This window comes from Nerophis lumbriciformis, linkage group LG23, assembly GCF_033978685.3.
Source record: "Nerophis lumbriciformis linkage group LG23, RoL_Nlum_v2.1, whole genome shotgun sequence".
NCBI lineage: Eukaryota > Metazoa > Chordata > Actinopteri > Syngnathiformes > Syngnathidae > Nerophis > Nerophis lumbriciformis.
This window is the reverse complement of record NC_084570.2, coordinates 9,679,973-9,797,216: the sequence shown is the minus strand read 5'-3', so window position 1 is coordinate 9,797,216 and position 117,244 is coordinate 9,679,973. Positions and strand designations below refer to the sequence as shown.

At 40.5% G+C, this 117,244-nt stretch overlaps 3 protein-coding genes and 1 long non-coding RNA gene across 9 annotated transcripts; 2 read left to right on the top strand and 2 right to left on the bottom strand.

Annotated features, from left to right (window-relative positions):
* The first annotated feature begins 7,215 nt into the window (after positions 1-7,215).
* Positions 7,216-53,730, top strand: LOC133622430 (semaphorin-5B-like). Of its 2 annotated transcripts, none has more exons than XM_061985176.1 (22): positions 7,216-7,343; positions 22,838-23,014; positions 32,536-32,635; positions 32,703-32,748; positions 32,813-32,875; positions 36,423-36,521; positions 36,599-36,812; positions 36,877-37,162; positions 39,363-39,498; positions 39,561-39,768; positions 39,841-40,048; positions 40,128-40,245; positions 40,395-40,579; positions 42,553-42,696; positions 42,809-42,956; positions 44,549-44,774; positions 44,851-45,072; positions 45,150-45,320; positions 45,641-45,784; positions 50,230-50,265; positions 50,341-50,555; positions 53,000-53,730. In XM_061985176.1, exons 2-22 carry the CDS (start codon positions 22,882-22,884, stop codon positions 53,159-53,161), a joined length of 3,264 nt encoding a protein of 1,087 aa, XP_061841160.1. In that variant the 5' UTR covers positions 7,216-7,343; positions 22,838-22,881; the 3' UTR covers positions 53,162-53,730. The 2 variants fall into 2 exon arrangements, with proteins under 2 accessions (XP_061841160.1, XP_061841159.1); XM_061985175.2 differs by lacking the exon at positions 7,216-7,343 and adding an exon at positions 12,854-13,546.
* On the bottom strand, positions 45,177-91,599 carry LOC133622432 (uncharacterized). Its single transcript, XR_009817776.1, has 5 exons — positions 91,363-91,599; positions 91,130-91,260; positions 71,697-71,794; positions 54,721-54,836; positions 45,177-45,312 (listed from the first exon to the last, which is right to left on the bottom strand). It is a non-coding gene; the product is annotated as an uncharacterized lncRNA (long non-coding RNA).
* On the top strand, positions 63,918-85,420 carry cacnb4b (calcium channel, voltage-dependent, beta 4b subunit). Of its 5 annotated transcripts, none has more exons than XM_072915862.1 (14): positions 63,918-64,128; positions 70,131-70,214; positions 74,691-74,861; positions 74,939-75,061; positions 75,201-75,328; positions 77,187-77,263; positions 77,709-77,728; positions 78,539-78,619; positions 80,621-80,679; positions 80,761-80,870; positions 80,938-81,089; positions 83,389-83,484; positions 83,556-83,741; positions 83,823-85,420. In XM_072915862.1, exons 1-14 carry the CDS (start codon positions 64,066-64,068, stop codon positions 84,081-84,083), a joined length of 1,611 nt encoding a protein of 536 aa, XP_072771963.1. In that variant the 5' UTR covers positions 63,918-64,065; the 3' UTR covers positions 84,084-85,420. The 5 variants fall into 5 exon arrangements, with proteins under 5 accessions (XP_072771963.1, XP_061841161.1, XP_072771964.1 ...); XM_061985177.2 differs by having other exon boundaries at positions 63,920-64,128; positions 83,820-85,420; XM_072915863.1 differs by lacking the exon at positions 77,187-77,263 and having other exon boundaries at positions 63,921-64,128; positions 77,710-77,728; positions 83,820-85,420.
* Positions 91,600-93,543: 1,944 nt separating the features above from the next.
* On the bottom strand, positions 93,544-107,800 carry LOC133622433 (ETS translocation variant 5-like). Its single transcript, XM_061985179.1, has 13 exons — positions 107,668-107,800; positions 105,959-106,024; positions 101,175-101,259; positions 101,030-101,077; positions 100,894-100,944; positions 99,523-99,631; positions 99,219-99,428; positions 98,784-99,052; positions 95,138-95,203; positions 94,993-95,061; positions 94,760-94,911; positions 94,580-94,681; positions 93,544-94,494 (listed from the first exon to the last, which is right to left on the bottom strand). Exons 2-13 carry the CDS (start codon positions 106,004-106,006, stop codon positions 94,261-94,263), a joined length of 1,443 nt encoding a protein of 480 aa, XP_061841163.1. The 5' UTR covers positions 106,007-106,024; positions 107,668-107,800; the 3' UTR covers positions 93,544-94,260.
* Positions 107,801-117,244: the final 9,444 nt, after the last annotated feature.

Here is a 117,244-nt window from a genome sequence, read left to right as displayed (position 1 = left end):
CCCCGTGCTTCATTTATTTATTTACAAATGTCAGAATTTTTAATATTTTTCTTGGAAAACAAACCATGTTAACTGAAGTGGCTGCGGGGGGGGAGGAAGCAATCACATGCGGGCTTGTGTAAATTTACCAATTACGTGTATTCTTTCGGTCCAAAGGCATCAGACGGCGACAGCATGGAAGTATAAATACACACGGATGAGTCACATTATGACATATGTGCATTTGATAGCCACCATTTAGATGATCTGCTGCCAAATGTGCCTGTTTAATTGAACTGTCACATTGCTCACATCCACACATATTATGGACAATTTGGCGACTTTAAAGTGCTGATGCAACTTGGCTATATCTCTGGCCAGGTAAACAAACACGCTATGGCTTCCTAGTGTTGGATACTTTTCATATCGGCCTATTTCCCAGAATGTCCCTGTCCCAGTCAACCTTGATGCATAATCCGTCTAACCGTCTATTTGTGCGCGTGACCTCAGCATGTGCAGGTTTCACACCTCCACACTGCCGGGCTTGTTAAGGCGTGTGTGTTTTGAAGCATTACAAGTCAATATTTCCTGGTGAGACGCAGGCCCGTGTCACAGTGGAGCACTGTGTGCCGCACAAGGCCGCCATTGAGGGCCGTGGGGCATCGGGAGCAGGCCCGGGGGGTTAAGTTGTCAGCCTCCTTTGCTGCTGGCTGTGGATTCATGGAGCTCCTCTGGGATTAATCAACCAAAATAGTGCTTATTTATGTGAGTTGTGTAAAGGTGACTGCAACTAGGTACAGTATGAGGATGATTTGATTACATTCTTCCGATCCCATGACCTGATTAGGGCCGAGTTATATACACCAACCAGCAACAACATTAGGTACATCTACAGTACAGTACACAGTTTCATTATTCATTATTCATTATTCATTCATTCATTATTCATTTATTTCAGGCAATGACATAAAAAAGTACAAAGTTGACAACACATAATAATATAAATTAATATAGTGCAAAAGGTAATGTATAGTATGTAATGCAAGATTGTTCAGTTTTGCCTGAAAGGGAGTGGGAAGAACATAATTAGGGATGTCCGATAATGGCTTTTTGCCGATATCCGATAGTTCCATATTGTCCAACTCTTAATTACCGATACTAATATCAACCGATACCGATATATACAATCGTGGAATTAACACATTATTATGCCTAATTTGGGCAACCAGGTATGGTGAAGATAAGGTCCTTTTTTTAAAAAAATTCATAAAATAAAATAAGATAAATAAATTAAAAACATTTTCTTGAATAAAAAAGAAAGTAAAACAATATAAAAACAGTTACATAGAAACTAGTAATTAAAGAAAATGTGTAAAATGAACTGTTAAAGGTTAGTACTATTGGTGGACCAGCAGCACGCACAATCATGTGTGCTTACGGACTGTATCCCTTGCAGACTGTATTGTTATATATTGATATATAATGTAGGAACCAGAATATTAATAACAGAAAGAAACAACCCTTTTGTGCGAATGAGTGTGAATGAGTGTAAATGGGGGAGGGAAGTTTTTTGGGTTGGTGTACTAATTGTAAGTGTGTCTTGTGTTTTTTATGTTGATTTAATAAAATAAAAAATAAAAAAATAAAATAAAAAAATAAAAAAAACGATACCGATAATAAAAAAAACGATACCGATAATTTCCGATATTACATTTTAAAGCATTTATCTATACAGATAATATATTTAATCCCACCCCCAGTTCTCCATTCAGTGATTATTCACATGCATTTCACTGTTACTTTGTTGAAGGATTATAATACATATGTTGTATCATAGTGGCATTACCACAGGTAACAACAATTATTACACTGTAACAATAATTTGTATCAACAATGTAGGAATAATGAATATACCAACATTGGTAATTGACAAAATGCCAACAATGGTAATAGACAACATAGCAATAATGGTAATGGCCAACGACATACTGTAATAGAACAGGGGTGTTCGAACTTTGACCACAATGGGACACATATACTAAAAGAACTACAACATTTTTTGATAGTTCTTTATTTATGTGGAGTGATTTTTCTATATTTTCTAATCAAACTTGAATGTAATCTGCTGCATCTTTGGTACTGAAACAAATTAAGGGGAAATAAATTGTTCAATAAATATTTTTTTCTAAATCAATATTAGAGATGTCCGATAATATCGGCCGGCCGATATTATCGGCCGATAAATGCTTTAAAATGTAATATCGGAAATGATCGGTATCGGTTTCAAAAAGTAAAATTAATGACTTTTTAAAACGCCGCTGTACGGAGCGGTACATATCCAGTAAAACACGGACGTAGGGAGCAGTACAGAGCAGTTGCGTCTTCCAGTCAGCAGCCCCTCCCCTCCCCCACACACAACACAGGAGTTGACGACTGCAGCATGAGAGGTTTACTGGCGACGCTTGCTGACCTCATCAAACCGCCGCGAGCGGAGTGTGTTGTTGCCGGTGCTGTAGCCGTGGCTAACAAGCGAGCTCGCTCTGTGACTGACTAACGACACCATGTCTATGGTTTGGGATTATTTCAAAGTGTGTCTGGCGGATAAAAAACTGGCAATTTGCAATGACTGTTTAAAAAATAAATACAAATAATGCACTTTGTGAAACTCAAAGTATAGTATTTCCCATAGTTGTAGTGGGTATCATGATTATGTCAGGGAGAGCTTGTCCCAAATTCCAAGCTGCTTTTTTGAGGCATGTTAAAAAAACATAATGCACTTTGTGACTTCAATAATAAATATGGCAGTTGGCACTTTTTTCCATATCTTGAGTTGAAGTTGTTCTCTTATTTTGGAAAACATTGTTACTTTGTTTAATGCATCCAGCGGGGCATCACAACAAAATTTTGCTTATTTCTTCCAATTTTGCACGGGTATATCATGATTCAGGATGAAGATGCTACCAAAACTACGCGATATGAAACCACCTCCAGTCTTCTGTATTTGATGTCAGCAGGCTGATGCCCACATTTTGGAGCTAAAAGTCTACTGAAACCCACCTAAAATCACGACTGTGTTTATTTGGAGGGGTAATTGTACCTGAATACATCATTTTTAGTTCTACACCACAAGAAACAAGTGCTAATCTTGTCAGCATTATATGTGACTCTCCGCATTCCCCGGCATCTCGCCCCGCGTGCAATGTTTCAGCCTTGCCAGCGACAGGGAGGCTGTAAAACGCGACCCGCTGGAGGTCATCCTGAAGTTCCTCATTCATCCTCTCAGGCAGCTCGCTGCTGCGGTGAGGCAGAGGCTGAGTGATAAACACCCTGCCCTGTTTGAGTTAAGGATGGCGCTTGGCAACGTCGTTTGTCACTTAGTGGATTTGAACCATTGGTTCGAGTGCAGGTGGTCACATGATTGCACGGCAGCACTGACTTAGACTTATTCCACAATGGGGAAATGATGTGGTTGCAGTGCAGATTTTAACATGCAATAACAATACACTTCTTATATATTATAATGAGAACGTGTGTCCAAATATTACTCTGTAATGCAATGGAAAGGACTGTCCCCAAACTTGTCACAGTATTGAAATTGTGCAAAGTGTTTAATTAAGATAAAGCAGCTAATGAGCAATTGCTACAAAGGTGTTTTTCTGAATAATTTTGTGCATAAAGTTTTCATAATTCCGAAGGCCTAATTGTATCTCTTTGTTTGTCTGAGCTCATGTTTGTTTTTGAAACCGTCTCTGTCTCCTGGCTCATTTGCACAGTGATGATACCTATACACTTCATCCCGAAGGTATTCACATCACTTATCTTTTTCCACATTTTGCTATTTTACATCTTTATTCCAAGACGAAATAAATTAATTTTTGTCCTCAAAATTCTACAGACAATACCCCATAATGACAATTTGAAATAGTTATTTTTTTTTAAATTGGCAAATTTATTAAAACTAAAAACTAGAGATGTCCGATAATATCGGGCTGGCGATATTTAAATGCTTTAAAATGTAATATCGGAAATTATCGGTATCGGTTCGGAAATTATCGGTATCGGTTTCAAAAAGTAAAATGTATGACTTTTTAAAACGCCGTTGTACGTAGTGGTACACGGACGTAGGGAGAAGTACAGAGCGCCAATAAACCTTAAAGGCACTGCCTTTGCGTGCCGGTCCAATCACATAATACCTACGGCTTTTCACACACACAAGTGAATGCCAGCATACTTGGTCAACAGCCATACAGGTCACACTGAGGGTGGCCGTATAAACAACTTTAACACTGTTACAAATATGCGCCACACTGTGAACCCACACCAAACAAGAATGACAAACACATTTCGGGAGAACATGCGCACCGTAACACAACATAAACACAACAGAACAAATACCCAGAACCCCTTGCAGCACTAACTCTTCCGAGACACTACAATATACCCCCCCCCCCCACCTCAACCCCGCCCACCTCTCCCTGAGAGAGCATGTCCCAAATTCCAAGCTGCTGTTTTGAGGCATGTTAAAAAAAATAATGCACTTTGTGACTTCTATAATAAATATGGCAGTGCCATGTTGGCATTTTATTTCCATAACTTGAGTTGATTTATTTTGGAAAACCTTGTTACATTGTTTAATGCACCCAGCGGGGCATCACAACAAAATTAGGCATAATAATGTGTTAATTCCACGACTGTATATATCGGTATCGGTTGATATCGGAATCGGTAATTAAGAGTTGGTCAATATCGGAATATCGGATACCGGCAAAAAAGCCATTATCGGACATTTCTACTAAAAACATAACAAAAAATCACATTTACGTAAGTATTCACATCAATACTTTGTTGATGCACCTTTGGCAGCAATTACAGCCTTAAGTATTATTGAATATGATGCCACAAGCTTGGCACACCTATCTTTGGGCAGTTTAGCCTATTCCTCTTTGAGGCAACTCTCAAGCTCTCTCAGGTTGGACGATTAGTGTTGGTTTTCATCCAGGATGTCTCTGTACATTGCTGCATTCATCTTAGTCTAGTCAGGGAGGTGACCAAGACCCCGATGGTCACTCTGTCAGAACTACAGCATTTCTCTGTAGAGAGAGGATAACCTTCCAGAATGACAACCATCTTTTCAGCAATCCTCCAATCAGGCCTGCATGGTATAATGTCCAGACAGAAGCCATTTTTTTTAGTAAGAAGTTTGCCAAAATGCACCTGAAAGACTCTCATACCATGAGAAACAAAATTCTTCGATCTGATGAACTCTTTGACGTGAAAGCCAGGCATCATGCACCGTTCATCACTGGGCCAATACCATCCCTACAGTGAAGCATGGTGGTGGCAGCATCATGCTGTGGGGTTGTTTTTCAGTGGCAGGAACTGGGAGACTAGTCAGGATAGAGGGAAATATGAATGCAGCAATATACAGAGACACCCTGGATGAAAACCAACGCTTCTCATCCAACCTGATGGAGCTTGAGAGGTGCTGCAAAGAGGAATGGCGAAACTGCCCAAAAATAGATTGGCCAAGCTTGTGGCGTCGTATTCAAAAAGACTTGAGGCTGTAATTGCTGCCAAAGGTGCATCAACAAGGCATCAAGAAAAGGTGGCTTGATACCACCAATTCACGGTGAGAATATTTTAATGTTCGATTGATGTCACACTTACATAAATAGATGACCAGCTCAGTGGCCTTCTGGTTAGAGTGTCCGCCCTGAGGCTGGAAGATCGTAAGTTCAAACCTCGGCCAAGTCATACCAAAGACTATAAAAATGGGACCCATTACCTCCCTGCTTGGCACTCAGTATCAAGGGTTGGAATTGGGGGTTAAATCACCAAAAATGATTCCCGAGCGTGGCGCACGCTGCTGCTCAATGCTCCCCTCACCTCCCGGGGGGGTGAACATGGGGATTGGTCAAATGCAGAGGACACATTTCACCACACCCAGTGTGTGTGTGTGTGATGATCATTGGAACTTTAACTTTAACAGGCTGGAAACAGTCAAGGTTTATAATAAAAGTTTCTGCAACATGCTGACAAAAAGTAGTTTGTGTAAAAAAAGAGTACCGTATTTTCCGCACTATAAGGCGCACCGGATTATTAGCCGCACCTTCAATGAATGGCATATTTCATAACTTTGTCCACCAATAAGCCGCCCCGGACTATAAGCCGCGCCTACGCTGCGCTAAAGGGAATGTCAAAAAAACAGTCAGATAGGTCAGTCAAACTTTAATAATATATTAAAAACCAGCGTTCTAACAACTCTGTTCACTCCCAAAATGTACGCAAATGTGCAATCACAAACATAGTAAAATTCAAAATAGTGCAGAGCAATAGCAACATAATGTTGCTCGAACGTTAATGTCACAACACACAAAATAAACATAGCGCTCACTTTCTGAAGTTATTCTTCATTCGTAAATCCTTCGTCTTCGGTGTCCGAAGTGAAAAGTTGGGCAAATTTACGATCCACTGGCAGATGTTGGCGTCGTCTGGCGCTGCCTCCTCGTCTTAGTGAAGGTGTGTTCGCCTTCTGTCATCCATTGTTCCCACGCAGTTAGCAGTCTAGCTTCGAATGCCCTGTTGACACCAATATCTAGCGGCTGGAGGTCTTTTGTCAATCCACCCGGAATGACGGCGAGTATTGAATTAAGCGCGTAAGCGTGTCTCTCAATGTGCTGTTATGAGCTAGCAAATATAACAACTACACTACCCAGCATGCAACGATAGTTACGAGCATGCGCGGTAGCCCTGAGAAGCGTTGTTGTATGCTGGGAGTTAGAATGTGGTTATGAGCACGCTGTGAGTAAACGTTGAGAACTCAGTTAACACGCCTCGTCTGCATTATTTATAATTAGACAGACAACACACTTAATAGGAGCCATTTTGGGGTCTTTACATAAACACACAAATGGAAATGAAACGTCACATATCCCAGCATGCACCGCGCGCTTCTTCTACGGGGAAAAAAGATGGCGGCTGTTTACCGTAGTTGCGAGACCTAAACTTTATGAAAATGAATCTTAATATTTATCCATATATAAAGCGCACCGGGTTATAAGGCGCACTGTCAGCTTTTGAGAAAATTTGTGGTTTTTAGGTGCGCCTTATAGTGCGGAAAATACGGTACACAAAGTGTGAATCAGTAAATAAGGAAACAGGACAAACAGCCCAGCCTCTCTCCCCTCCCCCGTGCTCCATCACACCCCCGCTTTACTCCTCCTACTTCCCCGCTCACAGGCCGGTCAGCGTGCCAGTGTGTGATGGCGTGTAACGACCCGCTCCCTCGTCCCTCATATCTCTTTCCTCACCATGTGAAGCAGGACCTGTGCCAGACGTTCGCCTCCAGAGTCACTTTGGTGATGGTGAGCGAGTCCAAATATTTTCATAGGCATCTTTCTCCTAACAGATGTTGCATGTTTGTGCCGGTCGGGCTCATTTATCATTAACGTTTGCGTATGTCTTGTTAAAAGTTTGACTTCTCTTGTCTGCGCTTTTCTACGGCGAGCTTTCAAGACCCCTTCAGACTTCCTCGCTGCAAGATCGAGATTAGCGTCACTATGAGCGATGAATGCTGCCGACGGGGTTGTGAATCGATGCACGCAGAGGCAAGCTCATGGTGTTGGGGGGCGAGAGATGGTCCAGTGCAGCTGTGTCCCCTCTTTGAGATTCCAGCGCTCTACCTCCTCTCGGCGCTGCCAAAGCGCTATCATTAAGGCTGGCGATTTACCGAGCGGCCATTGTGGCTCGGCCATGGAGCGTTAGTGTGTCCTTTTAAGTGTGGCTAAACTAAGTCTATTCACTTGTAAAAGAGCGCGTCCATTGGCAGATAGTTGGCAGGTCACACAGAGAGGCTATTCACCGGCGTAGGAAGGAGCTGAGAACTGCCACGGAAATGCTCACGAACCCCTTGGAATATTTTAATGGGGAGACTTTGGATGCCCTTTTAGGGTCCACAATTTCAAAGTCTTATAGGCATTTTTTTGTGGGGGTCACTCGTGGATATGTAAAGGTGAAACCCAGATGGGAGATGTATGCGGGCCAAGCACTCTGGTTTCAACAAGGCTCACGCACAAAAAGTCAGACCCCGGGCGCCCCTTTTATTTCAGATGCCATGCGTAACAAATTAAACCCCCGTTGAATGAGGACATAACGACTTGTGACTATAAATAATGCCATTAAGGAGGACTTGACTGGATTTTAATGAAGCTTTCTTCCAGCAAGTCGTCGGATAATTCACACTGTTTTACAAATCCTGGCAAAACAAATAAATAGTGCCGTCACAGTGTCAGGATGGAGTCCATGTCGGACTATTCAAGCTGGGTGACCTGCAGACTTTCGTCTACCGTATTTTTCGGAGTATAAGTCGCACCGGCCGAAGATGCATAATAAAGAAGGAAAAAAACATATATAAGTCGCACTGGAGTATAAGTCGCATTTTTGGGGGGAGTTTATTTGATAAAACCCAACACCAAGAATAGACATTTGAAAGGCAATTTAAAATAAATAAAGAATAGTGAACAACAGGCAGAATAAGTGTACGTTATATGAGGCATAAATTACCAACTGAGAACGTGCCTGGTATGTTAACGTAACATATTATGGAAAGAGTCATTCAAATAACTATAACATATAGAACATGCTATACGTTTACCAAACAATCTGTCACTCCTAGTCGCTAAATCCCATGAAATCTTATACGTCTAGTCTTTTACCTGAATGAGCTAAATAATATTATTTGATATTTTACGGTAATGTGTTAATAATTTCACACATAAGTCGCCCCTGAGTATAAGTCGCACCCCCGGCCAAACTATGAAAAAAACTGCGATTTATAGTCCGAAAAATACGGTATATCAGGGGTGTCGAACTCGTTTCCGCTCAGGGGCCGCGTGGAGGAGAATCTATTCCCGCGTCGGCCGGACTTGTGAAATCATGGCATAATAACTGAAAAATACAACTTCAGATTGTTGTCTTTGTTTTACTTCGGCCCAAAATAGAACAAGCACATTTGGAGAATGTACATATCACAAATAATCCTCTTGAGAAAACACTTCTACAGTAAAATTCTGAGGAAAAAATTAAAAAATCTCAGTGTATCTACTAGAGGTGTGGGAAAAAATCGATTCGAATTCGAATCGCGATTCTCACGTTGTGCGATTGAGAATCGATTCTCATTTTTAAAAAATAGATTTTTTAAATTTTATTTATTGATTTATTTTATTTTTATTTTTTTAATTAATCAATCCAACAAAACCATACAAAGCAATACCATAACAATGCAATCCAAATCCAAAACCAAACCCGACCCAGCAACTCTCAGAACTGCAATAAACAGAGCAATTGAGAGGAGACACAAACACGACACAGAACAAACCAAAAGTAGTGAAACAAAAATGAATATTATCAACAACAGTATCAATATTAGTTACAATTTCAACATAGCAGTGATTAAAAATCCCTCATTGACATTTTCATTTGACATTTATAAAAATAAAAAAAAAGAACAATAGTGTGACAGTGGCTTACACTTGCATCACATCTCATAAGCTTAACACACTGTCCAATATTTTCACAAATATAAAATAAGTCATATTTTTGGTTCATTTAATAGTTACAAAAAAATTACTTTATTGCAATCAGTTGATAAAACATTGTCCTTTACAATTATAAAAGCTTTTTACAAAAATCTACTACTCTGCTTGCATGTCAGCAGACTGGGGTAGATCCTGCTGAAATCCTATGTATTGAATGAATAGAGAATCGTTTTGAATCGGGAAAATATCGTTTTTTAATCGAGAATCGCGTTGAATCGAAAAAAAAAAAATCGATTTTGAATCGAATCGTGACACCAAGAATCGATATTGAATCGAATCGTGGGACACGCAAAGATTCGCAGCCCTAGTATCTACAAAGCAATTCAACTTTAAGTCACTGGGATTGAACAAAAAACAAAGTAAAGTATAAATAAAAACTCTTCTATCGACTACCTCATTTGTCATTTCCACATATTATTCCTGTGTCAACTCAACAAACCATACAAACTGAGGTAATATTCGAGAGGGTTGAGTTACTCCCTGCCTTCTAGGCATCACTGTATATCGATAGAAAAATAAAAGCTATGCAATGTTTGAACAATTTCAACAAACCAAAACTAAAAACTTAAAAGACTGACAGTATTGCAGTAATTCACACACTGTTCACTTAATTTAAATTGGCACAGAAGGCAATCATTTCCACAGAACTATATCAATGTGCAGTGTTTCATGCATCATTTTAAGTGGGGTTACCAATTGTTTATTTTTTACTCCTGTTTGTTTTACGTTGGGTGTGCCTCTTGCTTGGTATACATGCTCGCCCCTGTATAAACTCTTTGCTTGCCTAACAGAATTGCTATTGTGACATCCAGTGGACACATTTAGAACAGCAGTTTCTGTAATTTAAAAATGCAGCAAAATTTTACACTCAGCAAACTCATCTCGCGGGCCGGATTGAACCTGTTCGCGGGCCTGATTTGGCCCACGGGCCGCATGTTTGACACCCCTGGTCTACATCCTTCTTGTATCAGGTTAAACAAAAGCTGGGCAAGCGTTTTCACTTGGGGGCCACATTGAGAGAAAAAAATGTGTCTGCTGGGCCAATGTGTATGTGTATAAATTATATGTACACATTAAGCTGTAAATATCTGCTGTACAGTATGTGTGTTTGGGTCACTTTTTTTAAGGAACACTAATACTAAAAGTCACAATGTCCGATAGAATTCTAAAACATTATGACAGACCACCTCAAAAAAAGGAATGGAATTTTACAGTTTTTTACCGAATGAGATACCCAAAATGTACATTAAAATTAGGGCTGCAACTAACAACTAATTTGATAATCGATTAATCTGTCGATTATTACTTCGATTAATCGATTAATAATCGGATAAAAGAGACAAACTACATTTCTATCCTTTCCAGTATTTTATTGGAAAAAAAACAGCATACTGACACCATACTTATTTTGATTATTGTTTCTCAGCTGTTTGTAAATGTTGCACTTGATAAATAAAGGTTTATTTAAAAAAAAAAAAAAAAAAGTAGACTCCGCGCATGCGCATAACATAGATCCAACGAATCGATGACTGAATTAATCGCCAACTATTTTTATAATCGATTTTAATCAATTTAATGGATTAGTTGTTGCATCCCTAATTAAAACAAAGAAAGTGGCATTTACAATATTTACTACGATCAATAAAACACTGAATATTAACAGCATATGAACGCCGCTCCTCTTTTACTTCTCAGACCAGCTCCTCGATAGACATCTTTTACAATCACGCAAAACACAACAAAAATGTAACAAACAGAAAAAGATGAATGCAAAGGGTAATAAACACCTACAATATGACATATCACTTTTATGCAGAACTTTGTTGTAAAAATCTGCTTCAGCATCTGTTTCTGACACGCGCGTTTCGGGCTGGCTGCTCTGACAACAAACCCTGCCCACTCTGCTTTGTTCCTCGTTTGAGCTGCTGTGACGTAAATTACTGTAATAACTCGTACAACACCCAAAATTGCAGATTCCAACCATTGAAATACTTTCTGTCGTTCAAGACCTACGGTCATTTACAAACATAATGGCGGCTACAGTTTTGATGTTAAAGGTCTACAAAAATGATGTAGAACGTCCGGCGGGTCGGATGGAAAATCCTAATGGGCCGCATGTAGCCCGCGGGCCGTATTTTGCCCAGGTCTGTGTTAAACATAAGGGGTGAGCGGAGAGATTGAAAATGCACATCAATGTTGCTTGCTTGCTGGCTCCTCTTCTTGTTAGAAGATAGGGGTCCATCGTCCCTAAGAATGATGTGCTCTGTAGTGACTGTACAAGCCAATACGAGCTTTGAAGTTTCTGCCGCTTATGGGACAGATCAGACCAGGTGGTAATATACATTTTGGCATGACTCTTCTTTCCAGTCTCCTCCTCCTTTTTTCAAGTATCATAGATAATTTTCTCCTCATACTTTGTCACTCCTTCACTGACTGCAGCTCTCCATGTTATTTTGTCTTTTGCTAGGTCTTCCCAGTATGTAGTATCTAATAGGGCTGCGAATCTTTGGGTGTCCCACGATTCGATTCAATATCGATTCTTGGGATCACGATTCGATTCAAAATCTTTTTTTTTTCCGATTCAACCCGATTCTCGATTCAAAAACAATATTTTCCCGATTCAAAACAATTCTCTATTCATTCAAAACATAGGATTTCAGCAGGATCTACCCAAGTCTGCTGACATGCATTGATTGATTGATTGATTGAGACTTTTATTAGTAGGTTTCACAGTGAAGTACATATTCCGTACAATTGACCACTAAATGGTAACACCCGAATACGTTTTTCAACTTGTTTAAGTCGGGGTCCACTTAAATTGATTCATGATACAGATATATACTATCAGATATACAGATACAGATATATACTATATACTATACTACTACAAGCAGAGTAGTAGATTTTTGTAAAAAGCTTTTATAATTGTAACGGACAATGTTTTATCAACTGATTGCAATAATGTAAATTTGTTTTAACTATTAAATGAACCAAAAATATGACTTATTTTATCTTTGTGAAAATATTGGACACAGTGTGTTGTCAATCTTATGAGTTGAGATGCAAGTGTAAGCCACTGTGACACTATTGTTCTTTTTTTTTTTTTTTTCTTTAAATAAATGTCAATGAGGGATTTTTAATCACTGCTATGTTGAAATTGTAACTAATATTGATACTGTTGTTGATAATATTCATTTTTGTTTCACTACTTTTGGTTTGTTCTGTGTCGTGTTTGTGTGTCCTCTCAATTGCTCTGTTTAAAGCAGTTCTGAGTGTTGCTGGGTCGGGTTTGGTTTTGGAATTGGATTGCATTGTTATGGTATTGCTGTGTATTGTTTTGTTGGATTGATTAATTTAAAAAAATAAAAAAATAAAAAAATAAAATAAAAAAATCGATTTTTTAAAGATGAGCATCGATTCTGAATCGCACAACGTGAGAATCGCGATTCGAATTGGAATCGATTTTTTCCCACACCCCTAGTATCTATTTCACATTGTTTCAATGTCTTCTTTCAGCAGTCCTTGTAGCGTTTTCTCTGCCCCACCAAAATTTATTTTCCCTTCATTTAGCTGACAGTACAACAACTGTTTTGGCAGTCTTTCGTCATTCATCCGTACGACATGCCCTGTCCATCGTAGTTGGTATTTAACAATTGTACTCTCTACACTGGGAAGCATGGCCTGTTCAAGTACACTGATGTTTGTTCTCATATCTTGCCACTTTAATATTCATCATCTGTTGAAACCTTTCAAGTGCTGTGATATGTCTTTGATATGCGGTCCATGCCTCTGAACCATATAGCAAAGTTGTTATAACAATTGCTCTGAAGAGTTTGATTTTTGGTATCTAGTTTGATGTCATGATTTTGGAACACTCGAGTCTTAAGCTTTCCAAAGGCTGCAGCAGCTTGTCTGATTCTGTGATTGACTTCGGCATCAATGTTAGCATTTGAAGACATTAAACTACCAAGGTATGTGAAGCTTTCTACATTTTCAAGAGCCACTTCTTCTATCTTTATTGCTGGTGGTTGCAGGATGATGTCCTTAGGCGATGGTTGGTAGAGTACTTGTGTTTTCTTTGCATTTATTTTAAGTCCAAGTTGTGTGTATGCATAGTTAAATGCATCCAGTATTACTTGCAGAAAAAAATGTGAAATACATATAAATGATGAATAAAATTGATACATTTACATTTTTACAACAGTTTTACCCTTATTGAATTATCTTGCTTCAAGTTCTTTCTTGAATTCTTTAGTGTTTTTCATTTTCTTTATGTGAGTGCTGGCAGTCACAACTTTGTTTGGCCCCATGATAGCTTATTGCAGAGTTTAAAAAGTGAAAAAATACACTGAGTCACCAACACGTGGGATTCTTTATTTGGGCACACGATTCCACAGAATGATATACGGAAAAACGGACAATTTTCTTTTCATGCACAATGATTGGTCGGCCATATCGCTTGTGTATACCAAGAAGATCCTGGGCTAAAAATCTCTTTTGTCTGTCTGCTGGTCACATGTTTTCCTCCCACAGTCCACACACACACACAGGTCACATGAATTGGCCTCTAATCTCTTCACAGGTTGTTAGGGCTTTAAACTGTTTTCCGACAGACTCTCTTACAAAGCAGCAAAATAACAGACGCAGTTGAACCTTATCTGTTTGGCAAGACAATGTTCAACCTATTTGGAAGATCTCATTGGTAATTACAGCAAAATAATAATAATGTCCAAGTTGAAACTGGCGCCTTCTTAAAACATTTATTTTATTGTGCAGGTGATTTTATAAGTACTGTTTGATCACTTATAACTGTCATACACCTCAACTGGTTGTAACATAATTTACATGGGAGAATGGCAAAAAGGTGAGTTAAGAGATTTCCAAACTTTTTTAATGCATAGCAGCAATCTTTAATTTTAAGCAGGCAAATTCCCAAACAAAATTAAATGAGCAAAAGTTGTATCGTTTTTAAGACTTGAGAGAAACACCATTTTACAAATTATAGACCTGTTTACTAATTCCACAATTTTCTAATTTTTTTTTTTTAAATTATTCGATTATAGATTGGACAAATTTATAAATAAAAGTGGAGAACCAATCCAGAGTCAATATCTCAACATCAATGGCATTAATCGAACTTACGAAAGAGCTCACTAATGCAATAGATAGTAAACAGTGTGCAACCGCAGTGTTTATGGTTTTAACAACAAACATTCGACACAATTAATCATAACATCTTAATCAACTAATTAGAATGGTATGGAACCAGACAGCCGGTCTTGAACTGGATAAAAAGCTACTTAAACAGGAAGCAATATGCATAATGCTAAATGCATTCTGTGGCGTACCCCAGGGATCAATACTGGGACCAAAATTGTTCAATCGTTATAGAAACAACATTTGCAAAGTTACAAAACATTTAAAGTTAGTATTATTTGCTGACAATACAACTGTGTTTTGTTCAGCGGAGAACACACAGAAGCTAATACGAAAAAATAATAGCAGAAATGAACAAATTAAAAATATGGTTTGACAAAAAAATTTTAATCTCTACCAAAATAAAATACCGCAAATGTTATTCAGTAACAGTAAAAGAGAAAATTAAACAAAAATACAAATAGAGTAGACAAGAGGTGTTTTAAACATGGCTAGCTAGCTAGCGGCTCACGTGCATCCGCAGTCAGAAGAAGTGTTTTAGCTACTTCTACTTCTAAATCACTAATCCTCGCCTCCATGGCGACAAATAAAGTAGGTTTCTTACAAGTATCATCCCTGCAGGACAAGGCATAGCTAAACATGCCTCACTACACTCCGTAGGAGGATACAATAGCTAACCGCTAACAACCAGCTAGCGCTCCTCAATGTAAACATATGGGTGGATCTATACATTGATTGATTGATTGAAACTTTTATTAGTAGGTTGCACAGTGAAGTACATATTCCGTACAATTGACCACTAAATGGTAACACCCGAATAAGTTTTTCAACTTGTTTAAGTCGACATACATCGACTGTAACAAACAAGTACAAGAGCTATATCTAGTCAATACTACAATGGTTACATCGATATTTTTTTTAATCACAAATTCTTTTGTCATCTTTTTTTATTGTTTATAAAGTCAGGAAATACGTCAATGGTCACAGGACGACTTTAATTATGACCAACATATGACCCTGTATCTACAAACGTACATGGTATTGGATTGATACCAAAATATGTAGTACCACCTAAAACTAATGTCAAGTATCCAAAACAACAAAGTGCTGATTACATTTGAACAGAAGTGTAGACAGAACATAATAAAACAGAAAGTAAACATTTTCTACTGCTTGTCCCTCAGAATTTTGACAATAGAATGGTAAATGACACAATATGTTACTGTATACGTCAGCAGCCATACTAGGAGCCTTTGTTTGCTTGCTTACTACTAAAAGAGAAGTTGTCTAGAATGTTCACTATCTTATGACAAACATTTTTTTATTATTGCAATAAGAAACATATTAATGTGTCATAAGATCCATCCATCCATCCATCCATCTTCTTCCGCTTATCCGAGGTCGGGTCGCGGGGGCAGCAGCCTAAGCAGGGAAGCCCAGACTTCCCTCTCCCCAGCCACTTCGTCCAGCTCTTCCTGTGGGACCCCGAGGCGTTCCCAGGCCAGCCGGGAGAGATAGTCTTCCCAACGTGTCCTGGGTCTTCCCCGCAGCCTCCTACCGGTCGGACGTGCCCTAAACACCTCCCTAGGGAGGCGTTCGGGTGGCATCCTGACCAGATGCCCGAACCACCTCCTCTGGCTCCTCTCGATGTGGAGGAGCAGCGGCTTTACTTTGAGCTCCCCCCGGATGGCAGAGCTTCTCACCCTATCTCTAAGGGAGCGCCCCGCCACCCGGCGGAGGAAACTCATTTCGGCCGCTTGTACCCGTGATCTTGTCCTTTCGGTCATAACCCAAAGCTCATGACCATAGGTGAGGATGGGAACATAGATCGACCGGTAAATTGAGAGCTTTGCCTTCCGGCTCAGCTCCTTCTTCACCACAACGGATCGATACAGCGTCCGCATTACTGAAGACGCCGCACCGATCCGCCTGTCGATCTCACGATCCACTCTTCCCTCACTCGTGAATAAGACTCCGAGGTACTTGAGCTCCTCCACTTGGGGCAAGATCTCCTCCCCAACCCGGAGATGGCACTCCACCCTTTTCCGGGCGAGAACCATGGACTCGGACTTGGAGGTGCTGATTCTCATCCCAGTCGCTTCACACTCGGCTGCGAACCGATCCAGTGAGAGCTGAGGATCCTGGCCAGAAGAAGCCATCAGGACCACATCATCTGCAAAAAGCAGAGACCTAATCCTGCAGCCACCAAACCAGATCCCCACAACGCCTTGACTGCGCCTAGAAATTCTGTCCATAAAAGTTATGAACAGAATCGGTGACAAAGGGCAGCCTTGGCGGAGTCCAACCCTCACTAGAAACGTGTCCGACTTACTGCCGGCAATGCGGACCAAGCTCTGGCACTGAGCATACAGGGAGCGGACTGCCACAATCAGACAGTCCGATACCCCATACTCTCTGAGCACTCCCCACAGGACTTCCCGTGGGACACGGTCGAATGCCTTCTCCAAGTCCACAAAACACATGTAGACTGGTTGGGCAAACTCCCATGCACCCTCAAGGACCCTGCCGAGAGTATAGAGCTGGTCCACAGTTCCACGACCAGGACGAAAACCACATTGTTCCTCCTGAATCCGAGGTTCGACTATCCGGCGTAGCCTCCTCTCCAGTACACCTGAATAGACCTTACCGGGAAGGCTGAGGAGTGTGATCCCACGATAGTTAGAGCACACCCTCCGGTTCCCCTTCTTAAAGAGAGGAACCACCACCCCGGTCTGCCAATCCAGAGGTACCGCCCCTGATGTCCACGCGATGCTGCAGAGTCTTGTCAACCAAGACAGCCCCACAGCATCCAGAGCCTTAAGGAACTCCGGGCGGATCTCATCTACCCCTGGGGCCTTGCCACCGAGGAGCTTTTTAACTACCTCAGCAACCTCAGCCCCAGAAATAGGAGAGCCCACCACAGACTCCCCAGGCACTGCTTCCTCATAGGAAGACGTGTTGGTGGGATTGAGGAGGTCTTCGAAGTATTCCCTCCACCGATCCACAACATCCGCAGTCGAGGTCAGCAGAACACCATCCTCGCCATACACGCTGTTGATAGTGCACTGCTTTCCCTTCCTGAGGCGGCGGATGGTGGTCCAGAATTGCTTCAAAGCCGTCCGGAAGTCGTTTTCCATGGCTTCGCCGAACTCCTCCCATGTCCGAGTTTTTGCCTCTGCGACCGCTGAAGCCGCACACCGCTTGGCCTGTCGGTACCTGTCCGCTGCCTCAGGAGTCCTATGAGCCAAAAGAACCCGATAGGACTCCTTCTTCAGCTTGACGGCATCCCTCACCGCCGGTGTCCACCAACGGGTTCTAGGATTACCGCCACGACAAGCACCAACTACCTTGCGGCCACAGCTCCAATCAGCCGCCTCGACAATAGAGGCGCGGAACATGGTCCATTCGGACTCAATGTCCAGCACCTCCCTCGTGACATGTTCAAAGTTCTTCCGGAGGTGGGAATTGAAACTCTCTCTGACAGGAGACTCTGCCAGACGTTCCCAGCAAACCCTCACAATGCGTTTGGGCCTGCCAGGTCTGTCTGGCATCCTCCCCCACCATCGCAGCCAACTCACCACCAGGTGGTGATCGGTAGAAAGCTCCGCCCCTCTCTTCACCCGAGTGTCCAAAACATGAGGCCGCAAATCCGATGACACAACTACAAAGTCGATCATGGAACTGCGGCCTAGGGTGTCCTGGTGCCAAGTGCACATATGGACACCCTTATGTTTGAACATGGTGTTCGTTATGGACAATCTGTGATGGGCACAAAAGTCCAATAACAAAACACTGCTCGGGTTCAGATCCGGGCAGCCATTCTTTCCAATCACGCCTCTCCAGGTTTCACTGTCGTTGCCAACATGAGCATTGAAGTCCCCCAGTAGCACGAGGGAATCACCCGGGGGAGCACTCTCAAGTACTCCTTCGAGTGAATCCAAAAAGGGTGGGTACTCTGAGCTGCGGTTTGGCGCGTAAGCGCAAACCACAGTCAGGACCCGTTCCCCCACCCGAAGGCGGAGGGAAGCTACCCTCTCGTCCACCGGGTTGAACTCCAACGTACAGGCTCTGAGCCGGGGGGAAACAAGAATTGCCACCCCAGCCCGTCGCCTCTCACTGCCGGCAACGCCAGAGTGGAAGAGAGTCCAGCCCCTCTCGAGAGAACTGGTTCCAGAGCCCTTGCTGTGCGTCGAAGTGAGTCCAACTATATCTAGCCGGAACTTCTCCACTTCGCTCACTAGCTCAGGCTCCTTCCCCCCAGCGAGGTGACGTTCCACGTCCCAAGAGCTAGCTTCTGTAGCCGAGGATCGGACCGCCAAGTGCCCTGCCTTCGGCTGTCGCCCAGCTCACATCGCACCCGACCTCTATGACCCCTGCTATGGGTGGTGAGCCCATTGGAGGGGGGACCCACGTTGCCTTTTCGGGCTGTGCCCGGCCGGGCCCCATGGGGACAGGCCCGGCCACCAGGCGCTCGCCATCGTGCCCCACCTCCGGGCCTGGCTCCAGAGGGGGGCCCCGGTGACCCGCGTCCGGGCGAGGGAAATCTGGGTCCTTGTTTTTTATTTTTCATGGAGGTCTTCGAGCTGCTCTTTGTCTGTGTCATAAGATTTTCTGTTCAAATAAAGGCAATAATGATTTGTGGTCCCCTTTATTTTGAAAAAGTATAGAAATGCAGTACCAAAATATTGGTATGAGGACAAAAAAAATGTTTTCCCCCAAAAAAATAAAACATTACCAAATAATTTGGGAGGGTTGAAGAATATTTTATGGAGCCTTTTGCCTACTCCAAAGAGCTAAATGACAGCAGTGGTTGGAACGTTTGATGAAAAACAAGTGCACCGGCTACTGGGCTTCCAGGTTATCATGTTGTAGAACGCCAGACATAATGATTGAGGGATGGCAGTGTTTACATGCAGGACACAACTGGTTTACAATCACATTATCCAGATATGGTAATCACATTTAAAACTTTTTATTAAAACCTAATTAAAAATGTTTTCATACAAATTCTTGAAGACATTACAAGCTGCATGCTGCATGCATAAAGGTTTTTACATGTATTTAAAAAGCTAGTTTCAACCAAAATAATACATATTTTTTTAGTGGATGTAAACATACTGGGTGCATGTATGCGGGGCAGTGACGTGCAAACAAACGCTGAGCACAAATAAAAATTGTTCCCGGTATGGCTACACTCTCATTAGGCCTGTAAGTGACGTATAGCAAACATTCTGGAGTGGGTGTCACGTGACAGTTACGTGACTAACCCAGGACATGGCTTCGCGTAAACACTAAGTAGCTTATCTACAAAAACAAATTTTTTGGCCAATAAATGTCATTTTTAAATCCAATGAAAAATTCCAATGCTTTAATAAAATATCAAATATTACAATTAAACTGTTTTTAATATATTTCTTGAGTGAATTAATAACAAACAGTGCACGTCAGGTGGGGGCTTTTCATCCTTGTAAATTGCTAGAGAAAGAGGCTAACAACAATAAATTGACTAATAATTTTTGTCAATTTGTGGTATTTAGCGCAAAAAACCGTCAAGACGAGTTATTTTCAAATGACGAATACATTAACATAAATGCAACATCAGACAACGGAAGCATCTGAAATGTGTTCATCATGATCTGTTGTATATAACTCATAATTTTCCTTTAAGCATAAAATAGGTCTGGGTTCTAATCAGGGGCAGTATTAGTAGAGGTGTTGGAAATAATCGATTTTTAGATGCATCGCAATTCGGACATGAACGATTATAAAATCGATTAGTAAACGTCAATAATCGATAATTGATTTATTCATTGTAAATAAAGTTGTGCAGACAGTTCTAAAATTTGGCTGACTGCAGCAAGGCACCTCAACGAGAATTAAGTTAACTGTTTATTATTCCAAATGAATTGTTTTTTTTATGTTGCAAGTGATAAACGCTTATTTATTGAAACAAAAATACATTTAAAATTGCATGAATATACATGAATTAAAGACGCATCAACAATCGATTTTTAATCAAATTGTAGCTCCTGAAATCGGAATTGGAATCGAATCATACCTCTCGGTATTAGGTTTGAAGACGATCCGGAGCTCAGCCGAGATAAGTGATGGATTTTTTAGCATGTGCAAAAAATTCTGTGCCATTTTAAACCTAAAAGCTGACAAAAAACACTGAATTACCATACTTGCCAACCCTCCAGATTTTTCCGGGAGACTCCCGAATTTCAGTGCCCCTCCCAAAAATCTCCCGGGGCAACCACTCTCCCGAATTTCTCCCGATTTTCACCCGGACAAAAATATTGAGGGCGTGCCGTGATGGCACTTCCTTTAGCGTCCTCTACATCCTGTCGTCGAGTTCGCTTTTTCACCATACAAACAGCGTGCCGACTCAGTCACATGTTATATGCAGCTTCTGCAAACATACGTAAGTGACTGCAAGACATACTTGATCAACAGCCATACAGGTCACACTGAGGGTGGCCGTATAAACAACTTTAACACTGTTACAAATATGCGCCACACTGTGAACCCACACCAAACAAGAATGACAAACACATTTCGGGAGAACATCCGCACCGTAACACAACATAAACACAACAGAACAAATACCCAGAATCCCTTTCAGCCCTAACTCTTCCGGGCTACAATATACACCCCCGCTACCACCAAAACACCGCCCCCGCCCACCTCAACCCCCGCCCCCCCACACCTCAACCCCATTTACACGTCCTGTGATTGGATACTCATCGGGACCGTTAGCGAATTAATTTGAGAACACAGAGTTGAGAGACAGTTGCGATAGCCAATCAGATCACAAGTTGTTGACAGTAGCTGTTCTGTTACAACTAAAAGTTGTAAACTTGTGTTGTTAAAGTGTGTCATGCTTGTCAGAAAATGGATGGATGGATGGACATGTGTATTTGTCGCCATCATGTGGTCAGGGCAGTTAATATATCTTTGAGAAGTGTGTACTTTGAATCAAACTTTACTGACCGGAAGTTGCATAAGCCAAGCAGAGAAATTTACGGTATACTGTATGTTCTAATTGCTGATGCGTTTTATTTGATTTTTAAATACGCCAGAAAATAACCAGTTTTGTATACTGTTGATGTGACTCAATGCCCAGGAGGGTGTAAATGTGTTCCTGTATAGTATTTCTCCAGCAATGACCATGTGGTGACATCAATTATGGTATTTTGAGAGGTAATCCTCGAAGTCGGACATCACTGAAGGCCGAGGTAGGAAACGCACGGCCCGCCACTGATATTTGGGGAATCCTTAAAAAAATACTTGAGCCCAAGTAGCCGCCCACTAACGCCACCCATGCTCCTTATAAGTTAATACATGCCTCTAAAGACCTTAAAAATGAATCATCGTTTGATGCTTGATGAAATGTCTCTGTGGGTTCTGCGACTTTAGAGGAATATTTTCCAGTTCCAAGTAGTACTGTCCCAGAGTTATGTATGATATGTATTACACAATATACACTTCCTGATCATATGACTTGACTCACTGCAAGAGAAATAATCTTTACTCCTGTGTAACACCATCAACAGAAAGATAATTTAAAGAGCGCAAAAAGAGTACGTTACATTTTGGTAATAAACAGCCACATGCCGAGAAGGGAAACATAGAATACTGAAGGTCCTCCATCATTGTTTACTATATCTGTTCCTCTTTGTTGAATTCATTGCTGAGCTCGACTGTGCCGCACTGCTATGACGTAAATCTAATTATCTGGCTGACAACAATCACTGTTGTGGCGAGTTCAATGGCTCCACTTCTCATAGGCTGGGCTAAACTGAGTATGAGGAACAACAATCAAAGGGGTGAAGGTTTTGCTATGAAAACATGCTGATTATTGAAAGAATTCAGTTCTATGACTGTGGTTCAAAATGGACCCACACGCCCCACACCAGGTCTGGCATTGACCCCAAACTGGTCTCTGAATGGGACTGCTCGGTCTATGGAAGGCACCCTACTTTTACAGCCCGGGCCAGAAAAGTCGGTGCTTGGGTTTATTGAGGTGAATTAGCCGTGCTGAGTCCTGCTGACAGCACAGCAGTCTACTATGAAAGTAACGTTTTTCTTTTTGCCCTGTGCAGGTCTTTCAGGAGGACCTGATAAAGGAGCGGATGTAGTAGTAACAATGGTGATGTCGTGGGCCCTGTCTTCCTGGGGTCTTGTTCTGTTCATCTGTGTGCTTGCTTGTGCGTCCCAGCAACCACCGATCATACCCGCGGACTGTAACCGAAAGGAGCATCCGGTTGTGTCCAGCCAAGGTGAGGAAATTGTGAAAGTTGGCTTTTAAAAGCATAGTTATGACATCAGTTAATAATGATGTTGCAACTGTAGAAGAACACCTAGACCAGGGGTCGGCAACCCGCAGCTCTAGAGCCGCATGCGGCTCTTTAGCGCCGCCCTAGTGGCTCTCTGGAGCTTTTTAAAAAATGTTTGAAAAATGGAAATAGATGAGGGGAAAAAAATCTATTTTTTGTTTTGATATGGTTTCTGTAGGAGGACAAACATGACACAAGCCTCCCTAATTGTTACAAAGCACACTATTTATATTAAACATGCTTCACTGATTCGAGTATTTGGCGAGCACCGTTTTGTCCTACTAATTTTGGCGGTCCTTGAACTCACCATAGTTTGTTTACATGTATAACTTTCTCCGACTTCCTAGGACATGTTTTATGCCACTTATTTTTCTGTCTCATTTTGTCCACCAACTTTTAACGTTGTGCATGAAAGGTGAGTTTTGTTGATTTTATTGACTTGTGTGGAGTGCTAATCAGACATATTTGGTCACTGCATGACTGCAAGCTAATCGATGCTAACATGCTATTTAGACTAGCTATATGTACATATTGCATCATTATGCCTAATTTGTAGATATATTTGAGGTCATTTAGTTTCCTTTAAGTCCTCTTAATTCAATTTATATCTCATGACACACTATCTGTATGTAATATGGCTTCTAATTTTTTGCGGCTCCAGACAGATTTGTTTTTGTATTTTTGGTCCAATATGGCTCTTTCAACATTTTGGGTTGCCGACCCCTGACCTGGACTATCCACATAGCTTACAACTACAAATTAAAGAAAGACCACAGACTTCCAGAAAACTGCGTCTGAACCATGTATAACATTTTAAGAATAAACTACTAAGGATGGAACAATTACCGATATGACACCACGGTAAAATTCCCGAAAGTTATAGTATTACCATTTTAATTATTGTAAAACTGCTCTTGGACAAGCAGCGAATCGCTAGCTAGTTAAAATGCTAACATTCAAACAAGACACTTTAATGTTTTACCCATTCTCAATGTCATACCCCAATCTAAACTTGTATAAACACATTGCTGTCTGAATAACTAAGCTATTCAATTGTGTACATTGAACATACAGGGGCCGTATTTATCAAGCGTCTTAGAGTGCCATTTTACACTTAAGTCCTGAGAATTTGCGAAATTTAGTCCTACTCTCAAACTTAAGAATAAAAGCTATTTATCAACTTTCTTAAGTCTAAGAATCACTCCTACTCTCCACGATATTTAAGAGACCTTCAGAGGTGTCCTAAGTGGTTAGGAGTTGCCAGCGGGGGATGGCACTGAGGCGAGAGAGGATGTCCTGGCTTTCTTTGATGAAGAGCAGCTGATCAAACGGTATCATTTAGACCAGGGGTGCTCAATACGTCGATCGCGATCTACCAGTCGATCGCAAAGGTAGTATTGGTAGATCGCATTACATTATTTAAAAAAATAAAAATAAAAAAAATAAAAAATAAATTATTTTTTTTGTGTGTCCTGTCCAGCTTCTCAGGCAAATCATATAGTTGATGTAGATGCCCATTGCCCATATCGGCTGTTCAGATTTACTTTACAAAAGAGAAGTGTAGGATACTTCTCTTGTTGCCTTATTTGTATTTGACTTTATTAAATGTATTTATATTATCATTTGGTGCAGCCGGGCCGGAGCAGGAGGGGATAGAAAGAGAAAAAAAAGAAGACAGAGGGGGAAATTGTGGGGACAAGAGGGGGATTAGACAGAGAGACAAAAACAACAACAGCAAATAACAACAACAACAACAATAGAGCAACATCAGCAAATACGACATGTACAAATATGATGGTAAAAGTAATAGCAAATAAGCAGTTAGCGAAAAATAAAAAATAATACAGAAATGACAATGAGCATTATTACACTACAAATGGATCAATACAAATACCAATAGAAATAGCGCTATTGATAATGAACAATACCAATAATTTACCTTTATTATCAACAATACAGTTGTTTAAATGCAACAATACATATACGTAATGATAACTTGAGATACGAAAGAATGCAGAAAAATGGAAGGGGAGAAAGAGAAGCAACCTACATTAACCTTGTAGATTGTTATAGTCACAATAGGTTAAGCTTTGTCAGTGTGCCGTGTGTTACACCCAGTTTACCCTAGGGCAGGGGTGCTCATTACGTCGATCGCGAGCTACCGGTCGATCTCGGAGGGTGTGTCAGTCGATCACCAGCCAGGCATTAAAAAAATAGTCCTAAAAATGAGCGATCATAAATCTTCACAATGACGTCATTTTCGTCACTTGATTGACATTCATGGCACCCGAGGGTCTTCTGAGATGATGCTGGCTGCTGCCAGCTCATTAAAATTACCGACTGGAAGGCGAGAAACACTTTATTTCAACAGACTCTGGCGTCGTACCTGTCGTCAAAACTCCAAAGACCGACTGCACAGTTGCACAGTTGCGCTAACAAAATAGGAGTGTCAGAAAGCTGGCGTGCACAAGCTAGCAAGCTACGGAGTTTGCCGACAATGTATTTCTTGTAAAGTGTATACAAAGGAGTACGGAAGCTGGACAAATAAGATGCCAAAAACCAACCACTTTCATGTGGTATTAGACAGAAAGGAGGACTTTTTTTCTCCTCCATTCGAAAATGCGGACCTTATCAGCACCACTGTCTGATTCCTATCAATGCAAGTCATCAGAATCAGGTAATACACCAACTTATATTCTTGTCTTCATGAAAGAAAGGAATCTATATGTGTTAAACATGCTTGTATTATCTTTAAACACCTTTAACTTATTAACAATATTAACTATATGTGTTAAACATGCTTGTATTATCTTTAAACACCTTTAACTTGTTAACAATATTAACTATATGTATTAAACATTCTTGTATTATCATTAAACACCTTTAATTTTTTAACAATATTAACTATATGAGTTAAACATGCTTTCATTATCTTTAAACACCCTTTACTTGTTAACAATATTAACTATATGTATTACACATACTTGTATTATCATTAAACACCTTTAATTTATTAACAATATTAACTATATGTGTTAAACATGCTTGCATTATCATTAAACACCTCTAACTTGTTAACAAAAACATATATTTCATAAATAAGTAAATATAAATTATATATATGAATGAGGTAGATCCCCACGACTTGATCAATTGAAAAGTAGCTCGCCTGCAGAAAAAGTGTGAGCACCCCTGGTTTAGACAGAGTGGGTATTATTTTTGTCACAGATTTAATAAGGGGCGTCATCTCATCAGCAACATCACGCAGCAGAGCTTTCACAGCAGAACTAAAGGCCATCACAATGCTTCGATATCTCGACACTGGGAAAATGAATTGGAAAGAAAAGGAAACAATTATTTTTGATTCATTGCCAATATTGTTTGTTTTGTATTATTTTGTAGTTTATTGTCAAAATATACACTCCCATTGTCCACTTAAATATTTCTAAGATATTTCTTTATTCTTAGACAAAGGATTCCCTTCCGTGATTGGTCATCTCTATGGACACAGAAATGACGTCACACTAAAATTCCGTTTACGGCACATAGTAATGTCGTAATTCAGCTCTGAGTGTGACACTTAAGATTCAGTCCTACACTTCGCTGAAAGTGTGAGTAAGACGCTTGATAACTAACTTTTAAGTGCAGCTTTCAGCGAATAATTTTTTTACTCATAAGTCAACTCTTAGCAGACTTCTTAGGAGTAATTCTAAGACGCTTGATAAATACGGCCCCAGGTCTCTAAGAACAGAGTGGTAAATATGAAATATGAAGAAGGAAAAAAAAACACAAGGTCACATAAACTAAAAGTGAAGCGCACTGTTTTGTCTTTATCATTAGGAAACCCTCTAAAACCTTTACGAATTTAAACAAACATAGATACCGTATTTTTCGGACTATAGGTCGCAGTTTTTTTCATAGTTTGGCCGGGGGTGCGACTTATACTCAGGAGCGACTTATGTGTGAAATTATTAACACATTACCGTAAAATATCAAATAATATTATTTAGCTCATTCACGTAAGAGACTAGACGTATAAGATTTCATGGGATTTAGCGATTAGGAGTGACAGATTGTTTGGTAAACGTATAGCATGTTCTATTTGTTATAGTTATTTGAATGACTCTTACCATAATATGTTACGTTAACATACCAGGCACGTTCTCAGTTGGTTATTTATGCGTCATATAACGTACACTTATTCAGCCTGTTGTTCACTATTCTTTATTTATTTTAAATTGCCTTTCAAATGTCTGTTCTTGGCGTTGGGTTTTATCAAATAAATTTCCCCCAAAAATGCGACTTATACTCCAGTGCGACTTATATATGTTTTTTTCCTTCTTTATTATGCATTTTCGGCCGGCGCGACTTATACTCCGGAGCGACCTATACTCCGAAAAATACGGTACACACATTTAAACACTCAAATGACAACAATAGAAGCCGTCACAATATTTAATGCTATTTCTACCAAGAAAAGTATATTGTATGTTTGTTGTTTATTTATTAATTTTCTTCATTTTCTTTTTTGTAAACACATTTTGATAAAAGGTTTCAGTATAGGGAGAAGTACTATTCGAAATAATGGAAGAGATCACCAATGCAATAGATAGCAAAAAAATGTGCTGCTGCAGTGTTTGTGGACTTAACATAAGAATTTGACACAATCAGTTGTGACATAATGTTTTCTGAGGCACGAATGTTGTGAATAATTTAGCACCAAGCAACATCAGGGGATTTCAAAAGCACCTTTATTACGTGTGTCTAATGCTGTGGGTCAGATGTACAACATTTGCATTTCAAAATGTTGGAAATATCCTGGGAAAATTGGTAAAAATATGTGATTTTTTCTGCATCACAATAACACGGCATCAACTCAATTTTATAGCCGTTTATGGATTTAATACGTTGTAAGGTTTCCTCGTGAGGAACCCCGAAATATTGCGAACATTTAAATAAATTCAATTCCGAGCTCCTTCACGTAGCTTATATAGATGATGCATTTTTCAAGCTAGCTGACATAATTTCTTTGTGGATGTTACAGAAAGAATGTGAATGTTTAAGCTGCTGCCTGCTCCTCTTTACTCATATAATAAGTCTCCAATTCAGAAACCAGAAAAAATTTAATAGGTCAAGTATATTTAACACACAAGAAATGTGACTTGGGAGACTGTGTTCTACCATGAATTGATTTACGTGGACCCCGACTTAAACAAGTTGAAAAACTTATTCGGGTGTTACCATTTAGTGGTCAATTGTACGGAATATGTACTGTACCGTACAATCTACTAATAAAAGCTTCAATCAATAAATCAATCAATTCTCTTTGTTCAATGAAAGAAAGAAAGAAAGAAACAAACAAAAACAAGGCAACAAGTATGTGAGAGCACAATATATAAATACTTATAACACAAAGTAGGGCTGGGCGATATGGACGAAAAAGTATATCTCGATATATTTTTACTTAAACTCGATATTCGATATATATCTCGATATATTTTCCGGTGAAAGTAAACATATAAAGATATTCATTTTTGAGTGATATTCACTGAAATTGAAGTGAATGACAACTGTACTGCAAACAGTCAGTGGCACTTTAATTAACCCAGTTTGTCAAAATGGGTATTAACAGCACAGAAAATAAACTGTTTAAGTAGCACATAATTACATAACATAAATAAAATAGAAAAAAATTATTTCTACGTAAAATAAATAACATAGCTGAGCAAATAATACAAAATGCATCAAACTCAGATAAAAAATAAATTTGCAGGCAGGCACTTTTTAATTCCCAGTGGACGATGTAATGGACTGTCTCACACGTACGGTTTAGTCAGCGCCAAGTAAGTGACTTGATTTAATTGTGCAGCTATGATCTTCCTCACTTCGGCATACATTTTTGGCAGCATTTCTTGTGCGAAATATGCCCAGCTTGGCAACTGGAGAACAGTTTTGATTTGGACTTAGATGGTCGACAACTCAAATTAATGTTTTATCCAGACGCATACATTTGTCCAAATGTGGTCAAGTAGACTCATTGTGGGTTTCCTGGACATCGTCTACAACGCTAAAAGAAAAATCTAAAGAAGAGAACCCTTCTGCCATCTTCCACTAGTTTTTTAAATATATAATTCGCCCGCTTGAATATTCCCTCTTCTCTTCTACGACTCTCTCGTCGTCATTTGGGATGTCTGATGTGATTTCTCTCTGGTTCGATGACCCACACTATCTTGCCTCTGATTGGCCTGTCCCTAATGTTTTGCCCTAATGTCAACCAATCGTGACTAGAGATGTCCGATAATATCGGACTGCCAATATTATTGGCCGATAAATGCTTTAAAATGTAATATCAGAAATTATCGGTATCGGTTTAAAAAAAGTAAAATGTATGATTTTTTAAGACGCCGCTGTACGGAGTGGTACACGGACGTAGGGAGAAGTACAGAGCGCCAAAAAACCTTAAAGGCACTGCCTTTGCATGCCGGCCCAATCACATAATACCTACTGCTTTTCACACACACGAGTGAATGCAATGCATACTTGGTCAAAAGCCATACAGGTCACACTGAGGGTGGCCGTATAAACAACTTTAACACTGTTACAAATATGCGCCACACTGTGAACCCACACCAAACAAGAATGACAAACACATTTCGGGAGAACATCCGCACCGTAACACAACATAAACATAACAGAACAAATACCCAGAACCCCTTGCAGCACTAACTCTTCCGGGACGCTAAAACTTTGTTACATTGTTTAATGCATCCAGCGGGGCATCACAACAAAATTAGGCATAATAATGTGTTAATTCCACGACTGCATATATCGGTATCGGTTGATATCGGAATCGGTAATTAAGAGTTGGACAATATCAGATATCGGCAAAAAAGCCATTATCGGACATCTCTAATCGTGACTCATCATAGTAAACAACCAACCGATCAAGCGTTGTTTGGTCATTTTAACGTGAAATAAATTATATCGATTTACGATATTTTCTTAATTCACATCTTGTTTAGAAATATATCAATACATCTTACAAATTCGATATATCGCCCAGCCCTAACACAAAGTATGTATTTTTGGCACAAATATGCCCATTCAGCTCTATCCATCCATCCATCTTCCGCTGCTCTTTCGTGTTGTATTTTGATTGAATGACGGAACATGAAACTCTGCACGCTCCTTCACTGTGCCTATTCTGCGAGTGCTGCTGACGGAGGACGAAAACCAATAAAACGGAACCGTAAAACGCTGGGGAAAAAAGGACAAAAACTGGATTTCCCGGCAAAAAAATGGACGTTTTGAAAGTTAAGCAGAAGAGATATACTGTGTGCAATTAGGGACCGACATTGCAGGAGGAAGACAAACTAAGGGGAGAGTGAGGTGGGCCGGGTTGCAAGAGCACTGCGGTGAAAAAAAGGCAACTCTTCACAAGCAGCGCAAACGGGCTGGTGAGCAGTGGTTAAAACTTGTCTACTTCACTAATTATGTTTTACAGACTAAATACTGGTGCCATATTTGTATACATTGTATTTGATGTTCTAGTTGTGTTGTAGTTGTAAAGAAGAAAAAAAGAAAAAAAAGACTGTTACCGATAAAAACAGACCGATACTGATATGCGTCAAAATGCAAAATATCGGTGCCAATAATCAGTCGATCCCTAGACAAGACTCCAATTTAAAAATGAGTTACTGTCAGTGACTTTTATAAAGAATGTAATGCACTGAGTGTTGGACAGAAACATACATTTAATCAAGTTGTCAGTCGTAATTCAACTCAAGAAGTTCACTCGAAAATAACGGAAACGCACTGCACCATATGAATATATATATATGTATTAGTTGTAGTATCAATGCTTACTTATATCATACTTCTTCGATCTTTGCGCTATATTATATATTAGATATATTATATATTAGATATATTATATCTCTTGGAGAGATTTTTAAGAGGCATGGAGTGTCTCATCACTTTTATGCAGATGACTGCCAAATTTATATGCCGATTTCAAAAGGCCACGGCCCCCTGACACCCCTTCTCAACTGTCTATGCGAAATCAAGGCTTGGTTAGCCCAGAATTTTTTAATAATGAATGAGGGAAAAACGGAAATTTTAGTTTTTGACTTGGGACCAGGGCAGCACGGTGGAAGAGGGGTTAGTGCGTCTGCCTCACAATACAAAGGTGCTGAGTAGTCTGGGGTTCAATCCCAGGCTCGGGATCTTTCTGTGTGGAGTTTGCATGTTCTCCCCGTGACTGCGTGGGTTCCCTCCGGGTACTCCGGCTTCCTCCCACCTCCAAAGACATGCACCTGGGGATAGGTTGATTGGCAACACTAAATTGGCCCTAGTGTGTGAATGTGAGTGTGAATGTTGTCTGTCTATCTGTGTTGGCCCTGCGATGAGGTGGCGACTTGTCCAGGGTGTACCCCGCCTTCCGCCCGATTGTAGCTGAGATAGGCTCCAGCGCCCCCCGCGACCCCAAAGGGAATAAGCGGTAGAAAATGGATGGATGGATGGACTTGGGACCATTGCAAAATTATATGCGTCCCAAAGTCACCAGCCTTGGCATCACTCTTGACAGCGATTTTAAACTTGACAAACAATGGCGTTTTAAAATCGTGTTTTTATCATCTTCGTTTTTTAGCAAAGGTAAAACCGTTTTTATCTTTTAACCTTTTTGAACAAGTCGTGCATGCTTTTATTTCAAGTCGCCTGGACTACTGCAATGCACTTTATGCTGGCATTAGCCAAAAAGCTCTCTCCCGGTTGCAGTTAGTCCAGAACGCGGCAGCACAACATTTAACAGGGGCCAGGAAACGCCAGCATATAACCCCAATTCTTCAGAGTTTGCACTGGCTCCCTGTTCCTTTTAGAATTGATTGTAAAACCTTGCTGTTTGTTTTTAAAGCTTTACATAGACTTGCACCTCAGAATATCTCGGACCTCATCCAAATTTACTCTCCTGCGCTCTGAGGTCCGAGAGCCAGCTCCAGCTCGTGGTGCCCAAGACCAGACTTAAAACCAGGGGAGACAGGGCCTTCTCTGTGGTCGGCCCTAAACTCTGGAACACTCTGCCTCTCCATGTTCAAACTGCTCCCACAGTGGAGTGTTTTAAGTCTCGTCTTAAGACCCACTTTTATTCTTTGGCTTTTAACACTACATGAGTTGTGTGGTCCTCTGTCCTCTGTTGTCCTCTGTGTTTTAAAACATTTGTTGATTTCTATTTACTGTTTGAATTGGTTTTACCCTTTAAAATCGTTTTTAATCATATTTATTTTTATATTGTTTTTATATTTATTTATTTTTTGTTTTTATTCAGTCATTGGTGGAGCTAAGGATAATATTTGAATATTGTTTTTAATATTGTTGTGCAGCACTTTGGAAACATTTTTGTTGTTTAAATGTGCTATTTAAATAAAGTGGATTGGATTGATTAGATATGCGTTCATGTATCACAGCCCTGAGGACATGGATGAAGGAGTTCTCCCACCCAGGAGTGAAGGATTTCTCTCAGCTGGCTCTGGACCTGAGCAGAAAGCAGCTTATTGTGGGAGCAAGGTGCAAGTTATTACTCACCAAACAAAAAGCTAACTAAAATACTAATGAGCATTTTAAAATGTTCCAGAAACTTCATCTTCCGCCTAAGTTTGAGCAATGCCTCCTTAATTCAGGTAACCTACACATTGTGTCGACATGTTGTCGATGTTCCAAAACACTCCTAAACCTGTGTTTCAGGCATCAGAATGGACACCCGATGAAGACACAATGCATTCTTGCCAGAGCAAGGGCAAGTCAAAGGTTGGTTCTTGAACAGTTTCGTAAATTTGTAAATAGAAATGTTCATACAGTATACTGAAGACACTTTCTCCATAAAAACAATGTAAATATGGACAACGGGTTTCAGAAATATTTTAGTAAAAGTGTGAACACAACATAACGCATTATACAGTACTGCAGGGGTTCTAACCTTTTGTACCCAACTTTTTCAATACAGAAGGGCCAAGTGCCCACTCAAATATTGACACTGAATTAGTAATCTTACTCTTGATTTTAATCATATTCATTAATTATATCTAACCTACTTACAATTTACAATCTTGTCAGATATATGAAATCATGTGTTAGTCACAAAGTTTATTATTTATTTAACACATAAAGCTTTGGCTCCGGTCAGGCTGTTTAGAAAAAAAAGTACTAACTACAGATGCCGATAAATGCTTAAAAATGTAATATCGGAAATTATCGGTATCGTTTTTTTTAGTTTTTTTTATTAAATCAACATAAAAAACACAAGATACACTTACAATTAGTGCACCAACCCAAAAAACCTCCCTCCCCCATTTACACTCATTCACACAAAAGGGTTGTTTCTTTCTGTTATTAATATTTCTGGTTCCTACATTATATATCAATATAGATCAATACAGTCTGCAAGGGATACAGTCCGTAAGCACACATGATTGTGCGTGCTGCTGGCCCACTAATAGTACTAACCTTTAACAGTTAATTTGACTAATTTTCATTAATTACTAGTTTCTATGTAACTGTTTTTATATTGTTTTACTTTCTGTTTTATTCAAGAAAATGTTTTTAATTTATTTATCTTATTTTATTTTATTATTTTAAAAAAAAAAAGGACCTTATCTTCACCATACCTGGTTGTCCAAATTAGGCATAATAATGTGTTAATTCCACGACTGTATATATCAGTATCGGTTGATATCGGTATCGGTTGATATTGGTATTGGTAATTAAAGAGTTGGACAATATCGGAATATCGGCAAAAAGCCATTATCGGACATCCCTAGTACTAACCAAATATACTGCAATAAAAGGGACTCATAAATAATTGACAAAAATAAATCTACATCCAATTGCTAAAATAAACTATGAATATGTTTCTTAACTAAAGTGTCAATAAAATCTAAGTGCAAATGAAAACACAAGTGTCGTACGCTGGCATGTTGTGAAGTATTTGCGATTCCAAAGATGCAGAAGACCTTTACTTTAATACACAAGGCAATGTAACACAAACCGGTGCTAGCTTAGCATAGAATGAAACAAACAACAAAACCAACAAACAAATCGACGTGTTGTAGCGTACAGCGAACAATGAACAATGGACCAGAAACTAAGACAGGGTAAACACCAGAATATAAAGGGGAGTGATTAGGGGCAGAAACAGGTGAGGACGCTAATCAATAACAGAAAGCAGGTGCGGCTAAACAGCCACCTAGCAACAAGAAAACAAAACCAAGGGAGCAAAGGAGCATTGAAAAATATAACTGGCCATAAAACTAAGGAGAATAATACACAGGCTTTAACATAGAATGACAAACGATAACACACAGCTTGACAACTGTAGTCATAACTTTGGCGCATAAGAAACTTCTCGATGACTTTATCTCCAGACTTCTTCTGTTTGTTTGAGATTGTGGCAACACTGCTCGCTAGTGTTAGCATATCTGAGTTATTGTGTAGAAATATGGGGAAACGACTACAAATGTGCGCTTCAGTCATTAACTGTGTTACAAAAAAGATCAATTAGAATAATACATAATGTTGGATATAAAGAACATACAAACCCTTTATTTATTAAATCACAATTATTGAAATTCAACGATTTGGTGCATTTGCAAACAGCTAAAATTATGTACAAAGCAAACTATAACCTGTAACCCAAGAATGTACAACAATTCTTCTCAACAAAAGAGGAGAAATATAACCTTAGAGGAAAATTTTATTTAAAACATTTGTATGCTAGTACAACACTTAAAACCTTTAGTATATCAGTATGTGGAATTAAATTATGGAACGGATTAACCAAATAAATAAAACACCAATATGATTCAGTTTAAGAGACTGTTCAAACTACAAGTGTTCACAAAATACACAGAACAAGAATTATAATGAAAATCTTGAACCCTTTTTTTTCCTTTTTTTTATTGAGACAAAGATTATTTATGTATTTAATATTTGTATGCTTACTATGGTATATTATTTATTTATTATTTATTTGTTCACTGTTCTGTTACAGAGAACAAGGAAATTGGATAAAATTGCTATGGTATGAGAAGGGGTAGGATTAAATTAGCTCAGCTTCTTCCTACTCCTTTGCGGACGTGCTGTAACGAAACAACTGGAATTGTGTGATGCATTACATTGTATCGTATGCATGTTCCAAATAAACTGAAACTGAACTGAACTGGACCTTGACTGCGTGGGTTCCCTCCGGGTACTCCGGCTTCCTCCCACCTCCAAAGACATGCACCTGGGGATAGGTTGATTGGTAACACTAAAATTGGCCCTAGTGTGTGAATGTGAGTGTGAATGTTGTCTGTCTACCTGTGTTGGCCCTGTGCTGAGGTGGCGACTTGTCCTGGGTGTACCCCGCCTTCCGCCTGAATGCAGCTGAGATAGGCTCCAGCACCCCCCGCGACCCCGTAAAGGCACAAGCGGTAGAAAATGGATGGATGGATGATCTGAACTGAACTGAATTGTCATTACTGCCACAAGTGGTGGAAATATGTATTACAACTGAGTACAGCTGCGGCCCACACGGACCACAGCTGAGAAACAGATATTTTGTGGCGGCCCAACAATGGGTTAAGAAAGACTGCAGTACTGTATATCAAACAAACATGACAAGGGGGTGATGGATCAACTTTCTGTTTAATAACAATGCCAAAGCAACAACAATTAGCTGAACTTTCCTCATTTGCAGCCATCCTGCCAACATCCTGCATTCACAGTTGGAAATCACAAAACACCTTAACTTTAACAGCCAGGTCGCTACACCGAGTAGGAATAAAAATGTTGGTTAATCTTTGAGTGCAGCGAGGGAGGGAGTGTCGACACAATGTGGATGCTTCCTGGCTGCTTCAAGCCAAACGTCGCTTGTCCACTGCTTTCTTTGGGCTCATATTGAGCAGCAAAACTACTAAAACGCTGTAAACGGGCTAAAAACTCTCTAAAGCACACACAGTAGCCGGCAAGCATTACTGCCCTGCTGACTGAATGAGGACCGTAGAGTGATAAACCCGCCCCACAATGGCTGGGCTGCAAGGCACACAATGGGTGGATGATACGTTTGTGCAAGAAAGCATATTTTAATTTGGTCTATGGTTTGTGAATCAAATTAAAAAGTTTGTACAATGAGGGGTTCGTAAATTGAGGTTCCAATGTGAAAATGCTCCAAGAAAACCCTGCAGAGTGCTCTGCTGCAGTGAGTGGTCTATTTCGAATTCAGAATTATACATTTTGGGAAGAAAATAGCCCTGTTATGCAAAACACAATGTATGCTACAGCTCTTGATGACACCACTGGTTCTGTGTTTTGTCGACAGGAGGAGTGTCAGAACTACATCAGGGTTTTATTGATCAGTGGCAGCACGCTCATCACATGCGGAACCAATGCTTTTACACCCGTCTGTGTGACCAGGCAGGTTGGTCATGGAACCAACAAAAGCACACACAGTTTAATTAAATGTCTTACTTTGCATGGCTGCTTTCTTCCTGCCAGATTGGTAACATAAGTCAGGTGTTGGACACAGTGAACGGTGTGGCGCGATGTCCCTACGACCCCCGCCACAACTCGACAGCTATGGTCACGGAGAAGGGCGAGTTGTATGCCGCCACGGTTATTGACTTCTCCGGACGCGACCCTGTCATCTACAGGAGCCTGGGGACCATGCCGCCATTGCGCTCGGCCCAATACAACTCCAAATGGCTCAATGGTAAAGAAAGAGCAACATTTTGTCTGCTAGCTTTCACTTTATCAATTCCCATCTCTTTCTGTAGAGCCTCAGTTTGTGTCTGTTTATGAGACTGGTCGATTCGCCTACTTCTTCTTGAGGGAAACAGCTGTTGAAAACGACTGCGGAAAGATGGTGTTCTCTCGGGTAGCCCGGGTGTGTAAAAACGACCTGGGTGGTCGTTTCCTTTTGGAAGACACCTGGACTACCTTTATGAAGGCACGACTCAACTGCTCCCGCTCGGGAGAAATCCCATTTTATTACAACGAACTGCAGAGCACTTTCTTCTTGCCTGAGCAAGACCTGATCTATGGCATCTTCACCTCTAATGTGTAAGTAATCCTTATCAGTGGAGTTGAACCCGTTTAAGTTCTCATCTCTCCCACACATAAGCAAATAAGCGATTACCGCGAAAAGCAGTTGTAAGCATACAGAATATGTACAAATTCTAACAATCTAAAACAAAGAAGACAGTTAAAATGGGTGCACTTTGTTAGTTGCAGAAAGGGGATGATGTAACATCTTAGAAGGCAAAATAAAAAATACCAATGCTTTGAGGGGCAACAGGTCCTTTTCTGTTGCCCCTTCCACCCTTTCTGCGCCTAATTTAATGGCAATGGTCACCAATCTTTTCGAGCCCAAGATCCCTGGTCTCAGCCAAAAAACAAAGCAAGATCTAACCCTTTTTTTTGTTTGTTTGTTTTTGTTTTTTAATGACAAATCTTTGTGTCATTGTTTTTGGCTGATGTCAACATTTTGGCTTTTTCTTTCTTGTCGTTTTCCCATTTTGCTGGTGTTTTTGTTGTTTTTGTAATATGCCTAGGGCCATTGACAATAGAGTCAATGGCCACAGATGGCCCCTGTGCCTCACTTTGGGCACCCCTGCTGTAGAAGCTAACAGTTTATGGTTACTATAGTCTTAGTACTGTAGTATATTTGTTCTAGTTACATATGGGACGTGAGTCACATGGTTTTCTTATGTCAGCACCGGAAGTAGTAGAATCAGCTGTTCACCTGGCGGGGTTTTCCACTGTGATAAATGGCGAAGTTCTTCTTTAGCTGCCGCCTTGTTTTATTATATATTACTGCCTTTACACAAGTCAATGTTTAGTATTGTATTCACAATAAATCAACACAATATCCATACTTTGGAGCAATGTTCACGGACTATCGATCCCGTCACAGGAGAGCGATGATGGTCTTGGACTTGTGGTTGAGGGAAGAGTCATTTGATGTTGGATGCTAGAAAATGTCCAATGTATTGCAACAATCAGCCTTAATGCATTGTTGCAGCTCGATGATTTATGAGCACGTCATGTAGCCGCAGTGTCAACAGTGGCGGATGTTAGGCTGAAGAGAAAGAGGGGAGGTGTGCGGGTGTGTTCAGTGGTTAAAATGCTTGACTGTTTTCGGGTCTACTTAGCACTCTCTGGATGGGGGTGTCACTGATGTCATATTAATTTATTTTTTTTCTCAAATATTTTCGCGATCGACTGGTAGGGTCCCAAAGATCAACTTCTCGATCACCATCGACGTCTTGACTTTGTTTCACGCATACCCTCACTATACGCAGAATACGCGCTTTGCCAGGGTTCCTGCAGCTATCAGTGAATCTAATTGAATGATTTTTAATGCCTTTTTAATGAAAAAAAAAAAAAGCCCATATCCTACTGCAGACAGTTATTATATGTTATTGTAAATACCGTATTTTTCGGAATATAAGTCGCTACGGAGTATAAGTCGCACCGGCCGAAAATGCATAATAAAGAAGGAAAAAAGCATATACAAGTCGCATTTTTGGGGAAAATTTATTTGATGAAACCCAACACCAAGAATAGACATTTGAAAGGCAATTTAAAATAAATAAAGAATAGTGAACAACAGGCTGAATAAGTGACGCATAAATAACCAACTGAGAACGTGCCTGGTATGTTAACGTAACATATTATGGTAAGAGTCATTCAAATAACTACAACATATAGAACATGCTATACGTTTACCAAACAATCTGTCACTCCTAATCGCTAAATCCCATGAAATCTTATACGTCGAGTCTCTTACGTGAATGAGCTAAATAATATTATTTGATATTTTACGGTAATGTGTTAATAATTTCACACATAAGTCGCTCCTGAGTATAAGTCGCACCCCAGGCCAAACTATGAAAAAAACTGCGACTTATAGTCCGAAAAATACGGTAGTCAAAAGCTTACAATTGTCTGCATAGCAATAGACAATGATAATTAGACCTGTGAATATTTGGGCGCCACACGATTTGATTTAACGCCTTTCTTTATATTATTTGGAAAAGGACCACCATTATTGGACACTAAAAGGTGGAATTAGGCGTGTATAACTCATATTTAGTCCACAAGTTGTTGATTCACCATTGTTATTTAGCGCCCTCTATGCATATGACTTTCTTTTGATTGGCTAAAATCCTCAAGCATTATCTGCTGATGTGACAGTCACACTGCCTGCAAATCTAGCCCTATGAATGTAATTGTTGTCATTGTGAATACGCACCGGCAGGAACAGCATGTCAGCCTCTGCGGTTTGCGCCTTCAACCTGACAGCTATCACTCAGGCCTTCAATGGACCTTTCCGTTACCAGGAGAACCCCCGCACAGCCTGGCTCTCTACTCCAAATCCCATACTCAATTTTCAGGTAGCCAATGTTTAAGCAGAAATACTTATTTGCAAAGAAAAATGACTCACTTTTGTTGTCAGTGCGGCACGCTGGACGAAGCAGGCGCTGGTGGGAATCTGACTGAGCGTAACCTCCAGGACGCTCAGCGACTCTTCCTGATGCACGATGTGGTGCAGCCGTTGACGGTCAATCCTCTTCTCACCCAGGACAACATGCGCTTCTCTAAGCTGGTGGTGGACATCGTGCAGGGTCGCGATGCTCTTTATCACGTCATGTACATCGGTACTGGTAAGAAAGGAAAGGCAATAACTAAAAGCAGAATCAAGACCAAACCATTTCCGTTTCCTCTTCACCAATCAGAATATGGAACCATCTTGAAGATTCTCTCCACAACTAATACAAATCTTCATGGCTGCTATTTGGAGGAGCTCAGGATCCTTCCTGATGGACAAACTGGTTCAATCAAGAGCCTGCAGATCCTTCACAGTGACAGATCTTTATTTGTGGGGCTTGATGATAAACTGCTGAAGATCCCTTTAGGGCGATGCTCTAGTCATCCAACGGAACGGTACGGGGATGTTCATAAACTCACCTGGACATATTGAATACAATTTAAATGTTGAACTGACCTATTGGTCTAATATTAGACGCTGTTTGGAAGCACGGGACCCTTATTGTGGCTGGGATCACAAACTGGAGCGTTGCACAACCATCGAAGAGAGCTCCAACATGAACCAGTGGACCCAGAATATCACCCAGTGCCCAGTTAGTCAAATGCTCACACACACACACACACACACACACACACACACACACACACACACACACACACACACACACACACACACACACACACACACACACACACACACAGTTTTCATAGATGGTGCAATAGAAACATGTTCTTTGTGTAGGTAAGGAACCTGACGCAGGATGGTGCGTTTGGCCCGTGGGCACCGTGGCTACCCTGCAACCACAATGAGGGTGAGGGTTCTATCAGCAGCTGCATTTGCCGGTCCCGTTCATGTGACGGACCTGTGGCTCGATGCGGTGGGCTTGACTGTAAGGGCCCAACCATTCAGGTGGCTAACTGCTCCAGGTAGGCTTAATCTGCTGTAGCAAGGACTTGCTTTAACCAAGTATTCTGATTATATTTGGATATAAAAAATACATTTGGTATGAATATTATCACAGGATTACAGGATCCACCAAGCAGTACAGTTCAGATTGTATGGATTGGATTGATAAATGCTCATCGGGTGTGTAAGGCTGTATACAGGGGCGCCGCTAGGGATTTTGGGCCCCATGAAAAGAATCTTTACAGGGCCCCCAACACAGTGTCATTATTTTTTCTGTATTATAATTTCATCATCATTAGGGGCCTCTCTGGGCCCATCATGGGCCTCTAGAATCTGTCTCCTTTACCCCCCCTTTTCGGCGCCCCTGGCTGTGTAGGCAGCAGAGATGTCCTGATCCTGATCATGGGATCGGATCAGGGGCCGATATTTGCTCTTTGTACTGATGAGCTGCCGAGCAGACGATTTTTACCACGGCTGTGTCCGATTTTTACCACGGCTGTGTCCCAGTGTTTACATGGCTAAAGATTGTATTGTCGGGGGTGAAGTCTCTGGCCACAGGAAGGCTTTGAGGGCAAAACCCAAATGTTTTAAATAGAAGCCAATAGTAGTTTTTGCTTTTGTCTAGTTAGTGTGCACTAGCCACAGTTTTGTTGTTGTAAAAATTGTATGTAGTGTTAAATACCACAAATTGAATACATCATCTTACTTACAACAATACTAGCAAATTCTAAATGTATTAAGATAACCGAATAAAAAGTTGTTGTTTCTTTGTTTCTACTATCTTTTGTCAAAGCATCGGATCAGCACTTGAAATTAGATCTGATGTGATGCCAAAATATCAGATCGGAACCGATGGCAAAAAAATCTTGATCGAGTCATCCCTAGAAGATAGGGTGGCAATAGTGTCAGCCATGCAGTTATTGTGAAAGGTATGACCATCAATGCAGCACAGAGTGTAACTCTGCAATTAATGAACAAAGACGACTAGTGACTGTCCAATCAACAAACAGTATGTGTTTAGTTCCACCATACATAAGCGAAATGTAGGCTGTTGAAAGCTTGCTTAAAAGTGAGACTATACCGACAGGACATTAAAGGGGAACATTATCACAATTTCAAGAATTGTTAAAACTAACAACTATGAACTAGGTTTACAGCATATGAAATACATTTGGCAACAACATGCACTTTGAGAGTGCAGACAGCCCAATTTTCATCAATTAATATATTCTGTAGACATACCCTCATCCGCGCTCTTTTCCTGAAAGCTGATCTGTCCAGTTTTGGAGTTGATGTCAGCAGGCCAGGGAAGCTAGGGTCGATAGGGGGTTTAGCTCGCTCGTCTGCGGGAACAAACTGCCGCCATTGCTTGCCGTGTTAGCGAGGTCCTTTGTCCCTGAATTGCTCACACACTCCGGCAGATTCAATGGGGGTCTGGCGGCAGATTTCTTTGACTTTATCGTTGGAAATGCATCTGCTTTGAGTGTCGCAGGATATCCACACATTCTTGCCATCTCTGTCGTAGCATAGCTTTCGTCGGTAAAGTGTGCGGAACAAATGTCCAATTTCTTGCCACTTTCGCATCTTTGGGCCACTGGTGCAACTTGAATCCGTCCCTGTTCGTGTTGTTACACCCTCCGACAACACACCGACGAGGCATGATGTCTCCAAGGTACGGAAAACAGTCGAAAAAACGGAAAATAACAGAGCTGATTTGACTCGGTGTTTGAGAAAATGGCGGATTGCTTCCCCATGTGACGCCACGTTGTGACGTCATCGCTCTGAGAGCGAATATTAGAAAGGCGTTTAATTCGCCAAAATTCACCCATTTAGAGTTCGGAAATCGGTTAAAAAAATATATGGTCTTTTTTCTGCAACATCAAGGTATATATTGACGCTTACATACGTCTGGTGATAATGTTCCCCTTTAAAGGACTATTAAGATATGTAAGACACCTGATGTCGTAGGTTCATTTTCTATTCTGTTCCTCAGGAATGGCGGCTGGACTCCCTGGTCGTCGTGGGGTCATTGCAGCAGTACTTGCGGCGTCGGTTTTGAAGTGAGGCAACGGTCCTGCAACAATCCCTCGCCGCGTCACGGCGGTCGAATCTGTGTCGGCCAAGGTCGAGAGGAAAGGTGAGAGGGAATAAGAAGGTCGTCACATGTTGTAAAGTTAATCAGGAGGAACATTCATTCAAAGGTTGTAAATATTGAGCATGAAACATTTAGGGAACATTTCTGTTTTTAGATTGTGCAATGAGAAGAAAACATGCCCGTTGCCAGTGCTTTGGACTGCATGGGCACCCTGGGCTCACTGCAGCGCTGAATGTGGAGGAGGGGTCCATGCCAGGACCAGAACCTGTGAGAATGGAAACACCTGCCAAGGATGTTCCATGGTACTTGGCTGCTTGTGCGTTCACACAGATTCTTTACATAGGGCCTGATCTACTAAAGGTTTGCGTGTATTAAAACATTTGCAAACATTTTAGCGCACGCAAAGCTGATCAACTAAGCTTGAACGCAGATCATTGCGTCTCTTAAAGGAGCAAAATTGAGAGCACAATCTCGTTATTGTGTCTGTCTTTACGTACAAACAGAATATCTGCTGTTTATTAAAATGTCCACAATACTGGGAGGAGGAGATGCGATGTGATTTTTTAAGACCGAAACTGTTCTGCGGCCCCTGTTTTGCATTTGAATTTTACACGTTAGGTTAAATATAGAGTTGGACACTACAAAATATCCTCATTGTAGCCATTAATCCTGACTTCCTCATTTTGATAAACACATTTAATGAAAAATAATCACAAATTATTATATTCATTTTTGTTTTGTAAGTGTTTTATATACTATATTTTGCTCGTAAGTTAATGTTGCTGATAAATCATAGTGTATTATTATTAATTTTATTTAATTGTATTTTTTTGTATCAAATGATTTAAGTCAATCAGAATTTTTTAAAAGTTTGAATACGTATTAAGTTTTTCACCCCCCAATTCAGTGAAATTGATGCACTTTAAATATTTTCAGTTACAGACCAAAAACATGTTCATCCATCCTTTGTAGTTATTATTTGTTGTAAATTGATCTAAATTTCATTATTTTTAGTTTTCTTTAATGTTAATAATGATACAATTTAATGTAATATATGCAGAGGTGCACTTATAACAATTTTGTAGAAAAATGATAATATTTATAGCCATGGTGGGGGGTTTAGCAGAAAATAATTGATAAGCACCGGGTTAGGGCTATGTAAGATCCGTGTAAACTGGCACAGTTACGCACTAATGTCTGTAAGAAAAGAGGCAATTGCACTGCAAAGACAGACAATAAAGAGAGAATACTCCATACATATGCATGTCAACATGCGTTTATTTATCAGAAACAAATATATTTGACTTTTTGTCAATTGAGCAATGGCATTTTTTAATTGTATAGCTTCTGCATGGCTTAGTGGGTTGATTAAAACAAATTAAATTGGTTCGTTTTGGTGTCTGCTTACGTTTTTTTCAATGGCGTTCACTTTTTTTTCATATAGGAAATATATTATTCAAATTTCCTATATGAAAAAACTTGCTGCAATGTGCATATTCTTGTATCTGGATCATTCCAGACAACACCTTGAGTATGCTAAACATTTTTTTTTTGGTCTAGATCGAGCTGCAATGCAGCCCAGAAAAGTTGGTACATATTATATTTATGAGCTGCATGTCAACAACATGACAAAATGCCACATGTTAAGGGAAATGTGTCTCCATGGTGACAGCCGGTATAGACAAAAAAAGCTAATTTGAATAGGACGGTCTTCACCACTTTTGCACTTGGTATTAATTGTACACAAAGTCTTAATAGATCACCGGCAACTTGTCCAGTAATAGTACTCACAATTCTATAGTTTGCGCGCACTTTTTATTGCTTGTTATTTGGAACTTATTAGATCAGTGGATCAATGGATTGTAATAATAAATCTATTTGACCAACTATCTAGGAATACAAGACCTGTAATCTGGAGACCTGCCCAGAGGTGCGCCGAAACACCCCCTGGACCCCTTGGATTCCAGTCAATGTCAGCCGAGATGGATCCCGCCATGAGCAGAGATACAGATACACGTGCAGGGCATTGCTAACAGACCTCCAGCTCCTTCAGATGGGCAAAAAGAAGATAGAGACCAGATTTTGTCCAAATGATGGTTCTGGAGCGTGCCAGACTGACTGTGAGGACATGACATCATGAACCCTTCATTTGTATGTGACATGTAAGGCGATAATAAAAAGAGTTCCTGTGTTCAGCTCTAGTTGATGACTTGGTCAAGTCCAGTGGTCGAACTGTGTCACAGCCCCAAGATGCACACTGGGAGTCTTGGGAGACGTGGTCCAGCTGCTCCCAGCGATGTTCCAGAGGCTTTCGAACCCGAAGACGTGGTTGCTCAACAGTAAAAGGCAGGATCAATCCAGGTGCCTGTGTGGGAACCCCAGTGGAATATCAAGATTGCAACTTGCAACCATGCTTAGGTAGACTGCCTGGCGTCGTGTATTGCGATGTTCTCTTGCTGCAGCATTATTTGTGAAGTCGACTGCTTCTGTTTCAGTGGGAGGGGTCTGGTCTTGTTGGTCTTCCTGGTCCCAATGCTCTGTGAGCTGCGGCGGAGGCCACTTTCAGCGGACAAGGTCATGTGACAACCCGCCCCCTGCCAATGGAGGGGACATCTGTATTGGTCTACACACTGAAGAGGCACTCTGTAACACACACACCTGTGAAGGTATAACTGATTGAAGATGATTTAGCTCTTGATCAATCAGACTGTGCAAAAGTGTTAATTATTATTACGTTTTAAGCGTCAACCATAAATATATTCCTTTCATTCAGCCAATCTCTCTGCGCAAATACCAATGTTTTTATATACGCTGCTGGGAAATCTCTTCCATGCAGAAAGTGGTCGACCAATATTTGCATTGAGAAGGCAAACAACATGGTTTGTGGAGCTAATCAAAACGTTCAAAAACGTTATCAAATTGATGCAAAGCCAACAAAATTGTCCATTGCAATGAATTGTTTTTTTTTACCCCCACCGGTCCTCAGGCTGGGGTGTGTGGTCAGAATGGGGGAGCTGCAATGAGGAGGGTCTGCAGCTTCGCGCTCGTCACTGCGGGGAGAACCAGGAGGCTAATTTGTGCTGGGGTAACACCACCCAGGCCAGACCGTGCCAGGTGCACGAGGTGGAAGGTAAACACACACTCTGAGTGATAAAGATGATGACAAGGAAACTTTACGGAGGACAGCCGTCTATCTTCTGTATACGTTCAGGGTAGGGCTGCATCGAATAACTGATTAGAAAAAAGCTTAAATTACCGTATTTTTCGGAATACAAGTCGCAGTTTTTTTTCATAGTTTGGCCGGCCGGGGGTGCGACTTATGTGTGAAATTATTAACATATTACCGTAAAATATCAAATATTATTATTTATCTCATTCACGTAAGAGACAAGACGTATAAGATTTCATGGGATTTAGCGATTAGGAGTGACAGATTGTTTGGTAAACGTATAGCATGTTCTATATGTTATAGTTATTTGAATGACTCTTACCATAATATGTTACGTTAACATACCAGGCACGTTCTCAGTTGGTTATTTATGCCTCATATAACGTACACTTATTCAGCCTGTTGTTCACTATTCTTTATTTATTTTAAATTGCCTTTCAAATGTCTATTCTTGGTGTTGGGTTTTATCAAATACATTTCCCCAAAAAATGCGACTTATACTCCAGTGCGAAGTGCATCGAAGACCTCGATGAAGAACACAAACCAAGGACCCAGATTTCCCTCTCCCGGACGCGGGTCACCGGGGCCCCCCTCTGGAGCCAGGCCCGGAGGTGGGGCACGATGGCGAGCGCCTGGTGGCCGGGCCTGTCCCCATGGGGCCCGGCCGGGCACAGCCCGAAAAGGCAACGTGGGTCCCCCCTCCAATGGGCTCACCACCCATAGCAGGGGCCATAGAGGTCGGGTGCAGTGTGAGCTGGGCGGCAGCCGAGGGCAGGGCACTTGGCGGTCCGATCCTCGGCTACATAAGCTGGCTCTTGGGACGTGGAACGTCACTTCGCTGGGGGGGGAGGAGCCTGAGCTAGTGCGTGAGGTGGAGAAGTTCCGGCTAGATATAGTCGGACTCACTTCGACGCACAGCAAGGGCTCTGGAACCACTACTCTTGAGAGGGGCTGGACTCTCTTCCACTCTGGCGTTGCCGGCAGTGAGAGGCGACGGGCTGGGGTGGCAATTCTTGTTGCCCCTCGGCTCAAAGCCTGCACGTTGGAGTTCAACCCGGTGGACGAGAGGGTAGCTTCCCTCCGCCTTCGGGTGGGGGGGAGGGTCCTGACTGTTGTTTGCGTTTACGCGCCAAACAGCAGCTCAGAGTACCCACCCTTTTTGGATTCACTCGAGGGAGTACTGGAGAGTGCTCCCCCGGGTGATTCCCTCGTTCTACTGGGGGACTTCAACGCTCATGTTGGCAACGACAGTGAAACCTGGAGAGGTGTGATTGGGAAGAATGGCCGCCCGGATCTGAACCCGAGTGGTGTTCTGTTATTGGACTTTTGTGCTCGTCACAGATTGTCGATAACAAACACCATGTTCAAACATAAGGGTGTCCATATGTGCACTTGGCACCAGGACACCCTAGGCCGCAGTTCCATGATCGACTTTGTAGTTGTGTCATCGGATTTGCGGCCTCATGTTTTGGACACTCGGGTGAAGAGAGGGGCGGAGCTTTCTACCGATCACCACCTGGTGGTGAGTTGGCTGCGATGGTGGGGGAGGATGCCGGACAGACCTGGCAGGCCCAAACGCATTGTGAGGGTTTGCTGGGAACGCCTGGCAGAGTCTCCTGTCAGAGAGAGTTTCAATTCCCACCTCCGGAAGAACTTTGAACATGTCACGAGGGAGGTGCTGGACATTGAGTCCGAGTGGACAATGTTCCGCACCTCTATTGTCGAGGCGGCCGATTGGAGCTGTGGCCGCAAGGTAGTTGGTGCCTGTCGTGGCGGTAATCCTAGAACCCGTTGGTGGACGCCGGCGGTGAGGGATGCCGTCAGGCTGAAGAAGGAGTCCTATCGGGTTCTTTTGGCTCATGGGACTCCTGAGGCAGCAGACAGGTACCGACAGGCCAAGCGGTGTGCGGCTTCAGCGGTCGCGGAGGCAAAAACTCGGACATGGGAGGAGTTCGGGGAGGCCATGGAAAAAGACTTCCGGACGGCTTCGAAGCAATTCTGGACCACCATCCGCCGCCTCAGGAAGGGGAAGCAGTGCAGTGTCAACACCGTGTATGGTGGGGATGGTGCTCTGCTGACCTCGACTGCGGATGTTGTGGATCGGTGGAGGGAATACTTCGAAGACCTCCTCAATCCTACCAGCACGTCTTCCTATAAGGAAGCAGGGCCTGGGGAATCTGTGGTGGGCTCTCCTATTTCTGGGGCTGAGGTTGCCGAGGTAGTTAAAAAGCTCCTCGGTGGCAAGGCCCCGGGGGGGAATGAGATCCGCCCGGAGTTCCTTAAGGCTCTGGATGTTGTGGGGCTGTCTTGGTTGACAAGACTCTGCAACATCGCGTGGACATCGGGGGCGGTACCTCTGGATTGGCAGACCGGGGTGGTGGTTCCTCTCTTTAAGAAGGGGAACCGTAGAGTGTGTTCCAACTATCGTGGGATCACACTCCTCAGCCTTCCCGGTAAGGTCTATTCAGGTGTACTGGAGAGGAGGCTACGCCGGATAGTCGAACCTCGGATTCAGGAGGAACAGTGTGGTTTTCGTCCTGGTCGTGGAACTGTGGACCAGCTCTATACTCTCGGCAGGGTCCTTGAGGGTGCATGGGAGTTTGCCCAACCAGTCTACATGTGCTTTGTGGACTTGGAGAAGGCATTCGACCGTGTACCCCGGGAAGTCCTGTGGGGAGTGCTCAGAGAGTATGGGGTAACGGACTTACTAACGGTCTTATTGTGGCAGTTCGCTCCCTGTATAATCAGTGTCAGAGCTTGGTCCGCATTGCCGGCAGTAAGTCGGACACGTTTCCAGTGAGGGTTGGACTCCGCCAAGGCTGCCCTTTGTCACCGATTCTGTTCATAACCTTTATGGACAGAATTTCTATGCGCAGTCAGGGCGTTGAGGGGATCTGGTTTGGTGGCTGCAGGATTAGGTCACTGCTATTCGCAGATGATGTGGTCCTGATGGCTTCCTCCGGCCAAGATCTTCAGCTCTCACTGGATCGGTTCGCAGCCGAGTGTGAAGCGACTGGGATGGGAATCAGCACCTCCAAGTCTGAGTCCATGGTTCTCTCCCGGAAAAGGGTGGAGTGCCATCTCCGGGTTGGGGAGGAGATCTTGCCCCAAGTGGAGGAGTTCAAGTACCTCGGAGTCTTGTTCACGAGTGGGGGAAGAGTGGATCGTGAGATCGACAGGCGGATCGGTGCGGCGTCTTCAGTAATGCGGACGCTGTATCTATCCGTTGTGGTGAAGAAGGAGCTGAGCCGGAAGGCAAAGCTCTCGATTTACCGGTCGATCTATGTTCCCATCCTCACCTATGGTCATGAGCTTTGGGTCATGACCGAAAGGACAAGATCACGGGTACAAGCGGCCGAAATGAGTTTCCTCCGCCAAGTGGCGGGGCTCTCCCTTAGAGATAGGGTGAGAAGCTCTGTCATTCGGGGGGAGCTCAAAGTAAAGCCGCTGCTCCTCCACATCGAGTGGAGCCAGATGAGGTGGTTCGGGCATCTGGTCAGGATGCCACCCGAACGCCTCCCTAGGAAGGTGTTTCGGGCACGTCCGACCGGTAGGAGGCCACGGGGAAGACCCAGGACACGCTGGGAAGACTATCTCTCCCGGCTGGCCTGGGAATGCCTCGGGATCCCCCGGGAGGAGCTGGACGAAGTGGCTGGGGAGAGGGAAGTCTGGGCTTCCCTGCTTAAGCTGCTGCCCCCGCGACCCGACCTCGGATAAGCGGAAGAAGATGGATGGATGGATGGATACTCCAGTGCGACTTATATATGTTTTTTTCTTTCTTTATTATGCATTTCCAGCCGGTGCGACTTATACTCCGGAGCGACTTATACTCCGAAAAATACGGTAATTGTTACTGATGAAGTGAAGTGAAGTGAATTATATTCATATAGCGCTTTTCTCTAGTGACTCAAAGCGCTTTACATAGTGAAACCCAATATCTAAGTTACATTTAAACCAGTGTGGGTGGCACTGGGAGCAGGTGGGTAAAGTGTCTTGCCCAAGGACACAACGGCAGTGACTAGGATGGCGGAAGCGGGGATCGAACCTGCAACCCTTAAGTTGCTGGCACGGCCGCTCTACCAACCGAGCTATACCGCCCCACTGATTGTACCAAATAAACATATAAAAAATCCGTAGAGTGCCAGGAACTTTAAATACGCGGACGTGAAATTTCAATGTTAAAGGAGTGTATTTTTCAAGGAAAAAAAAAAGATTATGGCAGGTACAAAAATGATTGGTTATTTCAACTATTTCTCCTAAGATATGCAATAAGGCAATAGTGTTTTTTTCCTGAAATAATCGGTAGCCTAAATCTTCCCAAATTTTTTGCTGATTTTGGTGAATTCCGAATTTGATGACCAAGGATTTCTGAGATTCCACTAAAGATATTTTCTGTGTTGTTTCAGTCATTTTACCTGGACAGGAGGACGGCAGCTGTGAAAGTAAGCGAAAGGATAAATCGTCTTTCCGTTCCTACAATTTTGTATTAGCTCAACCCCTCGTTTTGTCTTTGACAGCGTTTACCTTATTCCAGTTGGTCGCCGTGGGAATAGCCAGTTTTTTCGCCGCTGCTCTCTTGTCGGCTCTGGCCTTCGCTTACTGTCACCATCTGAGTCGGCCCTCTGCGGACTCATCAGCCCTCCACCCCACCAGCACGCACAACCACCTTAACTACAACAAGCGGGGCAATGCCATGCCAAAGAATGAGAAGTACATTCCCATGGAGGTTGTGGTGGGTTATTGTCGAATCTTTTTGCATTTTCAATTGGGCTGTCGAATGTAACGCAATAGTCATGAAAATGTCCTTTTTTTCTTTTTTTGGACGCGCAATTATAGCGAGGGGACACATTTTCTGGCAGGCTGAAATAATGTGTATATTATCCTATAACATGTTCTCGTTGATAGTCCTCAATTACAGAGTTATACTTACAGAAGGTTAAGGCATTGTGTTGTTAATGTGCTATGCTGGGTGCCGCCGCACTGCAGGAATTTTTTTTTTTACTGTCAGCAAAAGAGTGTTTATTTCCATTTTGTTTTTTACAAAAAAATATTTGCATAAAGTTAGCAAATTGTCCAGTCCCATGCTGATAGTATTAAAACTTAAAAATTATATGGTACTTAATGTGACAATATGAACATTTCTCATTATCAGTATAATCTTGGTATTGTTGAATGTGTTCAAAAAGCATTTTATCACTCTTTTAACCAGGTTTAATTTTTTTAAAGTTAAAGTGTCTTGTAATCATGTTGGTATTAAGCTAGGTAGCGATTAGCGCACTAGCTGCTTCTGTTGGAAATGAAAATAACCACTAAGTTTTTAAATGTGTGGTAAGCAATCACGGTTTTACGATAATTACAATGTGAAACGACAATACTGTCAAAAATGTTACCGCGATAAAAGGGACAAGCGGTAGAAAATGGATGGATGGACATCGTACACTTTTTAAGGATCAAAAATCTATGATTAATCACAAGTGATTACAAACCCCGTTTCCATATGAGTTGGGAAATTGTGTTAGATGTAAATATAAACGGAATACAATGATTTGCAAATCATTTTCAACCCATATTCAGTTGAATATGCTACAAAGACAACATATTTGATGTTCAAACTAATAAACTTTTTTTTTGTGCAAATAATCATTAAATTTAGAATTTGATGCCAGCAACACCTGACAAAGAAGTTGGGAAAGGTGGCAATAAATACTGATAAAGTTGAGGAATGCTCATCAAACACTTATTTGGAACATCCCACAGGTGAACAGGCAAATTGGGAACAGGTGGGTGCCATGATTGGGTATAAAAGTAGATTCCATGAAATGCTCAGTCATTCACAAACAAGGATGGGGCGAGGGTCACCACTTGTCAACAAATGCGTGAGCAAATTGTTGAACAGTTTAAGAAAAACCTTTCTCAACCAGCTATTGTAAGGAATTCAGGGATTTCACCATCTACGGTCCGTAATATCATCAAAGGGTTCAGAGAATCTGTAGAAATCACTGCACGTAAGCGGCTAAGCCCGTGACCTTCGATCCCTCAGGCTGTACTGCATCAACAAGCGACATCAGTGTGTGAAGGATATCACCACATGGGCTCAGGAACACTTCAGAAACCCACTGTCAGTAACTAGAGTTGGTCGCTACATCTGTTAGTGCAAGTTAAAACTCTCCTATGCAAGGCAAAAACCGTTTATCAACAACACCCAGAAACGCCGTCGGCTTCGCTGGGCCTGAGCTCATCTAAGATGGACTGATACAAAGTGGAAAAGTGTTCTGTGGTCTGACGAGTCCACATTTCAAATTGTTTTTGGAAACTGTGGACGTCGTGTCCTCCGGACCAAAGAGGAAAAGAACCATCCGGATTGTTACAGGCGCAAAGTTGAAAAGCCAGCATCTGTGATGGTATGGGGGTGTATTAGTGTCCAAGACATGGGTAATTTACACATCTGTGAAGGCGCGATTAATGATGAAAGGTACATACAGGTTTTGGAGCAACATATGTTGCCATCCAAGCAACGTTACCATGGACGCCCCTGCTTATTTCAGCAAGACAATGCCAAGCCACGTGTTACATCAACGTGGTTTCATAGTAAAAGAGTGCGGGTACTAGACTGACCTGCCTGTAGTCCAGACCTGTATCCCATTGAAAATGTGTGGCGCATTATGAAGTCTAAAATACCACAACGGAGACCCCCCGGACTGTTGAACAACTTAAGATGTACATCAAGCAAGAATGGGAAAGAATTCCACCTGAGAAGCTTAAAAAATGTGTCTCCTCAGTTCCCAAACGTTTACTGAGTGTTATTAAAAGGAAAGGCTATGTAACACAGTGGTGAACATGCCCTTTCCCAACTACTTTGGCACGTGTTACAGCCATGAAATTCCAAGTTAATTATTATTTGCAAAAAATAAATAAAGTTTATGAGTTTGAACATCAAATATCTTGTCTTTGTAGTGCATTCAATTGAATATGGGTTGAAAAGGATTTGCAAATCATTGTATTCCTTTTATATTTACATCTAACACAATTTCCCAACTCATATGGAAACGGGGTTTGTACATGTTAACTATGGATACAGTGTGATTAATCACGATTAAATATTTTAGGCGTTTGACAGCCCTCATTTTTTGCAATCTTGCGGGTTGATCTTTTGGTGACTCTACCTTTACCCTGCAGAGGCTACATAAGAACAATCTTCGCATGAATGACGACGCAAGCAACCACTTCCCGTCCTCCGTCGCTTCCGGCAACATGTTCGCTACCACCTACTTCCCTCCCAACCTGAGCAAGTATGACTTCCCCTCGGAAGCACCGTGCAGGGCCTACATGCACAGCTAACATCACATCTGCTGCGTAAAAAAAAAAAAGAAACAAAAAAGTGAAACTGCAGTGCGAGTCAAATTGTATCACCAAAATCCCCCCCTGGTGCTCATGGACACCAAATCACCTTAAATTGTTTTACACTACAGCATTTACCTACATCTTAACAAACAGGCATTGCATATGTTTCATATTTTATTTCCAATAAAAAAAGAGAGAAATGTGTGCTACACTTTATCAGATGGGACGATGTTGGTTTGACTGTGTTTGACACTTGCAGTAAAGATGACTAAGGACACAAATGAATGAATGAATGCAGAATTTTTTGTATCATCAAAGACATTAACCAGACTCTCCAGGATCTTGTTACGTTGCAATCGGGGCCAATTTATGCAAATTATGTGCAGCCATTTTACTTTTATCGAAACTTCCATGCACATTTTAGCCAGCAATTTTCATTTTTGTCACTGCAGTAACCGGTTATGTCTGACCTCCAAAATAAAATGCCACCAGATTGAACATGTAATAGGCCCCGGACGTGACATTTACTGTCTGATCCTGTAAATCAGTGGTCCCCAACCACCGGTCCGTGGATCGATTGGTACCGGGCCGCACAAGAAAAAAAACAACAAAATAAAAATAAATAAATTAAAACATTTTTTAAAAATTAAATCAACATAAAAAACACAAGATACACTTACAATTAGTGCACCAACCCAAAAAACCTCCCTCCCCTCATTCACACTCATTCGCACAAAAGGGTTGTTTCTTTCTGTTATTAATATTTCTGGTTCCTACATTATATATCAATACAGTCTGCAGGGATACAGTCCGTAAGCACACATGATTGTATTTTTTTATGACAAAAAAAAAAAAATACCATACCCCCCAGTCCGTGGGACAAATTTTCAAGCGTTGACCGGTCCGCAGTAACAAAAACGGTTGGGGACCACTGCTGTAAACCGCAGGCGTCAAACTAAAGGCCCGGGGTCCACATCTGGCAGGCCACTTCATTCTGTGTGGCCCACAAAGAATTGGTATAAAGTGTGTCAGACATAAGTCATTTTGGCAATTTTGTAAAAAGTGTTTCAATTTTCCCAGTCAAAATGTTACCGCATGCAACTGCAGTTCTTCATAACTTAAAATGAGTTTGACATAAAAATAAGGCAAACAGTTGCTTTTTTCTTCTGTTTCTGTCTGATTGAAGCCTAAAACAGAATGCCTGCTTCGCCAACTGACTCACTGGCATGTGAACGCCCTCTGGTGGTAAAATGGAGATACAACTTCAAACATAAATTTTCATAAACATTTTTATTAAAACAATGGGTAAAAAAAATTGTTTTTAATCACGAGCCGATGCAATATTATTGAAAAAAAAAATCCTCAGATTTCACAACCTTTTAAAAAAGGTGCGGTAAAAGCAAGCACTTTTGGCTGCAACAATCACAAAAAAGGCCTGCAAATTCCTGGAGGGACTGATTAGCTGTCTAATTGTTGGCAAAACAATACTGAACACCACTGAATGGCCTGATGATGATGTATTGTACATTGTATAAAATCATGCAGAAATGGCATACCTGTGATTGATGAGGTTTCTCAAGATCAATTTTCAAGTCGAGCGGACGCTTGATCCCACTTTCCGCCATCATAACTACTGATATGTTTCCAGGAGAACGTAACGTGATATGGAAGTCTGTCCGTGGAGAGAGAGAACTTGTTCAACAACCTGCCTTTTGAACACTGTGAACAATTGATATATTTTTCTATCATGTACTATTAAAGAATGAATACATAAAACGTGTAAGTGGTTAGCGTAGACGCCTCACGTCATGAAGAGTCAAGGTTTTAATCAAACATACTGTTATCATTTGAATGTTCTCTCGTCCATAAACATTAATGTATTGTCTCTTTGGGTCAGTAGCCAGCTGGAAAATAAGCAGTGTAGAAAACGTATGTATGAACAAAATAACACATTTTACTCATACTGTGCAGTTAAAACTGAAGATGTGAGGTCTGACTTAAAGTGTGCATCCTGTGGCCCGTGATCTTGATATCGTTTTAATGCAACAAGCAGGTAGGTGTCGGTTGCCTTGAAAATGTTCTTTAAACTTGTACATATATTGTTAGTGAACAAATGAAGATGTAAAAGACATATTTTCTGGAGGTTCATTTTCTACGTAAATGTACTGGTAAACAAAGCTCAAGTTCTAATGCTTTTTGTTATGAATTAAAGGTTCTTTACTCTCTTCCCTTTTGGGAAGTGGACTGTGGGTGTTTGCTATTGGCTTTTCCAGTGGCGTGTGGTTAGGCCTTCTTCTCTTGGCGCTACCCCAACCCATGTGGTCTCCTGCTGGGGCACTCTGCAATGGTGGGTTGCCTGGGTGGGTGTTGCTTGATAAGGGATGGCCATTGGGTCAGGTGGGATAACAGTGGGAGAATCTGGTCATTGTGATTTGTGTGCCCATCTGACGGTGCTGGTTCCATGCCACAGTCCCTGTGAATCAGCAGTGGTTTCTGAAGGCATGGGAGGATAGCATGTTTGGACTTGGACTGCCTCGCCCAAAATTGGTCCTGGGTAAAATATTGTCATTCCCTGAGGCACCTCTATGGATGAAAATGTTTATAAAAAAATACTGTGTCTCTTGATGTGTGTATCACTTTAAGAAAAAAAACACCTAGTGCTGAACTGTGTTTAGGAAATGCTTCTTTCGGCTCACTCATGACAGCTCGTACTGAAAGAAGTGGCGACAAAAAACATACATGATTATTATTATTATTAGCCTTTATTTAACCAGGTAAAATCCCATTGAGATCAAAGATCTCTTTTCCAAGGGAGACCTGGCCAAGAGGGCAGCAGCAAGGTTACATTAAAAACAGTAAACAAATACATAAAACATCACATTTACAACATTAAAACTTGCTCACATGACACATGTGCATACAGACAAGGTAGACTGCAATCCTTTCACAGAAGCTTTAAACTCATTCAACGTAACTAGGGTTTGAAGTTTAATGTTCGATTGTAGGTTATTCCAAGCCTTCGGTGCTGAAAACCTAAATGCTTTCTTGCCCAGTTCAGTTCTTACTTTGGGGACGACAAATTGCAGAACATTCATTGAACGAAGATTGTGACTTCCTTGTTTCTTTGTTAAAAGACAAGACAGATAAGATGGAGTGATACCCAGAATGGTTTTGTAGATGAAAACATACCAATGATTGAGGCGTCGAGCACATAAAGATGTCCAGTTAACCATTGAGTATAACACACAATGGTGAGTAAGGGGAGCGCAGTTGGTGATGAATCTCAGTGCCCCGTGGTACACACTATCCAGCTTGTGGAGACAACCAGCAGTAGCATTCATGTACAACACATCTCCATAGTCAATAACAGGTAAAAAGGTTGTTTCCACCAATTTCTGTTTCACAGTAAAAGAAAAGCAAGACTTGTTTCTATAATAAAATCCCAGTAAAAGTTTCAGTTTTTTTACAACATACTGAATGTGCTCCTTAAAACTCAAGTGGTCATCAATTAAAAATCCTAAATATTTAAAAGCAGATACTAACATAATTTGTTGCCCATTTCTTGTTAAAATGTTCTCACACAGTGATGATCTTACAGTTTTTGATGTGGTAAAGAGCATACACTTTGTTTTCTCTGCATTTAAAACCAGTTGAAGATAGCAAAGTTGTTCTTGTACTCTGTCAAATGCATGTTGTAGATATTTAAAAGCCTCAGCAAGAGTGGGTGCTGTGCAGTATATGACAGTATCATCAGCATAGAAATGGAAAGTTGAGTTCGGAATATTCTGTCCAAGATTATTTATGTAAATAGTGAATAATAAGGGGCCCAACACAGAACCTTGAGGGACACCCTTTTTCACTTGCAGTACGTCCGAGGAGGAACCTTCTATCTGAACAGCCTGAGTTCTACTTGTGAGGTAATTTGCAAACCATCCAACTGCTTGCTGAGAAAAACCAATAGCTGAAAGACGTTTGATTAAAATTACATGATCAACAGTATCAAATGCCTTTGAAAAGTCAATAAAGAGGGACAGACAGCACTGCTTCTTGTCAAGAGCTTCAGTTACATCATTTATAAACTTCATAGCAGCAGTAACAGTACTGTGATTTCTACGAAAACCTGACTGAAATGGTGACAGAATAAAATTGGTGTCCAAAAAGTCTTTTATCTGTTCACTGATAAGGGATTCAAGCACTTTTGCCAGAACAGAGAGTTTAGAGATCGGTCTGTAATTATTTAGATTACTAGGGTCACCTCCTTTTAATAGGGGGATTACAAGGGCAGATTTCCAATCCAAAGGGATTTCATTTGAAATTAGAGTAAGGTTAAAAATGTGAGTCAGTGGTTCAGCTATAATTTCAGCTGCTAACTTTAAAAAGAGCGGCTCCAACTTATCTGAGCCAGCTGGCTTTCTAGGTTTAAGTTGTTTTAGAGCCCTCGTGACCTCTGTTGTGGTAAAGGGCGTAAAGTTAAAAATCTGGGTATTTTCAACGGTTCTTTCCGGAGTTAGCGGAGCTTCAGTAGAGTTGTCAGAATTGTAGAGAAAACCAGAGGAAATAAAATGATTATTAAAATGACTACCCATTTCTCTTCTGTCACTTACTCTGACACCATCAACAAGTATACTAGGTGGGAGATTGACTGAATTACAGCAGCCGGACAAAGATTTGATGATTTTCCAAAACTTCTTTGGGTGTTTCAGATTTTCAGTTGTTGTGGAGAAATAAAATTCTGATTTGACTTTCCGAAGGAGAGAGGTAAATTGATTTCTTAATTGTCTAAAATTCAACCAATCTGCTTCTAACCCTGACTTGCGTGCCCTGGCCCAAGCAGCATTACGCTCATGCAATAAATCTGACAGGTCCGATGTAAACCACTGATTGTCACGTCCTTTAACCCTACATTTTCTAAAAGGGGCATGTTTGTTCACTATACTCAAGAAGTTTTCGTGAAAATATTTCCAAGCCAGTTCAACATTATCAAAAAGAGCAATTCTATCCCACTACATCTGATACTCAGATGTAGGGCTGTCAAGTGATTATTTTTTAAATCAGATTAATCACACTCTTGAATTGTGATTACTCATGATTAATCAGTTTATTTTCTTGCATTAATAACATGTGCTTAAGAAAATAGCCCAATATTTGGATACAAATGCAATTGTATAGCCACAATGTCATCCAGGAATTTTTTTTTAAAGTTTTACGCAACTGCAAGTCATGTATTTGCTTAAAACATATAGAAAGAATAAAGTGCACATTTTGAAAGTGTTTGCAATTATATAGCAAATAAGAGATTAAGTAGTAAACACAAACAACTTAAAATACTGCACCATTTAAATCTGCATTTACTCTTCTTAAACAAACAAGTTTATTCACCTTTTCAGAGTAAATTATGGATCTCTTTTTGGTTTGGTATAATAAAACCCAGCTTGTTGGGATTTTAAAGGGCTTTATAAATAACGTTGGTATGGTATGGTATTTACAGATGTGCAATGTTCTCCATTAAGCAAAGTAAATTCACATTCAGCCAGAGTTGCAACTTGATGCTCTTGTTTGTGTAGTACAGTTTGTTTATCCTTGCTGTAACTGAGCCCCTACGAGGTATTGTACGACAGATCAGCAGTGGTGATATGAATGACATCTTCTTGCAGCCCTTGGTCTTCACCGATGTTAAGTGGCCTTCCATTTTGCAAAGGCATTATTTAACTTTTTGTGGCACATTTGTTGACAACAGCGTTGTTTGTCGTTCTCTGCATGTTGTCAATGCAGCATTCATGCTAGCGGCGCCATCTTTGAGTACATGTTTTGCTTTAGGTTGGTATTTTAAACTTGATGTGGCGCCAATAATAGGAAAGTTTATCACTACAATGTCAACAAGTTACCTCAGTTATATCTAAAGTTATGTTTTGAAGCAAAATTGTCCGTCTCTAATCACGATCACAGACCACGTAACATCGCGCATATCTTCCAGGTGATGTGATTAATCGTCACTCATTTATGATAACGTGATAATTGTTCTTAATTAATCACATATGTTAACGTGTTAATGTTCACAGCCCTAATATATAATTACCAATACCTACATAATAATAATATATCTATGTAATGTGAATTAATGTTTTTCATCAGAATAATCACACTGTAGAACCTTGATTAATCAGGATTGATCACAGGTTATTAATTGCTTGCATAAATAAAATTTGCTTAGGGAAATACCCCAATATATGGATGAAAATGCAATTTTGCAGTGACTGTCATACAGGAACACTTTTTAAATGTTTTACTGAACTGCAAGTCATTGACTTGCCCAAACCTTGATGCCGGTAAGTATAGTAAGAATTAAGTTTAAGGGTTATCTTTTGTCTATTACCATTAGAGATGCCAATAAATGCTTTAAAATGTAATATCGGAAATTATCGGTATCGTTTTTTTTTTTTATTATCGGTATCGTTTTTTGTTTTTTTTTATTTTTATTAAATAAACACAAAAAACACAAGATACACTTACAATTAGTACACTAACCCAAAAAACCTCCCTCCCACATTCACCCTCATTCACAGAAAATGGTTGTTTCTTTCTGTTATTAATATTCTGGTTCCTACATTATATATCAATTTACATCAATACAGTCTGCAAGGGATACAGTCCGTAAGCACACATGATTGTGCGTGCTGCTGGTCCACTAATAGTACTAACCTTTAACAGTTAATTTGACTCATTTTCATTAATTACTAGTTTCTATGTAACTGTTTTTATATTGTTTTACTTTCTTTTGTATTCAAGAAAATGTTTTTAATTTATTTATCTTATTTTATTTTATTTTTATTTTTTTTTAAAAAGGACCATATCTTCACCATACCTGGTTGTCCAAATTAGGCATAATAATGTGTTAATTCCACGACTGTATAAATCGGTATCGGTATCGGTTGATATCGGTATCGGTAATTAAGAGTTGGACAATATCGGAATATCGGATATCGGCAAAAAGCCATTATCGGACATCCCTAATTACCATTGTTGGTATATTTATTATTCCTACATCGTTGATACAAATTATTGTTACAGTGTAATAATTATTGTTACCTGTGGTAATGCCACTATGATACAACATCTGTATTATAGTCCTTGAACAAATTAACAGTGATTTAGGGCTATAGTGAATAATCACTGAATGGAGAACTGGGGGTGGGATTAAATAAATTATCTTCTTCCCACTCCCTTTCAGGCAAAACTGGACAATCATGCATTACATACTATACATTACCTTTTGCACTTTATTAATTTATATTATAATATGTTGTCAACTTTGTATTTTTTTATGTCATTGCCTGAAAAAAATAAATAAATGAAAAATAAAAATAAATAAATAAATCTTCACCCGTACCAGCGTGGTGATTGGTTTGGCCTATTAGGTGAAACGATACTATTGGATTCAAACTTAAATTATATTAAATGCATGTTTTGGAGTAATATGAATACATGGGAAACAAATTGCTCATCAACTTAAGTTTGACGCAAAATTTAAATAATATCGAGATAAATTATATATATACAGTATTTCTTAAATAAAACTATTTGCTGCTTAACTCCTGGTTGGTTATTGGTGTTGCCTGGTGGACAACAAGGTTTCCACTGGCTTTGTCATATCTGATATCGTTTTTACCACTACCAGCAGCATGCTGTTTACGTCACACAACCCGCCATCATGGGAACTAGAATAAACGAGGCGGAAAACCACGCAGACATAATGTTTCACCTTTTCCAGCCACATATTTTCCTTTTCCCAATCTTTTTTGTATTTCTGCAGCCTTTTAGTGTTTTTTCTCACAGGGGAAAAATTGGGTTGCTGCTCGCATGCGTGGCATCGGTCTCTGCGTCGTCTTTAAACTTCATAAACATTATATACACTCCTCCCATGACTATCTGTTGGTTTCCCAATAGACCGACTCCTACTTTATCTATTGATTACAACAATTAAATAATTCAACAATATTAATTGAACAATTCAATAACCGTACCCACTCAAAGTCCATTGCAGCCGGTCACCCTGGAACGAGGGTCCCTACATCTACGATCCCTTCTCAAGTTTCTTCTTTTCTGGGTTTTTTAGTTTTTCCTTGCCCGAATGTGTGTTTAGATCAGGGGATGTTGTTGTGATTTTGTTAAGCCCTTTGAGACTATATACAAAGTATAAATAACAAATGATTGATATGTATTCACAACAGTAGGTCACTGTCAGGTTGATTCAGAGTGTGCATAAAAAAGCTGCTTTTAGCAGCATTTATGTGACAGCAAGTCACACGTTGCCGTTATTATCCACATTCCACAATAACAGGAAAATACTAATTCATCCTACATGTTTTTGTTTCCGTATAGCCTGAAGTAGGGACGGCGTGGCGCAGTGGAAGAATGGCCGTGCGCGACCCGAGGGTCCCTGGTTCAATCCCCACCTAGTACCAACCTCGTCATGTCCGTTGTGTCCTGAGCAAGACACTTCACCCTTGCTCCTGATGGGTGCTGGTTAGCGCCTTGCATGGCAGCTCCCTCCATCAGTGTGTGAATGTGTGTGTGAATGGGTAAATGTGGAAGTAGTGTCAAAGCGCTTTGAGTACCTTGAAGGTAGAAAAGCGCTATACAAGTACAACCCATTTATCATTTAAGTAGGAGCTCTACCCTCTCTGACTGAGTGCTAGACTTAAAGGGGACCTATTATGCAAAACAGACTTTTCTTACCTATTGGTACCTGCTTTTGTGTTTTTGGGATCCCCAAATGTGGAAGAATTGCTGAGATATTTATACAACAATCTTGCTTTCCTTCATACTTCGTCCAAACGAGAATTTTGGAATTTGGTCTGTCCTGTGATGTTGTATGACCTGTGACGTCTGCGGATATAACGATATACAGTAGAAATGTACCTGAAGAGCTTTGCTTAGAAGTCAATAAGCTTCTTGGTTTTCTTTATCCTCTTGTTGTGGGGCAGACATGCTCATATATGCACATGCATCTTCCGATATTGCCATTTGTAATACAAAGTAGCGTACAGTTCTAATATGTATCTGTCAGTTGACTCCATATGGAAACGCTAAAAACTACAACATGGCTGGCGGGGGAAAGACGCAGTCGAAATGGAGGCAGGGAAAACAACAAATCCTTAAGAGTCGGTTACAAAGCGGCTTGAAGATGGTCTGGAAAACAATCTATGCAAAACCTTGACCAAAGAACCACCACTACATGTTATGTGGACCACAAGGAAGTGAAAAAAACCCCATTATATGACCCTTTTGAATAAGTGCTTCCACCTCGCTGTGATGTCACAACGTAGTCAGACGGCAAAACCCCGTGAACAGAGGCCATAACCACAACACCAGGGGGAGCTCCACAAACCACGTTAAACCCAGATTCCGATCTAACAAAGGTCTTAACTCATTCTCCTTCTATGCCACATCAATATGGAATGCGCTCCCAACAGGTGTAAAAGAAAGGGCATCTCTATCCTCCTTCAAAACCGCACTAAAAGAACACCTCCAGGCAACTTCAACCCTTGACTAACACCCTCCCTTCCACATCATACCTCCCCGGATTGTAAATAATCAAATGTATATACTTGTTCTTATGCTTTCTGAACTCACTATGTTCACTGCTCGCTGTACATATCCTACCAAGTCAGACCTACACTGTTTCAATGTCCATTTTTCTGATGATGCAATTGTTGATGACTGAAGTGCTGATATCAACCAAACCTAACCCCCCCTCCCCTCCACATCCCACCCCCCGGATTGTAAATAATGTAAATTATTCAATGTATATACTCTGATGATTAACTTGTGTGATGACTGTACTATGCTGATAGTATATATTTGTACCATGAACTGATTTAAGTGGACCCCGTCTTAAACAAGTTGAAAAACGTATTCGGGTGTTACCATTTAGTGGTCAATTTAGTGTGAATATGTACTGTACTGTGCAATCTACTAATAAAAGTTTCAATCAATCAATCAATCAAAAAGGCATCCAAAGTTGCGTGCAAGCTCATACCAAAATGCCTAAACGTTATGTTTTGAGGCCTTGGTATTGTCTAATACGAGTATACAACAATGTAATGTTTGTAATTCAGAAAATACTAAAGTAATCATGAATTCATTCTTTAATCCTTTTTTTTTTTCCTATTCAGAAATAATACAGAACACAAATGGCAGCCCTTTGAGACACTTGTGATTTAGGGCTATATAGATAAACATTGATTGATTGATTGATAAAATTATTATGTCTGCTGCATTTATTTTCGAGTAATTTTGACCTGTCTTGACATACATCAACCACAACTGTGCATGCAGAAATATCAATGTTAATACTGAATGTACTCTTTGTTTTCCACTTTGAGTGAATTATGAATACAGTTGTTATGGTTCTTCTTGCGCCTTCGCAAGTTTCATTGAACATTCAGGGTGAGCCCAGTGCAGTGAGGGAACTATGAATGGTGCTGTTGGAGGCAACTACCGGTAATAAAGAAATGAATTTCCTTTTAAAAATATTACAAGTGCATTCAAAATGAACCCGTCTTGGCAGCGCGAGTCTGAATAATCCTTATAATGTCTAAAGTGGTCTACAATTAGCCCTCTCTGCAGGCTAAATAAAGACCCCCCTCCCTCGTGCATCACTCAAGTCCATCTGCTTATGAGTGAGCAAGCATCATCATCATCACCCTCATCCTCCTCACAAGTCTTCCAGCTTACATCAGCAGCAGGAGCACCTGTGTCCTCGCAGTGGAGGAGATCAGACAGTAAGAGCTCATGTCCCGCTGTGTGGCGTGAAGCTGGAGCACAGAGCCCGGAACCCACCACCCGTCCGCTGGGCCGCACCGGAGCAGCCTGCGCTCTGGACCGATGTCCTGGCCGAAATGTCCCGACACATTTACATACGCAACAAAATTGGTGAGGGCATCCAAGCGCCTATCTTCCAGGTAACAGCTCTCATCTTTAAACTAAATATGTGCCATTTGCTTGCATTAATGTATATATGCTATGTTTTAAAGTGCTGGATTGACAGTCTCCCTTCAATCTGATGATTTGTTGAGTTGTCAGTGGTGAATATTGTCCTTCTATTTATAATAGGGAGCTATTTAAAGCCCTCTCTGTTTTTGTCTCTTCTTTGGTGACTGTGAGAGAGATGATGACCCAGATGAATGGCCCTGTTTTAGACAGGGAGAGAAGTTGGGCTGTGACTTATTATGACATTGTCATTCACTCTGGGGGTTTGGACAGAAATGGAGCAAATCAGAGAGCAGATAATTAATTTAGCTCTCCAGAGACAAAGCCTGCCGTTATATTTGGACTTTATGGGGGCGAGACAAAGACAGAAAGCGCCAAAAGTAAGGAGACAAAAGAACATAATTCCAAAATGTCAAATTAAATTCAACTTATTGTCATGGTAAATAATACTGTAGATTGAAGACGGTTCCATTAAAGTAATGCAGCCACCTGCACCTTCACACAATTGAATACGCTACAGAGCAGGGCTGTCAAACTCATTTTAGCTGGGTCTGACGGGTAAAATCATAGCATAATAACTTAAAAATACAATAATGTTGTATTGTTTTCTTTGTTTTACTTTGTCCCAAAATAGAACAAGCACATTCTGAAAATGTACATATCACAAATAAGTCCCCTGACAAAACACTTCAAGTTAGTTGAACATTCTGAGAAAAAAATTGGTGCAGTGTCAAAAACACCATGAAGAACACAACAAACTTTCCTTGCCCTTATGTGGGCTCTGTACCGAAGATGTCGTTGTGGCTTGTGCAGCCCTTTGAGACACTTGTGATTTAGGGCTATATACAGGTAAAAGCCAATAAATTAGAATATTTTGAAAAACTTGATTTATTTCAGTAATTGCATTCAAAAGGTGTAACTTGTACATTATATTTATTCATTGCAGACAGACTGATGCATTCAAATGTTTATTTCATTGAATTTTGATGATTTGAAGTGGCAACAAATGAAAATCCAAAATTCCGTGTGTCACAAAATTAGAATATTACTTAAGGCTAATACAAAAAAGGGATTTTTAGAAATGTTGGCCAACTGAAAAGTATGAAAATGAAAAATATGAGCATGTACAATACTCAATACTTGGTTGGAGCTCCTTTTGCCTCAATTACTGCGTTAATGCGGCGTGGCATGGAGTCGATGAGTTTCTGGCACTGCTCAGGTGTTATGAGAGCCCAGGTTGCTCTGATAGTGGCCTTCAACTCTTCTGCGTTTTTGGGTCTGGCATTCTGCATCTTCCTTTTCACAATACCCCACAGATTTTCTATGGGGCTAAGGTCAGGGGAGTTGGCGGGCCAATTTAGAACAGAAATACCATGGTCCATAAACCAGGCACGGGTAGATTTTGCACTGTGTGCAGGCGCCAAGTCCTGTTGGAACTTGAAATCTCCATCTCCATAGAGCAGGTCAGCAGCAGGAAGCATGAAGTGCTCTAAAACTTGCTGGTAGACGGCTGCGTTGACCCTGGATCTCAGGAAACAGAGTGGACCGACACCAGCAGATGACATGGCACCCCAAACCATCACCCAACCATGCAAATTTTGCATTTCCTTTGGAAATCGAGGTCCCAGAGTCTGGAGGAAGACAGGAGAGGCACAGGATCCACGTTGCCTGAAGTCTAGTGTAAAGTTTCCACCATCAGTGATGGTTTGGGGTGCCATGTCATCTGCTGGTGTCGGTCCACTCTGTTTCCTGAGATCCAGGGTCAACGCAGCCGTCTACCAGCAAGTTTTAGAGCACTTCATGCTTCCTGCTGCTGACCTGCTCTATGGAGATGGAGATTTCAAGTTCCAACAGGACTTGGCGCCTGCACACAGCGCAAAATCTACCCGTGCCTGGTTTACGGACCATGGTATTTCTGTTCTAAATTGGCCCGCCAACTCCCCTGACCTTAGCCCCATAGAAAATCTGTGGGGTATTGTGAAAAGGAAGATGCAGAATGCCAGACCCAAAAACGCAGAAGAGTTGAAGGCCACTATCAGAGCAACCTGGGCTCTCATAACACCTGAGCAGTGCCAGAAACTCATCGACTCCATGCCACGCATCATTAACGCAGTAATTGAGGCAAAAGGAGCTCCAACCAAGTATTGAGTATTGTACATGCTCATATTTTTCATTTTCATACTTTTCAGTTGGCCAACATTTCTAAAAATCCCTTTTTTGTATTAGCCTTAAGTAATATTCTAATTTTGTGACACACGGAATTTTGGATTTTCATTTGTTGCCACTTCAAATCATCAAAATTCAATGAAATAAACATTTGAATGCATCAGTCTGTGTGCAATGAATAAATATAATGTACAAGTTACACCTTTTGAATGCAATTACTGAAATAAATCAAGTTTTTCAAAATATTCTAACTTACTGGCTTTTACCTGTATATAAACATTGATTGATTGATTGATTGAACTTAGACTTCATCTCAGTGTATCTACAAAGCAATTCAACTTTGAGTCACAGCCCATGTTATTTGGAAAACTGTTTGGATACCTTAAGAGCAGGCTCGACCACATCAGAAACTTTCAAGCCTCCATGCCCAAACTGATCTGAAAGTTGATTTATGTACAATTTGGACTCCAGTGAAGGCTTACTGGGAAGAAGCTTTAAGGGGACCTTTTATGACGTTCCTCTTTTTTTAACTTACAAATGTCATTACATTGTTAGATACTTGTTTTAAACCATGCCGAGATGTCAAATCAAAAGGTTCATGCATTTTTGGATGCCTATGAATGCTGTGTTTTGCAGTCTTTTTTAAACAGTGGATACAGTGTGATGTCACACTGTGGTGGAAACACTTGTCTGGGCATTTCTAGTATACATTGTCAGCCAGCCTCCTCCCCCTCTGCTTCAGACTGGTAAAGTAAAGTACCAATGATAGTCTAACACACTAGGTGTGGTGAAATGTGTCCTCTGCATTTGACCCATCACCTTGTTCAGCCCCTGGAAGGTGAGGAGAGCATAAGACTGTTATGGCTGTTGTCTGTAGCCTCGGGTGTCATTCCTTCTCATTTAATGCCACAACATTTTTTTGGGTGAAAAAGATATGCAGTTGAATACGGGCAATGACAATTGATGAATACATGGGGATCCACTGTACTGTATATGTTATATTGAATACAGAGTTTGTCTGACTTCTTGTTGACCTCAAACCCCTAGTGTTCCTTTCAAACAGCAGAGTAGCCATACGGTCTAGCACGTTTTGAGTTTCACGTAGCTAATATGCAAGTGGACATGCAAAAATGTGACATAATAAACTGGAAAAAATATGTGATGTATATGATTGTTTGTATGTGCCTTGCGATTGGCTGGCGACTGGTCCAGGGTGTACCCCGCCTCGGACAAGCGTTATAGAAAATGCCTTGACTGATTAAAATATGGCTATGATTATTAGTTTTTGAATTGCAAAATGTTTTCAGCTCAGATCTTTCACAATTGATGAGTATAGTATATGGTTGTCTGGCGCCTCCAACTGGCAGGAAGTATAACTGTTTTGCTCTCTGATGTGAGATATTTATAATATAATTATTATTATAATCATGTAGACATAACCTGAAGGGGTAAAGAAAATTCAGAACAAAGCATTAGGCATAGAGAATATAGTGTAAATGTAACATCTTAATCTGATTGCTCTGTTAAATACTGTACCTTTTCTTTATGTTACATGGACATACAGTTACTGTATATCCAAATGTGTTTTATGATGTTGCCTTCTTTACAGTGAGGGATATAATTAGTTGCTATCGAGGACTAATGTGGGTGGCTCATTAGCACAGAACTGGTGTGTGGGTTATAGAGTTCTTGCAGTTTGGTAGAGGATCAAATACTTACTTGTAGCAGTCTGCCAAGTGCTACAAAACTGACAAAAAAGACAGTGCTTCAGAGTGAAGATAAATAATGACCTGCTGCAAAAACAATAGCTGCTTTCCCGCCAATATTTTACTATCAGCTATTTCAGTAAAATACTTATATCTGTATTGTGTGTTTCCATTGCAACTCTAAGTTCCCGAAATGTTTTTGATTGATTGATTGAAACTTTTATTAGTAGATTGCACAGTACAGTACATATTCCGTACAATTGACCACTAATTGGTAACACCCGAATACGTTTTTCAACTTGTTTAAGTCGGGGTCCACTTAAATTGATTCATGATACAGATATATACTATCAGATATATACTATCATTATAATACAGTCATCACACAAGATAATCATCAGAGTATATGCATTGAATTATTTACAATTCGGGGTGTGGGATGTGGGGGGGCGGGGGGTAGGTTTGGCTGTTAACAACACTTCAGTCATCAACAATTGTATCATCAGAGAATTGGACATTGAAACAGTGTAGGTCTGACTTGGTAGGATATGTACAGCAAGAAGTGGACATGGAGAGAGAGAGATCAGCAAGCATAAGAAAAAGTATCTATCTTTGATTGTTTACATTTGATTATTAACAATCTGGGGAGGGTGTTAGTTTAGGGTTGAAGTTGCAGTTGCCTGGAGGTGTTCTTTTAGTGCGGTTTTGAAGGAGGATAGAGATGCCCTTTCTTTTACACCTGTTGGGAGCGCATTCCATATTGATGTGGCATAGAAGGAGAATGAGTTAAGACCTTTGTTAGATCAGAATCTGGGTTTAACGTGGTTAGTGGAGCTCCCCCTGGTGTTGTGGTTATGGCGGTCATTTACGTTAAGGAAGTAGTTTGACATGTACTTCGGTATCAGGGAGGTGTAGCGGATTTTATAGACTAGGCTCAGTGCAAGTTGTTTTACTCTGATTGATTGATTGATTGAAACTTTTATTAGTAGATTGCCCAGTGCAGTACATATTCCGTACAATTGACCACCCGAATACGTTTTTCAACTTGTTTAAGTTGGGTCCACGTTAATCAATTCATGTATCCGATTCAAGGTGATGAGGTATGTGGGAATTGAACAAATTATTTAAGTCAGACTTTTTTAGTAACTAAAATATACAAAAGCCTCAGCAAATGGTTAGGAATTTCTTGACCGGCTAGCTTTAGCGTGAGTTTAGCTCGGCTTTAGGCTTACTAAACAAATGGTGGCAAGCTCGTTAAACCAATTTTTGGTACCGTGGTCGGACAATCTGTGATTGCCCTTCAGCGTATAATCTAATCTTTACTAAGTTTCTTCAACTTTTCACAAATTAGTTTCTGCTTGCATCCTCCATTTAGATCTTCCAGCTCGAAAGAGTTGTCGGCCTGCTTCTCGTAGCTGCTTTTCTTTAACTTGCTAAAGTCAAAGTTCAAGGCAACAACAAAAGCAGAAACAGGCATCAAGTAAAGACTGTTTCAGTCAAGGTCTCCAGATTTCAGGTAGTCATTGACTGCAAAACATTTTCATACAAGAATTAAAACATATATATTTAACTTGCCAGCCTTCTATATGCTCCTGAGCCCCTAAATATTTGGTTTCAAGTCCTGGCCAAGGTTGCATCAGAAAGAGCATCTAGGCTAAAAAAAAAAAAAAAAAGCCAAAATCATTCATACTATTGACTTGTTGTGGTGACCCCTGAACTTTGAACTCTGAAAATTCTTAAATCATAATTAGGTTTTTTGGCGCATGAGCAGAAAGGGTCTGATGTCATTCAAATCATGTTCGATGCACACTGCCTATATCTTCAATAACTATCATGACATTTTGAGCCTTGGAGGGTTCAGTTTGATTAGCATGCATATACCATCAAACCTTATAAATATTAAAGACAAAGATATGGGGCCACAAACAAAATTTTGTTTAGGGCCACAAAAACCCTGGAACCAGCACTGCATATCATTTATATACTGCACATTAAATAATATGTTGTGTTCTTTTATTAAGGAATTCTGGATTCCTCTCAGTTTAAACACACAAACGACTCTCAATTGTATTTTTTGATTGTACTGCTTGTGCTTTGTCCAGGTGAACCGGGGGACTTATTCCAGGAGGAGCCGCCTGAAGAGGTCTGATGGCAGCACAACCTCGACCAGCTTTATCCTCAGACAGGTGCGATACGTACACACACAGAAAAAAAAACAGTGTGTAACTAAACACCACTGTGATGACATCTTTCCCATGTGTTGGTTTAGTTTTCCCACACTGCTCTTGCTTGCATGGGGAAGTAATGTGTAGAGGTGCACCTAAGATCATTGCAACAAAGTTTTTAATATGTAGTATGGTAGGAAATTGCACATTTCAATGTTGAAAGGTACTACAGGTATGATGGTATGAATGCCTCTTTCTTAGACTACCAGATACGTGTTTGTGTGTTCCTGTACTTTAGTTATTCTTCCTTCCCTGTGCTCTTATTTTCACTTCCTATGTTGGCATGTCTTGCTGTTACATGACCTCTGCTCAGAGCACTGGTTCCCTTACCTGTTCTTGATTGACAATCAGCTTACACACCTATCCCTGGTTGTCAAATAAGAGTCTTCTTAGGCACGGCGCTGGTTTGTTGTACTGTGTAGAGCACGGGTGTCAAACTCTGGCCCGCGGGCCAACTAACTCTTCCGGGACGCTACAAGGTGTGTGTTTGGGGGGTGGATGGGCGGCGGGGTTTGGGGGTAGCGGGGGGTGTATATTGTAGCGTCCCGGAAGTGTTAGTGCTGCAAAGGGTTCTGGGTATTTGTTCTGTTGTGTTTATGTTGTGTTACTGTGCGGATGTTCTCCCAAAATGTGTTTGTCATTCTTGTTTGGTGTGGATTCACAGTGTGGCGTATATTTCCAACAATGTTAAAGTTGCTTATACGACCACTCTCAGTGTAAACTGTATCGCTGTTGATGAAGTATGCGTTGCATTTAGTGTGAGTGTGGACAGTAGCCACTCATATCTTGTGACTGGGCAGGCACGTTGTTAGAAGGGATGAAAAGCGGACGTGACGTCAGCTCGTAGAGGACGTTAAAAGCAGTGCCTGTAAGGCACGCGCCCCCAAGACTGTGGAATACGAGATATAATGACGTTGAACACCTTCGTTCGACAATGAAGGTTGCCTCAGCTCAAAGCCTGAGCCCCGACATTAATGAACTAGCATCCAAGAAAAGATGCCAGGTATCTGGCTTGAGCACATCAGATTAGATCAGTGTGTTGCAAACTGAGCAGTTTGAAGTCCTGAATGGTTGGTTTATTCATTATTTTATTTTCAAATTTATTAGCCTGTGGAAAAGGTTAATGTTGATATTTACCTCAGAAGGTTGCAAATAGAAAAGAGGCATTCAATTTTTATTTAAATTGTATTTGATATACCTTTAATATTTTTTAATTATTATTATTATTATTTGAAACTCGATTTTGCATGTCACTATAAAGTTATATAAGCCTTGCTTGTTCAATATTTAATGCAAAACTTGTTTGGGTCCCTATCAAAAAGGTTAATTTGTTCAACCTTGGCCAGTGGCTTAGTTCAGTTTTAAATTTTGGCCCACTCTGTATTTGAGTTTGACACCCCTGGTGTAGAGGTTGAAAATCCTGTGTGTGACTTTTCGCCTTACCTTGCTTTGTCTACTGCCAAGTTTTAAAATGACATTTAACCTACACGCCACCTGCCGTCCCCGCATCTTATAGTCATGCCACCAGCCGCCACGTCAAACTGTTAAAAAAAAAAATACAAAAAATACAAATTATAGACAGTTCAGTTTCAGTTTATTTTGAACATGCATATGATACAATGTAATGCATCACACAATTCCAGTTGTTTCATTACAGCACGTCCGAAAAGGAGTAGGAAGAAGCATAGCTTATTTAATCCTACCCCTTTTCATACCATATAAATTTTATCCAATTTCCTTGTTCTCTGTAACAGAACAGTGAACAAATAAATAATAAATAAATAATATACCGTAGTAAGCAAAGAAATATTAAATACATAAATAATCTTTGTCTCAATAATTAAAAAAATGGTTCAAGATGTTAGTCATAATTCTTGTTCTGTGTACTTTGTGAACAGTTGTAGTTTGAACAGTCTCTTAAACTGAATCATAATGGTGTTTTGTTTGATTTCTTTGGTTAATCCATTTCATAATTTAATTCCACATACAGATATACTAAAGGTTTTAAGTGTTGTACAAGCATACAAATCCTCTAAGGTTATATTTCTTCTCTTTTGTTGAGAAGAATTGTTGTACATTCTTGGGTAGCAGTTTATAGTTTACTTTATACATAATTTTAGCTGTTTGCAAATGCACCAAATCGTTGAATTTCAATAATTGTGATTTAATAAAGGTTTGTATGTTCTCTATATCCAACATTATGTATTATTTCTAATTGATCTTTTTTGTAACACAGTTAGTGAATGAAGTGCACATTTGTAGTTCTTTCCCCATATTTCTACACAACTCAGATATGCTCACAGTAGTGAGCAGTGGAGAATACGAAGTGATTTTTGGTCTAGAACATGTTTTGCTTATTCATTATTGATGTGTTTCATGCTACTTTATGTTGTATATTTTTAACATGAGATTTCCAATTCATTTTATCATCTATTATTACACCCAAAAATGTGTTTTCTTTTACCCTTTCAATGTCTACTCCGTCTATCTGTATTTGTGTTTGACTTTCTCTTCTACTGTTACAAAATAGCTTTATTTTAGTCTTACTGATATTCAAATATAGGCTGTTTTTGTCAAACCATCTTTTTAATTTGTTCATTTATTCTGTTATTATTTGTATTATCTTCTGTGTTCTCTCCTGAACAAAATGACGTTGAATCATCTGCGAATAATACTAACTTTAAGTTAGTATTTAAGTTAGACAGATTTGTTTTAGGTACTAATACATCTAATTGAAGTCATATAAGAAAATGCAAAAAAAGTAGCAACAATACTTCCAAAAATAACTTCAATTGGATTAGTGGCAAGTTAAGGAGTGGGGTGTTTGTATTAGAGACTTCCTTTGACTTTGGAATATTTCAGCTCTCCCCTTAAAAGGAATAGATGAGGATGGAAGAGGATGAAGGCTAAAAAGGGAAATGGAGGATGCTGCTCTCCACCGCCCCCCACTCCTCCACTGATCCCTGCTGCCTCCCAGCTGACTGGCCAGCCTGTCAGCCAATCAGATTGGTGCACAATTGCTCGGTCATCAGCCTTGGATATTGAGGCAGGATCTGCTGCTGCTGCTGCTTTTGCGTGTGTGATGAAATGAAATGCCAGTATTGGGCTACCTCCAGGGAGCGCCTCGCTATCCTATAATGTGAGCCAGCCAGCAGCTCTGTGGGATTAGGGAGACGCTGCATCCATCAGGCCTCCAAAAGGACAAGACGCCATCCAACCGGAAGGAGAGATCTCTATTTTTTTTTTATAGTCTTCTATGCTGTGAAGAGAGGGGATTGTCGTCATCCCCCCATCCATCCTTTTCCCTCTCTCTGGTGCCCCCTCCTTCCTCTTCCGCCTCCACACTTGCTTTTTCGCCCTCATTCTGTGTCAGAGGAGCGCGTTGGAATAACAAACCTCCATGTATGACAATTTGTACCTGCATGGATTTGAAGACTCGGAGGCGGTGAGTGTTTTAAATGTGTGCTGCTGTCTTTGTGCCCGCACGTAGCTTGCTCGACAGGCCTTTGAGGGACTCAACAACCACCAGCATAGTGCAACGGTGGGCTATGCTTATAGGCTCGAAGGGGGTTGGGTGGGTGTTGGTGTATTGTGTGTGAAAGAGTGGGGGTGCACGGTAGGCAGATTGCTTCTAATGTGTCAAGTCCCTCAGTTTGATCTATTTCCTGTGTGAATGTGATGTGCGGCTGTTGCTGCAGTCTGACATGACGAGCCAAGAGGAGCCATTTAGTGCTCATCATCATGGAGCACACCAGGACAACGCGTTAATTGCTAGAAAAAGACGCTACCTAGCATTTTACAGTCCACCTGAGGCTGCCCGCGCTTAAGGCTCCGTGGAGAGGCTCAGAGAATCACGCATCGTGATGTCATTAATTGTGATGTTGATGAGTCACAAGCAGAAGCTACTCCATTGGACAATGGCTGGGATGCTGCAAAGCTGTTCCACACAGACCCAAAGATGAGTGATTTGACACAGAGGGTGAAACGCTGTATTGGCACGTTTGCGTTATAGACACACGACCGGCGAAAGCACATATGTTACCCACAATGCAACACAATCTGCCTTAAACTCCATACTCCAGCCTTGCTTTTGTAAATTTCTACTCGAGCTGAAGTAACCGTTTTGTCTCCTGGAGCCGGATAAGAAAAAGCCATTACACAGATGACTTCCCCGGCTGAGCTGAACTGAACTTGATGTGGAGAATCAGCAGAGTAGGCCTTTTATTTAATAATAGCTTAAGAAAGCGCAGCAAGTCAAGCAGGGAGCTTTTTTTCAACGTGCAAACTGACACCAACACAACGCTAACAATCAAGATTAGCATTCAGTCAGAATAAAAAATAACTAAAATGTCCAAATTAAATTGTCGGCAGTATAGTGTTGGTAAAATTTTAAGTTTACATCTCCAGCTTCATCTAGGGGGGTTTCTCTGTTTGCAGGGCTCAGCTGATTCATATACTAGCAGACCATCAGACTCAGATGTCTCTCTGGAGGAGGAGCGTGACGTGCAGGCCCAGGTCCAGAGCCAGAGCCCAAGCCAGAGCCAAGGACCGGGACAGAGCCGGCAGGAGCGGGAGCAGCAGGCCACCATCCAACTGGAGAGAGCCAAGGTAGGCAAATGCACTTAAGGGATTTCCAGATTCTTTTTTTTTTTTGCTTCTAAAACGGAGTGTGACTGTGCTCCCAGACTAAACCTGTTGCATTCGCTGTGAGGACCAATGTCAGCTACTGCGGCGCTCTGGATGAGGATGTTCCAGTTCCCGCCACAGCTATCTCCTTCGACGCCAAGGACTTCCTCCACATAAAAGAGGTTCATGTTGATGATTTTGATGCACCAAGTCATACATTCATCAATCACCTATTACTGAAGAACAATTGTGGCTATTTCCCTTTGTTGTTTACCGTGTTCCGTGACCTCCCCGCCACTTTTTTTTTTAATTTTTTTTAAGAAATTCAACAATGACTGGTGGATCGGCCGCTTGGTGAAGGAGGGCTGCGACATTGGCTTCATCCCCAGCCCACTGAAGCTCGAGAACATCCGACTCCAGCAGGAGCAAAAAAGAGGACGAGTTCAAGGGTAAGTAACAGAAAACCATGATGCACATTGCAAGGAGTGGAAAATCTGCTTTCTATGGGCTATTAATACTAAGTACAATGTGTAAATGCGGGCTGGGCGATACTGTAAATTTAGCATCTTTAATAAACAACATGCATCCAAATGGCCCCCTGCATCCTTTATATGTTCTGCATGCAGAAAATTGGACACTAACGCTTTACATGAATTGAACACTTCCAGTCTGAGGCACATTTTTTAACACTTGTTTTTGTTAGTAATCCCTTCCAAAACGTCTAACAAAGGTCGAATCATAAAAAAAATAAAACATTAATTTTTTAGAATGCATATTTGGCAAAGTTGTAGGTTACTCTCCAATAGCAGAAATGTTATACAGTGGGGATGTAACGGTATTGTAGATAACACTTTTTCAAACTCTTCACAATAATGTTGTGACGTATTACGGTATCAAATGAAAACTTGCTGAGTGTAGTATATTTCTGGCACTTCTGCATTGGTCTGAAAATAAACTACATTTCCCATAATCGTAAACCTAGCGCGCCGAGAAGTTTGGGCGATTCTCCAGCCCAGCAGAACACCGCACACCTGCATATGTTGCCACAACTTGCTGTATTAGCTACAGTATAGTTTGTACAAACAATTTTTAAATAAACTGTTCAAGAAGTACAATTAAGTCTTTTATGTTGTGCGTCCCTTTTAGACTAGACCACAACACAAGGACCGTAACACAAACAAAAAACAAAACCTGGCAAAAAAAGTATCTCTTTGGCAGAGATAATAAAGTGTGCCAAGTTCGTCTCAAATGTTCCAAGCCAAAACAGACTCAGTCAAGGCGCACCGCGCTGAGGGAAAATATATTTGAAGCCAGTGAGTCTAAACATAAATTTGTGAGGTTTTTACATTATTAAAAGTAAAATTGTCAGATAACTTTTCCGAGAAACTGCATTTTCAAAACTGATATAAAAACATGTCCACTGCAGAAGACAGTGCGCTCCAGGAAGTAACTGTTGTAAGACACTAAAGTGAACATTGTTTTACACTAGTGACACTGAATGTTTACTTTGTCACTTTTAAGACACTCAAGCGTTTTAAAACTTTAAGCTTTTTTTAATACTTGCTCGAAGCATTGATTGTTCCCGCACTATTTTTTGCACTTAAAAATACATTTTTGTAGTAATAAATATGATTAGAACCTTTTAGCATTACGTGTGTGTTCAATTACAGTAAGTGTGTTTATTCGAAACATTTTTAGGTCCTTTTTTTCCCTTTGGACATATACCACAATAATATCGTACCTTGGCCTTAATTCCGTGATATCGTACCGTGATATATTTATACCGTTACATCCCTATTATACAGTATATAAAGGTCGCTATTTGCATAATTATGTTATGAATGTATTGCAAGCTAGTAGGACTTAAATGAAATCTTCTACAAGATACTTCAATACTTAACATATTGTACTGCCAAATAGACATTTTGTGCCAAAACGCTATTGTCATATATGGTTAACAAATTACTGCACTCCACACGTTTTTGTTAGGTGCAAATTTATCAAGGCGGTTTCAGTGTCTCTAATAAGGGGTCTGATCAGCTTTGCATGCGCTTTCCTTGCCACATGTCTTGAAAGTTGTGTCATCCAGCGTTTGCACAGTAACCTGCATGCACTTCTCCAAGACTGAGATGAATTAATTCGAATAGTTCTGGACCCGGCTGCTCCAGCACTCCTCGTGCAAAGCTCGGTGACAATCTCAAATTTACTGTAGTCGGGATTCCTGGATTGATCCCTTTTCCTCACATTTTCTGCATTAATGCCACGCTGTGTTTCTGTCTCTCTTTATCCCCCTCTTGTGTTTTCCAGTAAGTCTGGAGGGAACTCCTCTTCAAGTGTAGAGGATGAGGTGTCTGCCTCTATCCGACCCCTCATATCCTCGGCAGGTGAGCGCTTCAGACAGGGGGAGAGGGCCCTAAGTAGCCAGCCACCTGCTTAGAGTCAAGCCTCCTGAACCACAAGAGACTAGAATAAGTCTATAAAGCCTTCCCATGTCTCTGCTTAGAGCATAAGTTCACTGCCTACACTTGTTGGTACATTTTCCCATGATCCTCCTCTTCCTCCAGTTGAGGACTGCAGGCGCTCTGAGACTGGGGCTTACCACAGTGTGAACCCAACGACAAGACTATGAACCCCCCCTGAACAGCACTCATGTGATTTTGTGAATATAATAGGAGCATAGAGACACGTTTTTTCTTTCTCTTTATGATAGTTGATAGTTGGTAGGTTTCCTTTGCTCATGGCACGCATGTGTAGAAAGTTTTCTGACTGTGACTCCTCCCCCAAGCAGCCACTGATGACCCTGTCGCTGTCTTCTCTCCCCTCCCACAGGAAAGCAGAAACAGAAAGTGGTAAGTTGGTGAAACCCACTCATGAAGCATCCACCAAGCTCTCGTGGCGCCCATTGCAGAATGACAGGAGCTTGTGGCGCTCTCGCCACGCATAACACGGAGCGCAATACTTCAGACTCACTGAAGTATCAAATTTGCCTATACACATTTTTTCCCTCTACATCTGTCATGAAAAATGAACAGCGTGATCAAGGAGTTAAACTATGTCTGTCGGTAGACAATATCGAAGCAAACATCTGTGTCCTGTTCGCTTGCCACATTGGCATGTCGCTCCTCATCCTTTCAACTTCTAATAACCTCTAAGCCTTGTTTTCCTCACAGTTTAGTTCAGTTCAGCACATTTATGTGCATTTCCATTGTTCATGAACTGTGAAAGTTACCAAAACTGCAAGGATGACGCTAGAGACAATGCAGTCCATTGATTGTCACTTCCTATAATAAAATGTGTCTTCTTCTTGTCAAAATGCCAAGAACGAAGAACCCAATCCGCTGTTGTCTTGATTACGATGTCGCATTTGTTGAATTCATTAGCTATGATGTGCGACTCTGCCACACTATTTATATAATGGACACCACTATCCCCATCCCACCTAAATTTAATCTTACATTTAGGATTTGCATGGCAACAAACTGAACTGAACTGTACTGCTTGGCGGAAACGTGACTTCAGCAAGTTTGCTTCATGCACCAGCAGCCTGTCATTTAACATCTGTTGTAATCCACGTTCATCCGCTGCCCATCTGAGCTGTCTGATTATTGTTTTAGCTCACATTTAGATGACTGCTGCTGATTAAATGTTTGCGTTGACAGACGGAGCACATCCCCCCGTATGACGTGGTTCCCTCCATGAGGCCGGTGGTGCTGGTGGGACCCTCACTCAAAGGTTATGAGGTGAGCTTGGGTTTTATTCTGTGCGAGACTTTACAGAAGACTATTTCTCAAAGCCCATGCAAGCACTGTATCGTATTGTATAATCCTTAAGTATGAGTGCTGAACTAAGCAATAGCGTTTTTCAAATGTAATACTTCAGTCAGTACACTTCGTTACGCATACTGTACTGTGAGCTTTAGGGGTGTTCATGCTTTTCCCAGGGATGCATATAAAACACCATATTCTACACATTCTAATCAATCAAATACACTAATATCAATACAATATGGGTCAAAATATGCTAATCCACCAAATAAATGTAAAGAAAAACACAGCTTTGTGGTATAGGTGACAGAAAGAAACTTTCTAATGACAATAATTAAATTTGTTATTATTATTTGATATTGGCAATTACATCTCTTTTTGACGACTTCAACAACATACTTGAGTACCAACAAATGTTCCTGGCAATAGTTTAGACATTTTAACCAATCCCTGCTCAATGGTGCGCTTGCCAGAAAATGTCTGATTACAAGGAAACATGGGAAACGTAAAATGACCAAATGCACAAAAAAATCAAAGAAATTATACTTTAAGATAATTCTTCATGCATTTTGGTTTGCCGGTGCCCTTGTTAGTTCATTTAGGCATGTGGGTTCTTTGAGTGATGTTCTAATGTGGGCTGTGTTTACTGGCAGATTATGTTGAGGGCTCACAAAAAGCTCAATAATGCAAGTCTCAATAATGGGATCATTACGCTGCTTCAACAAAGGATTTTCATTGTCAAATCTGATTAAAGAAAGGCTAAAGCACTTGAGGTTGGATAGTTCATCAGGTCCGCCGGGGTTTGATTGAAGACAATCAAAGTTGACTATCTAGAAGAAGTAAATGTCGTAACAAAGTTTCTGTAGGTGAACCAGCAGATTGATCATTAAAGTTGCCAGAGGGGAGTAGTGAGGAAGGCTTCATGCCCAAGCGAACTGATCAAAGTTACAGCCTGGCAACATGTGCCGGGTTCAATTTCTGGTGAGTCCCACCAGCGCCGGTGGCGGGCTTTGGCTCGCCTAAAGCACACACTGGCACGGCCAGCTACGTGTCCAATGGGGGGTTCCAATTTAGCAGGGGCACATTTCAACAGGCCCCACGTTCCTATGTCTTAAAATCCTCTTAACACAATCGCTGTACGTGTGGGGCCTACGGTACTCAACTCACTTCCCTCTGATTAAGAGAGTAGGGGGTTCAATGTTCGACAATTTGACTGCATAGTTAATACTCAAAATCAGACTACTCCAAATTGAATTGTTGCATAGTCAACTATTCTAAGACCCGTAGTTGTCACTGTTTATTTCATAGTAGAAGATCCTTTCAGATGTTCAAAGATATAATATTTATCCTAAATGATAGTTGCAGTGTTCCATCAGTGGTTCGTCCACTTCTCTATTGAGCTATTTACAATGTCTAATTTTACTTCACTTTTCATCTTTTGACGCAATGCCATCAGAAGAGTCTACTACACTTTTGGAAAAGGTTAACTAGAAAGAAGGAAAGTGACTTCTTTCTTCCTCAGGAAAGCTACACATGACTATGTATTGCTCAGCCGACGTATTCTTCTACGGCGCACACTTGACTAGTTATATGCGTCTATTTGGACAGTATTAAAAATCGATGCGAGTGAGTTCGCAAACACAAAACGTCGTAACTCGTAACTTTGTAAAAAAGAACAACCTGTAATCCCTCCCCTTCCACTATGGAGCCAAGATGGCGATTATTCATTTATTTTGGGCGTTTTGAGGGCAACATCCGCTACTTCTCAGTATGCAGTCAAAATGCCTAGTGTACTGTAAGTACAGACGTGCGTGGATTGAGACACAGTCAAAGTACTTTTAAGTGTGCTTAAAAAAATTCTATAGGATAATAGGAAATGTTCATCTTAATTGGGTAGTACACACTACATCAAATACTAATATGAAGAAACTCAAGAGTATGAAAATGACGTCACAAATGTGAAACTGGTCTGTACAGGTGACTGATATGATGCAGAAAGCGCTCTTTGACTTCCTCAAGCACAGATTTGATGGCAGGTAGGACATGTGTGACCGTCTTACACCATGTTCACCTTTTAATCAAGTGGCTCTACAAAAACATTTGTTTCCATCTTGCAGGATATCAATCACACGGGTCACTGCCGATATATCTTTAGCCAAGAGATCTGTCCTTAACAACCCCAGTAAGAGGGCCATCATTGAACGATCCAACACCCGCTCCAGCTTAGGTGAGGAAGAACGCCTTAGTTTATTTTCAACAGTTGATAAACCCTCACTCGTGATTTGTGTCATCAGCTGAAGTGCAAAGTGAGATCGAGCGGATCTTTGAGCTGGCCCGCTCCTTGCAGCTGGTAGTGCTGGATGCCGACACTATCAACCATCCAGCCCAGCTCCTCAAGACCTCCTTGGCTCCCATCATCGTCCATGTCAAAGTGTCCTCACCTAAGGTACGCAAGAGGAGAGGGATTTCCACAAGTCCCGTTAATAGAGGTATTAGCATTTATCTTCACAGTGACGGCCTCACAGAGAATTCATTCAATGGGGACAAACAACAAGAACATCTTGACATTTTAGGAAACAATTCCCCAATATTAAAAGGTACCATTTTTTATGATGGGTAGTGCATTTCCTTCCACCAACTGATCTGCATCGTGGCACCTTTGCATGGAGATGTGGCACACGCTACACTTTCTTTTGAGCGACTACAGCTGTGACCACCAAAATTATGACCAAAAATTCATAAAGATTTTAGTCTCTGTAGAATGAATGCACATTTTTAAGAGTTAAATCTCACAAACAGCAAGCATAAGCAGTGCATGACCCCTAAAAAGCTGCACTTACACATCTGTAGGGATGGGTACTGTATTCGGAACTTTTACTACAGGGTACCAATTCAAGCAAAATCAAACTGTACCATGTTTCAATACCTTTGTTGCTTGTGACGTCACGTCCAACAGGCATATTCATAGCGGACTGCATCTAGGTAATTGTGTAACTGTCCAAGCCACAAAGCAAGCATGTCTGATAGAAAGGGTTTGAAAGTAAAGCTGCGCTAGCTCAATGCTCATTTTTCATTGGATATGCCATATCTAGGACCCCAAATTTTAATGCGGAACAGCTATCTGCCGTATAGCAATCCCCACTGCCGTTGTGTTGCGTCTCCGTTGTGCAGCTAAATTGCGCAGACTTTTACGAGATTATCGCGAATCCGCGCATAATCACGTGATAAGGGAGGAAGTAATAAAGCCAACCACAAAACGTTTATTATGTCCTTCCAGAGAAGCAGAAGAAAATAAACTCAATCCCTCCATCCATTTTCTACTGCTTGTCCCTTTTGGGGTCGCGGGGGGTGCTGGAGCCTAAACTCTTATTTTATTATTTATCTTAATTTCAAATTAACTTGGACATTTCATTTTGTCTTTGTGCATGACTTCCTGTCCAAGACTAGCAGATTTTTGCAAAACTGAACAGATTTGTTGCAGCGTCCGGCAAAAATAGAAGCTCTGCGTATATTTAGCGCTGGAATGCGGAACAGAAACAGCATGTCGGTGACAGTCCCCGGGCGGTGGAAATTGACACGTTGACTTGAATAAAAACGGAAAAAGTCCGCCGGCGCGTGTGTATGGTCCGCGGCCGTTCCGCATTCAGTGGAATTTCGAGGTAATATTGATTAGCATTAGTGATTTTACATGGCGATTTCAACATCTCCAAACTTGGTAATCAAAACTACAACTAAGATCCAATTACAATCAAACATCTAGCGTGTAATAAGTACAACACATACAGGTAAAAACACTTTGAAGGGCTCAACAAAAGACAAGACTCGCACATTCAACTTAAGTGCAAATACACTTTCCTGACTACAGCAACAGAGCTAGGACAAACTGAAATGAATGCATACCTTTAAATGAGACTCAGAAGTGTAAGAAAACAAAATGGACAAAAAATAACTGGACAGCAGTTATCAATAGCTCAGTGTTAAATGTTTAATTAAAAATAATTATATTTTAATATTAAAAACATCTATTACCACATGAACACACTCAAAAGTACCAAAAATTGGTACCGTCAACTACCGGCATCGATTCCCAGGTACAGGAAATTGTTGCCCTATCGGTTTGATTGTAAAAACGACCTATCACTAAACATCTGTGTCTGCAGTGAAAGTTCTAGCCTCACTGGCGCCTTGTGAGACATCTTTTGCCCGCCTCGCCTCACCCTCCCAGGCACCACATCTCATTTAGGTCGCAGGAGCCCACACAATATGGGGAAATACTAATTCCTCACATAGATAAACATTTTTTCCACTTTGATTTCGCTATGTTCTGACCGCACTCATTTTCGCAAATTCTGCGCCACATCACAACTTTGTCCAATCCTCACACTTTTTGCCAATCAAATTCATCCCTCCGTAGGTCAAAAGCAGACATCAACCGTCAAATGTGTCTATGTTGCTCACCCACTTGCTCACTTCCTTGTTGACATTGACATCGATGTCAACTTGTGATGATAATGTCGTATTGTCTCTCATTGGTTTGCTTTTTTATCCACTTCATGTGAGCAGTATTGGGGCACCAATATCCACACATATCCTGACCTGTTGAGCAAATAAATGTTGATCATATACAAATATGAATCTTTTGTTCAGCCTTGTCCCTGCAGCGCCCCTTAGAAAATGCCACCCTCGGCAATTGCCCGTGCGACCGATATCTAAAATGCCACTGTGTGTCTGTCCTTGTCATCCAGGTTTTACAGAGGCTAGTCAAGTCCAGAGGGAAGTCTCAGAGCAAACACCTGAATGTCCAGCTTGTAGCTGCAGACAAACTGGCTCAATGTCCTCCAGTAAGTAACCATCTTCACAGCATGTTGGTCTTATGTTATGCAAATAATAACTGCCGAGCGCTTGCTCCCAGGAAATGTTTGACATCATCTTGGACGAGAACCAGCTGGAAGATGCCTGTGAGCATCTTGCCGAATACCTCGAGGCCTACTGGAAAGCAACACATACCTCGATGGCTACACCCCTGAACCCTTTGCTGGGACGCAACCTAGGCACCGGCACCCTCACAGCGTACCCCACCAGCATCTCTGGACTGCAGGTACAACTGCGGCCAGTCATTGTTTTAGTTTAAAGTATGTCACCATTTGTATCACACCCAACTTGTGTGCCATATCAGCAGAGCCAAAGAATGCAACAGAGCAACCACACGGGGGATCACTCCACTGCGAACGAGCGTCGCAACCTGATGACGTCCGATGAAAACTACCACAACGAACGAGCACACAAGGGACGCAACCGCATGTCGTCGGGGTCGCAGCATAGCCGAGAGGCGCAGGACCCCTACCAGGACTACCAGGACCCCTATCAGGATGCGTATAAGCCACACCGCAACCGTAGCTCCCCGGGAAGCTACAGCCATGACTCCAGGCACCGGCTCTGAACCCACTTGAGTCATCACGGGTGTCCGAATGGTCCAGATTCCACCTACCAATGAACGCTACCACATAGCCAAGATGGTTCCAAGTAGCCCCTATTTTCAGGGTGATTCTTTATGTATTAGACCCCCGAAACATTCACTAAATTGATTCAAGTTTTAGGATGCCCATGCCAACTTCTGGACCTTCTAGATCACGGCGAGAAGATGCTTAGCATCGATTGTGCTCGCTTCCATCGGCGGTGGTCACGCGGTGCTGATGTGACGTCACACCACAGCACACAGACTGCTAAAATCCACGCACCTCACCATGTAAAAATCCTCTCGCCTTCTAGCTTCTTGCATGTTAATAGATGATGAACGTCTGCTTCCACTGCATAGATCTTTTCTAACTACCCTGTACATACGGAGGTCCCATGTCGTCAATTACCAGATTGCGGTTTGAAATGAGGGGTGAACTGGCTGCTAGTTGAAAACTTGGTGCTTCACATTCCTGAACCATTTTGGTTGGTTAACATCACTTTTTGCAAGCCTGCTTTTCTGTATGAAGCGTTAGGTTTCATTTAGGGGCAAACACCCTACCCTTACAAACTGTTTAAGAGCTTGATGAATATGATTTTTTTTAAAGAGCATCTACTTGGTAAGTTTCAATTTGGTCGTAATTAAATGGCAGTGCTTTTGTTTTGTTTTTGTGTTGTTTTAGTGGCTTATTTCCTGTAATTGGTTTTACTCGCGTCTCCTCAGGTGCATTAGGTGCTTGCCAGCCCTGCCCACATCCGGATGTGTCCCAGCCAATCAGCTTCATGCTTGCTCTTGTATCAAGTTGCATCGCCAGTCCTTGAATTGTTACCCCCTTTGTTTATTTGTTGACAAGGATTTAGGTTAATCTTTTATCCAACTGAAAGTTCTTCCTTCAGAAATTTAGGAGTAATAATTAGCATTTTTGAGCTTAATTATCACCTTAGACTTGCAATACAACAACATTTGAGCTGTTGTACATGCACATTTATTTTCCCTGAGGAATGAGCAAAGAAAATATAACAGTTGCATTGAAGTGGAAGGCAATACACAGTAACACCTAACATGTCTTTTAGAAAATGTTTGCATGACTTGGGGCACCATGGTGAAGGACAATGTGTTGCAACGGAAATGTCCATGTAGCTCACCCACATGTGCTGCTGTGGTTGCTGGTTTAAAGCTTAAACCTTATGTTTGTGTTTTTATTGTAGATATGGTTTTCTCCAGAACACAAACTCCACCAGCCAATGTTAAAACAATTGTAAGAATTTGAACGAAATGTTGCGAGGTACCACTGTACTACCTAATAAAGACCTACAAGTTTATTTGAAGTAAAATAGAAATTTGTAAAAAAAAAAAAGATATTTTTGACAGGCAACAAAGTGTGCTGTTTGTCAAAGTTTGTCGAGCCAAAAATTGCACCAGTGCTGCACCAGTTTTTATGAATGCATCGCCAGCTCGTAAGACTTGATTGAAATATTCTGCAAGATACTTGAATGCCTATCATATTTTATTACCATATATACATTTTGTGTCAATGATGGACATTGTTTCAGTTATAAAACGTCGCAAAGGTGAACATCCTGACCTAACGCTTAAATGGCTTTAAAAACATCTCTTTTGGTATTTTCAAATACAAGTACAGTATTATATTATGACAGGAGAGAGCTGTAATTAGATGAAACAAAACAGGGGAAATTATTCCTGTCAAAAACAACCTATTTGTGATTATTTTTATAATATACATAAAGTCAGATGCTCCACAGTCCACACGCGTGCTGGAATTATGACAGCAAGGTTTCAGTCATGTGCAATACAAAGCAGCATGCTGTTTTCAAATTAGGATCTCTATGTACTGTACTATGCAACCGCAAACTGTGTGCGACGCTTCTTGCTGTGGCCTCTCCGAGCATCTCCTTTTCCACACAGCTTCATCCGGATCGTTAAGGGAATCTTGTGTTTATCGTGGATTTGTCTGTGGAAGGTGAAAAAAAACCTCAGCGGCTAATGCGGTATTTGCATGCATAATATACCCCTTCTTGTTTTTAAAGAGGAATTATAGAATAATGATGTGACTTTGGAGGTGGCTGTGTTTAAGGCAAAGCTCCAAGTGACCTAAAACCTTTCTTTTGCAAAATAAAAGAGCCGTTCTAAGATTGTCTGCTGTATTTTTAAAAAAAACAATACATTATATTTTTTGTGGCAAGCTGGGATTGCACACAATATACTGTTTTCATGTAATGTCACCAACCCAAAAGTCGGTCATGGTGGAGGACAGCAAAAGGGGCGGAATTAGGATTGAAGAAGATATGGCGTACGTGTGTAAAAAGGATTTTTTTTAACCAACATTTAAAAATGTTGGATGTTAAGATTGAGCAGACAGAGAACAATTTATTACAATATATATATATATATATATTTTTAAAGGGCGATGACAAAGTAATGGTGTAAAGAAAGGATTATGTAGGGTTGTCCCTGGAAAAACCGAATTGTCTCATATTGAGCTGTCCAGGTACTTGCCCTTTATCCCTCATTTTATTACCGTAAGCAAAACTTCTCTGTAAAACATAAATAGGTTCCATCAAATTACAACAGCTTTACAACAGTTCGCCAGAGGCCCGCTAAGCCAATCGATGATAACTTACCTACCAAACTCATTGCCATTCAACTTTTCCAACACCTTTTTTGTATGTCCTTACCTTGGCTGTCACTCTGCCTCATCTTCGTGGCAGCTTGCTAGAGTTACCTGCTGAGCTTCTGGAATGCGGACTCCAAATGTGACTTTTTACCACAATTAAATATTATCTTTAAAGAAAGAAATAAGGAGCAAGGTGGTAGTTCGGAGATAGTTTTTATCTAACAGGGAAGCTATATTTGGCAATCATGTCCACAAGGTACGTGATAACCAAGTAATTGTCAACACGTGGACTTTGGGTTGTGTTTTCCCGGAATGCAAAGGAAAGTTGGCGTGGGCAAGACGTGAATGTAAGTACATATTTATTAAAACACTAACAAACTACAAAAAAGGAAGCAAACAAAAGGCGCGCACAATGGCGGAGAACAAATTTGACTAATGAAAACAACAGACTAGCACAAAGGCAATAAACTATGAACACGAAACAAAAACACTTACTGTGGCATGGCATGAAGCATGAACTATAGTGGACATGAATATCATGGGTAGCAGTAGTATGGATGGATGGATGGATAGATAGATGGATAAATAATGTCACCAGGACGAACAACAGAAACAGACAGGCTTAAATAGCAGTGACATGATCAGTGAAAACAGGTGCGTGACATGACAGGTGAAAACTAATGATTTGCTATGGTGACAAAACAAACAAAAGTGCACAAAGAGTCCAAAAACAAAACCGAACATGACTAAAACAAAACATGATCACACAGACATGACAGTAATAATTCTAACTCACTTTTCTAGAAGAGTACCGTTGCTCTTTTGTTGTCATAATAATATTGATGTCTTGTACTCAAAACACTTGTCTATATGGGTTGTTATTTACATTGCAAATACCACAGTATTGCGGTTTTAAAATTCTTACAATAATGCCGTGACATGTGACGGTAAATTAGAACTTGGACCACACTCACTAGTGTAGTTTTTTTTCTGGCACTATTCGAGTGAGCTGGTCTGAGATGCAAACTACATTTCCCATAGTCCTCTGCACAGTACAGCTCAGTAAATGATGGCAGAAAACACAGAGGTGCAGAGCGAAAAGCTCAAGCTAGAGGATCCTCCCACAAAGTTAAAATCAGACGTTGGAGAAAACGTAACGGACATACAAAATACAGTTTGCAGATATTGCCAGACTGCGATCTTCTACAAATCCGGAAATACGAGCAACATAAAAAGTCACTTGATAAATTATCAACCGGAAAAGACTATTGATGCAAAACCAAGCAATAAGCCAGGCATCAATTTGTGAGGCATTTTAATCAAGTTTTCATCATGACAGTATGTTTACAATGTCAGTTTAAAGACACTAAAACAAAGTTTTTTACATTTGCTTGTTACTTGAAACACTGTTCCTTTACTGTTCTTTGTACTCTGAAAATACCTCTTGGTAGTAATAAATAGGATGACAACATTTGAGCATTAGGTTTGTGTGTATTTACAGTAAGTGTGCTTATCCTTAAAATAAGTAGCACTTGATTTCCCACACTAAGGCATTTTTTCCAAGTCATCTTTTTTTTTTATATTACTGAAATAATATCGTAGTGTGAGATTTTGATATTGTTACATCCCTAGCGGTTAAACCATAATCATAGCTTTATGATAATGACACCACAGGGGTTTCCAAGAATATTTGCTTAAATTCTTAGCATTCAATTTAGTGTTAAGAGAATTAATGTCTGAAGTAAGACACTATGCTTCGATTAATGACAAATTTGCACAAGATAGCATAAAGACAACAACCACATTGTTTTAATGAACACTTGTTCGTATTCAGTGGTGGGCCGTCACGACCAGCAAGGCCTTCTCTGCTGGCCGAACATAAATCATGGTCATAAATTGACAAAAGTTAATTTAATTTTTAATCTCTTTTCTTTAAGCATTTAAATGTTCATCATATATGTTCACGTCACATTAGGCAAAAGTGTTGCTGTTTTTACGTTAGAGCTTTTATCCAATCAGAATTCAGCTAGCTTGTTGCCAGCGCTGTATAAATCTGCCTGAGGCCATGTGAATCAACAACACGGCGATCTGGGTAGTGTAGACTAACGGGGCACATACAGTTAATAGACAGTTGAGATAACCAATTACCATAGATCACAAATTGTTTTCTATTCGGGCTTCAGTACTCTGGAATGCCCTATCGGTAACAGTTAGAGATCCTACCTCAGTAGAAGCATTTAAGTCCCATCTTAAAACTTATTTGTATACTCTAGCCTTTAAATAGACCCCCTTTGAGATCAGTTGATCTGCCGTCTATTTTCTGCTCTGCCCCCCTCTCCTGCGTGGAGAGGGGGGCCACAAATTAAGTGACCACAGATGACATGCTAACTGTTCAAAGTCGGGACCAGGGGTGGAACACTCATCTGTGCATCAGTTGATGACGTCTCTGCGCTGCTGACTTGTCTCCATTCAAGATGATCCCCTGTTGGCCCCACTATGGACTGGACTCTCACACTATTAACTAGATCAGGCCTGGGCAATTATTTTGACTCGGGGGCCACATTTCGAGAATAAAATGTGTTTGGGGGCTGGTATATCTATTTTTAGGAACACTAATACAAAACCTCACAATAATGTCTGATTGAATGCTAAAAACGTTATGACAGACAGCCTTAAAAAACGGAATGGAATTTCACATTTTTTTTAACTGAATGAGACACCCAGAATGTACATGACAATAAAGAATGTGGGATTTAAAATATTAACTACGAACGATGAAACTTTGAATATTGACAACATATGAACGTCACACACCCTCTCCATCGACATATTTTACAATCAAGTGAAACGCAACAAAAATGCAACAAACACAGCGAAATATATGAACGCATAGGGTAAAAAATAAACCCACCTACAATCTGATATCTGATATATCACTAATCTTTAGAACTTTGTTGTAAAAATCTCCTTCCGCGTCTGTCTCTGACACCCACATTTCAGGCTGCCACTCTGTGGAAACGCTCCCCACCCACACTGCTTGGTGCCTCGTCTGAGCTGCTGTGACTTAGATTACCATAGTAACTAATTAGATGACCATAGTAACTAATTAGATGACCATAGTAACTAGTATATCATGCAAAAGTGCAGATTCCAACCATTGAAATACTTTGTATAGTTCAAGACTTACTGTCATTTATTTAAAAACATCACTGCACATCACAATGGCAGCTACAGTTTCCATCTTAAAGATCTAAAAAAATTATTTGGGAATGTCCGGCGGGCCAGATTGAAAAGCTTAACGGGCCGCTTAATTTGCCCAGGTCTGAACTAGATCCACTCGACGTCCATTGCAGCGGTCGCCCAGGGGCGGGGGGTCCCCACATCTGCGGTCCCCTCCAAGGTTTCTCATTGTATCCCATTGGGTTGAGTTTTTTCTTGCCCTGATGTGGGATCTGAGTCGAGGATGTCATTGTGGCTTGTGCAGCCCTTTGAGACACTTGTGATTTAGGGCTATATAAATAAACTTTGATTGATCGACAGTAGGCCTCCCTAGGTTGCCACATGTTAAACCGTTAAACGTGACATTTACACCTCCTGTAATTGGATACTCACTCGGGACTCGCATGTAATAATTGCCCTTTAATGCGCAAGTGTGTTTCTGTGTAGTATTTCTCCAGCCATGGTCTTACGGCATACTTGCCAACCTTGCGACCTCCGAATTGGGGGGGTTGAGGTGGGCGGGGTTTGGTGGTAGCGGGGGTGTATATTGTAGCGTCCCGGAAGAGTTAGTGCTGCAAGGGGTTCTGGGTATATGTTCTGTTGTGTTTATGTTGTGTTAAGGTCCGGATGTTCTCCCGAAATGTGTTTGTCATTCTTGTTTGGTGTGGGTTCACAGTGTGGCGCATATTTGTAACAGTGTTAAAGTTGTTTATACGGTCACCCTCAGTGTGACCTGTATGGCTGTTGATCAAGTATGTCTTGCATTCACTTATGTGTGTGTAATAGCCGCATATATTATGTGACTGGGCCGGCAAGCTGTTTGTTAGGAGGTAAAGCGGACGTGACGACAGGTTGTAGAGGACGCTAAAGGCAGTGCCTTTAAGGCACGCCCCCAATATTGTTGTCCGGGTGGAAATCGGGAGAAATTCGGGAGAATAATTGCCCCGGGAGATTTTCGGGAGGGGCACTGAAATTCGGGAGTCTCCCGGGAAAATCGGGAGGGTTGGCAAGTATGTCTTACGGTGACATAATTATGGTATTATGAGCGGACGTACAGTGTTCATTTAAGTTGGACTAAATAGGACATCACTGAAGGCCCAAGTGTGAAGTGCAAAATAAAGAACAATTTAAATGTTGTCACTCATTAATATAAATAAACACAACACAAATAGCTCACCTCTTTTCCATTTTTCGTCAAAGTAGCAATGACAAAAACCAGGTCCTGGTAAATGGTAGCGACCAGTTGTTTCTAGCGCCCCCAGTGGCAGGAATTACCAGTGCACGGTACCTACCTTGTGAGTAGTTTACCTACAATCATTAAAAATAAATAATAGTTATGAAATAGTACAAGTGAATGACTGTATATTATTGGTTAGCGTAATTTGTCATCACATGACAGCGTGTGCTTACCGAGTGTGACAGTCCCATGAAGCTAGCTAGCACAAAGTGAATAGCATTTTAAACGAATATTCTCCTCCAAATAGCCAGATAGCGCTTCTTCTCTTTGGGATTAAGTAGAAACCTTGTACATTTTTGTGGCGTTTTAGCATCATTTGACACCAATTTATCCCGGATTTTTAACGTTTTAATAATTACTCGATCCCATTTTATTGAGGCGTGAACTCCGAGATGACTTGACATCCGGGTCCTGACACGAACTCTCGATTTGTGACGTCACTACCAGTCCATTGCCAGGTGAACTTCAGCTTTCTCAAAACTTTACTTTAAAACGCTTTCTACCTCTAACAACTAAAAAGCTGTGAAAACTATGATGCTGTGCTCCAAATTTGGATTATTTACGGAACTTGTGTGAGCCTATGGCTTTACATTTTGCTACATATATATATATATTGCATTCTATTTTAGTTACTTTATTGAGTTTACAACCCCCTGGCGCTGTTTTGTACTGTTTCTGTTCTTGTTTTGATTATTATTATTTCTTGATTGTATGTAAATGTTGCATATTATAAATAAAGGTTTGTAAAACATTTTTTTAAATACATAAGTAAATTTAAAAAACTTCATCTTTTTTAAATACGTGCTTCTTTTGGAAAAGTATTTCAAAATGTATAATTATTCATCGATTGAAATACAACTCTATAACTCACAATATCCCTCTAAAACACAATATTTGAAACTGCCTTCTAATTTAGTGTGCATATATTATACATATACATATATATATATGGGGCGGTGTGAATCGGTTGGTAGAGCGGCAGTGCCAGCAACTTAAGGGTTCCAGGTTCGATCCCTGCTTCCGCCATCAAGTCACTGCTGTTGTGTCCTTGCTCGCAGTGCCATCCACACTGGTTTAAATTTAGCTTAAAGATGTTGAAAATGGGTTTCATTTTATATATATATATATATATATATATATATATATATATATATATATATATACACACACTATATTTGCCTCCTGCTCGCAGTGCCATCCACACTGGTTTAAATTTAGCTTAAAGATGTTGAAAATGGGTTTCATTATATATATATATATATATATATATATATATACAAATATATATACACACTATATTGCCAAAAGTATTTGGCCACCTGCCTTTGTCATCCCATGGAATTGTCCAAAATGTTTTGGTGTCCTGGAGCATTCAAAGTTCCTTTCACTGGAACTAAAGGGCCAAGCCCAACTCCTGAAAAACAACCCCACACCATAATTCCTCCTCCACCAAATTTCCCACTCGGCACAATGAAGTCCGAAATGTACCGTTCTCCTAGCAACCTCCAAACCCAGACTGGTCCATCAGATTGCGAGATGGAAAAGTGTGACTCATCAGTCCAGAGAACGAATCTCCACTGCTCTAGAGTCCAGTGGTGACATGCTTTACACCACTGCATCCCACGCTTTGCATTGGACTTGGTGATTGGCTTAGAAAAGCTGCTCGGCCATGGAAACCCATTCCATGAAGCTCTCTGCGTACTGTACGTGGGCTAATTGGAAGGTCACATGAAGTTTGGAGCTCTGTAGTAACTGACTGTGCAGAAAGTATTTGCACTATGTGCTTCAGTATCCGGTGACCCCTTCCTGTCAGTTTACGTGGCCTACCACTTGGTGGCTGGAGTTGCTGTTGTTCCCAAACTCTTCACTTTTCTTATAATAAAGCCAACAGTTGACTTTGGAATATTTAGGAGCGAGGAAATTTCACGACTGTATTTGTTGCACAGGTAGCATCATCCTATGACAGTTCCACGCTAGAAATCACTGAAATCAACATTCTTTCACAAATGTTTATAGAAACAGTCTCCATGCCTAAGTGCTTGATTAGGACACCTGATTCTCCTTGTTTGGATGGGTGGCCAATTACTTTTGGCAATATAGTGTGTGTGTGTGTGTGTGTGTGCGTGTATATATATATATATATATATATATATATATATATATACAGTATATACACACATACACATTTAGTATGTTTGAACGCTAGAGGTCAGTATTTCATTTGCAGTGCAGCAAGTTCTGATTAATATACAAGATTGGCATTTGGAAAAGTATTTTCTCGAAATTAAAGCCAAAAAAATGTGGTATTAAGGTGAAATTAATATAAATCCAAAGTGAACACAATCCATAAATCATAAGAGTAAAATAGTTTTATTGTATCAGTGAACATTAACGGAAGGCACACGTACAGCATGTGAAGGTCAATACTTCCCTCCATTGATCACAGAACAAAACATCCATGTTTAATCTGCAAAGCATGAGGTCGCTCTGTCGCCGACACGTTTGCAAGCTCCACTGTGCAACTCACTGCCGTTTGCAAAAATATATTCATATACAGTATAATTATACAGCGTTTCTACACACTGAAGCGACTCCACTATACAAAATGCGGAAAAATTACCTTGACACAGCCGATTGTAAGAAACCATCATGCTAGGAGCAGTGAATAAAAAATAGTAGCGGTACTTTTTGTCATAAAACTGTTCTAGGGAAAAAAAGCAACTCCATATAATGCCAAAAATATTAGCTTTAAAAACACAAGAAAACATTTGAATACACAAGTTTATAAGAGAACGTGGCATCTGGAAAATACAAGCATCCCTTTCAGGGTAGTTAAGGAGTTGCATGGCTTGGATTGTTTTTGGTTGAATCACAGCACTTCCCCTTGCTTACTTTTCATAATAAGATGCTTTGAGATCAGTTTTTTGATTGTTGGCTGCAGGAATATTATTGAACTACTGTGAGGAGGGGCAGGGGGGTCTAAAACAGACAAAGCCATACCAGAGTTAAGGTAGTTTGTAGATTTAAAAGTATAAAAGATCTCAAACCCTGCATATAATCTATACCATGGTCTAGTACAGGCAGCTGTCGGGGAAGGCCAGTCTCTGAATGCACTGTTCGCTGCCGTCCGCCAAGTACGGCCCTTCCTCCTCGTAGGCGGGCAGAGCCAGCCCATCTTCCTCAGCAGCAGGTAGGGGGGCATCTGGGTCCGGTTTCAGGCTGGGCCTCTGGTTGTCTGGGAACGCCAAGGAGAAGAGCGCCTGGGGGTTGCACACGAACTTGTAGACGTACCTTTCCCCGGCAACCTAAAGGAGGAACCAATCGGAAGGAGAGCACGTGAGCTCTCGTCACTCCTTTTTGCATCAGCGTAGATTCACCCTAGACCCTCACCTTCTGCATGATGCCCTTCTCGTAGTAGTACCTCAGGGAGCGGCTCAGCTTGTCATAGTTCATGGCGGGTCGATTCTTCTGGATCCCCCACAGCCGAGCCACCTGGATTAAAGAGAAAAAACATCAAAGCAGACCTTTTAGGACGCCCGGCTTCAGGGTTCAGTGCATTCCGTGACGAACCTCTTCAGGGTCAATGAGTTTGAACTCCATGTTGCGCCCTGTCCAGACAATCAGATGTGTGTTGGCCGGGTCATCCAGCAGTGTGAGCAGGAACTGCCAGAGCTGTAAGGAGCCGCGGCGCTGGTACGGCAAACCTTCCTGCTTCACTTTACCTACATGTAAAAAAATTTTTTTTTAAATGCTTTATTCAGGATCTTTGATCAGGTGACACTGCGTGGGGTCTGTCACCTTACCCTCAATTCTGTCCGGAACAACGCAGGCGTCATCGTAGTAAAAGCGTGCTTCTGAGTCGCGAGCGAATCCTGCCAGTGGGAAAATTGTACAACAATGTCACACTGCGGTTTTGCAGATGTGGAAAACAATCACACTCCCTCTCACCTGTGCGGCTGTTCTGGTACAAGACTGAAGTTTTGCCAAAGGATGATGACTGGCAGTTTTGGACCTCTGCAAGACAAAAAAGAAACCCATTACTTATCAAATCTGTCACTACAGTCCTTGAAAACTCTGAAAATGTGATTATGATTGGTAAATACTTATCAGGCTTGCATGTCTACTGTGGGATGGTGATAGCTAAGTCAGCCATGTTGACCCACCAATGCCTTTTTTGTTCTTTACGCACTTTCTTAATTGCTAACCATAACATGTTTTTTCTTCCATATAGTAATAAACATATTTTTTCCAAACCTAACACTTTTTTTAATTTCCTCATCTTTGTGCACATTTTTAAATGTTAACCATACACGTGTTGTTTCTTTCATAAACTGAAAATAGATATTTTTTCTAATTCTAACTTTTTTGTGGGATGGTGATAGTTAAGTAGTGGTAGCTAAGTCAGCCACGTTGACTCACCAATGCCTTTAAAAAGATAAATCATTCATTCCACTCTTATTAGCACTCGCTTATCTCCACAAACTGGCTGACTGAGGTCGGTCGACATAGCACCTATCGAAAACCAAAGCTGCCATTGCTTGCACGTTTACGGGAGACTTTGGCCAGAGACATAAGAAAGGTGAGCAATAAATTATACAATTATTTTTCAACCAACTACTGGCTCTAAGGTGCTAGTTGGAGCCAGTCCAAGAGAGAAAAGTTGCTAGGGTGCTTTGAAGTGTGGAATGTGTCTTTTGACATTATACTATTTTACGCTTAGCTTTTGTGGTCATTTTGTTGTATGTCTTGACTACAATAAAAATAAAGCTTTGTTACATGTGGAAATCTGTTTTTTTAAAAAGGTGTAAAAACAAGGTTAATACTACAATGCTTTTATTTAGAAAATAACCATATCCTCCCCGTGACTGCGTGGGTTCCCCCCGGGTACTTCGGCTTCCTCCCACCTCCAAGGACATGAACCTGGGGATAGGTTGATTGGCAACACTAAATTGGCCCTAGTGTGTGAATGTAGTTTGTCTATCTGTGTTGGCCCTGCGTTGAGGTGGCGACTTGTCCAGGGTGTACCCCGCCTTTCGCCCGATTGTAGCTGAGATAGGCTCCAGCGCCTCCCGCGGCCCCGAAGGGAATAAGCGGTAGAAAATGGATAGATGGATGGATTTTGCACTGAACAGGAAGTCAGTGTTCATGTTATCGAAGATACCAATGGATGAACAATTTTTATGCAAATACTCCCATTGGGTCTCCAATTTTAGGTCGACAATGTATGTCGATAATGTCTGGAGCGCGCACATTTTGATAATGAAAATAATAATAATAATTAGGGATGTGCCGATCGATCGGCCACCAATCAGGTTTGGACGGCGTTTGGACGGCGTGGCGCAGTGGGAGAGTGGCCGTGCGCAACCCGAGGGTCCCTGGTTCAATCCCCACCTAGTACCAACCTCGTCATGTCCGTTGTGTCCTGAGCAAGACACTTCACCCTTGCTCCTGATGGCAGCTGGTTAGCGCCTTGCATGGCAGCTCCCGCCATCAGTGTGTGAATGTGTGTGTGAATGGGTAAATGTGGAAGTAGTGTCAAAGCGCTTTGAGTACCTTGAAGGTAGAAAAGCGCTATACAAGTACAACCCATTTATCATTTATCATTTAATATTCGGAAAAAAAATAATTTGATTGCCATTGCTGATTATTGCCGACTGAAAACGCTGATCCCCCTGTATTTATTTTTATTCCCCCGGCTAATAAGCAGCTCATGATGTGTCTCCATACACAGTGTGGAGCCATTATACCAAAGCTTATAACAATCACAAACATGAACAGCCTTTTTAGTACCATTACCAAATATCTTTATCACTGGAGGACGAGGCTAAACATGTTACATACTGACAGCATACCAGAAGCAGACACGCTAACAGCTCAAATAGCCACTAAACTAGCTTTAAACACTAAGAAATAAGTGCATAGTAAAGTTTAAGAAGTGTAGATGGATGTACGTTACAGCATAAAGTAAGCGGTTATTAACATGAAATTAAAAGGTAGATTAATAAGAGTCTGGAGAGAGGGTATTATAACAACAACAACCGTTGGTGTGTCAGCACAGTCGCATAACAATCAAATTAAAGATTATATACAGAGGTGGGTAGTAACGGGCTACATTTACTCCGTTACATCTACTTGAGTAACTTTCGGGATAAATTGTACTTCTAGGAGTAGTTTTAATGCATCATGCTTTTACTTTTACTTGAGTATATTTATAGAGAAGAAACGCTACTTTTACTCCGCTCCATTAATCTACATTCAGCTCGCTACTCGCTACTGATTTTTATCGATCTGTTAATGCACGCTTTGTTTGTTTTGGTTTGTCAGACAGACCTTCAATGTAGGATCTATCGCATGCCTGCGTTTCACCAATCAAATGCAGTCACTGGTGACGTTTGACTCCGTTTCACCAATCAAACAGAGTCAGGCGGTCACATGATTAACAGGCTTAAGCTTACATGAACTCAACGTCAAATTTGAGGAAGCACATCGCGGTAAGTAACGTTAGTAGATATTTTGGCTGTCACCGTAGGCTGATGTTAGCTTCCCTGCTATGAATCACTGTCAAATGTACATCGTGTGGGGACATTTATTAACGCACTGCAGCCTCATAGAGACACACACACACACACACACACACACACACACACACACACACACACACACACACACACACACACACACACACACACACACACACACACACACACACACACACACACACACACACACACACACACACACACACACACACACACACACACACACACACACACACACACACACACACACACACACACACACACACACACCAATCAGAAGTGCACAGTGTGTTCCCACTGGTGCAGCCCACACCTATCAGTCTATGGTTTGCGTAAAGGCGAACTTGTTATTTTCCTTTGTAATCTCTGCCTACTGAGCCTATGGTGCTGTTAAGTTATTGTGGCTCAATTTGTCTTAATTTTTTTAATGTTAATGTATTATTATTTAATATATATTATTGTTTTAGTTGCTTAAGAGATATTCCTGGCTCTGAATTTGCTCATTGCTATTTTTATGTTTTTGTGCATTATTTGTTGCCGTCATCATTAAACGAACAGGTTACTCATCAGTTACTCAGTACTTGAGTAGTTTTTTCACAACACACTTTTTACTTTTACTCAAGTAAATATTTGGGTGACTACTCCTAACTTTTACTTGAGTAATAAATCTCTAAAGTAACAGTACTCTTACTTGAGTACAATTTCTGGCTACTCTACCCACCTCTGATTATATATGATATTTTTATGTTGTTTTTGGTAATGTTTACAAATACAGGGAGTAAGTCCCTCCACACAGGTTCACCTTGAGGGCAAAAAACAGAGAGTTCAATTATTGTGTATTATTGACATTGTTTTGCCCAACAAATTGTACGTAATAAAAGAGAATAAGCAATTACTTTAAATATTGTGTTGATTTTGTTACACTGTCAATAGCACTCAACATTGAACAATTTAAAGTTAATACATGTGATCGTATTGGTTGACATCATTTTTGGATGATTTGAATCGGCAGCATTAATCGGATCCCTCTTAATTATTAATAATCCCATACACACCTGTGTCGAAGCTGAAGTCCCGCGGCTCCTGTTTGATGGTGACGCCGTTAAAGGAGGCTGCGCTCTGACCACATGGTAACGCCTCCGGGTAGCGCGGATCCACCAGCTCCTGCTTGCAGGCGCCTCGGCCACCGGGCGGAACCAGAGGCTCTGACAGGTGCCGCTGGTAGAGCGGGCGGCTCACGTGACTCGAGGCAGGATAGGGCAAATTGTCGATTTTCTTTGACGGTAAAAAGGACAAACACGGTTCTGACATCTGCCGTTGAAACCTAAGAGGACATTTTAAGATGTAAATAATGTCAACAAGTGGACCCATTTTTATGTACGACACACAAAAGCTCAAGCCACATTTCGTGATGACAGCAAGTGTGTACCACACCAGACCTCACATTCAGAGCAGTAAGACTGGATTTGACCTCCTGGTTTTGGACTCACCTCTGCTCAGAACCAAACGCTCCAGCAGGGCAGCGGATAGGATGGTGCGGCAATGCAAATGGCTGGTTCTGATTGGTCGTTGGCAGGTTGTGGTGGTGGGAGGGGCTTAAGGTAGAGACCTGGTTGGTGCGACAGCTTGTAACCTGCCTTTGCACGGGTCCAGCCGGGTGGGCGGCACCTGTGAACCCGGCCGGTTTCCTATCACAGGCACTGTAGAAAAGAAAAATAATGATTATTTCACGCACTCTGCAACAAAATTAATCGGAAGTTCTCCTGCTGCCTCTCGGGCAGGGAAATGTCCGACCTGTAGCTGTAAAGGCACACGTCAGCGTGAGGCGTCCTGCAGGGAGACATGTCTTTTGACGGGCTTGACTCTCGCTTCACTTTGCTGAATGGCGGCCCTTGAAACATCACTGCAAACATCAACAGTAATAAATGCACTATTAGATCAGATTCAAACGTACACAAGGTAACAAAATGGAGCTTGACATCTTCAATTAACATCATGCGCAGAATTACAATAAATATATAAATATTTGACACAATACACACAATCGGTGCTATTTATGTCCTCAGAACATACAATTTATAAATGTACGATAAAATTAACTGTAATATGTTATTTTTATTAGATAAGGTCTTTTGCATTTTGATCTTGCATGATATATTAATGCAATATAAAATATTAATTTAAATTACCGATACCTTGAACACTAGAAACATTGCTTTTGTTGCCTCATTTACTTACACTTTAGTAAAAGAAATATGACCTCGTAATGTCTGTTTATTTACATGGAATCAATGTAGAAATATACTAAACCACTACTCCCTAATTCATCAGCCTGATTTGTATAAACGACCCTGAACTGGGGAATTGCAGTGGAAACAAAAGCCAAGTCTAAAGGAACTTTCCGTTTCTGGAACTAAAGATTCCATGAATTTTAGTGGAAAAAGACCTATTGAAATTGCACTTTTAGCAAAAAAAAAAAAAGAAGACCCTTCTACGCTGTTCGAGGCCACACAGATCACAACAAACACGCACCACCACTCTCATGTGCGCTCGAGCAAAAACTGTGTCCACATATTTAAAATTCCGGGCACTACATAAGGTCCAGGTTTTTATACATTTTTATTAGTGACAACTGTTAGACAATTAGGATATTAATCAAAGCTTTTTTCTAATCAAATTAATCGTTGCTCGTTGCAGCCTTGTCTAAAAAAATAAATAAATTTACCTGTGACAGGCCAATAAACATTGTGATTAATTCAACATGTATTTTATAAAAATTACAGTTGGAAAAATAAATAATTAATGGTTATTTTGAGAGTTACAACAAATATAGCACGATTTGATAGAATGGCACTTAGATAAATATACTGTACAGATTGTGATAAACAAAAGGTGCAATAAAGAACATAAAATGTGAGTAGATATAAATACACTATACGGATGATTGTGATGCTGTAAACACTGTATTTGATCCATTATGCATAATGGATAGCATATCGAGGCAGTATACGTCACATGACCACTATCAATCAATGACAAGATTATAAATCAAATAATTGTGCATTGACAGATGTGTGCGCACACAATCTCGTTAGAAGAAAAGGGCTTAAATAATTGATGCATGCGCTACATGAAGTTTGCCCCTCCCCCTCAGGCTCTACTCACAGTTGCTGGACTGGAAATCTGGGACAAACTGCTCATCGTCAGGAACCTGAGCTGTCAAGGGAGAGGAAAAAAGGTCAGTTGTTACATACAGTATAACCCAGGAAGTCTATATATCCTGGAATTAATTGTGTTGTACCTTCTGCTATCCATATTTCCTGAAGTTGGCTCAGATCTTGGAAAAGATCTGTCGATACACAGAGCAAAGCATTCTATTTTTAAATCTAAACACTTCCTGCAGATTTATATCGCCGTTTTGGGAGGTCAAAACACTGCAGGCGTACCTTCTGTGTCTTGATCCAAGCCGACATCCATGAACTTCCTTTTCCGGTCGCTGGGGCATCGCTCTGTTTGCTCTGTGCGACAAGTCTACACACAAAAAAAAGCAGTTTAAGCATCAACTGGCAGCCATGAATACATGCAATACAGACCCTCGCCACATCGCACTTTAAATATTAGGGCTTTACCACAACGCAGATTTTTTTATAGATATTGTTAGATTTATTTAAAAAAAAGCATATTCTAAATTTTTTTGGTCCTGAATTAAAAATTTTCAAGGATAAGAATGGCTAAATATATAATATATATAAAATATATACAGAGGAGAGTACACCAGTCAGAGCATGCTATCGTAGCCCCTGATTGGTTAGGCCTCAGACATTAAAGGGAAACTGCATGTTTTTGGAATGTTGTCTATCATTCACAATCTTTATATGAGATAAGAACATATGTATTTTCTTGTTTTATGCGTTCCAACTCGCAAATAAACAGAAATGAAAGTCAGTTATCAATAGAGCCAATGGAGTTGCTCTCTTCCTCCTGTAATGCGCTCTGAAAAACTTCCATCAGTCATCTATATACACACTGTAAGTATATATGTAATGTAACAACAGCCACGTTTATAATAACGTAATATTTATGTATTTTTTTCCAGTTTTAGCATACAGCGGCGTACTAATTTTACAGACTCATCACAACGTTTGCTTTTCCCTTTAGCAACATCACTACTTATCATTACAGACTGTGAGATACAACAAACATAATAAAACAATCACTTACTGTATAATGTCTGATCTCACTAGGATGCCGACTGATGGGATGTTTAAATCTTGCTGTTTAGATGAAAAATTAATCAAGATCCTTGCGAAGGGTTAAAAAAAAAGATGATACTGAAAATTAGCAAAGTGGAATGTCAGAGATGACAAACTTCTCACTTTATGGCAACTACCTTTTTCTATCCTGGTGATAGGCATGATTTATAATCTAGAATAAACATTCATCAGCTATCTAGCAGCTCAGTACGTCAACAATTTAGCTGCACGGCGCAGCTAAAAATAGTTTGTCTGTCTAAGCACTTACAATAACAATATTGCTAATACTTGGTTAATATTCAGGTCACAAGATGTACAGAAAGTAATGTTGGTGCTTTTTTTTTTTAAAGAGTGATTTAGAGGCAAAATGGATTACTATCATAAGCACCATTGCTAGCCACCTAGAAAAAACGATTATTATAAATTAGAATTCATAAAAAAATATGTGTTCTTGTTTGTTTCTAATAAGGATTGTGAATGATAGGCAAAATTCCAAAAAAAGTGCAGTTCCCCTGTAAAAGAATGTAAAGGTGACGAAAGGGTGTTATTTCATGTCTCTCATAATGTTGGAAAACGTACTTAGAAGTTTCTTAAACATTTTTTTTTACCAAGTACCATCTCAGAATAGACTAAGTACCACCAAAATTACCAACATTAAACTACAGTAGCGTAGTAGGTCTAAGTACTCATTAAAAACCAGGCAAAGTATATCTAATATGTTTGGTCACTACTGTAGCATTAGATACAGTTTGAAAAGCAACACTGTGTTTGAATATTTAATTAAGTGATTCTTTGGCGTACCACTAGATGGAGTCTGTGTATCTCCAGAGCAGTCGATAGAGAGAGTATGGACGACTCGGTGTCAGACAAACTGCTAAATGATTGGTCAAAAGCCCCTCCCGTGACTACAGGGCGCCATGTTCGACACCGGTTTGGAGCCGCCGCCATACTTGCCAACCCTCCCGGATTTTCCGGGACACTCCCGAAATTCAGCACCTCTCCCGAAAACCTCCCGGGACAAATTTTCTCCCGAAAATCTCCCGAAATTCAGGCGGAGCTGGAGGCCACGCCCCCTCCAGCTCCATGCGGACCTGAGTCCGCTTTCCCACAATATAAACAGCGTGCCTGCCCAATGACGTTATAACTGTAGAATGATCGAGGGCGAGTTCTTGGTTTCTTTTGTGGGTTTATTGTTAGGCAGTTTCATTAACGTCCTCCCAGCGCGGCAACAACACACAACAACAGCAGTCACGTTTTCGTCTACCGTAAAGCAGTTCGTCTGCCCTAAACAGCAATGTTGTGACACTCTTAAACAGGACAATACTGCCATCTCCTGCACATGCATATGTGACAATAACATCTACGGCTTTTAGAGAGTGCAGTGCACAACTGCGCACACAACAAGGAGACGAAGCAGAATGCATCATCAGAGAGGGTGTTCAGCATGGTTAGAAAAATAGTGACAGAGAATAGAACAAGGATGGACTATTCAACCCTTAACTCAACAATGAGTAGATGAGTGTTATATGTGTGTATATGTGTAAATAAATGAACACTGAAATTCAAGTATTTCTCTTATTTATATATATACTGTATACATTATATATATATATATATATATATCAAATAAAATAAATATATATATTCACTGAAAATCAAGTATTTCTTATATATATATATATATATATATATATATATATATATATATATATATATAAATAAAATACTTGACTTGGTGAATTCTAGCTGTAAATATACTCCTTCCCTCTTAACCACGCCCCCCGCCCCAAGCACGCCCACCCCCCGAAATCAGAGGTCTCGAGGTTGGCAAGTATGGCCGCCGCTAAGCGACACAGCACGTCCTGGAACAATTTTCACCAGTCCATCTGTGATCTTGACTGTGTTGACAATTTTAAGAATCAATTGAAAACTTCTCTTTTTAGTAAAGCTTTTAGTTAATACACCTTTTAACTATCATTTTTAGTCCACTTGGTATTCTTTTTATGTTGTTTTAATTGAATTGTTTTACTTCACCTATGTTTTGTACAGCGCTTTGTGATTTTAACTGTGAAAAGTAGGGGTGTAACGGTACGTGTATTTGTATTGAACCGTTTCGGTACGGGGGTTCCGGTTCGGTTCGGAGGTGTACCGAACGAGTTTCCACACGGACATATTAAGTAGCGTAGCGCACGTTGTGTAAACAATGCACACCGAGGCACAACACATGGCATACTAGCAACGACCGGGCTACGACAACATATAAAAGCCAGAGCTGGAAGACCCTCCTGCCTCGTTAAGATCTCCCGTTTGGGAACACTTTGGCTGCGCGGTGCGGAGGACGGAGGTTTGCAGACATTGTTCAGCAGCGGTAAGGCATGCTTCTGCCAACACGTCAAACATGCTAACCCAGGGGTCGGCAACCTTTACCAGTCAAAGAGCCATTTTGACCAGTTTCACAAATTAAAGAAAACAATGGGAGCCACAAATTTATTTTGAAATTTAAAATGAAATAACACTGCATACAAAGTTTTTTTTCTTGCTTTGTGCTATGTATAAACCAAGAGTCTCAGACACGCAGCCCACACCTTAATATGAAAATTGAATGTTAGTGCGGCCCGCGGGTTTTATATGAATGGCTCGTGACAGCGTCATACTTGTCAACCCTCCCGATTTTTCCGGCAGACTATGATTGTCAAGGCAACTGTTCTCTCGAACTTGCCGTGATGGTACAGCATTTAGCGCCCACTAAAATCAGCGTGCCGGCCCAGCCACACGTTGTATGGGGCTTACACTGACGGTGGCTATATAAAAAACTTTAACACTCTTACTAATAATGCGCCACACTGTGAAGCCACATCAAACAAGAATGACAAACACATTTCGGGAGAACATCCGCACCGTAACACAACATAAACACAACAGAACAAATACCCAGAATCCCATGCAGCCCTAACTCTTCACCTCAACCAACGCACAGAGGGGGGGGTTGATGTGTGAGGGAGCAGGGTTGGGGTGGGAGCAGGGTTGGGGTGGGGGCGGGGTTTGGTGGTAGCAGGGGTGTATAATGTAGCCCGGAAGAGTCAGGTCGGCAAGTATGCGGCTGAGCCGCATCAGACTGATCAAAGAGCCGCATGCGGCTCCGGAGCCGCGGGTTGCCGACCCCTGTGCTAACCCATTTGAACCGGCACCACCCCCAAGTGAACATCGCTTCAACAAAGATAAAAACGAGCAAACAGCTCCCACCTCTTACTGCCAAGTTAGCCAGGCTGGGGGGGGGGGGGAGTTAATCTGAGGCTGAGTTGACTTGAAACTGTTTCATGTTGCACTTTTTATATGTAGAAGAAAAGTTTTGTCATTTTATTTAATCTGAGCAACAACTTGAGGCAGTTTAATGTTGATTAACGTGGACCCCGACTTAAACAAGTTGAAAAACTTATTCGGGTGTTACCATTTAGGGGTCAATTGTACGGAATATGTACTGTACTGTGCAATCTACTAATACAAGTCTCAATCAATCAATCAATCAAAAAAAAGCACTTTATATGTAGTAAAGTTTTGTTAAAAAAATATTCTGAGCCTTATCTTATTTAGTTTTTATTTTATACATGTTGACCACATTAACCCTGGCAATGGACCCTGTGTGTATATGTATGTTATGCCATTGTTTACAAATTTGGTAAATAAATAACCAGAAAATTTATATTTTGTTGTTTTCTTACTGTACCGAAAATGAACCGAACCGTGACCTCTAAACCGAGGTACCGAAATTTTTGTGTACCGTTACACCCCTAGTGAAAAGCGCTTTATACATAAAATGTACGTACTTACTTACTTACACTCAAGCTGCTTGACCATAATGTGAATTAAACCGCGGAGGGAAAAAAAACGTCGTACCACTACAATTCATCGTGGTCATGTCCGGAACCAGTTAACAGCGATAAACGAGGGACGACGGCACAGCAACAACATGGACTTACACTCTCTGGCACCACAAAGGGGACTTGTTGGTCGTAAAAGCAGTCCATGTTGAAGAAGTCTTCACCCTGGAATAAATACCACAAACAAATACAGTTACAGGATGATGCAGATTCAGGTTTTATATATCAACTATAAAAATATCACCCTGCTAATGGTTATAGTGCACTGTAAAAAAAAAAATCTGATTTTTATGGTTAATTTACTCTAAATTTCCACTGTAATTTTTCTATTTTTTTTAAATAGTTTATAAAACTGTAGAATTGAAGACATTTTCTGTAAATAAACAATCTGCCTGTTATTTTAAGTAATATGCCAGTAATGACAAACTATGTATATTTCTTTTTTTTTTTTTTTTACAGAAAAATACCAAATTAATTATACATAGCATTTTATGTTTTCTTAAATTACTTTCAAATTCATGTAAAATTACAGTAATTATATTTCATCATTTCATTCTCCCTTAGCGATAGGGTGAGAAGCTCTGCCATCCGGGAGGAGCTCAAAGTAAAGCCGCTGCTCCTCCACATCGAGAGGAGCCAGATGAGGTGGTTCGGGCATCTGGTCAGGATGCCACCTGAACGCCTCCCTAGGGCACGTCCAGCCGGTAGGAGGCCACGGGGAAGACCCAGGACACGTTGGGAAGACTATGTCTCCCGGCTGGCCTGGGAACGAGTCGGGATCCCCCGGGAAGAGCTGGACGAAGTGGCTGGGGAGAGGAAAGTCTGGGCTTCCCTGCTTAGGCTGCTGCCCCCGCGACCCGACCTCGGATAAGTGGAAGAAGATGGATGGATGGATGGATATTTCATTAAATATGTAGCTTGTTATATAAAAGTCTATGTCCATACTAACAATCTAACTAATAAAGGTATTTTTCTGCAGAACTGTTTGCATCGTCATTTAATTAAAGGTGGCTGATCTTAACAATTCAGAAAAAATCTGTAAAATTATGGTATTTTTCTGTGGAACTGCCAGCATTGGCACTTCATTAAAGGTGTTTGATCGTAATAATTTGGAAAAACTCTGTAGAATAAAGGTATTTTTCTGCAGAACTGTTTGCATCGTCACTTTATTAAAGGTTGTTGATCTTAATTTAGTAAAAATCTGTAAAATGACGATATTTTTCCGCAAAACGTTTCATGAAAGTTTCTGTAAATATGTTTTTGATCATTATTTGGTTTACAATGTTTTACTTTAATGTTATGGTTTTCGTTTGGCAGCCCTAGCTGCCAGTAGATGGCCGTTTTTTATACAGATATTTATTTTTTTTTACAGTGTGGGTGTCTGAGCACCTATAACTTTTGAATAATAGTCATCGTGAGTTGTTGTGACTGGAACTGTGACATTCCTATGGTACACGGAACTGTGAATGGAGTTGACGCAAGGAGGGGGGCCGGCGGGTGCTTGTTTTCCACAATGAAGTGAAACTTGATCCTAGCAGAGGCCGGTGGGGGCGGAGGGGGCTGCTCGCCATTGACAAGTATTTTAACACGGCTCGAAAGAGGCAGGCTCGACGACACAAACACGTCGAAAAGACGCGCACACCAAACACCATTGCGCTGCGGATGCGATACAAAAATGGACGCACTGTTACCGCTCCGTCATAAAATGGCGATTGACTCTTTTTAGACCACGACGCGATAGCGAGAAACAACAACACTCGTAAGCCCCTGAATGCGAACACAAAATATAATAAAACTCGTCGTCTCACCTGGCAAGCGAAGTTTCTCAACAGTGTGGAAGTTGAACTCGACCACGATTTCCTCCCCTACATTCCCCGCAAAGCCACGAATAAAAAAAACTCGGCTGCGGATTTTTTTTTTTTTTTTTGCCCAATGGAGACCTCTCGGCGCTGGATGTGAGCCAAGCCCAGTGCTCAATTCTCATTGGCTTACGGGCTTGTCAGTCAAGTGTTGGCCAATCAACTACGAGAGCGCTCTTACCTACGTCGCCTGTGCTTTTTATGAATGGCCTCGCTTCATTCATGCTTTCTTAAAGGGCCAGACGGGGTTATTATGCAATCGCATACATACTGAGGAAGTACAGTACAGAAATAAAACCACTTTAAAACAGTTATACAACCGCTTATGCACGATGCGTGTATATTATATTTTAAATGGTTTTGTAACGTTATTTTTAGTTGGGCTTGTTGTTTGCTAATATTGTTTGATTGATTGATTGATACTTTTATTAGTAGATTGCACAGTACAGTACATATTCCGTACAATTGACCACTAAATGGTAACACCCGAATAAGTTTTTCAACTTGTTTAAGTTGAATTCATGGTATAAATATATACTATCAGCATAATACAGTCATCACACAAGTTAATCATCAGTAGAAGCATTTAAGTCCCATCTTAAAACTCATTTGTATACTTTAGCCTTTAAATAGCCCCCCTGTTGGACCAGTTGATCTGCCGTTTCTTTTCTTTTCTCCTCTGCTCCCCTTTTCCTTGAGGGGGGGGGGGGCACAGGTCCGGTGGCCATGGATGAAGTGCTGGCTGTCCAGAGTCGGGACCCGGGGTGGACCGCTCGCCTGTGCATCGGCTGGGAACATCTCTACGCTGCTGACCCGTCTCCGCTCGGGATGGTGTCCTGCTGGCCCCACTATGGACTGGACTCTTACTATTATGTTGGATCCACTATGGACTGGACTCTCACAATATTATGTCAGACCCACTCGACATCCATTGCTTTCGGTCTCCCCTAGAGGGGGGGGGGGGGGTTACCCACATATGCGGTCCTCTCCAAGGTTTCTCATAGTCATTCACATCGACATCCCACTGGGGTGAGTTTTCCCTTGCCCTTATGTGGGCTTTGTACCGAGGATGTCGTCGTGGCTTGTGCAGCCCTTTGAGACACTTGTGATTTAGGGCTATATAAATAAAGATTGATTGATTGATTGAGTATATACATTGAATTATTTACATTATTTACAATCTGGGGGGTGGGTTGTGGAGGGGGTTAGGGCAGAGGGGTTAGGTTTGGTTGATAAATAACCAAATGTAAATAATCAAATGTATATACTTGTTCTTAAGCTTTCTGAACTCACTATGTTCTCTGATCGCTGTACATATCCTACCAAGTCAGACCTACACTGTTTCAATGTCCATTTCTCTGATGATGCAATTGTTGATGACTGAAGTGCTGTTATCAACTCTACCCTCCTCACCTCACCCCCCGGATTGTAAATATTGTACATAATGTAAATAATTAAATGTATTAGGGCTGTGAATCTTTGGGTGTCCCACGATTCGATTCAATATCGATTCTTGGGGTCACGATTCGATTCAAAATCTTTTTTTTTTTCTCAATTCAACACGATTCTCGATTCAAAAACGATTTTTTTTCCCGATTCAAAACAATTCTCTATTCATTCAATACATAGGATTTCAGCGGGATCTACCCCAGTCTGCTGACATGCAAGCAGAGTAGTAGATTTGTGTAAAAAGCTTTTATAATTGTAAAGGACAATGTTTTATCAACTGATAGCAATAATGTAAATTTGTTTTAACTATTAAATGAACCAAAAATATGACTTATTTTATCTTTGTGAAAATATTGGACCCTTAAGCTTATGAGATGCGATGCAAGTGTAAGCCACTGTGACACTATTGTTCTTTTTTTTTTTTTTTATAAATGTCGAATGATAATGTCAATGAGGGATTTTTAATCACTGCTATGTTGAATGTGTAACTAATATTGATACTGTTGTTGATAATATTCATTTTTGTTTCACTACTTTTGGTTTGTTCTGTGTCGTGTTTGTGTCTCTTCTCAATTGTTTATTGCAGTTCTGAGTGTTGCTGGGTTGGGTTTGGTTTTGGAATTGGATTGCATTGTTATGGTATTGCTGTGTATTGTTTTCTTGGATTGATTAATTAATTTTTTTTTTTTTTTTAATTAAAAAAAAATCATTTAAAAAAAAAAGAGAATCGATTCTGATTCGCACAACGTGATAATCGCGATTCGAATTCGAATCGATTTTTTCCCACACCCCTACAATGTATATACTCTGATGATTAACTTGTGTGATGACTGTATTATACTGATAATATATATTTGTACCATGAATTGATTTACGTGGACCCCGACTTAAACAAGTTGAAAAACTTATTCGGGTGTTACCATTTAGTGGTCAATTGTACGGAATATGTACTGTACTGTGCAATCTACTAATAAAAGTTTCAATCAATCAATCAAAAAGATATCAGCACTTCAGTCATCAACAATAATATCATCTGAGAAATGGACATTGAAACAGTGTAGGTCTGCCTTTGTAGGATATGTACAGTATATGTCTCTGTCGGACAGTGGTAGTGACGAACCCCAAGATGCAGGCTTGATGCAGGAAAACATTACTTTTATTGTCAAAAATAAAGTGCAGGAAAACAGGACTCAGGAACCAGGAAACAGGCAAACTGGAAACAGCTAAGAGATAACAGCTAACCAGCTAACGTGGACTCCGACCTAAACAAGTTGAAAAACTTATTCGAGTGTTACCATTTAGTGGTCAATTGTACGGAATATGTACTGTACTGTGTAAACTGTACTGTTTCATATAATGTATTCTCTTCCTTTGCAATGTACTAATCAACGTTTCAATCAATCAATCAAACAGGATACAGTTAACAGGAAACCAAGAAACAAATAGTTATCAGGAACCAGCAAACAGGAACAGCTCACAGCAAACAATACTCCAGCCCTGACTGGAGGGTGAGGCAGGTATGAATAGTAGCCTGATTGGCAATTGCCACCAGGTGTGCCAGACTGCCAATCAGGTACAGGTGAGGGAAACAAGCGCTCAGGGAGACGTGCAGGAAAAGGAATCAAAATAAGAGCGCTCGCAGGAAATAAAACACAAACAAAGGAAAAACCAAAACATAACCAAACTGTCAGTAACAAGCCCGACAGTCTCTCCACATATATAAATTATATAACTAATATGATTTTACATCTATAGGCCATTTGCGTCCCTTGGGAATAAAATGTATAGATACACGATAAAATTAACTGTAAATAACTAGCATCTTTTTTTTTTTTAAATAATTCAGTAAATACAATTTAAAAGATTAATTTAAAATATAATTTGTTTCCTGTCACTGCTTTCCAAAATTATTATAATTACCATGCACTATAGTGATTAAAATTATTCAGATACGTTTTTTTTTTTTTTTACATATTTGTGTTACTCCTCATTCCAACTTTTTTTTTAACAAAAGCAATTTAGTTCAAATTCACACTTTTGTTCTGCACTTTAGTGTTATGAGCCATTCCACCAAATCAGTGCTATTTTGCACCCCTGGGAAATAATAAGTATAAATGTACGATAAAATAAATGTAAAATTGTGTTTTTATTAAGCAAACGTATCCGGTACATCATTTATGCAATTTAAAAGTTTAGTTTGAAATACCTTGAACACTGAAAACATTGTATTTGCTGCCCGTCGGCACTTGCTATAAAATGTACAGTAACTTTACCATGAAAAAAGCATATTTAAATGCTTCAGAAATGTTATAACTGTTCACGTATTTATAAAATGTATAGATACACAATACAATTAACTGTAAATAACGAGCATCTTTTTTTTAATAATTCAAAGTGTTCTGCACATTCATCTGATTCACTACAGTATACAGTAAATACAATTTAAAATATTAATAATTTGTTTCCTGTCACTGCTTTCCAAAAGTATTATAATTACCATGCACTATAATGATTAAAATTATTCAGATATGTTTTTTTTTTTTTTTTACATATTTGTGTTACTACTCATTCCAACTTTTCTTTAACAGAAACAATTTAGTTCAAATTCACACTTTTGTTCTGCACTTTAGTTATTTTATCTGCAAAAAGCAACATGCAGGTGCAGAATTACAATATATATAAATACTATAAAATACTCGCACAATGCATGTTATGAGCCATTCCACCGAATCAGTGCTATTTTGCACCCCTGGGAAATAATAAGTATAAATGAATGATAAAATAACTGTAAAATGTTGTTTTTATTAAGTAAAAGTATCCGGCACTTGCATCAATTATGCAATTCAAAAGTGCCCATCGGCACTTTTAAACTTTAACATAAAAAAAAAGCATATTTAAATGCTTCAGAAATGTTATAATTTTTCACATATTTATGTTACTCATCCTTAAACCCACATTTTCTTTAAAAAAAATAATAAAAAATTACACTTTAGTTGTGTCCCGGGGTTTTCACTCAGTCCTGTTATCTTAACACATTACCCGTTCTGAACAATTTGCAATATTATGAAACAGTATTCAATATTATAAACAATTATTCAATATTATACAAAATGGATACGTAGATATACTTTTTTTTTTACAACATCATGTGGTCTACTGGAAGTTGCATCCTTGAAATCCACTACAGGCCACAAGAAGGCCTAAAGTAAATTAAAATATAATTAAATATTATTATTATTGAGTACAGATCAAAACAAACTCATTTCAACTTTCACACCATGTCTTGTTATTTGTCAATGGTTTCTGTGTGTGCCTGCGTGCATGTGTGTGTATGATTGATTTGTTTTCATTTGTTCGTATGTCATGACCAGCTGCACACAGACATCACTTTTGTGTCACATGATTGTCTTACAGATATCCAGTATTTCATAAACACTGACAGAGACAGTCATTTGTAAAGCTGGTGTGCAAATATGCTTAATCATAGTAACTTGTGACAAAGTCCCGTGACCTCTTTCTTTCCTGCAGGCTCAGCGATTGTTTGTGTTGTACTTAAAAAGTGACGCATCGCAGGGATTCTTGTTCAAACATCAGCCGTGTGCTGCAGACAGTCGTCAACGCCGATGTTGACACGGAAGTCACATGTATGCTTTCATAACACCATTGTTAATGCTTTACTTTTCATCATTCCTATCATATTATGGATGTAATACACTTAAGGGAGAATGGAGAAACGTTTGTCATACTTTTTACTGTAGTGCAAATTGGTGATAATTAAAACGTTTTAAAATAATTTTTACTTCACTAAATTGACAATAAAGACGTTGGTTTGTTATCTCTCACATTTTCCTACGCATTAATTTACCATCGAGATATTATTATTAATACAAACCCCAAAACCAGTGAAGTTGGCACGTTGTGTAAATAGTAAATAAAAACAGAATACAATGATTTGCAAATCCTTTTCAACTTATATTCAATTGAATAGACTGCAAAGACAAGATATTTAACATTCAAGCTGAAAAACTTTGTTATTTTTTGCAAATATTAGCTCATTTGGAATTTGATGCCTCAGACATGTTTCAAAAAAGCTGGCACAAGTGGCAAAAAAGACTGAGAAAGTTGAGAAAATGCTCATCAAACACTTATTTTGAACATCCCACAGGTGAACAGGCTAATTGGGAACAGGTGATTCGGAAAAAAAGTCGTTCAGTCGTTTACAAACAAAGATGGGGCCAGGGTCACCACTTTGTGAACAAAAATGCGTGAGCAAATTGTCGAACAGTTTAAGAACAACATTTCTCAATGAGCTATTGCAAGGAATTTAGGGATTTCACCATCTACGGTCCGTAATATCATCAAAAGGTTCAGAGAATCTGGAGAAATCACACTGCACGTTAGCGATGATATTACGGACCTTCGATCCGTCAGGTGGTACTGCATCAAAAAGCGACATCAGTGTGTAAAGGATATCACCACATGGGCTCAGGAACACTTCAGAAAACCACTGTCAGTAACTACAGTTTGTTGCTACATCTGTAAGTGCAAGTTAAAACTCTACTATGCAAAGCGAAAGCCATTTATCAACAACACCCAGAAACGACGCCGGCTTCGCTGGGCCCGAGCTCATGCAAAGTGGAAAAGTGTTCTGTGGTCTGACGAGTCCACATTTCATATTGTTTTTGGAAACTGTGGACGTTGTGTCCTCCGAACCAAAGAGGAAAAGAACCATCCGGACTGTTATAGGCGCAAAGTTGAAAAGCCAACATCTGTGATGGTATGGGGGTGCATTAGTGCCCAAGGCATGGGTAACTTACACATCTGTGAAGGCACCATTAATGCTGAAAGGTACCTACAGGTTTTGGACCAACATATGTTGCCATCCAAGCAACGTTATCATGGACGCCCCTGCTTATTTCAACAAGACAATGCCAAGCCACGTTTTACAACAGCGTGGTTACATAGTAAAAGAGTGCGGGTACTAGACTGGCCTGCCTGTAGTCCAGACTTGTCTCCCATTGAAAATGTGTGGCGCATTATGAAGCGTAAAACATGACAACGGAGACCCCCGGACTGTTGAACAACTTAAGCTGTACATCAAGCAAGAATGGGAAATAATTCCACCTGAAAAGCTTCAAGAATTGGTCTCCTCAGTTCCCAAACGTCTACTGAGTGTTGTTAAAAGGAAAGGCCATGTAACACAGTGGTATAAATGCCCCTAAGTTAATGATTATTTGCAAAAAAAAATGTAGTTTCTCAGTTTGAAGATTAAATATCTTGTCTTTGCAGTCTATTCAATTGAATATAATTTGAAAAGTATTTTCAAATCATTGTATTCTGTTTTCATTTACGAATTAAACTACGTGCCAACTTCACTGGTTTTGGGTTTTGTATTATATACTTGATATTATTGCACTTTTGAAGACTCTACCCGCGTTCTATTGTTAAACAGTCAGAGGTCGGGTCTTCTGGAAGATTTCCCAAGCATTTATTAAAACAGGTCACTGGTAAATATTACAGCGTTGGTCTCACCACCGCAAAAGCATTGTCAATTGCATACGTAAGCACCACAAGCGGGGCCTCCACGCGCAAGTTTCTGCAAAAGTGAGCCTCGGTGAGGAATTCTTCCCTCTCTTTATATGGTCAACAAGTCCTCACGAGGGTGGGGGGCCAGCCCAAGGATAAAGAGGGAGACGCTTGAGTGCTTTTTACCATTCTTTGGCTATTGAAGACAGTTTGAACTTGAGGTTACATTCGGAGACATTATTCTTTTTAAGGGATCAGGCCTGAAGGTCGTTGACGCAGCTGCATATTTGTGACGATAGTGACAGTAGTTAGACAGTAGGCAGATACTGTATATTGTGTGTGCGCTTTAGATGAAGTCAATATACAAAACCCCAAATCAGTGACCTTGGCACGATGTGTAAATCATGAATAAAAACAGAATACAATGATTTGCAAATCCTTTTCAACTTATATTCAATTGAATAGACTGCAAAGACAAGATATTTAATGTTCGAACTGAGAAACTTAATATTTTTTTGCAAATAATCATTGTGTTACATGGCCTTTCCTTTTAACAACACTCAGTAAACATTTGGGAACTGAGGAGACCAATTTTTGAAGCTTTTCAGGTGGAATTATTTCCCATTCTTGCTTGATGTACAGCTTAAGTTGTTCAACAGTCCGGGGGTCTCCGTTGTGGTATTTTAGGCTTCATAATGCGCCACACATTTTCAATGGGAGACAGGTCTGGACTACAGACAGGCCAGTCTAGTACCCACACTTTTTTACTATGAAGCCACACTGTTGTAACACGTGGCTTGACATTGTCTTGCTGAAATAAGCAGGGGCGTCCATGATAACGTTGCTTGGATGGCAACATATGTTGCTCTAAAACCTGTATGTACCTTTCGGCATCACAGATGCTGGCTTTTGAACTTTGCACCTAGAACAATCCGGATGGTTCTTTTCCTCTTTGGTCCGCAGGACACGACGTCTACAGTTTCCAAAAACAATTAGAAATGTGGACTCGTCAGACCACTGAACGCTTTTACACTTTGCATCAGTCCATCTTAGATGAGCTCGGGCCCAGCAAAGCCGGCGGCGTTTCTGGGTGTTGTTGATAAATGGCTTTGGCTTTTCATAGTATAGTTTTAACTTGCCCTTACATATGTAACAACGAACTGTAGTTACTGACAGTGGTTTTATGAAGTGTTCCTGAGCCCATGTGGTGATATCCTTTACACACTGATGTCAGTTTTTGATGCAGTACCGCCTTAGGGATCAAAGGTCAAGGGCATTTAATGTTGGTTTTCAGCCTTGCTGCTTACGTGCAGTGATTTCTCCAGATTCTCTGAACCCTTTGATGATATTACGGACCGTAGATGGTGAAATCCCTAAATTTCTTGCTATAGCTCGTTGACAAATGTTGTTCTTAAACTGTTCGACAATTTGCTGCCGCATTTGTTCACAAAGTGGTGACCCTCACACCATTCTTGTTTGTGAATGGTTGAGCATTTCATGGAAGCAGCTTTTATACCCAATCATGGCACCCGCCTGTTCCCAATTAGCCTGTTCACCTGTGGGATTTTCAAAATAAGTACTTGATGAGCATTCATCAACTTTCTCAGTCTTTTTTGCCACTTGTGCCAGTTTTTTTGAAACATGTTGCAGGCATCAAATTCAAAATGAGCTAATATTTGCAAAAGATTACAACGTTTTCCGGTTCGAAAATAAATTATCTTGTCTTTGCAGTCTATTCAATTGAATATAAGTTGAAAAGGATTTGCAAATCATTGTATTCTGTTTTGTTTTTATTTACGATTTTCACAACGTGCCAACTTCACTGGTTTTGGGTTTTCTATATATTTACTGTTAAAAGCAGTCCTCTGAGGGCAGCTATAACTGCGATGTGGCCCTCAATGAATAGGAATTTGACACCCCGGCTTTAGCCAATCATTATTACTTATGTGACGGTCACCCCACCCTCCTTACGAAAGAAGGACAGTCAGAATTGATTTGTATTTTTTTTCCTTTTTATCTGCAGCTCTTCCACCTGTGGCTGGCTGAGTGAGTCAGGTCGAAAGTGCATAAAGATGTGGTTTGAAATAGTAATTGATTGGATCACCAGTGGCAGTTATCTTACCAGTGATGTTATTGATCGAGGGCCTGGTCTACTAAAGGTTTGCGAGTTTTAAAACACTGATTTACTAAACTTGTGCGCAGAGGATTGCGTCTCTTAAGTAAGCAAAATAACGAGCGAGATACATTTAGTGTGTCGGTTTTCATCAGAACACCCACCATACTGGCAGGAAAAAATGAAATTATATATTTATTTAGCACACAGTGTGATTTATCAAGGCTGAAACTGTTCTGTGGTTACAGAAAAGAATAGAACGCTTTATTATCATCAAACATGACATTTGTGCTAAAATGCTTCTCATTTTTATAGTAGAAGGTCATGGCCGTAAACCGAGAAGTTAGTCAACCTGAAGACACTAGGCCAGGGGTCTCAAACTCAATTTACCTGGGGGCCACTGGATGCAGAAACTGGGTGAGGCTGGGCCGCAAGAAA

Bases quoted from the DNA above. Each gene is read 5' to 3' on its own strand.
- LOC133622430 (XM_061985176.1), top strand. From the start codon at position 22,882: ATGGTGATGTCGTGGGCCCTGTCTTCCTGGGGTCTTGTTCTGTTCATC. The intron at 40,049-40,127 runs GTACGGGGATGT...GTCTAATATTAG, and splicing joins TCTAGTCATCCAACGGAACG to ACGCTGTTTGGAAGCACGGG. The intron at 42,957-44,548 runs GTACTTGGCTGC...CCAACTATCTAG, and splicing joins CCTGCCAAGGATGTTCCATG to GAATACAAGACCTGTAATCT.
- cacnb4b (XM_061985177.2), top strand. From the start codon at position 64,066: ATGTCCCGACACATTTACATACGCAACAAAATTGGTGAGGGCATCCAA. The intron at 64,129-70,130 runs GTAACAGCTCTC...TGCTTTGTCCAG, and splicing joins TCCAAGCGCCTATCTTCCAG to GTGAACCGGGGGACTTATTC. The intron at 77,264-77,708 runs GTGAGCGCTTCA...CCCCTCCCACAG, and splicing joins ACCCCTCATATCCTCGGCAG to GAAAGCAGAAACAGAAAGTG.
- LOC133622433 (XM_061985179.1), bottom strand. From the start codon at position 106,006: ATGGACTGCTTTTACGACCAACAAGTCCCCTTTGTGGTGCCAGAGAGT. The intron at 94,912-94,992 runs GTAAGGTGACAG...TTTTACATGTAG, and splicing joins TGTTCCGGACAGAATTGAGG to GTAAAGTGAAGCAGGAAGGT. The intron at 94,495-94,579 runs GTGAGGGTCTAG...TTCCTCCTTTAG, and splicing joins AGAAGGGCATCATGCAGAAG to GTTGCCGGGGAAAGGTACGT.